A 140,547-nucleotide genomic window follows, 5' to 3' on the forward strand; every position below is an offset into this window, starting at 1 on the left:
GAAAAATCCAGACTTCAGACAGGCCTCTCAAAAGCTGGAAGACTGATAGACACTCAAGTGAATATAACAGCCATATTTTAAATTCTTTCAATTTTGAAACATATAATACTAGGTTGATAAAAATAGAATAGGTCTGCAAGATTGATTGGAGTCAGTGGTTAAAGTTGCGTGTGCTAATCCAGGTTTGCAGACTTGATTCAATGCAATGGAATTCTCTCTGCTGCTTAGCCCTAGGAAAACTTTTCTAAAGGATATTAAAGATTAAGTGATCAAAACATAGTAGCAGTAATAACAGAGATTCCTAGATAGCATGGTTTTGTGCCATAATGTAAAAGCCCAGAATATAAGCTTTGGGATGAAGCTCGGACTCTTTCTAGGACTTTTGGTCAACATTTCTAAGGTTTAGAGCAGTGTTTGTGTAACTAAAGTTTGATCGCTGTCTTCGTATAATAGGCTTCTTAAAATAGAATCCAGTTCTTAGTAACAACACTTACAAAGACCACAAGTCCTTTAAAAGAAATAGCTCTGCAAGAACTGGAAGGGCTTTATAAACACAGTTAGCTTTAAATACCAGCTGATTTGTGGTGATGATATACCCTACATATTGCTGAAATTGTCAACTCTTTGCAGGCATGAAACAGTGTTTCTGTGCTGTCTCCCCTCAAACCTTCAAGTCCTGGTGGATCTGCTGATGTATGTTCAACTGTAGCAGTAGAAATGAGTGCAGGATAGAGCAGCTGTGAGTAATGATCCTAATGCAGTATATCCTAGAATTGCAGTTAGTCTAGCAACTGGGAGCTTTTTTATAGCTGCTGTTTGTATGTGCCAACATAGTAGAGGTTTATGTTGTTTTTGAATACCTGTTTTTGTGAATGCTTCTGAGCTGCTTCAGTGCAAAGGCAGCTGAGTTAGTCCATATCTCCTTCAGCAGTGGTTTCCTGCAGCCAGCTGGGATGGGGTAATTACATTTGCTGTGTTTTTGAGCTGCAGGGATAGTACCTCCATCAGAAAAGCAGCAACCAGCCCCAGACAACCCTGGCTTGCTGATGAATGCTGCAGGATATCACTGTTTCTGCACCAACCATCTGTTGGTAGCCGTGGTGTGAGGTCTGCAGCTCTGAATATTGATGCAGAATAGTGTTTATCTGGTGTTATGTTGTGGAGAAAGATAGTTGGGAGATAGAGCTAAAAAGTAGCTTGCAACAAAACAAAGCTAAAACTCTTGTGTTACAGTTATCTTTTTAGGCTAGTTGTATGAAAAATCTCAGTTTAGTTCGTTAGATGAGGAGCTTGCCCTAGAAGAAAGCATATGATTTAAGCAGTAAGATGCTGTACAGCCAGCATCAGAGCCAGACTTCGAAAATGCCAGCTACCCCTTTATTTTGTGGGTACATGTGTTTTCAAAGCATCCAGGCAGACACTTAGCTCTTCTAGAGGGCTTTGATCATTCCCGTGTCTCATTTTTCTGATTTGTAAGACAGACAGTGTTAGAAAGAAGACTGATGCTTATGTAATGATGACAACAAATGGAGTGGAGTATGCTGCAAGCTCAGATTGCTTTGATTTTTGAGTGTTGTAGGACCAAAAGAATTTTAAGCTACATATCATGTGAAACAAGTCAAGATATGCAGCTTTGTTTAATTTCCAATCAAAAAGAGATTTTGATTAGTTTTTTTTTTTTTTTTTCTAATCAAAAACAAAGCAGGTGTACCAGGCTCTAATGTACTCATAGTATTCACCTAAAGAGCCAGCAAAATGTGTTATGGAAGGCTTGTCAGGAAAAATAAATTGTTTGAACTCTGCCAGACCTGTGTGAAGATTTGGATGATTAGTTTGTGTTCATCTAATCCTTTCCTGGTTTTCATGCAGTAGAGCGCTATGCGGAAAAGAAATCTGGTTTTATGGAAGGCAGAGGAAATATCCACGTTAACCAGAGCTTGGACGGATTTATGTTTGTGCAGCAGGTTTCCAGTTGCTTCACAGAAAACATTAAGTGATGGTAGTAGTTTAAGAGCCACATTGTGTTTTGTAGGTCCGCTTTCTTATTTTTAAGCGGAAGGGTCTTTAAATAAATCAAGTCCTGTCCTCCCCAGGGGCCGTTGTGTGTGTCCCTCTCTAGCCTTGCTTGTTCGCATCCGCAGCCCGCTTTGGTAGCGGTTGCCTGATCGTCTTGGCTCACTGCGCATTGATTCATGTTGAAAGCAGCCTCTGAGCCTGCAGCGAAACTGCTTGTGGGTGGAAGTTATCAGGAAGGCACATGGTAGTGGTGTTCAGGCCCTGCCTCCAGAGCTTGCCAGAGGACCCTAAGAAACGCACAGTGAGAATGCCAGGTTTTCAATGCAGTTTTGCGCTGCAAATCTGCCCCCGCTTGGCAGTGTAGCAGGAGCTGCATTGGTGTGTACTGCATGTGTGTCCAGGCACTGAATCCCCCTGGGAAACCCTAGTAGGTCAGATGGCTCATGCTGTCTGTGCGGTTGTAGTCTGATTTGCTATTGACCTCAGCATCGAAGGGGTTATAAAAAATACTGCAGGAAAATGTGGAGCGATGTGGAAACTCCAAGCTGGATACAGTCATTAAAGAATTATTTATATGCTGTGGCACTGTCAACAGAAGAAACAGCAAGTGTACTGCAAAAGGTAGTTCCACTTCAGTCTGTTTATCCTCTTTAGAGAGGATCTAAGATGTTTTGATGCATTTGAGCATTGAGATTGCTGTAGAAAGTCATTAAAACTTGGCAAAGCAAGTATTATCCACAGGAGGCTGCAGGAAATAACTCTAAAATATAGAATTAGTACACTTAATGAGAACGAAGTGTTTCAGAAAATGCAAGAAACTTCAGTGTGTAAAACCTTATCAGCAACTAGAAAAGCACATAGAGGCAGTTTATTTTTTTTTGTGCAGGTTTCTTTGCTTCTTATTTTGAAATGACAGGTATTAGGTGAATCATGGGTCTGCTCCAATACGGCTATTCATATTTTCCTCGATAGCCAGAAACCAACATAGAAGTGAACATGACAGTGAAAGTAGGCTCAGCAGGAAAACAGCTGGGAGCTCTGGGGAAAACGGTAGCTTTAAGGAGGGTAAGTGTATCAGGAAAATCGGAATCTGCTCTCTTGAGCCAGGTTGTGGGGCAGAAGGAGAGCACTTTTAGAGCCGAGAGGCTGGCAAACCCTTCTCCCCAAAGGTCAGCCTTGATGTCCTGCACCAGCATCTCTGCCTGTCCTGCTGTGCTGAGGCTCTGCCTTCTCCTGCATGTGGGAAGAGTCTCTCAGCATGAAGCGGGGAACAGGGTGAAGGCCCGGAAGAAGTGCAGACATGAAAACCTCTCTGTGTCCGAGTAGCTGGTAACGTGTGAGCGGGTGCCCGATGTCGATAGCTTGGCATGGTCGGAGTTTATTTCTGTCTGAGTTCTGCTGAATCGTCACTTACTGTTTCTCGGGAGGAGGCTGCGGAGCACGTTGCCGTCATAAGACCTCTATGGGTGGAACTTGAGCTCTGTGGAAAATGCTTCCATGACTCACCTATCTTTTTATATAACACATGGCTGTTGCATCAGTCGGGCTGTGCGGTTATACAGTTTCCCTGGAAGTGGTAGCACTAATATTGAAAACTAAGGTAAGACAGGAACCTTTGCAGAGCTGCTGCTGCGCTCTCCATGTGAAACTCCCAGTATTATTTACTCTATCGGTGATGACATGTCAGAAGGCCTCAGTGAAATATTTACCCAGAACTTCACTTTCTGAACTTAGAAATTGTTGAACTTATTTTAATTAAAACTCGTGATCTGTCTGGATCGGATTGCTGAATTTTTGCTTTCTGCTTATGTCACTTTGGAACTAGGACACAGAAGAATTCAACCTATTTTGTTCTCTCAAGATCCAGAAAGCTACTAAAAAGTTGAAATTGCCAATAACATAGTCAAGCTTTCTATTTTTTTCCCAAAGTGCAGAAATGGAACCATTAAGCAGGGTGGATTTTTTTTTTTTTTTTTGCTTAAGCTTTATGCCATGGAAATAAACCAGTTGTAATTTTAGCTGGTGTCTGACCTGCATGAAATGAATGATGAATGTTAGACCATGAGGATTTACTGCAAGCTGATTCTTAGCTCCAGCAATGATTGCTTGTGTTCTCCCTGCAGGGTTTCTTAACTTAAACATTCAGAGTATTTCATGCTGCCTTCTGGTCCACTGACTAGTGATCTGTATTGCTGAAATCATGCAACTCCTAAGAAAAAAAATTACCATGATTGGGCTATAGCCTTTTGCGAGGGAAATGTTCTTCTGTCATCACAGGGAGCTGCAAAAGCTCTGGAAGCCAAGGGAAGACAATCACATTGTAATGGCAAGCTTAAATCAGTGGGGAGACATTTTAAGCCCTAAATGGGCCTTTTATATATATGTATGTGTGTATATATGTGTGTATGTGTATATATATGTACACACACACTGCTTGCTATTGATTTTTAAGCATCTGTATTTATCTGCACCTTTCAGGTAATTTCAAATATAACAGGATCCGTTCTCGTAGATTTCCTCAAGTCAATTACTCTTTTTTCTTTATCCTTCTTTCCGCACGTGGTCATTTAAAAGTCCTCATTTTGACAAAAAAAAAAAAAAGTTGCAAAAGGAGGGGGATTAATATACTTATTCCATTTCTTCTGTCCTTCCTCTTCTTATTTCCCGTCTTCATACCTTTTTGTAAATTGTATTTGCCCTCCCCCAAGGAGATTTCCTCCAGTCCTGATACTGTTTATCTTCTTGTCTTGCATCTTGCCTGTTTGTATATTTGGGAGGTTTTCCTGCCTCTTTGCTATCCCTTTTGCTTATCTTATCTGTCTGACAAATCTTTGTTGTTTAGGTGCCTCCTAGGTGCATCCTCACCTGCCTTTTTCGGCCCTTAGTAGTCACCTTGATGACATACTTGCATAACGTAGTTTAGTGTGTCTGGTGATGCCACCACAGTGTTACAAAATGCTTAAATACTGCTGTGGGTTACCCTACCCTAGCAGGCTTGCATTTAGGTTCAAGACAGGCTAGTAGTAGTTGTATCCTGATCAGTACATTTATAATCTGAGTGTCCTAGGCCTCTGTTCCAGCAACATGCAAGGACAACAGGGGACAGTTAGCCCTCCTTTTCTAGCCTTTTTTGAACTTTGTCTTTTGGAGGACATCCTGGGTAGCCTGGGCAACATTCTTTGCACTTTGGACCTGGTGTCATATATGAGCTGAAACAGACCTAAGGCTGGGCAGTGGCAGGACAACTTTCTCTTGTCCCAGTAAAACTCTTTTGACTATTAATATTGCATGTGGTGACCTTAAAAGGGCTGTCCTAGAAAAACAGAAACCCTAACCATGAAGCCCTCTTGTGAGGCAAAACTCCTCTGAGTTGCTAAGAACAGTGTCACAAAACTTGAATTTCAGAGGAAGAAACCACATGCAGAGAAGGAGGGAGGAATGTTAACAAGTGTCAGCCTTCGGCAGCAGGAGGTGTTTGCAGTCCCTCCAATTTTATGGTGTCACTCTATTCTGGGTTATCTTCTTTTTTTTGGATCCTGTAATAGTTGTAAAGTTGGTGCCTCCTGCAAACCCAGCTCCTGTATTGAGGCATTTGAAATCATATGTATGTTGGTACTCGGGCATACATTTTATAAAGGTATCCACAAATGCTTGTTGTGTGTGTTTGATGTGCTATAAACATTAGTTCTATGCATGCTTTGTGATTTTAATAACAGTCCAATCTTGTTTTTTTTTTCCTATGCATGCTTTGTGATTTTAATAACAGTCCAATCTTTTTTTTTTTTTTTTTTTTTTTTTTTTTTTCTCCCACCCAGCTTCCTCCCTCCATTTGCACGCACGTTGGAATGTGGCTGCTTTAATCATTGCAAGAGTTAAACCAGCCTCCTGCAAACATGGCAGACGAGGACCTTATTTTTCGTATGGAAGGAATTGATAATGCTAGGACAATTAAAGTGAACTCTGGAAATTACCCTGATGCTGATAGTGATGATGAAGACAATTATTACATCTGCCCAATAACTGATGATCCAGTTTCTAACAAGTCTGCCTGTATCAAAGTTGACAATTATTATAGCAACTTAGCGAAAACTGAACAGTACAGTTTAAGCTCTTCACCCAGCAACTCATTCCACTTTAAGGTAAGCATTGACTCCAACTTTAAATAAGGTTCTGATTTTACTTAGTTGGCATGAGAGAGAAAGATTCTTTTAGCTGCTTCATTTCTTGTGATTAACACATTCATTGAGAACATCCAGCTGATTTTTTTTCCCCTCCTCTAGACTTGCAATTAATTCCTTAAGCCAATAGTTTGCCACTGACTTAGTGCTTTTCAGTTCAGCAGAACCCAGGATGACAAGTAATGCAATGATTGGGAATTTTTAGAGATAGTATTTGTTGTAAGCTAATTTGGTGGCCAGCAGAAAATACTTTCCCATAAATTGTGCTAGGCCAAGTTAATGATTCCTTTTTTTATTATTATTTGAAAAAGTTAATGTTATGTTTGTAAAATATCCTTTAAAAAAAAAAAGAGAGAGAGAGATTGGATGTGTGCTTCCTAAGGAGCTTTTAGCATATTGACTGTAGTGCCTGGACATGAAGTGTCACACTGGTAGGAGTTTCTTACAGTGCGTTCCAGCTGCCTGACGTTTTTAGGGTGAAAGGCAATCACACTGTTGCAGATGGACACTCTGCAAGTGGGGGACTAAGGAGGGACTATAGTTGGTGCTTCCTTGACAATGTGTCCTGCCCTACTCTGCTTGCTTTGCTCAGGTCAGGCCAGGAAAAGGGAGAGAACTCACAGGAACTGGTGCTTCAAGAACACAAGTGACCTTCTGTAGGTTAGATATCCCACATACCATTCATGCTAACATGGCACGTCTCTGGATTTTGTCTACAGTAGCATTTAGTGTGTTTTATTAGCACCTATTTAATAGATGCATGTATTATGTCTAATACATGCTTTATTCCTGGGGAGATACCTTAGTGTTTTTTTTTTTTTCAACATCAGTTATCATAAAAAAACTGTAACAGATACAAAGTAAAACATCTTATCTGTAATAAGATTTTTTTTGTATGCTGATTAATAAAAGAATTAAAATGTACATATTCCTGAGGAAGGTGAGGAGTAAAAGTGTAGTATAAATAGAGGTCAGACTTCAATGTACGCTATGTTAACCAAGAGAAAGAAAACTTTTTCAGTCATTTGTCTTATCATGTGTGTTTTCCTACTTTTGTTTCTCGTGTATGCTTCAGAATGACACACAGGATTGCTCTAAGCATGGCTCTGTGGTTGACCATAGTCGGGTAGGTTAAAACAAAATAAGAACATCTGATGTAATTTTATATATATATAATTTTTCCCTTTTACATTGTCCTTGTTCATTATTTCACTGTCTGAGAGATCTACTTGCTTCAGCCTGTGTAAGTTTTCAAATCAAAAAATTTAAAAGATCTTTTAAAATAAATGAAATACAAAGGAACATGACAAATGTAAAAGATCAGCTTCTTCCTAAAGTTCTTTGTCATGCCTAACATTTGTTTATACTGTATTTTTTTCAGTTTTGAGATTTAAATCCTTTAAAAAAAAAAAAAAAAAAAAAGGTGCTATTTTAAGTGTCTGTTTCTGTGTACTTCAGGCACAGAGGCAGGAAAGACGTCTCAGAGGTAACAGTATTTTCCTTCAGGGTGCTGGGTGCTTCAGGGTGTGAAGTGGCCTATTCTCCTTGCATAAGGCCTTTGGCACATCACAGAATCATATCAAGTTCTCTGGGAGCAGCCCAATGTAGAAAGAGGGGTACTGAAGTGTTAAAATAAAAACATCTACATTGGTCTGTAGAGACAGGCTATTCAAATTCCAACCTATTATTATTATTATTTTTTTTCCGTCGACTTGATGGAGCTTGAAATAGCTACATGCTGGAATTGTTACAATATTTCATTTTCACAGTATGCTAATTTCTTCTTTCTTACCTTATTCTGGACACAGATGGGAGACATGGGTTTTACATTTTTTTCCTCCTTCATATTGGTCTGCTAATTGTTGCAGTCTGCAACTTTATTTTTTTGCAAACTATACTTGGCTTCTACATGTATGCTAGATCAGATTCTGTTCTGAGTAACTTTATGGTTTTGCATATTAAATCAAAAAGCTAATGCTTTATATTTCTAAACTGTGTTCATTATACTTGAAACTAGCAAATGCTAGAGTGGTGTTCTGTATCACACACAGAAAAGTGGAAAGAAAATGTTGGAGGAGGACTGCTCTGTCCTGCTCCTGGTTTGGTCTCTGCTTCCTGTGGTCTTTTGGGGACTTGGGTAGTTGTACATATTTGTATCCTCAGGATTCAGATGTACTCTTAAAATGCCATGTCTGTGGGTTGCTACTGATTGTAAAAAGCCTCTTATAACTTCTTCAGGAAACCTGGAAACATGCTATTGAGAAAGCTAAACACATGCCCGATCCCTGGGCAGAATTCCATCTTGAGGACATTGAGACAGAATACGCCACTCGTTACAGGTCTGTGTGTCTTGCTCTTAATGGCAATGTTAAAGGGGTTTTGCTGGCTTGTGTTGAAGGGTCCATCTGGTAGAATATGTATAATTACCTATCTGAAAAACTGCCAAACATACCGCAAATGAGTGTGCCTTAACTGAATTCCCCAGAAATACATAAACGCTGCATAGGATCAAAAATAGATATTTCAGCAAATCAGTGTCTCATTTTTGCTATTTCTCTAACTTAAGTAGCATGCAAAAGTTATTTCATCCAGACACAGACAGGAAATGTCTGAAAAGTATTTTCTGGTTGATTTATTAATTCCATAAACTTAATCTAATTAAGGAAATAGGCAGTGTTTGAGGTTTAAAGATTTAGAGAGGAAAAAAAAAAAAAGGCAGCATAGCACTCTGTGCCTTCCCAAAATAGCACTTTTATTGTTGTCTGTGTGTGCAGAGTTGCTGGCTGTGGCTGGAATGGAAGTCCTTAAAAAGCCCAGCATAGCCCAGCACAGTGTCAGTGCCGAAACTGCCGCTGACCCTTAAAGCATTAAAGGTCACTGAGCACAGGCTTTGCCAGAAAGGTTACCTTAGTGACTCCTTCATGGAAAGAGTAGGAGTTAGGGGCTGGTTCATTGCCCCATGGCATCAGCTTGAGGCAGGCTCCCTCCCATTTGCACAGCACGATTGCACAGCAGTCTTCCCTCCCAGGCTGTGTCTGTCTCTGGTCAGCTCTCCGATCTTGGAATATTTTGTGTATTTTGAAGAATAAGAAAGTGATAATGCGGCTGTAGGACCCAGAAGTACCCGAGCCAGCTGGGGAGATCAGGCTGGAAGCAGTTGTGTGCTGCTGACTCAGGCCCTTCAGTGGTAAGCGAAGGGAGAGGGGAGAGCCCGCAGTGGTGCCCTTTGTGTAATCCCAGGGACGTGCAGAGACTTGTTCTGTGCTTGATGCGATGCGGGCAGCGCTCGGGCCTGGCTTCTCCCACCCCGCCGGCGCTGCAGTCTGCTCACGTCCTTGGAAAGCCTGGGGCAGCTCCCAAGCCAAAGCTGGGATTATGTGAGATAAAGCCCAGGTCTTGGGACTCCAAGAGCTTGGGGCTCCCTCTGCACTTTTTATAAGAGGCCTAAATCCTGATTTTTTTTTCTCCCTCCTTCCAGATACAATGCGGTTACTGGGGACTGGGTTGAAGATGAGGTCCTCATCAAGATGGCCTCGCAAGTAAGGTCACGCTGTTTTTCCTGTGTTCAGCAGTCAAATTTGTTAAATTCTTGCTGTTACTTCAAGATGCCTTTCTCTTATGAGCTTAGAAGATTATGTCTGTCTTTCCTCCCTGTCACTATTGTCTTCTCACTGCTTATCCATTATTTTCTAGTGTCCCAGCAGCATTTTCTCCCTAGAATAAAGTACACCATGGACTCAGGCCTCCCCTCATCGGTGACATGAGGTGTTTGTTCCCTTCCCAGAGTGGCCCTCCCGTTTTGGCCCTTCACCTGTTGCTGACAGTGCTCTGAGCCTCGTCTCCGCGCCTGCCAGTGGGCCTGCTCTGTTCTATCTAGTAATAATTCCTGCTCCTAGGATGAAAACAGAGTGAATTTACTGTATGAGTAGAAGCTATTGACCCTTTCCAGTTGTGTCATGGGGTTGATGGTGTGTTTGAATCAACATCATCTGTGCTTCTATGTCTTATGTCCAGGGTGATGTTGTTCTGCATCACTTGTTTTCTGTGGAAACTACCAGCCCTGGGATGAAGGCTTGATATCTGTGAAGCCAGCTCCCCTAGGCAGTCTCAAAAGACTGGACTGCAAACTAGAGAGATTTTTAAATGGCATCTTTGAAAGACCCATCCCATCTGCTCCATGGGATATTGAGGAAGGAGGTTAATATCCAGTGCGTTTTTGCCAAATTTCTATGTTACATTATCTATGGGCTGTCACTTTGAGACGTCAGACAGATACTGTATAAAGGTGTTTGAAAAGTGATTTCTTCAGATCATGAAGGCAGGATCATTCCCCTTAGTGGTTAGAAATTAACTTTGTGGAAGTGACAGTGCTGTGTTTTTATTTTTGTTTTGTTTTTTCCCCTAGCCCTTTGGCCGTGGAGCAATGCGGGAATGCTTTAGAACGTAAGTATATGCTGACTTCCTGCTTGCAGTATTTTCTTCTGCGTGGTAAGTGGAATTTTTCTTAGCTATGAGAATTGTGTAAAGCACAAATCCCTGTTTAGCGCCTGGCTGTGCATTTCTAAAAGACATAGCTGAGGGCTTCATTCCTGTTTGTGCAGCTCCAGCCACAACACTGAGAATAAGGTTCAGAAAGCAGAAAATTGTCATTTCCTTTAAGAGAAGACACAGTAGCTGTGATGAGAGAGTGGTCTCATCTCAGCCACATTCAGGAACAAAAGCTCTTCTGCCAGAGTTCATTGGATCACAGATGTTGCTGTAGCCATATTGCAAGTAAAATGGAGCTGGACGGTTAACAGCTATTCTTTCCAGAGGGGTAAAATATAGAGGAAGGGAAAGGAGGAACTTTTCTTTGCACATGAACATGATTGTGGGCATGAGCATCTAGCTTCAAATCAGTTCATGCTAGAGGACTACAACATCCTTTCCAGGCTCTGGAAGTAAATGCTTCCTGCAGAATGCCCATGTGCATATTTGAGACCACCTCCTTCTGCCTTCTTTCCAGCTGCAGGATCTAGAGAGATTACATTTCATTTCTGGTTTCATTTGTGGAAGGAGAAGCACTCCTACATGACAGAAATGTGATGTTTTGAACTTTTAAAGAGAAGGGGACAATGTAACCCCTCAGTGTTCAAATTCTGAAGTTTCAATATTGCTTCATGCTGATGTCTCTGCTCTTGCAAAGCTAGATACAGCATCAAGCGAAGTCTGGGAAGCAATAAACCCCAGTTTAGGGACACTGCTTTCAGTTCTTGTTTCTGAGTGACCAAATTCTTCCTTAAATTATCATGTAGTGACATAAACAGAAGTTTATTTGTAGCTTTACCTTAACCTCTTGCTTATGAGAAAATATCACTTCTGTATAAGCTTCCCTGCTCCTTGATTTTTCCACAATATGCAGGGGTGCAGATACTCATCTAGAGCGCTCTGTATTTTTACAACTCTGCGCACCTCTGTCATTGCAGTGGCAGCACTGGCTGCACTTCACTTAATGAACCGTGGAGCATGTTTGCTTTAGGAATGCATGTGAGATGTGAGCTGGCTTATTTTGTGCCAAAAAAAAAAAGAAAAAGAAAAAAAAAAAAACAGAATTGGACAAGTCTCAAATTACAGGGAAAAAAAAAAAAACCACAACTTTCTTCCTCTGTCTCATGTAAATGGATGCAGCTCCTCAAGGAAAGAAGACTGTAGTTGCTCTGAAATTCATGGTAAAATGTTCTTTATTTTTTTTTCTCTTTTTGATTTGAACATTGAGGTGATCCACAGCCACTGGATGCCTCCTTGATTCATTTGCTGACACCCAGCAGATCCAGCTAAATTTTTTTCTTCACTTTTGAAGCCTTTGTGGTTTAAAGGTTAGCATATCAATAAAAATGAACAATTGAAACATACGTCAAATAATTCTAGGCTGCAGTTTTTGTTCTGGGAATGTTGGGGATACTGAGAAGCCACCCATGTGTGTTGAGGAAAGCAGCCCTTCCTTCATAGGAGAGGATTTTCTTCTCTACGTTCATGTTTGAAAGGCTCCTCCCTGGTATTTTCTGCCAATGATAATTGTTGACTTTAGAATAAGGGCCTGAGACAGCACCAGCCCTTCCTGCCCTGTGCTGGCTGAGCAGGGAGTGAGGAAAGGAGCGAGGTCGGAGGCCAAATAGGAAGTCACACGGGCACTTTGGCAAGTCCCAGCTGTTCATATGGGATGTTACTTCTGCCCCCACCCCAGCTGTTGTATTTTTCAGCTAGAATATCTGCACAAGTGGTACAGGAGCAGCTCCTCACTGAGGATAATGCTGATCTTCTGACCTAGCTCTTTCTGTAGATATAAAACCATGAGGAATACTGAATTTAAATGCTCGGTTTTCCTTTCATCAACAATTTTATTTTTCTTTTAGGAAAAAGCTATCCAACTTCTTACACACGCAGAACTGGAAAGGTGCCTATAACTATGTTGCCAAGCAGTACATAGAGAGTGTAGGTAGGGATGTGTATTTTGAGGATGTCCGACTTCAGATGGAAGCAAAACTGTGGGGAGAAGAGTACAACCGGCACAAGCCACCAAAGCAGGTACATTCAAACATCTTGCTTAGCAAAAATCAGCCTTGCCCTTCTAATAGGTATGCTCTCCAATTAATTTAGAGGGGATTAGCTGTTTAAATTCCATTAAAGTTAATTGCTCATATAAATTCTGCCTTACTGTGTTTTCCATTAAACTGCAGTTGATTTTTAATGAAGTAAATGCAGAAATTGCTTTTCTCATCCAAAGTCCCTGTCTGCGTGTTTGTGCATGTCTAACTGTTCTCAGCTGTTGACTCAAGACCAAAATAAAAGTCTCTGCTGTTTTAGATATTTGCCCAGCTGCTTTTCAGATAACCAGGAGTGTCACAGAATTTATTGCCAGCAGCAGTCTGAGCAATCACTTAACTCTTAGTGCTCCTGGAAGGTTAGATGTGCCCAAGTCTTGTAAAGGTATCTAGGCTGGCAGTGATTTCAAGGAGAGCTGAGAACCTGCATGGCTTTATAAAGCTGTCCTGTATTGTCCGAATGGAGATTCCTGAAGACTTTCCAGAAAAGTAATGATGATGTGGCTTTGTTTCTTTTAGATGTCTCAGTGGAAATACTAGTACATTATTTAACATACAAAATATTCAGTAAGATATATGAAACCTCCCAGAATAAAACTAGCCAAAAGTAGGGAATGTTTTTGAATATGTGAATATGTTTGAATGTGCAGTGTGTTACATCTGAGGGTCACCCTTGGTGTGGGCATAGTTAATAGCTACCCACCTTGTAGCAACAAGGTGAGGGGTAGGGTGGAGTGCACATAGAAGAAAGTAAAGAAGTTTTATGTGCCATGGGAAAGATGTAAACTGAGTTTAAATAGGGGGGATTTTCTTTAGGAATATGTCCAGGACAGAGGGAGGAGATGAGGCAGGATGCAGAGAAACGTGTCACAGAAGAGAGTTTCTGTGACTGCTTAGAAGTTATTCTTTTGAATTTATGGAATACCCCCAATAATTTGTGAAGCAAGTGCCTGTCCCTCCCCTCTCCCCGATTCCTTTGTTAAACAGATCGTTGCAGTTTGCAGCTGGAGAATTCACACATGCTTCATATGAAGGCAGGATTCTGTTAGTCACTGTTTGCTTTCCTTGCCTTCCCAGGTGGATATAGTGCAAATCTGCATTATTGAAATGAAGAACAGACCCGGAAAGCCTCTGTTTCATCTGGAACATTACATAGAGGGCAAATATATCAAATACAACTCAAATTCTGGATTTGTGCGAGATGACAACATTCGTCTTACTCCGCAAGTGAGACTTTGTTGATGTTTTCCATGGCTGTCTGCTGCAGGGAATTTTTGGCTATGCCCAGGGGTCTTGCACTGCTGCCAGGAAAGGAAACTGCAGGCTTTCCAGTACAACACCAGATTAATTTCTCTTTTTTGCAGTATGCACTCTCCTTATTTGGGGCTTGCTCTTTCAAGTATGGAGAACTTTTCTAATGCACTTTAGCGTCTGTTGATTTTTAGTTAAATTAAGTGTGCTTAATGCCCTTTAAAAATCATAAGCCCTTTCACACAAATTATCATTGCAGGCATCAAAATTTTTCAACATCACTTCAAATTAAAGATAGGGAGAGAACTCTTACGTATTAAGTACTATTAAGTAGTCTTCTACTGGCTCAGAGTAACATAGAAGAGGAGGGGAGCAGTTTTGCACCCTGTGTGAATAGGTGTGCGCCTCATTTACATGGGAGGATCTAGCTGTTCACATAAAAGTGCTTGAATAGGTGGATCTGAGATTGATTATGGAAAAAAGCTTCAGACTTCAAGTGACTGAAAATTCTTGAATCTTACAGAAGAACCATTAAAATATTGATCAAGAGTGCAAAGTGGTCACCATACCAAGGGAACTGGCTTTGCTGTTGTGTGTGTTTTTTTTGTTTTGTTTTGTTTTCTCTCCTCTCTCCCCTTTTTTTAAACTATTTGTCACACTGCTTAACAAAAGCAGAGGATTCATGTTTTGGGCTGTCTTTTGCACACTGAATCAGTGCTAGGCTTTCACAGGTTGGGAACAAAATGTTCTGTGAGGCTTGCTGCAGTTACAGTGTTTGTCTATCACCACCAGTCACCTCCCCCAGACCTGGCAGAGCTTTTTTGGAGGCCTTCCCAGAAGCTTCTTAATGTCTCAGCTTTATGGCAAAGAAGGCTTATTTATTTTCTTTAATATACCTGACATTCATGAAATGTAACTTTTAAAAAATATGAGCATACATTTCAGTATACTCTCTATGAGTAGAGAGCCAGATCAGTCATTCAGGAGGACCTCCAGGGAGTATATTGGGTGAGGAGAATGCCAAGGGATGCCCACATTTTCCTTTTGCAAGATCTGGCAGAGCTTTGCTCCTCTGCAGAAGGAGGCAGTGTGCAGAGTTGGGATGTTTGCGCAGAAGCTATTCTGCTCCTGTGCCTGCTGCTGTTCGACATCCAGTTATTTTCTGCCCAGAAGTGAAAACTGCAGATGAGAGCAGAATCCCTGGTAGAGGAAGGAGATACCAAGTGATCCCATCTTCATTGCATGTCCCTAGGGCTGCTCTTCCCCCAGTCTCTCCCAGCCCCTCTCTGAGTTGGGGGCAGGCTGGAGAAGCAGTGCCCCAGAGGAAGATACTCCTTTCCGCCTGGGAGATCTGCATTCTGATTTTGCTTCACTGTTCGGAAGCTGGGGAACAACTGCTCCTCTACCAACAAATACTTAGCACTGAATTTAGTCACCTTGGAGGGTACTAGATCTTTTGATACAGTCTACAGGACAATATTCAGTGAAACAATTTGTTAGAAACTCAGTGCTGAAATTTGTGAAGGTTGAAATTAAGGTCCAAGTCCTGCTTGTTTAGTTGATGTGACTTCACATGAGCCAATCAACCAGAATTTATTCTGAAGCATGATATCTGTGTGATTCTGGCCATGCATCATCTAGTCTAGGACTAAAAATCTGCTATATCCTTTTGCCCCCTCCTTGCTTTCACCATGCTATTTTTCCTGGTTCTGTTTCACCAGTAGAGTTATCTGGTCTCTTTGACTGTTTATAAATAGTAAATGAGTGTCACTATTTTCAGGAGGTCAAGGGAGAGTTTTATACATCTGTGGTTCTTTGCAGGCCTTTAGTCACTTCACCTTTGAGCGCTCAGGACACCAGCTGATTGTTGTTGACATCCAGGGAGTTGGAGATCTATATACAGATCCTCAGATCCATACAGAGAGTGGTGCAGACTTTGGAGATGGTAACCTAGGTAAAGTAAATTATTCTGCTTTTTATAAAAGTTCCTTTTCTCATTCCAGCCCTCTGCTGAGTAGCAGTTGCATGGCAGCTGTCCCACACTAACATATTGAAAATGGGAGCTGGCCGTAGCTCTTGTTTGTGGGCCTACTCTTAGACAAGCCAAGTAATGAAATTAAATAGCTTCCTGCAATGTGAAAACAATAATCTTGGCTTTAAAATTCCTTGCCAAATCACGGGAATGAGTCCAGCTGAGTGCAGAGAGATAAACCTTGCACAAAGTTGTTTGTAAGACGCTGCCAGTTTTGTAAGTGGGATTGAAGTCCAGCATGTGTTTCTCAATGCTGCAGCCACTTTCATGGATTCTTATTATATGCTGTGTGTACTTAATCTCTGAGACATTTACAGACTTAGAGTTTGAACAACAGGCCTTAAAACTGTTAGGTTGATCTGTTTTTATTAGGAAGCACTTTCTGTTCTTTCTTTCTCTTTTGCTTCCTCAAATTTTGATGGTTAATCTTGACTTCAAATTCATATAACTTTTTAAAATACCTCAATTCCTTTAAAGAGCATGTCTTTGAACTTTTAGCTTAGTAAACTATCATATAAACTTTGGATAAAACCTTTTTTTTTTTCCCCTATGCCACAGGTGTTCGAGGTATGGCCTTGTTCTTTCATTCACATTCCTGCAACAAGATTTGCAAAAGCATGGGACTTGCACCATTTGATCTTTCACCCAGAGAGAGAGATGCTTTGGATTATAGTAACAAATTGCTTGTAAGTGCCCAACTGAAGAAAAAAAAATTATAACAGGAATAAGTTTTAAAAATTCTGTAAATAAAACTCAAATATGGTATTTACATGACAGATAAAACCACCTTAATAACAAATGTTGTAGTTTGGAGCTGAATCATCCGTTCTTGGCTCTGAATTCATGATGTTGCTTTAATGATTGAGAACTCTGTAACATGATGGTGAAGGGCTTGCAGTTGGACTCGATGATCTTGAAGGTCTTTTCCAACCATGATGATTCTATGATTCTGTGTATGGTATTTAGGATCAAGGAGATATTTGAATACTGAAGTCATTAATTTAAAGACCACAAAGCAAGTAATTTTGGGAGTAAAAAGTTAAATTGTTTATCTTCAACGGATCTCAACTTCAATTAATATTGGTAGGAGTAGGGCTGCAAAATTCAGCCTAGTCTTTGAAAGAAATCTAGTCTCTCTAAATGGAAATCCCCCTGGCTATAATAGTGCCAGGATTTCATCTTCTTTTTGAAGGGATATCTTTAAAAAAAAAAAAAAAATGCATACAGGCCTGTACTTATACCCCACTACCTTTATAGAAGACACCTAATGAACATGTTGGCCTTTTTGTTGTACTTGGGATAAAGAAGGGAAGCATTATTGACGTGTTTTTATTTTCATTTGCCAAGAAATCTGCGCAGACTATTGTGCGTGGCACAGAGGAGAAATGTGGAAGCAGCCGGGTGAGAACCATCTCCGGGAGTCGCCCTCCTCTGCTCTTCCGCCTGTCTGAAAACTCTGGAGATGAGAGCATGAGCGACGTGGCGTTTGACTCTCTGCCCTGCTCACCTTCCTCAGCAACGCCTCACAGCCAGAAGATGGACACGCTTAGTGAGTGAGCCTCATACATAACCACCTGAGTCCTGAGCATTCGGCAATGACTTGCTTTATTTTTTCAGCTTTAAATAATATCTTTGAGATACTGCTATGAAAAAGTTCTAGTAATCTAGTAAGATTGTGATAACTAGAACTTTCTTCTCAAGCATGTTGTTCTTAAAACAAAAAGCAAATATTTTTTTCCTAGACTGGCCTGTGTTCAATGAAGTAGACAACTTGGTTCACAAAGACTACGATCAGCTTGATAATCAAAGGGTGAGTGACAAAAAATTTTCTGACAGAAAATGAGATTGCAGTTTCTTAAAGGATTCAAATGGCTACCAGTAGGGCTTTGTTCAGTAAATGCACATAAAGGCTCTCTGCCTGCTTTCAATGCACAATACCTGCATCTGTTGTTTTTCATTTATTAGAAACAGTTTATTTTAAAAAACTTTTTGTTTGTTTGTTTTTTCCAGAGATTTGTTTGCATCTGGTATATTTTAGTAGGTAATATAGTACTCTGTTTACCTGTGTGTTACGTTGTCTCTCTGGAGCTTTTGCCAACTTTTGTGGTGTGAAAGCTAAACAGAATGTCCATTGATTAGGTCGCTATGAATACTGGCACTGTGGGCTGTCAGAGAACACTCCCTAAGGAAACTACCAGAAGTATTTTGAGGATATCTTCCTACACAAGGGCCTTAGTTCCAGGGGCTGCCAGTTAATGTTTTATCTCCTAACTTGTTACTGATGAAGACTGAGAACTGTATGAAGTGGACTCTTGGTCCAATCTTCCACGCAAGTCTTTAAGAGAGAATATAAGCTTGGACTGGGCCTTCAGGGTTGTTAAATCCTGTTCCGTCACAGATGGCATAATTTATAATCCTTTCCATGCTGTAAACCTGTATTGAAGCTAGCTGAAGATTATAGGATATGTCCAACTGAGAACTTTACAAAGGCTAGTATTGATACTGGGTTGCTTTGTTCTTTTATAGGATTTTGAAAATGGTGGAGACAGTGGCTATCCCAGTGAAAAGAGAAGTGAGCTAGAAGATCTGGATCACAGAGAGAGGGTAAGAACTTAATTTGGGCTTAGCAGTAGGTTGAACCTCTTATTCTTTCTTCGAAGCAAATCTATAGATAAATATAATGTTGATCTAGACTTTGTGAATGAAGGAGAGTTGGAAAGAAATTCCAACAGGCTGCAAAATTACTTGTTCATCTTGGAAGTGTTGATGATATTTTAACAAAAAAAGACTATTTGTAATGAGAAATTTTATTTCAAATATTAAATTTGATTGCAGGTTGTTGCATTTTATTGAAGTTGTTTTGTATTGCATTGAGAACTGTACATTATAACCAGTTTTTGTCATATGGAATCTCTGAATATGACTGACTTTCACGCTCTTTTACCCTCTCTACCTTCTGTGACTTTATAGGGCTTGAGATATTGCAAAACTCAGGGTTTACAGTCAGTTAATAATATGTGGCATTGGAATTCCTGTGGGTCAGTTTGTTAGCCTTTTAAAATACAAACTTCTAAGACATGTTTCTTGACCTGAAGACCCTAGCTCTGCATTTGATTGCTAGATAGGAAAGAGAATACTGCTTCCAAGGATGCAACCCCTTTTATATCAAGGAATCACCTTTCAGGGTGGATCATGTATTTGTTGTAGAATAGCTGTAGTTAATCTAAATGAAGGCCTGTCTGTGCAATTCTTTCTAATTATTATTATTTTTACTAATCAGCACTTTTTTTTTAATATCTGAATATCATTGAGAGGAGAATTCGGTGAAAACTATTTTCATTATTGTTGCTATTACTTTTGCTGGATTGGAATAGTCCAGAGGGGTGACTGGTACACATCAGCTGCTGTAAATTAAGTGATGCAAATCTTTACATTAACATAGGGCAATTCAAACAACAACCGAAGACATGAATCTGATGAAGACAGTTTGGGAAGCTCTGCAAGGGTAAATAAAGCAGCACTGTTCACTGACAATGAGCTCACCACTCTGCTTGTACTTTGTTCCATTCATCTGTCATCTAACTTCACATCACAATATCAGATGTCAGTTTTCTTTCCCACTGCAGAATAATATTTCTATTAAAAATAACCGACCCTTTTAGATTCTCTTCTTTTTCTTTTGTTATTTTTATAAATGATCCCTAGTGTAAATTAGTAATTCTGCATGGATTTCTCACTGTTTCATATTTGGGGGAGGAGGGGAGAAATCTGCTTAACTAAACTGTTTTATTTATGGATTTGTGTCCTATACCTGGTGGGATGACTTCTTTTCAAAGCTTGGTGTGTTTTACATGTGTGATGATAGCTGCTTTCATTATGTATATTACTTGGACTGAGGAAAAATAGGCGTGCTTCTATGTGTTTGCAAAATATAGCCTTTATGATAATTAGTTCTTGTGGCTAAAAACAACTCTCTCCTACATGCAAAGGAGGGAAAAAAAAAAGTTTTGACAATAATGAGTATTTCCATTAAATGTGCTTTTCAGAGTTTAATTGTAGTGATTATGTATTGTCGTTTCTGAAAATTGAAAGAGCTTTAATAGTCTCAAGATCAGTGCCAATAATCTATTGTATTATGTTTCCTCTTTGGGCCTTCAGTGGCTTTCATTTTGATAACATTACTTTCAGATAGTGTTTCCCATCCGCCCATGATTTAAAAATAAAATAAATGGTTTATTATCATTTGCATTGGAAAACCTGAAAAACATCAGTGCGTGTATGTCCTTCTTCTGAATTGTTCCTGAGATGCTTTTTACTTTTCTAGATTTGCTGAATGTATGTGTCATTTAAAAAATTTTATTTATTTGAAACACTGAGCAGGAAAGTGTGACTTTAATTTTATATGTATAGGTAGCCTCAATGTTTACAGGGTGACTATTCAGGTGGTTATTTTCATATGTGTGTATCTTTTGGTTCAGGACTTAAAGGGGATATTGGATATTTGATGTAGTGAATAGCAGTGGAAAGCTTTCCTATTTGTTGTTGTTATAGTGAAGAACAGTGACCACTTAGTCAGCTACTAATGTGACTTTTGAAAGCAGTATCTTAATTTACCATATTTATTGATAAGCAGTAATATTAATAGATTTTTTGATTATTATTTCTGAAGGGTACACCATATGAATAATTTGAAAACTTTTAATTTCAGATACAAATGGTAGTATATTCTGTATTTTTAGGTCAGTGTGGAGAAATGGAATCTCTACAACTCTTCCAGAGTCCACATCCACAGACCGTCCTGTGTTGCACATGAAATTCAGAGGCTTAATGCATTAGAACTTGAAAAGAAAATTGGGAAGTCAATCCTTGGGAAGGTAAGAGGAGTCTAATAATTCTGTTCTTTCCAACTGAAAAGAAACATTTTATATTTGTTCCTTATATTTGTTCTTTTATATTTGTATTGGTGCCTGTCTGCACTACTTATTCACAAAAGCAAAAAGAAATATTATGCCTATAGGTTCATGTTGCTTAGTTTTATTTTATAAAGGAAGCCTGAGCTCACTAACCCGTGAGTTCCCTGTGCTTTTGGACTTGAACTTGTGAGCCCTTTTGGGAAGGACCCTGCTGTTGGCTTGTCTCCCTTCCCAGAGGTATCAGGCGAAGAAGATCAAGTGCAGTGCCTGACCCATACGCTGCAGGCAGGCCTGGCTTGGCTCCTCAGGAATGATAGTGTGCACCAGCTCTTTTTACCCCTAACAACTCAAATGTGAACTAAGTTTTGACTTATACATGTGCTTAAGTCCACACTGAAAACACTGTAGAGCTGCCCAAACCTCAAATGGTTTTCCTTGCTGTTTGAAATTTGCCTTTTTTCCTTTTTCCTTTTGGGAGGTGGGGTGGAGGGAGATGAAAATCCCAGTACATACTTGGAACAAAATCCTGCTCCCATTGAGGGTTCAGTGGTATCAGAATTTTGCTTGGAATAAGAACTCGTCTTTGCTTTCTGTGTTTCTGGTTAATTCCTTTCCTATGGGGCCCTGCTGTAAGAAAGGCCTGTGAGCCCCGGTTGCTAGAGCCTGTCCTCCTGGCTGGTGCGTGAGGAGGCTGCAGCCTGCAGTTGCCATCTAGCCAAGGTGTCTTTAATTACAGCTGCCTCCTAGAAGCCTCCAAGGCCCCAGCAGATACCCAGGGACAAGCATGTGCCCTCTGAGACCTGGTGCTCTGATGTGGTCTGGGTAGCCAAAGAAATGTGTGGGCATTTAGCTTTGGGGAGTTGAAGCTACATTTCATGCTGGCTCATCTTTCCTGTGCGCTTGCTGCTAGGTTCACTTGGCCATGGTTCGCTACCACGAAGCTGGGCGTTTCTGTGAGAAGGACAAGGAGTGGGATCAGGAGTCAGCCCTGTTTCACTTGGAGCACGCGGCGGACTGCGGGGAGCTGGAAGCCATCGCTGCGCTGGGACTCATGTGCTGCCAGCTGCCCCATCACATTCTTTCTGAGGTCACTCTGGAGGTAAATAGGAAGATCACAGAAAGTCCAGAATCTAGAACTGTGCTCCTTCAGAAGAAATAGCCTAAGTATTGCAGGAAAGGAAGACAAAACGATAACCATGGTTGTGTTTTACTGCAGCCACAGCATTAAATGTTTCCCTTCAAAAAAGATAGTTTTATAATTAAGGGCTTGGACTAAACACCAAAGCAGCTGTCTGTTCCTGGTTTTGCCAGAAAATTGCTGCATAACATTAGGAAGTTTTTATGAAGTGATCTTTGCTCTTCAGCCACTCAGCTTCTTGTGGCTGGGCCTGCTTCTCAGATGTATTAAACACTTGCAACAGTTACTGACATGGAGAAACTGTTTACTGATAGAGGAAGCAAGGGATGGATTTAGTTAGGAACAACCATTTTAGAGTTTTTGTTTGTTTTGCTAGGACACAAAGGAGAACAGAAGAAAAGGATTTGATTACTTACTGAGAGCAGCAGGAGCTGGAGATCGGCCTTCCATGATCCTAGTAGCAAGGGCATATGATACAGGTGTAAATCTTGCTTCAGACAGGTACTGTGCATCCCTGGGAAAGCTAACCTGGTGTTATTCCCACACAGAAAAATAATACTTGCTGCATGTTTTTCATTCATGTAAAGATCTGTTAGTAAAATTGAGACTTTTTTAGATATAATTAGATATGTTTCAAATATATCCAAGTATGAATAAGAACTGAGTTTATATATTATGATAACAAAGTTCTGCTGCTGAATACCTGCATGTGTATCTTATCCATCTGCATGTTCGGGTTTAGCCCTGATATCAAGACCCAGGTTGCCCTGTGGTATGCAAGCTTTTTTTGCTATGAGGTGGGTGATAAAAACCTCCCTTGGCTTTAATGGGAGCTACATCCCTTTTAGTGGTGAAAAAAGAAAGTCTGAGATGTGGTACCCTGAAAATAATTGCAAAGTATTTGCAATTTTTAAAAAAATATTAGTGAAAGAAGAATCTGTGCAAGTTATCTTCACAAACAAATGCCACTCCAAAACTATATAGTAAGTAACAATGAATGCTTAGACCTTGGAGCTTAGCAGAACACTGCAGTCTGACTTGTTTTCATCTGTGATTGCTGTGTGAAGTGATCCCAGCATCATTTGGTTTATTGTAGCCTCAGATCATTACGCTTATTCTATTATCTCCATGAGAACACAAATTTTCTGAAGAGCTCTAGGACTGAGGAGCTGTTGCAGAATTAAATCCTGAAGCTTCAATGCAAAGTATGCTCGTTTCCAAAGGTAACTGTCTTCAAAAACTATTTTTGACTTCAGAGTGCGGGATTGGAAGGAGGCACTGCACTGGTACAATGCTGCCCTGAACATGACTGACTACGATGAGGGGGGTGAATATGATGGCACTCAGGATGAGCCCCGCTATCTGCTACTGGCCAGGGAAGCAGAGATGTTAATGACGGGAGGATTTCACTTGGACAAAGATCCACAGAAATCAGGTGAGTCCTTTCCTCATTTTTGTTTCTGCGATTAGTAATCTCTCTTTTCCTCTCTCCTACCCAATATGTATCCCAAAAATAGATTTCCTGGTTCAGCTGTTACAAAACATATAGAGAAGAGTCAGTGTCCAGAGCTTGTGGATGAACCTACAATGCACCCAAGCAATATATAATTCTGGAAACTGAAAGAGATTTTGCTGATGCCAGGGATAGTGGGTGGTGCCAGCTCCAATCTTACGACATGCTGAGTCCCTTGCAAGCAACCTTCACTCCCTGTGAGGCCGCTGACCTGCAGGTTGCTGCTTATATTTTGAGGTACCGCAGTAACTCCTATGTTCTGCACAACCCTGACTTAGCCATTATATAATCTGTATGTCAGGAGCTAAAGTCTTACAGTCTTCTTGGGCCTTTTACATGGCTGGCTATGTTTCTGGTGTGTATCAATGCATTAAAGGGCCATGCTGCTGTCATATCAGCAACCAGTCGTATAACTCCTGAGGTAGAGAGCAAAAGCCCAGGTTCCCAGTTGATGTAACTCTGCTGATATTCATAAAATACACAGTTACACCCATAGGTCAAATTACAGGGCCGGATCTCAGTTTCCCTTTTCATACTTCAGTTGCTTTAGGGTAAAGGGATGCTTTTTCTTTGCTAACATGACTCATATTTCCTCCTGTAGGTGAGCTGTACACTGAAGCAGCAGAAGCAGCAACAGAAGCCATGAAAGGCAGGCTGGCAAATCAATACTACCAAAAAGCTGAAGAGGCTTGGGCGATGATGGAAGAATGATGTTGTAGTTATGTAGCTTTTGTATATAATATTTTTATAGACTTACATGTTTTCTGCTAAAAATATGTATTTTTATGTGCTGTTACCAGTTTTTGTTTTTTATATTTTAGTTTTTTAACTTTGAGGGAAGAAATCCAAATATAGGTACTATGTAGGGAATCATAGTGTACTTCTACCTATGTTTTAAAATACCAGTACAATGGAGCTTTTATATATTCTTAACTGTTATAATTTGTTTGAGAAAAGTGAAGCTGATGTCTGTTTACATTGCACATGTCCAGCTTTTTGCATAGCAAATGATCAGTGTGTTTACATTTTTTTTCTCCTATAAATTTTCAATTTACACATGTAAAGCATGCAACTACTCTTAGTAAGTGATCCCCTTCTATGAAGCTGGTGTCGATTGACTCTGATATTCTTCTCAAACCAATTCCAGATATAATCTTTACAGTTTGGGGAAAAAAAATGGTGCTTCTAATTTGGCACCCTGAATATTCAGGGTGAGGTATGTGTTTATTCATACCAGCATTATGTGTTTTATGATCAGAACATCACTAATGTGAGGTGAGGCATCTAGCTACCTCTTATTTCAACATTTTTTACAACATAATAACCTAGCTGTATAAAATCATGCTCATTTCAGATTTATCCAGTGACAAGACCTGTAACATATTGGTAGGATATAGCTGTCTTTACAGGGACATCTTAGTTTGCAGTGAAACTGGATCTTCTCACTTAAAATGAAAATTCACTTCCCAGCATTTCAAGAGGGACATTTGAAAAGTGTAGAGAATGTTTATTCACCTATTTCTGTGTATAGGGGAAAAAAATCTGCTCTAAATAACTTAATGTGTCTGATCTGCTCTCTCGTGGCACATGAAGTAACTTCACATGATAGTTTGACAGATTTGAGCTGATCGGTGAAGAATATACAGATTACAACAGGTAATTTATAAAATACTACCCTATGGTACAAAGTTTATTTTCTGTGGTATTAGGCATTCATGTTCTGGAGTTTTGCACCTGTATTTTAGCATCCTTTCTTAGCCAGTTAAATTTCCTGAAAGACCTCCTCTGTTCACAGGACACAGAATTGTTGTAAATGTTAGTTAAAGGAAATTATACTTTTGCAGGTTTCAGGAAGAAAGCATTATTATCCCCAGCCACTTTAATATCTGTACCCTGTTTACATGCTCCTAAACCAGTAAAGGGAAGACAAACACACCATGGCAGTTGAATTATTACACAAAGGTAAGATTCTTCCAAGTCCAGTGTCCTATTCCAAAGCTCCAGTGCCATCAATATAGCTGTTTTAGAAGCTATAGTCCTATTTCTTGGTCTTGGTTAGCAGTAGTTTGTAGGAGATAAAGACAATCTGCCTTCTTGCCTGTAGAGTTCCTGAGGATGTAGACTGGCGTGAATGAGGGACAGCCACCATGTAGTGCTGAAGGATTCATAGTGCTGCCCAGCCCCACTCTAGCAAAGCTGTTAAGTAGGTAACTAGCTACGTACTAAAATGCTCAAATTCTTTGTACCTAATATGCTGAAATTGAACTGAAATTTGTATTGCCACAACTTAGGAGAATGCTTTAAGTACCTGGCCACAGATGTGCGTTGGGTGTCTACAGCCTCTCTTGGATGTGGCCTTTTGCTCTTTCATAGCCCTTAAGCATCAGCTCTCTGTTAAATGTAAAATGCCTGTCACCTCTTAAAATCGGTTGAGCAGTTGTAGAGCGTTTTGTGCAGGATCAATACCACGTGAGCAGTATAACATGTACAAACAAAGGATTTATTTTCACTGAATGGTGCTGGTGCCGTATATTTCCATGAGAAATAAGCATGTGTGCAACAACCTCACCAGTCTTGTAGGGAACAGAGGAGATAATGTGTCCATCTAAAATATAAGTAAAGGACTTAAGAGTATAATTACTGAAACTTTGACATAGTTTAATTTGCTAATTTCTGATGTTGCTAAAGTTGCCCACTGCTCTCTGTAGACCTGGTGTGTAAGTGTGATCACAGCTCTGAAAAAATGATTAATACTTTATTTTCTGTAAATGTTACTTTTTTAATGATGTAGACTGCCTTCTGTCATAAGGTGGTATAATATTATTTAGCTCTCTAATAATTAGTGCTTTGAATGATTCAGAATGAAACTGGTTTACAGAAATTTGCACAACTCTGATATTCTTTTGAAGAGAATATGTGTTCAACAGACTTCTGGAATGATTGCTCTGTGCTGTATTTTTAACATATTCACAATGAAAAATAAAAAATATATTTTTAAAATATGTGAAAATTAATCTGAGGCTCTGCCCTGCAAAACTTGCTTGGATGCAGCGTTTCTGGAGGTCACTGGGAACGCTGCTGGGTGAGGACAGCAAGGTGGGAGCCTTGTTTGTGTGTCAGACATGCGGGTACTGGTGGCCTGTGCCACGTAATCGTGTCCCTTGCTTCATCTGGCTTTGTTTGTTTGGGTAAATAAGGTTTCTAGAGCGTTGGTCATTGCCTTGGGGGGGTTTCTCTTTGGTCTTGCTTTTTTCTACATGCCAAAGTCAAATCCTACTGTTCCAAGCTCCCAGGAATTCTCATGTGCTTTCAACAGTCAGACCTAAATACCTGGGGGCAAATAGTGAGATGTGTATCAAGGAAATGTTTTCTTCAAGAAAACTCATATTTGATGTGATGTTTTATTTGCATTTGGTTGCATCCACAGTGCCTGTAACTAGTACAGGATCCACCAAGCGCTGCTCCCTTGCAGGGCTGTTAGAGGTGTCTATGCCTCCAATCTTTGCCTAGCCCTGGGGAAAGCAAATAGCAAATGTTTGGCTTGAATGATTAGAGGTGGGAGAGTTCTTGTAATAGGTACAGTATCTAATGATATACTGTCCTCTTCATTATGTTTATTACTCTTTTATACAAGAACAAACTGTTCTGGTATTAGCCCTTTTAAACTATGGTAACTGAAGCCCATACTGTTGCTTTTTATTACCTTAAGGCTGATAATTATTCTGCCTGTATCATTTAAACAGTATGAAATCATTCTGTAGCAAAGGCACTTTGCAATCTTAACGCAGCAGGTATAGTGCAGGTGGGGCAACCCCAAACGTCTCTGAGTTTTCACAGGAAGGGTTACCTGTGACTCTCTGTTCGGGCTCTAGGCCAGCACTTCTGGGAGTGATGGGCTGTTTTCTGGTGAAAGTTTAGGAGCATCTCATGCTGGGGACCTGGACATTTTGTGGGACAGGCTCACAGGGCTCCCCCACATGACTTCCCCCAGTCCTTGGTCTGAATGAGATCCAGTGTGGCTGGTAGGTCTTTGCCTATTCTGTGCTTTGCTCCTGCCTCAGGAAAGCAATATTCTCACACAAGTAGCTTGCATTACACAAGTAATATTCTTACACAAGTAGCTTGCATTACATTTGAGATTTCTAGTAAGTTCCCACGGACTGGAAAGGCTGGTGGGGTCCGGCACCGCTGCAGCGGGCGGGAGCGGGGCCAGCACAAGCCACGCGGCGCCCAGCCGCCCCTTGCGCCGTGGCATCCACGTGGCAGCTCCCTGGGAGGGCCGCGCAGGACCGCAGAGCGGCCACGCGGCACAGCCCCGGCCCGTGTCTGCCCAGGCCCGCAGAGCCTGCTGCGAGCCCCACGGCCGCCACTCGCTGCCGGTGCTTCTGCAAGGGCTCCGCACTGCTGCGGCTGCAGCAGCAATGCAAGGAAACAAGGTCTTTGCTTTTAACGTGTAGATGGCTCAGGTGCTATGCATAAATGCTATGTACGGGCGCGGCTGCCGGGACCTGCTCTGGGAAAGGTGGGGGCTGCTGAAATTAAATAAAAATGAAGAGGAAAAGAAAGGGCCGCGGAGGCGGGTCGGGATGCACAGTAGAGTTCCCGCCAAGTTGGGTTTGCACGGCGGTAGCGTGGCCGAGCGGTCTAAGGCGCTGGATTAAGGCTCCAGTCTCTTCGGGGGCGTGGGTTCGAATCCCACCGCTGCCAGCAGCTTCTTTTTCGTGCCGGGCGCAGCGCCCCCTGCCGCGGGGGCGGGCGCGCCGCCGCCGCCGGGCATTGTGGGTAGGAGGAGGAGCGCGGCGCGCACGTGCCGGCCGCCGCCGCGCCAACATGGCCGCCGCCTGAGCGCCGCCCGCTGCGCTGCCGCCGCCACCGGGAGCCGGGCCCTGCTGCCCGCGCCAGGTACGCGGCCGCGGCGCCCCTCTTGCTGCCTCCTGGCGGCGGGGGAGGGGGGCGCGGCCCACGCCGAGCTGGGCTTTGCCTCCCGGGAACCGGGAGGGACCCGGGAATTGGGGTCAGATCTGCTGTTTTCGGGCCCTCTGGGCCTGGTTGAGGGGTCCGGGCGGGGAGGAGGCGGCGGAGGGGCCGCGCGGCGGCGGGCGGGCCTCGCTCAGCGCATGGGGAGCGCGGGCCGTGGCGCGGGGTGGTGCCGACCTGCCCCGCAGCCGCGGGTCGGGGCAGGCCGCTCTGCTCCTGCCTCTGCCAAGTTTGTGTGTTAAAAAGGATAGACCTGGTGCCCAAACACTGCCCAGGCCCGGGCCTGGGGGCAGGATCCAGCTGCTTCATCACTAGGTTTTATTTCATTTATTTATTTATTTATTTACAGTGCTTTGGATGCAATAACGTCTCTCTTCATTGGTTCTCAATCAGGGATGTTGTGGGCAGCTGCTCAGCACTTTCTCTGGGCCCTGGAGTCTGTCACCTTCCAGGGAAAACTATATTCACCTCTTGCCCTGCTGCAGGCTGCTCTTAAGTTTAGTGATGTGTATTGACAGCTTGCGTTAATTGATTTGGACCAGGAAATCTCTTTTTAAAAGAACAACAAAAAATCTGCATAAAAGGATGATTTACAACAAATACGCAGGTGATTGTGCCTGGTTAACATGCACGGCTTAATTCTGCGCTGTGATTCTGGTGTCCCCTTCTCCGATGTCCATCTGTGAGAGGGGAGGGCCCTGGGCACCAACTGTGTCCACGTCCCTTCGGTGGAAGCCGCACTCTGGCTCGTGGAGCATCCCTGCCATGGCCCGAGCATCATAAATCCTTTGGGGACACGTGGCTTCCTATTTATATATTGCCATTTGGATGGTCTAATAACAGGGCCAGTAGTTAATTTTTATCCTTAAATGAGTATGAAAAAATGTAATTTTTGTAATTAGATGTTTCGTTTAGCCATTGACAATTGGATTCTGGAAGATATTTAATGTAAAATTACATAAGTGGCCTTAGATGAGGGACCAGAAACTGGGTCCTTCAGGTTAATTTTCTCTCACTCTCTCCTTGGCCTAAGAAGCCTTAATTTCACCCAGTGGAACGCCTTCCTCTGGAAAGGCAGGCCAGTCGCGCATGCTCGTTGCTCAGAAAAGGCAGGACAAGGTGGTGGTTTCCAGCCCTGCTCTGGGGCTGGAGGGGTGAACGGCTGCTCCCACCCCGCAGTGCTGCCCGTCCCGGGCCGTCCCGCGCGGGTGGAACGGGCGGGTGTTGTGTTTTCGCAGAGCCCGGGCTGCGCGCGGGGCTGAACCTGAACGTGCTGCGTCAGGGCGCCCCGGAGACACGAATGGGGAGCGCAGCTGGAGCTGGCTAGTCGCGTTGCTTTAGCATAACGTGTTCGTGCCTGTGTTCCTGGGGAGAACCGAGTGTCTGATAGCAGGACACTCGTCATGCACTCTGATGTGGCGTTTCCACAGTTGTGCTACAACAGCCCCAGCCCTTAACTGAAGGGACAGGCATTTCGCTGTGCAGAGTTTGCATTTCAGTGATCTGTTTCCAAACATGAATGTGGGATATTAGCTGGTACCGTTTCAGACGTGCCTGCGTGGTGGAAAAGCCGGGAAGACGCTGGGGCAGGACGAGATGGGCAGTGGCAGCTCCGCGCCGCGGGGAGGAGGGTTTTGCTATTGAAGAACCTGCAGGTGAACAACATGGAGCCGTGTTTCCATCTGGCACCGCACGGGCGGTGCAGACAACACAGAGGTGGTGTCTGAATGGAGGTTTGCTCATGTGGGGATGTTAACAGCACTGTGCTCAGCTTCTCTGGAAGGTTTCTTGGACAAATTGCATCTGTTAATGTGATGCTTAGAGAAACGTGCTTTTTTGCAGTATATTGAGCTGGTTGAATCAGGCAATGGACTGAATAGGTGGAAAAAAAAGAAAAAAAGGTGATTGGTGGTGGTGGCTTCTCTTGCTTCTCTCAAGCTCTGTATTGGCAGCTGATCTTAGGCTCTGCCTCTTTCTCTGTTCCTTGCTCCATGGGAGGCCCAGCAGAGACACAATCTGGGAGCAGAAGCAGGAGGAATTCCTGAGTGTAGGCCTGGTTTCTTTCTCTGATCTTTGGTTCTGACTTTGCTCCATCTCACAAACTGTGAGCGTTTTTTTTTATGCTTATCGTGAGCAGCAGTGGCTGGTCCACCGTGTTTTGAATGATCTGGGCCAAGTAACATTGTTGCAGTGTCATCCCCAACAGTTTGTAAATCCTTCTTTGTTTGATTTCAGCAGGAAAAATTCTTGTTGCTTTAGCCGAGGGGCCATTTTTATCTAAAGCTTTGATTCAGGCCTGACGCTGCCTCCTGCACATGCTGCGATTGAACAGGATGTTTTTTTTTTTAATGTTACGGTGCACCTACAGCTTGGTTAATAACAGAGCCTATTTTCTTTAGGATGACCTGGAGCCCGGCCTGGTCCTTGCTCCAGGTGCTGTGGGGGCACCAGGACTTGCCCGGGGCTGAGGCTGCGGCCCCCTTTGGGGCAGCCCTGGCAGGGCAGCTGATAAACCTTGGTCTTAGAAAGAGGTGGGATCCTCCTCCACTGTGTTTGTCCTGAGCTTAAATGGAAGCAGAAGTACTTTGTTGTCTTACAGGATAAGGATTTAGATGACAGTTTTCTGATTATTTTGTTTCTGATTCTGCTCTCAGTAGGCTGGGCGTTTTTGTTTTGGCTGTTGTTTTGCTTTGCAGCCGGGTTCCTTCCCTGCACCTGGGCGCAGGATCAAGGTCAGAGTCATTAGGGAAGATCTGCTGGTTAACTCATGGCAAAGGCTTCCACGAGCAGCCGGGCAGTCTGTTTTGTGGCTCTCACTTAGAATTACAGTCCAAAGAGGGCAGGGTCCTTGCGCCGCCAGCAGACGACTGCAGCGTATCACACTGATGAAACCAAGGTGCGTTCACAGATGGAAGTATTGACCAGCCCCAAAGAAGAGGCTTTTTCCTTCTCTCGGCTCTCCGTTGGGGGCTCTTTCCATAGTCTGCTTTCCAGGGAATCTCTCTGAGAAGTGAAAGCAGTGACTGTGTGGGGCTGTCTGAGGGACAGCAGTGGCTCTTTTGGGGCTCGCAGTGACCGGTCAGTCCACTCTGTATAGGCTGGCTGGAAATCCAGCGGCTACCAATAACTAATATTATGCATAATCTTGGTAACACCTACTTGTCTTTTAATTTTGTTTGCACTTGACTGAGAGGTGGTGGGGAATTGGGAATCTGATCATGCAAACCCATACATTCCTTCCAAAAACAGGCTGAACAGATTAGCACTGAAAGGAATCAAGTTAACTTGAGCAAATACTCCATGTGGTACATGACACAAATGCAGTGAGTCATAAGATATTTTTGTTTTTCTTCAGGTTGTGCCAAGGAAGAAACCAAGAAAAAGCTTTTTCAATCCTAGCATGGCAAATGAAGAAGATGATCCCATTATACAAGAGGTAAAAGTGCATTGCGGCAGCAGTGACTGTACATGAAGTTTTTTGATTATTCTCATCTTCTTGTCTTCTCGCATTGCTGAAACTGTCATCAAGATCAATGGTTGCCTGATAGTCTTGCTGTATACAAAGGAAATAGTTTGTATGGACTACAACTCATGGTAACTCATGTTGCTGGAGAAATAGCATCTGTGTTGGCAGACTCAGCAGGGAGATGTACTCAGGCTTTGCACCCTTTTTCATCTGTTTTGGAAGAGGAACATGAGTGGGCACCTTGCTACTACCCCTGTGCCTTGTCAGTGCTCATTTCTTGATGAGAAAAACAGAATGACTTTGAATTAATATCTGTTAAATTTAAGTTATGCATTTTATGTAATATCAAGCTACTGAATATCTTTTTCATTGGTCCATTAAATTAAATGAAGATAAAATGTTTTTATGCCGTTTTCTAAAACAAGCAGTTGTGATCTCATTCTGGATGTCTTTAAAGGGCTGTCATTGCCCCCATTGTCCCCCCAAAAGATCTTACTCGCTTTGAATGAATTCACATGCAAGAGGCACAAGGAAGGGCAAACTCCCAAGTAGAAAAGCCCTGAGCAGTGGGAATTGACAGGAGCCTTTCCAAAGGTAGATAAAGCGGCAGCTCCTCTGTGATGCTTGTGGATTTTGAGTGCCAGTGGCAAAATACTAATACTAAGTCAGGTTTTGAATGTGCTTATGTCTTGTCTAATTAAGAAAAATCTTATGGCAAAATACTCGGTAATGAAATTAGCTTTCAGTCATCCTGCCAAAAAGAGAGAAAACTGTTATGCTTAAATATTTTATGGCTTCAGTTCTTTGGACAGACTTTCTCCTGTTCTGTTGTTGTTTACTAAATTTCCTTAGAGAGAAAAACTCAGCTATTGCCTTTGTCTCCTGCCTCATCATAGTTTATTTTCTAAAAAAAAAAAAAAAGCTGAATTTCATGTCAAAATCAACAGAGAGGAGGCCTTCATCAAGGGAGTCATGAACCTGCACCCTATTGGTGGAGTTCATCGTCAAGTGCTAAAATTGACACTATTTGAGTCCTAGGATTTTGCTTTTATCTGAGGCTACATAGGTCACGGCTGATGAATGTTGTTTGCTTTCCTTTTCAGATTGACGTGTTCCTGGCCAGAAGTCTACTGGAAAAGCTGTACCTCTTTCAGGTATTCAAGTTAACTTTTTGAAATGATAATATATATAAATATAAACATATAATCTTAACAAAATTAGTGTGCAGGAACCTTTCTCATGGCTTCCGCCGGCTAAGGTCCTGGGTACAAACCAGTTTGTGTCTCAGTCAGTTGAAACATTTAGTTTTAAAATGTTGCCAAGAGAGAGGAGTGGCCATTTAGGGCACAAAGCTGTCATTAAATAACTCTCTTCGCTTTAAACACCTTACACCCCTGCTTTTGGTAGGTCAGATCTTTTTGTTGAGGTTTGGGTAAATTGCAGTCTCTTTTGGCCAATTTCTGCCATTAATTGTTTCTGCCAAAAGAACATTTTTCTTGGTCCAGCCCTATTTAAGGCTGTGCTGTCAGCAGACAGAAGAATACCAGTTGAGGGAATGAAAGAGAGAAACCCATAAATTTGCTTGCTTATACTGTAGTCTTTCCAGTGCTAATAGAAGAGTATTGAAAAGACACGTGGAGTTTTGCATGAGCGTCACCACAAATGCCTGTGTGCCCAGTTCTGCTCGGAGGAGCGGGTTCCAATTTAGACCAGTGCAGGTCTCAGAGGAGCCCCTTTGGTCCCAGGGTTAAAGCTAAGCGGTGACTAGAGGCAGAATTGTGTTAGGAAGCCGGAGGTCTAGTTTTCCATTCTGCCACTAAGTCTCTAACAGTCTTATCCATATGTCTGGCTTTCTCCATGGGCAAAATGGGAAGCCTTTTGGGTGATGTATGGATGAAACATTTTGACGTAAACCTACACATATTTATTTGAGGGTAATAAATCCCCAGAGAGTTAATACTGAGGGATGAGATTTTAATGGTTTCCATTACAACATGTTGCCATGTGTGCTGGACTAACGTGTGGTCCATTTTCCTGTTTTATAGATTATTATGACTTATTTCGGGTAGGAAGTGGGGAGGAGGTTGTAGTGACAAGCAGAGGGCTACAGGGAAAGCAACAGGCTTTCTAGGGCGTGTTCCCAACTGCATTAATTGCTTACAAGATCTGTCAAGCCACTTATTTTCTTGATACTTTTATCCATCTGGGAAGTGGGTCTACATGTGAAGGGACAGAGAAGTTTGAGTTAATTTCTGCAAAGTGCTTGGTCTTTAAATTAAGAAGTTTTATGAAATGTATTTGTTTTCCAGTATCCAATTCGTCCAGCTTCCATGACATACGATGATGTGACACATTTATCAGCAAAAATAAAACCAAAGCAGCAAAAGGTTGGTTATCATTTAGGTCCAGTCTGTAAAAGTTGCTTTGTTTTGTGCAGCGTGTACTTTGGAAAAACATTTTGTGTTATTTAGCTGTTACAACTGTGCAACTGCTTGTGGGAGGAGGTGTCTATGTTTGGAGGTATGAGGGAGTATTTGTGAAGCAGAATTGAGAGAGTTTCCTCCAGGGAGGAGCCTGACATATAGAAAGGGATGAGAGCCGTGATGGAAAAGCCACCCTTGATATAAAATCTGTACTTACTGATGCTAGCTTTGTGTGCAGGCTCTTCTGGTAATAAATCCTCATGTACAAGGCCTTTAAAATAGGGGCTCAGGAGGAGTTGACCTTTGGATGTCTTTCAGTGGCAGTGCGGGTCACAATTCATGTCCCTTGCCAGGCTGTGAATGAAACAGTCCTTGTACAATCAGTGGATGTCGATAGTGATACCAATAACCAGCATGTTTGTACTTAGAATCATAGAATGCTCAAGGTTGGAAGGGACCTCTAGGGTCATCTAGTCCAACCCCCTGCACACGCAGGGTCACCTAGAGCACGTGGCACAGGACTGCGTCCAAGCGGGTTTTGAAGATCTCCAGAGAAGGAGACTCCACAACCTCTCTGGGCAGCCTGTTCCAGGGCTCTGTCACTCTCACTGTTAAAAAAATGTTTCCTTAAGTTCCTGTGGAACTTTTGGTGCTTCAGTTTCTGGCCATTTCCTCTAGTTCTGTTTGGGACCACTAGTGAAAAGAGGCCAGCGCCATCCTCCTCACTGCCTCCCTTGAGGTACTTGCTTACAAATGTATTCCAAAACCATGAATATCATTTAAAAATGCCTTATCATATCCTAAAAGTCCTAAAAAATTATTTCTGTGATACCAGCGTTTTGCTGTGGGAGGTCGGTAAGATGATCGCGTGTGTGAACTTTGAAATTAGGATGTATATTGTGTTAGGGAAATCTTCTATTAAAATTAGCAAATATTCATGTTCCAAACTCTGTGTAACCTGCCATCGCATCCAGGGATTTACAACTCTAGTCCATTTCCTAAGTAATAAAAAGAAAAAAAGTAAGGTGGTGGCTGTGCTGTATGAATTTTTAAGTGCTTTGATACTGAGAAAAATAATTACATTATTGGTATATAAAGGGAAAGACTATGCAGGAAGAGAGATTTTTGAATGACTGAACTTAAAAATAATGTCAGGGAAAATGAAGTTCTGCTTGCAGCTAAAAGTTTAGGGCTTGGCTCTGTGCTAGGATCGGTAAAAATCAGTAGTAATTGAAGAAGTGCTGCAGCCTTGCACCAGGCTTGAGCCCTTTGCCTCTGAGAAGAACATAGTTACTCTATTCCCAAATTTGGAGGAAACATGCCTTAAGCTTGAGAGATTCAAGATGGACCCTCATTGCTGGGGAAGCTTGAAGAGCATTATATTTGTGCATTTGACCTCTTGATGAGTAAACTAAATGGATCATTTAGTGGAAGATATCCCAACAAAGTAAAGTTTTGGGATGTTTTTGTTGGTGTTTTGTTTTTCAGGGCTGCTTAAAGGAATATTGTTACTCTGCTCCCAGTCATTTACACAGGAGCTTATTTATCCCTACCTTCTTGTTACAATGGCCTGATCTTACATCCAAACCCACATACATACTCAAATTTCTGCATGAGATTTGTCCTATGGAATTGATTGATGTGTGCTTATTTGTTAAAATTTCCACAGGTTTACTGTACTGTACTGTACTTTAACTAAAGTGTGAGATTAAAGTTCAGTTGCTAAAAGTTTGGGGTTCTGCCATTATAATCTGAATTTCCTTTCCTATTTAGGTTGAACTGGAAATGGCTATTGATACTTTGAATCCTAACTACTGTCGCAGCAAAGGAGAACAGATTGCTCTCAATGTAGATGGTACCTGTACAGATGAAACAAGTACCTATTCCTCGTAAGCGTCCTCTTAGCCTCTGTTTCCTTTTTGTGGTGGACACTGATATATTCTGATATATACATATATATGGATGTCCACCAGGGCTTCAGGGATCACTGGGGAACTTTGAAACCCAAATAACATGGCAAAACTTTTGAAAGTAGAGTTTTTTGTTGTGCTTCGTAAATTGTGTATGGCAAACAAAGATGAGCATACATTTGCTGCATGCAGTGTTGATATTCCCTTTAGGAAATCAGTGATTTCAGGCCTTTAATATCTGCATGCCACTTTGCTTATAAAATACAATCTCACCGACATTATCTGTTTTTAGGAAGCTGATGGACAAGCAAACTTTCTGCTCATCACAAGCTGCAAGTAACGTTTCCCGCTATGCGGCTGCTGTTTATAAAAAAGGTGACTTTTTTGCTTACCCTTCACACGAGTGAAATGTATCCATCTGGCTTAAAATATGATCTGTTTGCTCTGTTTTTAGCAGCCTAGGTTCATATTTAATTGACTGATGCTTCTTTAAATAACAGAAAAGTTTTCCTTATCAATACCCCAAAGTCCTTGAGAAGATTATAAATAATATATAGCAAAGCACTGTTGTCTTTCAGGACCTTACACTGCATGATGATCTGAAATAATATATATTAAAAGCATTACCTTATTGTTTATGTTATTTTATTGCCTTCATTTTTGTGGTTGTTTTATTTTCTTGTCAGTACTTTCTGCCCCACGTGTGTTTCCTAACACCGTGGTAGAATTTTGTCTTAAGGATCATTTAAGATGAAAATAGGTCATTAACTTCAGTGATTGCTATTTAATAGGAGTTTCCTGAAGGACAGGTCAGATCTGAGTCAGAAAGTGGCTCTTCTCAAGGTCTGGCTTCAAAGCAAAAGGAAAGTAACAGGAGTAGGTCTTAATCTTTCATAACTCCTTTGAAATCTTGAGTACTGGATTAATTTTTCATTTCAATCCCATTTTGCATTTTACTATGTTAAATATTTATGTTCAGTTGAGGCTTTGCCATTACACAGATAATAAGATAATGAAAAGTGCCATCCTTGTGCACTGGAAAATAATAGTTCTGACCAACATCAATTCTGTTTTTCAGGTGAACTTCACCTGACTCCACTACATGGAATTCTTCAGTTGAGGCCAAGTTTCACTTACTTGGACAAAGCTGATGCAAAACACCGAGAAAGAGAAGCTGCTAATGAAGGTAAATTCTCCGTGAATTATATTTGCTTTGGGGAGCTAGGATGCAAGTTTTCTCTATAATTTTACTGTTAAGAGCCATTGTCTTTGAAGTATTTAGTATAGTAACATACTGATTATATGGCCATTTTCAGCCAGATTGTTCCCTGATCTTATTTTCAGTGTAGCTGCATAAACACTGGTATAGGTACAGCATGAAGGATCAGCAGAGGGACAGGAGGCAGTGGGTAGTGCCAAAGAGCAGCAGTGGTGACTGTCACTGCTGTTACTGAAAAGCTACACAGCAAACTGCTCCCTGGATTCCTTTTGGGAGCCACATCCTCTGTCATGGGAGGGGGTGATGCTGTCATACACTGCATCTTTTGGCAGAACTGGTATTGAACCCTGTGGGGATGTAGCTCCTAGTTCTGCCTTCTTTCTGATTAGGTCTCCAGTTTGGCTTTGCCAGTTTCACTATCATGGTGTTTTTATCCTGTTGTGTATTTTTTGCAGGTGGTGATTCGTCCCAAGATGAAGCTGAAGATGATGTGAAGCAAATCACTGTATGTCCAATGTTCCTTATTACAATAGTTCAGGTAGCACTTCACAAGAGAGCATGACAATTCACACTCAGATGAAAGGGCAGGAAACCCCTGGTGGTCCTGGTGATCCTGGGTTTGGGTGGGAAGCAAGGTGGACAAGCACGTATTGCACAAACACAAAGAGGGCGCCGGTAGCAAGGGATTATTCATTGGAGCTGTGCCCCTTTGCTGCCACAGGCATTTTCAGGGATTTTTATATATATGTGACAGATAATTCAGTTGTATTTTGCTTTGAGGATTTGGGGCTGCATTTGATGATGCCCAAATCTTCTAGGTACGATTCTCCCGCCCTGAGACTGAGCAAGCCCGTCAACGACGTGTTCAGTCCTATGAATTCCTGCAGAAGAGACAAGCAGAAGAGCACTGGGTCCATCTACATTATTATGGCTTCAAGGTAGCTGCGTGCTGTCCAGAGAGGAAGCCTGCTGTGCCTGAAGAAGGCTCAGCTGAATCTAGAACTATTTTTAGATCTGGGCCCATGGGAAATGAGGGAGTTGTCAAAAGATAACAAAGAAAAGTAGGTCTGTAAGCTTGAGCGAACCTTGCAGTGCTCCATACCTCCTCCGCCGTACAATATTTTGAAGTGTCAATACTGAAAAAGGTTTAAAATGGAGAGCTAGGCAGACATAAAGGGGAAGCTGAGTCCAAGAATTGCTCGGGTCTTGACTTAGGGGCTTTGTAAAACAGGGAAACCAGTCAGCTGAGTGCCAGAAATCCTGTTTATTTGATACAGCATGCGTGTCTGGCAGGAGGCCTTGAAAGTGCATCGACTGAAAAGTTCCTGTATTACATGAACATCATGCAGGAATATGAAAGCAGAGCATGAATTAGCAAAACGGAGCACTTGAAGGATGGGTTTTGCATGAGGAATTCAACTCTCTGGTATTTGGCATCTTTTCTGTATGTGCCAGTGACTCTTGTTTTCCTGCACATCTCTAGGACAGCCGTTCTGAACATGAGCGCCAGTATTTATTCAGTCAAGGTCATGGCCTTGCGGAGAACACGGAATTAATTAAATCTCCCAGGTATAAATGTTATGATCTCTTACAGACATTGCAATAATTTGTTTGGATTGTTTTCAGGATAGGTTTGTTCTTTAAAAGTCTGATCTGTGAAGTGCATGAGACTATCTGTGATAAAAACATACTTCATTTCATTTGCTTCAAAAAGCAAACACACTATCTGTCTTCAGCTTACGCAAATGCTCTGAGATTAGAGCTAATTGTTTTCACTTGGGAGTGTAGCCTTTAATACACTATCACAACCATGCATTACTGGGGCTGTAAATAATGTAAAGGAAAAGTAAAGCAAAAGCTCCTGCTGTTTAAAAGAAACAAAGACTCTGAAGTCAACAACTTCCATTGTTAGTGACTATTATGAAACTTTCTTTTGTGATTTGTAAGAGACACATGAAGTTACTTGTAGTTTGTTCCTTTTTGTTTCTCAGAGACTGCAGCTATGTGGGAGATAGGGAAATCTTCCCACGATGTAGTCAGCAGTAGTGCTTCCCTGTAAACTGATACAACTAGGGCCCAAGTAGTAGGAAAGACACCCTCTTTCTCTCTGTTTAATGACATGACAGTGGTGTTCTTAATATTTTACATCTCAGTGGAACAGCACTAGCTGTTCTGAGAAGTCTTTTGGATCTAATTATGTCTTCATGATAAAGCACTCATGATTGCATGGCTGGAAAGGACTCTGTGCTTGTTGGTCCCTGTCTCTGCAGGATGTCGCATGTTCCCGCATACTGTTTTGTCAGAGCACCTCTTGGAGGTCCTCTGTTTGGGCATCTCTTATGTGCAGAGGAGCTGGAGTGTCTGATTCCCATTTGTTTCAAACCTTCTCTTTGGACAAATGAATGTCAATAGCTTTTGCTAGCACTGTATGTACAGAGGAAGGTGGGAGAGAGAAGGAAATGCTCTCTTTTCAAGCTAATGTTTGTTTTGTAGATTCATACAAACAGGATTGCCCTAAGCAGGAAATGACTGTATTTAAACCTGGAAGATCCCAAGATAAGCATTTTTAAGGATGTGTTTTCTTTTTCTTTAGTGAATATTTAATGATGCTGATGCCTCCAAGCGTAGAGGAAGAGAAGTAAGTGTTTGTACAGAATGTTCAAAGACGATGCTGTCTGGATGTTGTTTTCTACAAGCTGCAGCTCTGTTTGTTTATTTGCAGAGACAAACCCATGGCTCCAAGCAATGTGCTTTCCATGGCCCAGCTGAGAACTTTACCCCTTGCTGATCAGATTAAGATCCTGATGAAGAATGGTTTGTAGCTTTTGTAATCTGTTGGCTTGCTTTTCTTTGTGATCTCTAGTTGCCTCAAGTAAGGACTTTCCTGGTCAGCTCTGTAGTGTCAGTTCTGACAGTTGGTCTGGTTTTTTGATTCTATGAAACATCCAAATCCTGAGCACTTTCTTGTGCAGAATCCAGCTAGTTTGGGGGATGAGAAGAGAAATAACAGCAGGGCTAACACAGCTGTTCTGTGTTTGTAATCAATATGCTTTTAGAATAATTTCTAATCTGACAGTAGCTTCAGTAATACCTACTTCCTGAGTGTCATCTGAGGTGGTTTTACTCTGTCTCTCTGGAGTTGCTGACTATTTGAAGAGAACAGATTCTGAAGATGTTGCCTCAGGAGTTTGCTGTCATATCAGTTGTCTCTGTTTGTTTCCAGATACTGCTGACAGATTTATTTATTTATCTATTTTTAATAATGCATTAATTTGTGACTGGTTAAGCTAATTAATTTTGATGCAAGACTAGCTGATGCTTTTGGAACAAATGCTGACTGCAGTGCAGGGTTACCACAAGTGTGGGTTTTTTTTTGTTTTTTTTTTTTCTTTCTTCTAAGGTACAGTTGACTATAAATTTCAACATAAACATAAATCCTAGTATTGCAGATTTATAAATCTGTGTCACGTGCATGAAAAGAACTTTCAAGCTGCTGTATATTTTGTCTTTCAGTGAAGGTCATGCCTTTCGCTAACCTGATGAGTTTGCTGGGCTCTGGGAGTGACTCTACGGCTGTTCTCCGCTGCATACAGCAGGTGGCAATGCTGGTCCAGGGAAACTGGGTGGTGAAGAGGTATGGCTGGGCTTTGTGCCTGTGACGGGGCTTCCTCAGTAAGGAGAGAGACAGAACAATGGCTTTTATAAGCTGCTTTTCATCTGCACAAAAGTAGCCATGTGCCTAGCTCGCAGTGATTTAAAATCATGGTTTAATATTCAGTGCTCTTTAGTGAAGTTGGGTATTCAAATTTAAAGGGCTGAGGTTAAATGGAAAATTGCTCATTACCTATCTCATTTAAAATCGTGGCTGATGCCTGACACCTGTATTTACGTTTTAATTCTGTCAGGTTTTGGTTTTGTCTTCACTCATGTTCCTCTGGGAGAGGACAGTCCTGAGTTCTTGTCCTTCCAGAGACTAGTCAAACACGCACACCCAAAATGAAATTAGTGTCAGCTCTAATTCTCCTTGGGTAAATTCAGTCACAGAAAGGTCTTTGTGCAGTCAACTTGCTGCTGTTGGATATGCTGCCGTTGTCAGCTGAAAGCTGCTGGCTCGAAGGCCTTATCTGCTTGATAAATCAAGCAGGGGATACTACGTGCAGTACATGAAATGGACTCTGTATCACCCTCCTGTTTATTAGGATAAAGCATCCTGCTGGGAATTTATATCTAAAATGCAGTATGAATTTTACCTGGTGGAAAACTGCATGCAGAGCGTTTTTGTCTCCCGATAGCTTAGTCTAAGATGAATGGCACCAGCTACCAATGCGGGTGTGTTAGTAGGATGTGTTGTAGCTATTGTGATACAGGCACAAGTTAGCAGTGTGAATATTCTTTCAGCAACTCTTGTCGTCTCCCAGCCATTCTCAGAAGAAACTGTGAGCCAGCTAATACTGTATATGAGCACCCCTACTTCTGTGAGGGGGCTATGTGTATCTCTGATAGATGTAACGTGTCTGGCATGGCTGGGTGCAGAGCAACACCTGCACGCACCAGAGCCTAGCGTGAAGGGGGCCCCACTTCTCCAGTCTGGTTAGAAACAGGATTATGAACCTGAGTGGCATCGAGACTCTGGGACTTGTGCTGACAGACACCATCCAGCTGGCCTTGCAAACGGCCAGGGAAAAAGGGTCGTGCTGGTCCCAAGGCTGTCTGGTTTGAGCAATGAATTTTATAGCGTTGCCCTCTCAAGTCCTTGATTGCTGGAAAGGAGTCATCAGCGTTTTGGCTGAGCGGTGCCTTCGAGGCTGCTTACCGGGTTAGCCCAAGCATTTGTTAGGATCTCTGTGGTCTTGTTTATGCTGATCCAAGGGAGCGCAGACTTTTTCCTCAAACAAAGCAGCGCTTGTACCTGTGTTGTACACATCTGCTAGTCACAAGATTAGGCTTTGCTGGTATAAGCACTTTTTCTCCTGGTGCAATTGCAGTGATGCAATTACACCTATATTAATTCCTTTAATGTAGACCAAGCTCTGGATAAAGGTGTAATTTAACTGCAGAATGGGGAGAACGTGTTTGTTATGTTAATCTTCACTAATAGCATTTAGTTGCAGTACCTAGTAACTAATCCTGGTTCCTCTTTAATTAACAGTGATGTCCTCTACCCAAAAGATACTTCTAGCCCACATAGTGGAGTTCCTGCAGAAGTGCTTTGTAGAGGGAGAGACTTTGTTGTAAGTACAAAAGAATTTGTTATTTAAAAAACAAAAACAAACTAAAAAAAGAGTTGAGGCCTGCCTGAGAGGCCATGGCATGGCAAAACTGCTACTCAACTACAATAGGATGTTTTCTCTGAGTAAATTATTTGCATTTTAATCCTGACTGTGTTGTTGCAAGTGCGTCATGGGCCTGTTTGCGGATTGGCATTGTGGCTGGCTGCAGGTTCGGATCATTTGTCAGTAACAGTGTGTTGTTCTTCCATTTCTAACGTGCGCTGTAGAGCCACCGTCACGCAGCCCCACAGTGCAGGCCTCACCGAGAAGCCAGGGTGGGATCATGGAGTGCCTGTTCCTCTGGATACAGTTCCTTGGGTGCAGGACCGTGAGGTGCCAGGAGAGCAGTGTGTGTTAAGCCTTGTGCTCCCTGGTCAGGCACCGTTGGCCTTTGAAAAGGACTTTACTCACCAGAGCTGCTAATCAGCGAAAGGACTTTGTTCCTAAGCACCTTCTGTGAGCAGTGGCTGCACGTGGAAGTTGAAACAAATACAGGTTTCATGAACAGGCCTGTAACCATAGCAAAAAGGAACAGCTTCTGCACTGTGTTTATTTTTGCTAACCATAGAAAGAATTAAGTTCCTAAGTGGTTCCTAAGTCCGTATTCAGTATTTAGCTTCCGCTCTGTCAAAGAGATGCTGACAAGTGCGTTGCTATGCTTTTTCCAGTTAGACCTGACTGGTCTCTTTGTTTGTAAAGTTTCTGTGTGAGATTGAGCTCTGAATAGGAGCATGCTGTGCAAGAGAACTTAGGAGGGTTGCAGCGCCAGTGTAAGATAAAACTGAGGATGATTGAAGCTGACTTTCTGTTGTGCCTTGATGTCTGTCTGCCCAAGACACTGCCATATGGAGACCTGGATGCAGGTGTGACCCAGTGAATTAAGTCCCTAGGACACAGCAGATTAGGTAACATGTCATGCGTAAAGGTCTAGGAACTCTGCTAAATTAGATAAGCAGTAATGTTTAGATTAAGATGTGAAGATAAATTAGTCTCCTGTGAATAATGGCAAGTATAGCTTGCACAGGAAGTGTGTCTCTGCTTTTAAAGGCAGGTAATTTGTTGATGAACTCTGCAACAGGAGGAAAAAGCTAAAATGTTAGAATACAGAAAGCATCAATATTTCTGTCTTTCAGACAAAATGAAATGTTATGTTCATAAGACTCAGAAATACTATGTAAGGCTGTAATAAAGAGAATAGCGAAAACATGTTTTATATCTAGAAAGTAAACTTTATTTCCCTATATATGCATTCATGTAAAGTAATACATTCAAAGGTATTTTTAGCCAGCACCGACTTCAGTGTCCAGCTGTTCCAAACTATACCTTGGGAAGGAGTAAAACCAATTTGCATCTTTTTCAGAAGCATCTGTTTTTTACACAGACTGTCACTTAGTAAATTCAGAGGACATGGATACTCTTGGCTCTAGTTGAGGTTGAAGTGCTTCATGAGAAACTGCTGCCTCAGAGCTGGATGTATTGTGCAAGGAGAGGTGATAAATACATTTCCTTTGAACATCAGCTCCTTGTACTTTAAAACAGAAATATCCTGTGCCCTAAATTGAGGATAGTTGTTTTGTTTGTTTGTGGACAGAGAAATGCTTAATCTGGAAGAAGAATGCTTGGGCAACATGGCAGGACAAGGAATAATTGTAAGGAACAAGATTTTAAATTCTTCACGACATTATTAATATAGACTAAAGAGGCTGTAATTTATTTAAATGGAGACAGGAAGAAATCAAAGGTCATATTCAGACAGAACAGACACATATGATTTTAGGAGGCTGTAGAAGGCATTAGTCGCCAGCTTCGTTGGGCACCCACCTTAACAGAGGTGGATGGAGTTTCTCCAGGGTGGCGGTCGGTGCGTTGTTAGAATTTGAGCCTCGGGTGTGACACTGTGACTTTGGCAGTCCCAGCAGGGCTGCACTGGGTTTTGCGTTGGTTTGGTTATTGTTGTTTTGTTGTTGTTTGGTGGGGATCTTTTTACAAAAGGGATTTGGGTTCAAAAGACTCTTCATAGCTTTTGTAGTCACATGTTCATCAAGGAAAATCATGGATTCTTGAAGCTTTTGATGTTGGAGTCATAGCCTTTTGAGGAAGGAAGCAAAAAAAACACTTTCCTGCTGTCTGACTGAGAATCACCTAATTCTGTGCCCTCGGAAGGAGTAGGATTTCTCTTCTGGTGACATTGCTGAACAACCTTATAGCTTTAACTTAAATGACAGAAATACTAAATATAGTTATTAGGGATTTTCTCCTGTGTTCCCTTTCTAGATGTGGAAGTTCACGCAGGATCGCTGGGTTGTGCGAAAGGAAGTGGCGACAGTTACAAAAGTGAGTGACTCTCTTTAGTTCTCAAAGCAGAGGCTGGTGATAAGCACTGAATGTTGTTTGCAGGCCTGTAGTGGGTGCTGCTGCAAGCCTTTTCTGTCTAGGTTGCAGTGTCTGCATTACTGCTGACTTGCAGTGTTGCCACCCTGCATGCCTTCACTTTGGAGCAGGTGTAGATACATACTCATTATACAAACATTAGGAGCAGCTCCCACAGTTACCACGGCTCCACAGGACATGCTTGTGCTTAGATGAGGGAACAAGATGCGTTCCAGTGGTTCAGCTCTATTTCAGTGACAAGCTGGACGTAGTTTGCATTCAGCTTGCACCAAAGCTGCTGAGTGTTCTTGCAGTCCACACCAGCCACTCTACTTGGGTGTGATACGAAACAGCAGCTCTTTCCCTGAGTTGCCAACGCTGACTAATGGGAGCTGAAACTATAATAGAACATGAGCCACCTGTCTCCAGATGGAGAAAGGCATGGTTCATTGCCTAAGGGCAACTTAGGTGCCTGCATGTGCTCTAAAACTAGCAAATGAATGAGACACATAATGCAAAGATGTCAAAAAATATTTCCTTAAAATGCAGTAAAATGTTAGAATGCGAATTAGTTTATGCAAAAACCAACTGTTTTTGGACCACAAGAACCAGTACTGCTTACAGGATATGCATATATGGGACAGCCTGTCTGACCCACAGCTCTAAAATAAGGAAGATTAAAATTGTAGAATATGCTTCTCTTCAGTCTTTTCATCTCAGCTGGGAAACTCCCATTTCTTTTATAAAAGAAGCCATGAGCTATTTGACTGTCAAATGATTAATCACTGCTGGTCTCTGAAGTGCTGTGCCTTCAGCGTTTTGTGAAAGTGTTGGTGCTGCAGAGAAGGATGACTGTCTCTAAATTACCTGGGTGTGTGTTCTTGGAGTGTCCTACATATGCCAAATCAATCCAACTCTTGCCCCTTGGAGCAGAGCCCATAGTTGCGTGGCTGCAAATGTCCTATTTAAGTTGGTTTCCATCATTACATATATTTTTTCCATCATTACATATACTTTTTCTTTTTCTTTCAGCTTTGTCCAGAAGATGTAAAAGACTTCTTAGAGCACATGTCCGTGGCAAGAATAAACAAGGGCTGGGAGTTCATGCTCCCTTATGATGAAGACTTTGTAAAGAAGCATCCAGATATAGTTCAGAGGCAACATATGCTGTGGATGGGCATTCAGGCCAAGTAAATGACTTGTTTGATTTTGGAGAATAAGTTAAAGTGGAGGACTGTTGAGTACTAAGTTTCTATAGACACTGACAGATAGTTTGATCTTTATTGCCTCAGTGGTTTTCCTTGCCGAGTAGCCAGGCAGTGGAGTGATGAGGGTGTCACTGCTCCAGTCAAGCCATTCCTATTCCTTGGTTCCCTGAAGAACAGCTTTTTGAAAATGAAGCTTTCTGGCTAATGGCTAACGCAGCTGCATGCAGGAATAACAACAACTAAAACTGTCCTGGTGTATTTTATTTTTGTATTTCAGATTAGAAAAGGTCTATAATCTCTTAAAGGAGCACATGACACCAAAGAAGCAAGAGGCACAATCAGGTAAATGGAAGTGTACTTGAATCATCTTGAAGCACATGCGTTTCTCCTTATTTCTAGATGATATTTTTGATTTCCTCTTTCTCTTTGGAATATTTTGGGGACAGTTTTGTTTGGTATTTTTCCTTTTTTTTGTGATTTCCTTTGTATGTTTTTGAGCAGGCCTTGGTCTTTGTTAGCATTGCTGTTGGGTGGCTCAGAGTTGCCATAGCGTCCCTGTAACAGAGCAGGGAGGGTTCCTTGGCGCTGGGGACTTAACTATTTTACTGTGTCAGAGAAGGTGGTTACCCTCTTCCTCCAGTAAGGCGCCAGTTATGGAGCAGTGCCAGCAGTTCCTGAAGAGAGGACAGGGCCAGTGCAGAAGTAATTCTTACCTCTCAGTTTGCAAACTCATGTGCACAGAGTTGAGTCAAGCCCTACTCAGCCTCAAATGCGGGTGGGTGTTTTTATTTCCCTTGATTTGCACTGGGCCCTTTGTGAGGTGGTCAAGGCTGAGCAATTAATGAAGAATGTGTTTGGCAGGGGGGCCTAAGGAGGTGTGAAGCCGTCTCTTTTTGACATGCTGCCACACCATGGATGCCAGTAGGAATATTAGAGTAGTTGCTCCATAATCCTAAAACATTGTGAAAACTTGAGATTCCAGAGAGTTTTAACTAGACATTTGGCTCATTGCCAGGCATTAGAGCCAATGAGGAGTATAAACAGAACTGACAAACGAGCATATGAATCCATTTCAATACCCTGTGTCTGATCTGCTTGGAAGGATTAGGTGTGGGGTTATTCGGAGAGGATTAGTGGGCCTAACAGCAGCGCAGATAACAGCGTGTGTGCTCTGCATGCCTTTTCCTTAAACATAGCACTCCTTCTCTTGGGCCTGAGACTGGATTCCTCTGCTGCCAGCAGGCGCCTTCCTTTCAGTCTTAGATTGCCTGGTGTTTAGAGGACTGTGGGGCAAAAGGAGCAGGGTTGAGTACGAAGGACTCTGTCCTGGTCCTCCTTCATGTCACTGGCTTATAATACTAAAAAGGCAGTCTTGGACCTTTTCATACTGTGTACTGCAGCTAAAAAAGTGCTCAGATCCACTGTTAACCCCTTCACCCTGCTCACTGTAACCATGAGACGTGCTTGTGCTGGCTCCGGCGGTAGCTGCAGCATGGTCTACCAGCCTCCAAGTGCTTTAAAAATAAAACTGTCTAGCAAGGAAGCATCTGGGCTGCAAGTGGTGATATATAAGCAGTTTGTTTCCTGGTTGCGCTAGGGTCCCTAGGAATTGAAGTGCACTTGGAAGTGCACTTTGTTTTGGCTTCAGGTTCCCTAACTGGAGCACCTTTCTCCCTTCATCTGGTTTACAGATTTAAGCCTCAGATTTCATTAGCAGACAATGTTTCCCAGCTTCTTTTACTAATTCTTTTTACTAATCAAGAAAGATTCTGCAAATCTGGAGCCCTAGTTTTGCTATGTTTATATGGTATCTTTTGTTTCTTGCTAGCTCGTCCATTGCTGGTTTCTGGGGAGCAAAGAGTCAATATGGCTAAAGCAAAAGTCAAGCAGAACTATGGGCAGCTGGAGAAGGAGTTCCAGAAGCAAAAGGCAGAGATGAAATCAAATGACACCTCAGACAAGATGGATGTTTCCAGCATCCGCATTAAAGAGGAGCCTGTGAGTGACGAGGAGCCCATGGACACCTCAGCCTACGAGGGCCTGAACAACGGCCTTGTCAATGGCCTCCACACGGAGGACAACTCCACGGACCCTTTAAACGGCCACTTGCCTGGAGGCTGCATTGATCGGGTGGCCCAAGAACTGAAGGCATTTGTGTCGTCAACATTTAAGAAACAATTTGTGCTCACCCTGAGCGAGCTTAAACGGTTATTTAACCTTCACTTAGCGAGTTTGCCTCCAGGACATACATTGTTCAGTGGCATTTCGGACAAAATGCTACAGGACATGGTGTTGGACACTGGCTGCAAACAGATTTTGGTGCCTGTAAGTATGTTTTTCCTGAGATATGATTTGAGCAGAGGAGATGAGGGCATGTTAAATGTCTGCTGTGAAATGTCTGCACCATGTGGGGGGACAGGAAGAACAGATGTGCTCCGAGTAACAGTCGGATATTGTGGAAGCTCCCGGAGGTTGGTCGGACCTCTGCCTCTGGCAGCCCCCCAGTCTGCTCTCTTTGCTCTGTGCGGCATTGCAGTTGGCCCTGGGGCTGCTTCCCAGCGAGCTGTGTTGGGAGGCACTGTCTCCCCGTGGTGCTGAGTCCCTGTGCCTGTAACAGGAGCCAGGGCAGGAGAAAGCCCTGGGGCCACGAGCCCCTGCCTGGGGTGCTGCGGCATGGGGAGCAGTGAGGTCTGGCAGCGTCCGCTGCGAACCCGCCGTGCCCGCAGCGCTGCCTTCGCGCCACCCTTTTGCTCTGAGCCCCTTGGGGTGTCTGTGTTTCTTTGTCTTTATGGAAATTACCTGTGTGCGACTGCTGCGCGAGTCAGAGGCAGGTTTGTGTGTCAGCAGCTTGCTGGGGGAAGGAGAGGGAATCTGACATCCTGCTGAAGAGCCTGAAAGGAAAATCGTTTTCCAAGCCATCTGGCAGTGCTCAGTGGGCTGCAGCCAGAGAGAGAAACTGGGAGTCAACTGCCTTTGGGGAGAGAGGGAAGGAGATGCCTGAAGTGCTTCAAAGAGTGGGAAGGGGGCAGAGAGGGAGCCGGTGGCCTGGGCAGGGGGGACACGTGCGAGGTGGGTATCACGGAGCCTGCGACCGGAGCGACCCTCTTGAAAAGCCACTAGGGATAGCGCCCGTTTCCCTGCGTTCTGCTTGGCTCTCCTGACGGCTCCCAGGTCCCAGGGTGATGCTTGCACGGAGCTGTCTCTTCCTGTGGACTTGGCTCTCTAGTACGTGGTGTAAAGCATGGAGATTATGGCTGTTGTGTAGCCTGGGACTGGGACTCACTTGCCTTGGGAGCTCTGGAAATGGTTCTGCTCGCTCTTCCTTTAAATGCTGTGAGCAGTGAAAGACAGCGGTTTCCTTTTGTTGTTTCCAAAGAACCAAACTAAAACTTCCTGATGACAGGTGGTGGGGAGCTGCCTTCCTCCTGGAAATGGAAGAACCTGCAAGGTTTAAAGGTAGTGGCTGGCACTTCCCTTTTGAGTTTGAGTTTAAATCCTGCCAACCCAGAATTTACTGCAAAACTCAATCCTGCAAAACAGGAGCCTGGATAAGCCGGTACAGTCACCATCAGCAATGTAAATTGTTACCCCCAAGCTCCCAGCTCGTGTTCTCTGGGCACGGCTGAGATGCTGGTTGTGCTCTTGGCGGGCTCCTCGGCCGTGGCGTTTCTTGGTTATTCACATGGACAGCGTTGTCAGAGCCCAGCGAGGCTGCCGGAGCTCCGTGAAAGCCTGGGGGCTGCGTAGTTTGGGATTTCATAGTTGCTCATTAGTTTTCTGTAATTGAAACTGCTTTGGTGATAAAAATCAATGATCTGAGATAATTAAAAGGATGTTCTGTGTGGGTGAAGACACTCCTGGCTTGCATGCCGCCCTATTATAGAAGACATGTTGCTGAAAATGGCAACTAAAACCTTAGCAGGGAGCAAAGGAGTTTTTGAAGCTGCGTCCAGGGCCCAAATCACATAGTCCTTGCAGGGAGCAGCTGCCAGGGGCTGCGAGGCTCCCCGGCGAGGGGACGGCTGCCCTGCGCCGTGCAGCGTTACCGGGGGGAAGCCGCGGGTCCCCGTCGCAGCGGCCGCCGCCGCGCTGGCGAGGGCGGGAGAGGCATCCCCGGCCCCGCTTACGCTGCGCAGTTGCGCTCGGAGCTCGTCCTTGGCTGAGCCTGGGCTCCCGTTCCCCGCGGAAGCGGAGCCCAAAGCTCGTCCCTGGATGTTTGCTCCCATTTCTTATGCACCGGTGCGGATGCGTGGGGCTGGCTGCCTCCTGCTGGCTCCCTTCCTGGGGTCCGTGGCCTGCTGAGGTTCTGTCCAAGTTCTGAGAATAATTTTAGGAGTCGGGAAATGATGTAGCTGTTGTTGCTTCCGTCCCGGCTTGGGTAACGGGACAGGAATGTGGTCCTGCTCTTTCCGAGAGCCGCTTGGCCTCGCGCAGGCGCTGCAGCTCCCGGGGAGGAGTGCTCAGCGCTAGTCTTATCGCTCAGATTATTTCACTTGATTAGTTGTTCTGGCAGGTTCAGCCCCATTCATTCATTCTGGGTTAACTGAAACACGAGGCTGCCAGGCAGTGACTATTTTTAGGCTAAGCTCAGGGCTTTCGTGAGACGCGTCTTGAAGCCAGTGGCGCTTTCCAAGAGCTGCTGCCTCAGCCTGGCGGCCCTGGGGACCCAGGGCAGCAGTTTGTCCCCAGAGAGCTGAGCACCACCCTGGGCAGCGGAGCTGGCGGGGACATGGGGCAAACATTTTAAAGAAGGATTTGAAGGTGGTAGAAAGCTGTTCAAAGCTGAGACTGCCTGTACAAGAATTGCCTGTATTGAAATCCCAATAAACCCTAATCCTGGCTGTTACCACCTACCTCATTATGTTACAGCCATGTGGATGAACGCGGGAGCTGCTAATCCCACCACGTAGCTCCCCGTGGGCAAAGCTCTCCCCTTTGCACTGGATAAGCGTGGTCGTGAGGGCTGCTGGTTCCCTCACAAGGCTCCGGGCCCGGCGCGAGAGGACTGGGAGGACAGGCTGGTTTCGCACGAGCCGCCGTGCTGAGGAGCGCCGGAGCAGTCACAAGTAGCTGGTTAGCGTCTCAGAGATGATTGATTTAGGTCGTCTGGGCAGTTAGCAAGGAATAAATTGCTAGTGACAGACAGGAAGAGACATGTCAGGAGCGAAGGCATATTCCAGCATTGCTCATTAGTCGCTGCTCTGAGGGGAAAAGCTCTGAGGCAAATGGAGGATATTTTATATTTTCAGGAGTGTGTAGCACTGGCGGGGGCACTCGTATCCCTTCCCAGCTGCAAGGGCTCTGAAGAACCAAATGGTTTTTCTCCACCTTGGCACATGGGAAGAGAAAAGCTTCATTTCTGGAGCCTGAAGGGAGCAGGTGTCCCAGTTAGAGGCTCAGTCACCCAGAGCCCAGCAGCCTGCCCCAAACCGGCTCACAGACCCGGAGTACAGTGTTCCTGCAGCACCCCGACTTGGGGCTCGCAGAGCAGGCACATGCAGCAGGGAGCCCGAACGTCTAAAACCTGCTGCTCCGAACATAAAAACTTTCAGAAGGTGCCCCGAAATGCACTTGGTGCTCTCAGCTGGGTTCTGCTTTGGGCAGCTGGTGGCCTGGAAGCAAATGCTGTTGACAAGAAAGGCACAGACCTGTGTTACGAAAATGCCGGTTAAGACCCAGGCGTGGGATGGCTGCAGGGCTTGGTGGCTCTGGCACACCAAGGTCATGGGGACGCCGGAGCCCTCGTCCCGTTCCCGAGGCCGCTGCTACCTGTTCGGTACCTCGGACCCGTGCGCTCCGAGATCACCTCGCGGGACAGCTTGGCTGGGGGTCGTGGTTTGTTTGAAGCCGTCAGGGTGTAGGAGGAGGTGTCTCCCCACAGCGGCCAGGCCTGAACGGGCACAGGGGCTGCCAGAACAAAATGCCCCTTTGAACAGGGAATGGAGCTTATGTTTTTCCAGCAATTCTCATTACGTGGCCATGACACTTATTCAGTAATAGGTGCCCAGGGATACTGTATCACGGAATCATTAAGCAGAACTCATTAAATAGATTGTTATTTTTAACAACCTCTTGTTCTCAGTTTCCTCCACAGACTGCTGCTTCGCCAGACGAGCTAAAGGTTTACGCACTTTGGGAAGCTGGTGACACATACGACCAGGTACAGATAAAAATAAACAGTCCTGAATATATGGATGTGGAGTATCCGCACTGTTTGCATTTGTGTTTCAGAAAGGGATATAGCAGGTAGTTTTCCCCTTTCCCCATGGCAGTCCCCGGTTTTCAACACCAGCCTATCCCTGGGAGCAAGGGAGCCCCTGAGAGCAAGGGCTGAGTTTGAGGTGTTGACTGCTGTGTCAAGCCAGGGCAGTGTGGAGGCAGCAACAGCAATAAATGCTGGTAACTAACTTGAGGGAGTGCGAGTAATTTTGAATGTGTGAAGAGAATAGATTCCCTAGTGGAGGCCATACACTGGGATCCAGCCCAGTTTTGATCCTTCTGATGATAACACAGCATTAACCACTGATTAAATGATGGTGGTACCTGAAGTGTCTGTTTTTTCTTTATATTTAGACTAGGAAGTAATTATGGTATCTGTTACCTCATGAGTTTTTAGCTGATATCACAAGTAAATGGAGCAAAAGGATCCTAACAAAATATTGGTTAGCAAATAGAACTTCTGGGTCGTTGATTTAAATGATTTTTTTTAATAGGAAAAACTAACGCATTCTAATATCCCGTTAAAGAGAGAAGTGATATCCAGCTGCCTGTCTGGAGTGAATCACATTGACTCTCATAGAAGCATTTGAGGGAAAATGCACTGCAGCCCCTACTCTCACCATTGCTTGTAGCTCTGGAGGTGTCCTGGGTCAACAAGGAGGTGCAGATTGATCCCTGTAGGGCCTTGGGGCAAAAAGGCAGTAGAGAGCTGTTCTAAAGGGACAGTTTCAGGATTACAAAGGATTACTTTGATTCAGTTCATTAAATGCATTGTGTGGACTATGGTGCATGCAGTTTTGATTCACAATGAAGAACAATTATTTCTACCTCTTCATGTATTATTTCTCTTTCTTTTAAAGCATCGCCAAGTTTTGCTTGAAATCTTTTCAAAAAATTATCGAGTGCGCAGGAATGTTATCCAGAATCAATTGAGTCAAGAATGTGGAGAAGATCTAAACAAGCAGGAGGTGGATAGAGTGTTAAAGGTAAGTTTCTATTCACTTGTGGTTTTAATCCAATTGATGCATGAATTTTTAATGCCGTGGTTTGACCAAAGGATTGTATAATTTTACTTGGACAAGAGATAATCATACTAGCATAGTTGCTGCTGGAATGTGGACAGGGCCTTTTTTTCATCCCATTTTCCTTAAAATACACTTGTGTCATTCTACATTTTTCCCCTCCAAAGAAAAATGATTTTGACTCTGATGTTATTTTGTGTAATTGCAATTGTTTCTTAACTTAGACCAGCAGTGAACAGTGTGGTAAATTACATGCTTTAGATAGTGCAGAGTTAAGCATTAAGCAGGTAGGAGTGTTCTGCACAATATTCAAGTTTACCATATGACTGCTGTTGGTTAATGAAGAGCAGAAGTTCCAGAGCCAGATGGAAATGCAGTAGTGTAGGTAACAAAAGCCTAACCAGAGCCAGCTGATAAAGTACTAGGTAACGCATTTCATGGTGATGGTAGGTTTGAGTCCTTTATCTCTGTCTTTGAAGATAACCATTTACTTTGTAAAGGAGTATAAGGTATGAAGTGTGAGCTGTGCAGGCTGTTGAATGACAGGCTTTAATGCAGTGCAAGGTGATTAAGGAGAAATCTGCTAACTAATACAATACTTTTGCTTATCATCACCTACTTCACTAAAACAAGTGATTAAGTACTATTAATGCTGGGATCTCTAAACTGAATAATGGCATATTTGGAAAATTATAGGTCTGTTGCTGTGAAGATAAGTAAACCAGTCGGCTTGAAAGAATCTGGTCTTCTTAGCAGTAAAATAAATTCATTTTTCTGCCTGTTGGACAGGATTTCTTTCATGTGGCTTCCTTGTGCCAGGAGGTTTGTCAAGTGACTGGATGAGCACAAATAGCAGCTTTCCTGGAATATTAGAGCAGTGTACTTGCATTAGATTTCATGTAGATTTAGTGATTAATTTCTGGGAAAAAAATGTTTTAAAAATATAGATACTGCTTTTATGAATGTAAGTAGCCATTCAACCAGACTTTGGGTTCTATCAGAATTCTTTGGTTCAATACGTGGGTCGCAGAAATTTATGAAATAAATTTTTGTTTCTGAAATACATATTTTAAAATGTGATTTAACAAAAGAGAAAAATTACCTGGCTTCTTTTAAACTTGAGAGCTTAGATACCTGTCTGAATGTAGTTGTTGACTTCTATTGCCTCGTCTGTATATGGCCCTTTTTACACATAGAGGAACAGACTGTCAGAGTTTGCGTTTTTGCATCACAGATTGAGACTGCAGGCCCTCTTTCTAGCCTGCACACTTGATTCCCTCAGGGACAAATATCTGCAGAGCGTGTGGCTTCTGGGCGGTGCGAGTCCTGAGCCTTCAGAGGAAGAATAAAAAACTTGTTCTGTAAGGCTGACAGCAGCAGGTCTGTAGCAGCACTTTAGTTGTGTGGAATTGCCCAAGTGGAGAGCAGGAACAAAAGACAAGCAAGCTATTAGCTTGTAGTCCAAGAGAACTGGTGCTCATTTAATAGGAATAAGGAAACAAACCGCCCGAAAAGGCACCTAACAGCGTGTGCTTGGGGGCTGTGAGCCTGGCAGCCGCGCGCTCAGGGACAGCTCTGGGCTTCGGCTGTGCAGGCTGCTGCTCGCAGTGCTGCCGTTCTGAGACTGCCTCTGAGCTCCACTCCTTGCCCTGAGCCTCAGCCGTGTTTGCTCCCCGCTTCCCCTTGCCCTCATCTCTCCCCTCAACCTTTCCCAAGTCTTTTTTTCTGTCCTCCCCCAATTCCACTGAGCGGAAAAGTCTGGGCCTTGCTGCCATCACGTTGTTTATCATCCTTGGGGCCTCCTGACCTTCCCTCTCGGTGTCTGTCACCTGAATTTGCTCTTTGCAGGGCAGAGACCTGCTGCTTTGGATTTGTGCTCCCTTGTGCAAGGGAAGGGCCTTTCTTATTAATCACATGTTGTCACAAAACCAAACCATGGTTCCCAGGACACAGAGGTCTCCTCTTACACTGCAGGCCTGGAAGTGCTTCCCGTTTGGTTGTGGGATTCTGGCCACTGGTCTGACTAACCCAGGTGAACAGTGTGACTCAGGTACAACATATGTGGGACTGTGACTCTCCAGTATATGTGTGTGTGTGTGTATATATACACACACACCGTGTGTATGTGTAGAAATATATATGCACACACACACCAAACATAGAAGGATCTGGCCTATTGCTCTGCTCAGGTGCACATATATAAAATACATATGTGAGAAGAGCAGTAGGCCAGATTCGTGGTGCAAATGGGCAGTGTGCTCCACTGTGGTGTGTTGGGTGCTTTTAATTTTCGAGGGTAGCCCGCTCTGTGGCCGTGGCTCTGCTGACATCTCTCTTCCTCCCCAGGACTGCTGCGTAAGCTACGGCGGCATGTGGTATCTTAAGGGGACGGTGCAGTCTTGACAACAGTGGTAGGACTGGCTTTACTTCCAATTATCTCCAGGACAAAAGAGGAAATCTGCGGTGGGCGACACAGAGTAATGCCTGGGCTTCGGGGAGCGCGGGGCAGGGTCTGACCTGCCGGGGTCCCACGGGCATTGCGGAAAGACAAGTCATTGACATCCCAACATCCTCCCACACGTGTTTGCATGGCCGCCTCAGTGCAGAGAGCAGCGAGGAAGACAACACGGGACCCTGGCTGCAGTTTGATTAGTCTGGGATTCCTGATGTATTTTGCTTCCTCTTCTGTTTCGTTATAATGAAATAAAACCATATACTGACACAGACGTGATGGAAAAATCATGGTCTAATATTTTATTTTGTAAGTAATGCCAATAAATTAAAATTGTTTACAAACATCCCAGTTTCTGTTAAATATCTAAATGCTCGTACTGTAATCTGAGCAGTACAATAGCCCTTGCACCGAACTTTATAAAGAGAAAATAGTGATGTTCATGAAAAACATGGGGCCAGGGGATGAAGGGTGGGGAAAACAAATAGTGCTCTCAACCTTGTACTATGTAACAAGTGTTCTCACCTATTGTTTGTGAATGAGTTATTTGGAAAAGTAATTATGTTTGAAACTTATGGAACAACTACTGGATTTCTTTTACTGGTACAGCTGTGTTTGGGGGATATCATTGTATGCAGCTGCAGCAAGGTAAGTAGTTATCACCAGCTGTAGTTATCACACTTGGCAACAATGTAAGACCTATATTTTATGTAATTTTTTAAATAAAATTTTATCTTGAAGGTCACCTGTGACATCTTCATCTAGGCTGCTTCTATTTGTCTCTGAAGAACTGGAAGCTGTCCCAGCTCTTTCAGCGTGGAGGCTTGTAATGGAAGGAGTGCTCAGGAAGGTTGTAGTGGAGGTACAGAATAAGCCACCTCTTAAATTGCTTTAAATTATTCTGCTTATATAATTTTCTCTAGGGGTGCCTAGAAATGGTTATCTTAATTGTGCAGCAGGCCCCTAAGTATAGTAACTGATGTTTTTCTTATCTGAGAAGGCTGTCATTTATAAGTTTAGTTATAATATGGTAAGGAATCAAATATTGTAATAATTGTAGAAAGAGTTACTCCACAGTTCATGGATTTTGCTGAGTATATTTTCAATCAAATTGAGAGAAGCTAAAATAAATTCTATCTTCTACTAATTTTCAGAAGAGGCTGAATGGAATTGTTGACTGAAATAAGGGAATTAAGGTAGCTAAGTTACAGAATATTGGCAAAGAATATTGATTGCTGCTGTTCTTAGTAGCATTTCACACTTCCTGTGAAAGATGAACTCAGTGTTTAAACAGCTAAACCTCTAACGTGGTTACTAAGGCTCTACTACAGCAGTGTAAGTGGGAGGGGTGAAGGTCAGGCAGCCTCTGCTGCCCTTGTCCTGGTTTGCTCCATGTCCCCAGGGCAGGGACTTGCCCAGCACAGCTGAGGGGCCACCCTGCTCTCTAGGGCTGTGCACAGAAAGCTGCGCCCTGGCACAGCCACAGCCAAAGCTTAGGCAGGAACTTGGGCCTCTTCCAATGCATGAGATGTACAGGTAAGTGTTAAAAGTGTTAAAGCTGGAGCTTAGCAATTGCACAGGTGGCTGAGGGCAAGTTATATTACAAGAAAATCAAGTGCTTCTAGAGAACTCTGAGAACACTTGGAATACTTTTAAAAGTTGAAAGCTGTATACATAAAAAACTGCAGTAAATTCATCAACAGTACTAAGCCATTGAAGATCCAGCATTTATTCTGCAATTGCATGCACCTATCTTCTGGTACAACAGGCTTGGATCTCCATCCTCTTAACCGCAGTAATAAATAGCTGGTGCCCAACAGTACTGCAGCTTTTAGGGATCCGAGCCGGGGCCGACCTCCGAGGAGGATCCAGTGCCTCTACTCACTGCCTCCATACTTAACCTGGGGCACTGGAAAACTGCTTAAAAAAAGAAAACACACACCAAGAACTATACTAACACCCAAAAAGGAGAAAGTAATTAGTTCCCTCTGGCTTTCTAGTACAGGGAGGCCTATCCTTTCCCATTCAGTGTAACTTTTAAAATACAAATTTAATGGGAACTCCATCTGAGCTAGCTGGGAGAGATGGCAACTGTAGATAACGAAGGTGCCATCTGCACCAAGTCTACTCTTTCCTGATCTGCATAGATAGTGCATAATTAGTAGCCTACACATGTAGCTTGACTGGATTACTTATTTGCTTAGGAAAAAAATACACTCACAGAATCAATTCCCATTTTTAAATAAAATTTTTAGAATGCAATACATGTTTTGGTCAATTTTTACAATACGAAGTCTTAATACTGCAACTTAAGGACAACTATACAAAGCTCAACAGTGTACATAAGGCAGACAAAACTGTAATAGCAGCAGTTGAACTAAAGCTGAGAAGCTGTCAACACCACGTCAACTGTCTAGTACATTGCAGCAACTCAAGCAGACAGGCAGTAAGTTGCTTTCCCTGAACAGCTGACAAAATTATGAGACCCATTATAAGAAGGATGTCACCTTTCTGGGTGCCTCTCCCCTTTCTTTTCCATATTTTAAAGCCATTTTAAAGAAACCACTTCTGTATATTCTTTGTTTTTCAGAACTCTAATTCCTACAGGAGAGGAGGAGAGCAGGCCCCTGTTGCAGCAGGGTGTGTTCTGGCAGAGTCGGGGCAGGCACCGGGGCTGCAGCAGCTCGAGCTGCATCCACGGCCACACTGGTATAAGGCTTTACCTCACCTGTGACCCTTAAGCACTTGGAGTCTGTGGTATGTAAGCTAAAAAGCTATTCTACTCTGTCAACACTACTGCTAAAGTTAAATAGCTAAATTCCATCTTTCTAACTTACCAAATACACAAAACCACCACTGTACTTCGCACATATACCACCAAAAGAGAACAAATAATCCCAGGTAACATACAGAATCAATTCACAGTATCTTGCCTTAAGACAAAGTGCCCTAAATAACAAACCATACCTAAAGAGTCACACAAGCTTCACATCAAATCCTTTTCTTAGTAGGAAGACATTTATAATAACCCGTGGGAGAGCTTAGTGCATGTGAATATGCGGTATGAGCTTAACCTAAGCGTGGCACAAGGTGCTGCACCAGCTCTTGCCCTCCCTGCCAAAGCAAGCTCAGCCAGACTTAGACTGCTAACTTCATACTCAAAAATCAAGGAGAGGCTGCCCATAGTAGCGTTCTGGGATTCCATTTTACTTTCTACACCAACTTACAAGGGCATCACCTGTGACCAAAAGCTTTAGCCCAATTGTGAGAGGAATGGTACAGATTCCTTAGATCTATCTTTTTGAAGTGGACTGAATAAGATAATCAGTTATGGCTGTGGCCAGGGATTAAGTCTAGTATGAAAATACAGCTATGATGTTGGTTTGCTTTACAATCTTTAGCTTGTGGGTCATACTAAACATTAAATCTACTGCTACATAAGTATAGAGACTAGCCCTTAACTAATGAACTTATTAACTACATATTTACAAACAAAACATTCACTCTGAGTGTTTAAAAATACAATCAATAACAGAGCTTCTGGCATTGGTAAAGTTTTTTCTCTCCTTTTTGATACAAATTACCCAGCTACAGAGAATGGGTGATCCGCATGTATAGTGTTATGGCTGAGAAGAGAGAGCCTTGTACTTAGCTCTGTGTTCATCAATTTCTTCCTTTGTTTTTTTGATACAGCTAAAAATTTCTTTGAAGAGTGCTTTATATTCAGGAAGAGCATTTGTGGGAGAGTCACTGAGTTCCCCACTGGTAACTTCTTGATTGCTAGCTGCAAGCTCATACTGGGTATTCCCCACATTAAGGTCTTTGGAATACTGCTTCAGTGTTTGCACTGCCTTGTGTTTCACAGAATCTTCATCCATCTGACACCTCTTCAGAAGTTCCTCATATTTCACCTTCAGAGCATTATACTGGGCATCAACTTCATTGAGCACAGAGATTCCTCGCTGCTTCACAGCCTCAGCTCTCCTGATACAGGTTTCCTCGTGACCCCGCAGAATGTCTCCTCCTGCAGCACTGCTTAGGAAGGTTTCACTGTTGCTTCTTTTCAGGGCCTTCTTGTCAAGCTCCGAGACACTCGGAAGTCCATCATCCACGGGGCTCTGATCCCTTTCTAAGGATTCTTTGAAAGATATAAAAAAGGATTCTGGCACCAATTTCTCTGCATTATGGAAGGTGTTTTCAGACTGAAGCATTTGTCGCATTTCAGCGACTTCCACTTCCAGCTCCTCTGCACGAGCCCGATATAAGTCTATGTCAACTAGCCTCTGCTCAAGGTCACAGTTTTCTTTTACCACGAGACTGTATTCCTCTTCCATTGTTACCCTCTTCTCTTTTTCTAGGCTAAGTTGGGCTTGCAAAACTGTCACTGCTTTTTTTAAGTTCTCATTTTCTTCTTCTAGGGGACTTAGCTGATTATCCATTGAAGTAATTTTTTCTGCAAACACATGATCATAAACGAAATACCTGCAGAAACAAACAAACAAGTTACTGGGTGTAAGAAATACAGCTTTCTATACTTCCTACTTTTTTTTTTCTGTTCTAGGTAACTACTGACAGATTTAAACTATTAGCTAAAATACCTCTGAATACATGTAGTGGTCCTTTTAATATCTATTCTAGCTATCTATTCAATAATCAGAGCACAGTTTGTAAATGCATTTTATGCCATCAAAAGAGGCATCTCAGCTTAGGCCAAATAATAGCTATTTAACAGATTTTAAATTATAGATAAGCTTAATAGGTCTGCTTATTCAGTAATTAAGTTTAAGATTAAATCTAGGCTATTCCTTCACTAGTGCATAGTCTGTTGCCTCCATGTGCCACACAATATGCTTTCATACACTTTTCCACAGCTCTCCACTCTTTAAAACTTTTGTCACTACTGCCAGTGGAAACGAGCTTCAAAACTGACAAGCTACATCCTGGTGGCTGGCATTTCCACAAACACTTGGCAGCTTGAAGGAATCCATTTACCTTTAGGATTATGGAAGGATAACTCCTTTTTTGGATGTACAGATTATTCATTCCTAAGTCCTACCTTCATGCAATGGTGGAAGTCCAGACACAAAACCTATTCTAGCTGGAGCTACTTCACTTAAAGTGATCAGCTTTGAGGTCTAATGCTGAGTTTCCCTCAAAGTAACCATCCTGATGGTCACACTAAAGAAGCTTCATTTTCTTAACTATTTTTGTGCTTTTATCTGAGGTAGTACAAAAGCAAGGGGGGGTTTCAGATCCCCGCAAGTTTTCTGGACTACAGCTTGCTACAGCTGCAGGCTGTGGGAGGGAACATACTCCAAAACAAGGAAAGGAATAGCAGGTTCCATTTCCACACAGACTGATACAGCCTCTATCAATATCAACTCCCCACAGCGCAGGAATGTGCAGATATTTTGCTAGTCAGGGACACTATGATGTTTTTCTGCTAGCTTGTTTCACATCTGTGTTTGCATGTCCTGTTTTTAAACTCTGTTTAACATAGGTTTATCATTTGCTCTACTACACAAGGTAAGACAGTCTTACTGGCGAAGGTCATAGAGCTCCTTCAAACATGAGAAACTATGCACTGATCGCGGCTGGTCCGATCTCTCGTGGCTCATGCGGCCTCGTCCAGACTTCTTAAGTTCTTCTACTTGTCTTTGCAGGTCATCTATGTGTGTTTGCAGACTTTCAATTGTCTCTGTCAAGCTAAAAGTGAAGGACAGTACTGTCAAAACACTTGGGTGCTTACTCAAGAGGATGATATAAGTTGCTGCCTACTTACACTGTAGTTGCTTCTCAGAAGGCTGCTCTTTGGCCACAAAATACATTTAAACACCACCATCCTTTCAACTGAAAAGTGTAGTAGAACAGTATAGTGGACAGATAGTCATGCAGTAACTGCACAAATTCACTCAGGCTATTCTTATTTATAACCTTAAAGGTGAAGATTGAGGCAGAAAAGGAAATGTTACTAAAAGTTCCTTACCTTAGTATCTTTTGCTGTGATGCTTTGCTCTCTGCAACTAGTTTTTGGTTCGTGTCCTCCAGTTCTCTTGCTGTAACATCCAGCTGTTCGTATACCTTTGCATGCTGATCATTCATCTGACGCAAAAGGTCCACTTGCTTTGTGAGGTACTGCAAGACAGTGGTGTTCTTACTAGGCTTGTGCTTAGAGTAAAAAACTCAAACTACCATTCTGCATTTTTACTCACATTTATAGAGAAACTACTAGGCTTCAAAAGTGTCTAGATAGCTGCAGCTGCTTTGGGAAGTGCACACGTGAAGTGCACTCAACTATTTTGCTTTTCTCATGGAGGTCAGTGCAGGCTAGTCAACAAAATGCTTATCCAGATGAGTTGAGTCTGGTTGTGCAAATTATGTTATTTTATAGTTGCTGTAGCTAAGCTATTGCTAGTACCTAAACTTTCTAGATTGGTTACTGGTTGTGTCTGTACTGCAATCATTGCTAATAGAGCCATGAATCCATATTTACACATATCCTGAAACTATGCAATGCAAAAGCCTTCTGAAAGTGTCAGTGGGGTCCATCAGACATTTTATAACAATTGTGGCCTTTCATAGCATAAAAACTGTAACATGGGGTGGCACCTTCCATACTTTATTTCCAACTGGTGTAAGTTTCTTCACACTCTGAAGTAGCATTAAGGTCAGCAAAACAACATTAAGGTTGTAATCACACTTAAGACAGTATGTGGACTATTATGTGTCAGGAAACAGGACCAAGTTATCAAATGCCATCTTTAACTACCCACAAGGAGCTATTCCAGTTTCTGGAATTCCAAACAAAGGTCTCCTTGCCTTTTTTTTTTTCTTTTTTCTTTTTTTTCTTTTTTTAAACCCCTCTTTCTCCTTTAATTTAAAAAAAAAAAAAAAAAAAAAAAAAAAACTGCAGTGTTCCCCTTTTAATCCTCTTTAGTTTCACAATAATAAAAAGCCTGTTACAGTTTATTGGATAATTTCAGAAAGACTGAGATTTGCAGTTTAGGAGCAGTAAACAACCACCTAAGGCTCTGAACACCAGAAGTAGGTGAGCAACTGAGCAGGTTCCAAAAATCAAACCCCAAATCCCAAACCACAAATATTTTACGCTAATACATAATTTAATTATTGCACGATATTCTGTACTACTGCATGCTACTTATTGAAAAATAAAATTCAAATATGAATATCCAACAGACTTACAAGTGGAAAGCTACTTTTTCTTAACATAGGCTTGTTACATACTCAAAGCTCCTAATATTGTACTTAACCTTTTACCTCATTAAAAGATTGATGGGTTTACATTTTAGGCAATTTAAGAACCGATTATAAGTTAATCTAGGACTAGTAAGTGCTACATACAGTGTTCTAGATGAGGACGATAGCAGTTGGCCAGACCCTGTGCAGCCTTGGGCACGTGACAGCAGATTTACGCAAGAATAGTGCATGGATTAGCAGCAGAATCTCTGCGTGACCCATTTGAGTTGAACTTTCCCTATTGATCATTCTCAGAAGGAGCCACAAATCTTTATATTTTCTCCAGCAATGCAAGAGTGCCTAAGCACACAAGCCAAGGGTTTGGTGCTGGATTTGGGTGTCACGTCTTACAATGGAGGATGTAAAGCAACATTTTCTTCACCTTGTGTCTTAGATACCTGCAGTGATGGTTTGAAATTGGCTTGGTATTATCAGTCTAAGAATACGAAGTATAGATGTACAATAAATATTTTAGAAAATCTCATTTGTTCTGCCTTCCCCACAGCTGAGCGCCTAACATGAGGAAGCAATTGAGATTTCTTGTGTTCTCCTGAACATTTCAAGAGAAAGTGAGCACTTCTTTTAGTCTGAGTGTTGAGAGCAAAGATTCTGACAAGGATAAAGTTGCCCTTTCAATCTATTCCAGCATTTATTACATCCACAAAGTACTTAGTGGCACACGTGTCAGCGCAGAGGTCAGATGTAACAATTCAAGGCTGTAAAACGCTTAATACGTTAGCGTTTAATATATTAGCTGTAATCTTAAGCATTCCAAAGCCCCTGACCCTTCACTTTCAGCACAGATATGATAGCACCATATTTCAGAATGAGTTTTTAGCCAGTCCTAGACCTTGCTACCCAAAAGATGCAAATTAACTGGAAAAAAACAAAGACTTGCATTGATTTATTGCCCAGGAAGAAGCTACTAAAAATAATAATAAAAAAAATAAAGTAGTTATAGGAACAGCTGGAAGATCATCTTTTAGACTGCACAGCTAAGTACTTTAAAACATCATGTGCAGAGACTGCATATGATACTTGCACATTGTGCCTTGTGCAGTGGGGGAGCCTGCATGCCCACAGAAGACAAATGCAGGGAATGCAAACAACCAGCTGAACTGCTTTTATCACATAGAAACACTGCACTTTGCATGCGTTCACCCTATTTCTCCCAGAAAGGCACCTTATGCATGAGGAGTTCTGGTATATATGTTTTGAGATACTAATACACTTTTAAATTGCACTGGGAAAACAGGTAGGACTAAGGCAAGCAGTGGAAGTGAAAAGACAGCATGTTATTACAGCAGAGATGAATACAAATACATTCTGTCTGCAGATTGATTCAACACAGTAAGTGCAGGTGCTACTTAGGTGCCAGAAGTACCAACAAATAAAATAACATTCACCCCTCCACCGCCTTTGTCCCCCACGAAGAAGTATTCTCACCTCTTCTGCCCTTAGAAAAAGCTGAAAGAACAATTCAGTGCACACACCCCAACCCATATTTGATTCATGTTTGGGAAAAGAGGGGAAAAAGAAGAGAATAAACAGGTACTAGAGAAAGCCTTCAAAAGGAGGTATTGCACAAGTCTTGATTTGGTTTTGCTTGGCTAAGCAGATTGAGATAGTGTGAGAGTCAGTCAGTCACTGAGGCTGCCTGTACTTGACCCTGCAGCACCTAGACTGTAGATTCCTGCTGGAAAGGCACTTCGAGGCACTCTCATGCAGAGAATGAGCACTAACCCACAAGAAAAGCTTAAACAGATGAACTGGCTTAACCCAAACAGAAAACTACATCCTGAATAGCACTAGATTATTTATATACATTATTGTTAATTTGCGTTAGATTATTCTCCATATTTCCAGTGTTTAACTGCATTAAACATTTCCTTAAAAGCAACCACCCATATAGGAGCTAAATCTTAAGTAGAGCAGTATTTTATAGCAACTTCAAATCCTTCTGTTCCCTAGATCCTAAGGACCAATCTTTCCATTAAAAAAAAAAAAAGTTATGACCACAAGTTACTTAAAATCTCTGAATACATACTTTTTTTAATGCTGTGGCATTAACATACATTTAGGCCATTCCAACCATTGCGTCACAGAATGAACAGAGTAATGGAAATAATGCCTAGCACATAGTAGTGGGAAAAGACAGACTATAGGGTATAAAAATAACTATTTTATAAAAAGCATTACCCAAAGATTGTGTATTACCTAATAAAAAGGCTGTATTTGTATTAACTTGATTTTTTTAAGCACCCAGTTTCAAGCTTGGAGAGTTGTTTTTTTTTTTTTTTTTTTTTTTTTTTTTAAAAAAAAAAAGGTTACCTGCAGTTGTTATAAGGGTTATTTAAGTTCAAGTTGCAGCTGTACAAAGGCCACACACAGACCATAAATCTAAGTATTACTTGCACCAATGGATTCTAAAATTTTATAAGAATTCAATGTGCAACAGTCACAACCTGCTGCCTTTGATTCCCACCAAAACTTGACTGAAATGCTGAGTACATTTTCAGTATGTGGTCAGTTAAAAAAGAGAAAACTAAGTGTCTTTGAAAGGCTGGTTATGATTTTTCCCAGGCAAACAGAAAAGAATACACTACATCCTGTATTTAGATACTGATAAAGTATTTCTTTTTGCTGGAGTTTCTTTTAATGAAGTTGATTTCAATTCCCTTGTCAAACCACAGTTCTTTACTGGCAGTATAAATGCACAGATTTTACTTAGATCTCCTTCCTGTAGTTAGCTTTTAAAGCAGTTAGATTTAAATAATGAATTTAAATATTAATGTGAAATATTTATTATTCACATTTTCATATACTTTCATTTAACTTTATCTAGTATGTACAGAAAAATGCAAATTCCTAAAGTAGATTTTGTACAGATACTTGTCATTTGTCGTTAAACAAATCAAATCCAACAGTAAATTCGATGACAAGCTTGCACTCAATGACACACAGTTATATTTATGATTAAGCCTATACAGGTTTTCAGATTTTCAAGCTATCAAAAGCTGTTAGAGATGGCTCATTGTTTTCCTTGGAAAACACAGATTTAAACTTCTATGCAAATCTGGATGCTTTAATGCATAGGTATGTCAAATACTTACCTCTATCTCCTGCAGTTGCTCTTGATTCGTTGCATACATTTGCTGTAAAGATTCTTCTAGCTCAGTGTTACGATCAAGTAGCGTCTTCCCAAGCTCAGCAGCGAGGTGGAGGTCTAAACAAAGAAGTCATGTTTGCATGTAAGTTGTAAACCCCAAAAGATAATCCAACTTTTAAAGCGTTTGAAGTATTTAAGATGCTTGCTACACCTTTTGTATCTAAAAGCTAGATGAAAGTTTCAGATAATTTTATGGTAAATCAGTAAGTTCAAAAGAAAAATAAATAGTGGAGAAACGTACTTTGCCTAATCTCAAATCTAGAAGACAATGATTGTTTTATGTCTTTCAAAACGTCACTTTAAATATCATTTATTCTCAGGCACTTAATCTCCATTTCAATCATTTTCAGTCTACTTGAAGGTACAGCAACTGTAGTTCTTTCAAAATAAGAAATAACTTATCCCAACACCCAGTTCCCTTCCACAGGGAAGTTGGATATTTCTTCCATAGCATGAGTAAGTAGTACTAGATATTCTATATAATTATGTCTCAAAACAAATCCAATTTAAAAGGTATATGGAGTAACAAATAAGCTAGTCTTAAGTGTTATTGCTTAAGTAGTAAGTACTCTAAAAGTTCAGAACCCAGCAGACTTCTTAAAAGTTTTTTTTTACCTCCTTCCCTTCACTGGGGCTATAACCAAGTTGTCTCCTATATGCAGAGTTACATACAGCCAAGGAAAAGTTATTTCCATAAAGACTTAAGCTAACGCACTAGAGACATTTATTGCATCATTGGCAACTGCAGCTAGACTGGAGAGCACATTCTGGTTTTGTTTGGTTAAGATGCCCTTGTTCTATCATGTTATTCTGCCTCCTTCCTGCCCTCTCCCAATTATCTTATCAGCTAATCACTGTCACAGACAGAACACTGTCCTGGACTGCTTTGTGCCAAACTTCCCTTTGACAGTCTGGCCAGAGCGGTAACTAGATCTAGATAAACAAGCCAAAGACTGAATTCAGACTTACCAAGAGAGGTAAATAACAGCATTTGTCTATTAAGTTGTAGCTATCCAGTTCTGGCTATACAATACCTGTGGTATTACATTCATTAAAAAAAAAAAAAAAAAAAACTGAAATACTGCATTTCCTACCCTGAAATCAGATTCTTAGAATAAATGTCAATAAATTTATTTAGAACAAATCATACTGTATGGGAGTTATCCATACTCTCAAAAGACCCATGACTGAGCCACATGGCTACTGATCTGTACTTGGGAATTCATCCTCACACAGGTTTTCACTGTAACATTTCTTATTAAGAAGCACAGCCTATTATAGAGCTTTTTCTTGGGGTTAAAAGTATTTAGATAAGGAAACCTTAAGACCTTCTCCTTAAGTTTTTCTCATATTTAACAGGGATCATACATGCATATGTATCCAGAGACAAAATGATTCCCAGGCAGCCAAGACCAAAGCCACTTGTTCAGTCACATTACAAAACACTATAGTCTTCAGTGAATCTGTCATCATGTATTACAAAATACAGTCTTGATTCACAAGTTCTTGTGCTACCAGTCTTTACGAGGAGCTACGTAATATTCAAAGCCACTCAACAATTAATATTGGCATCATTCAGGACAAAGACTAAACAATTCATTCTTTCATTTTAATAGAGTAGAATAAGAGCTTTAGGGAGGATTTTAGGATTACATTAGAGATGTAATGCATAATGGAATTACTTGCTGCCAATTCCCTCTCCAAAGGGAAAGTTGGTTTTGATGTTCAAACACATTTAGGAGTAGAGAATTTCATTCTTAAATGCCCCCACGTCCAATAAATCAAATTGTGCGTAACACACAGTACTTTGAATACAATGCGAATAATAGAATTCATGTCTTTCTACTTATACACTCATTCGGTTCATTAGACCAGCAGAAGCACAAATGGGTTATTATGGGAGCAGCGTGCTGTTTTGTAATTAAGGCAATTTGTTTCTGAGGGGGAGAAGACCAGTTGAACAACTCGGGCGCATGCAGTAAAACTCCAACTAATGTCTATAGAGGAAGGAAGAACTGAAATCATCTGACCTGTTCTAAAGTGAAGAATTTGCTTTTTGTTCATTTTCCTATACTAAGTACCTATATCCCCCAGTGAGTGAAAACTGGAAGTGTCCAGTAGATTTTTTTTAATCTCTTATAATCTTACTGCATTAATTGGTGATTTGCCTCCACTAATTTTAAAAGGCACACACACAGTTCTGCAGTTTAAGCACAGCCTTTGAGTTCATGTTTAATGAAATTTGGCCACTGAAAACACAGCACAATCAGGCATTTCTAAGGGTACAGAAAATACGTTTTTTGTTTCTCCTTCTGAAACTGCAAATTTTAAGCATTGGGTATAGGATATATTATCCCTTCTCCAGAGACAGAAAGAAAAAAACAGTTAATTTACACCTTTCTAAGAGTTACCATGCAATATTAGAAACACATTGCCTTTTTTGTTGTAAGCCTGGGAAAACTAACAGCTGTGTGTTGAAGTTGCATAACAGAAAATACAGTTTGCATTATTAAAATACTTGTAGATGCAATCCATGGAGGCGCAATTTTTAAGAGCTTGATTTTAGTAGATCAGTCCTACTCATTGTGTTCAACTATTCCACCTGAAATCTCTAAGCCAAAACAAGATTTGGATGGTACGTCCATGGCGTTAAACAGCCCTCATTTATCACCACTCCTCCACAAGCTCTACTGACAGTGTTACTATACTTGGGAAAGAAAGATTAAAACAGTACCGAGATTCTTCTCTTTCATTCTTTCATGACTCACCTAACAAAATGATTCAGAGAATTTTTAGAGTAAAATGAGCCTATTATTTTCAATAGCAAAAGGCAATAGGAGTGTAAGATATATAAATAAGTCTGGTTAAACTGCTTATTCAAACACTGCTGTGTTGAAATAACCCACTGTTTTATTGGTATTAAATTGGAAGAAAAAAAAAAAAAGGGCAAGACGTAAAAGGAGCAACCCTAAGAGTTATTTTTCCAAAGGCCAGCATATCAAAGGAAAATATGATCTTTCAGAAGAAGGTGCTTCCCATCCTTGCAGGACTCCAGGAGCATCCCGTTCCCATGAACGACGTGCCTGAACAGCGTATCTGCCTTATCAAGGGAAAAGCTTCCAGCGCATAGAAAGACTATCAAAAGTCTAGCCAAAACCCTACCTTAAATTTAAATTTCAAAGACAGGCAAGGACTGCAGCTTGTTTTGAAGTGGTTTTTAAAATATCTTTAACATTGTAGGTTTTCTCACAAATATGCACTGATTAGGTTGTGAAGAGTTTAGAGACACTTTGCAGCTCTGTTTAGATACACCAGTTTTAGCATGATGAAGAGCATCTTTCAAACTCCAGCAGTATGGTATAAAGAACACTTTAAAGGCATTCCCTTAAGGCATCATCTTTGTGTTTTAACTTGCCCTTCAGTTTATTTTCCTCCCTTCCCTTTTGGCAAGGCTTTACCCACTTCTGCTGAGGCTCGTAAGGAGATAATCCTCAGAAAAAGATAGAATGCTGATAGAGAATTAATTAACTAACCCTCAAAAGAGACTAACCTCTGGAATGGAAAATTGCCTCTTACAAGCTCAGATGAGGATTATTTCACTCACTTTTAATAAGACTAAATTAGAGGAGCACAAATAAGTAAAAAGTCACTATACATTGTGAAATCTGTTTGCATGTCCTATAGTCCATATACAGCGGCAGGGGAAATACCACTAAATCCTATCTTCAACTTTTCAACTCTGCCTTGCAAGAGCAAGCTCTTGCTGCAGGATCTTAGTTAAACCAATCGGTTTATAAACAATAGCCAGGAAAACATCACTTCTGAGCAAAGCGTACCTAAATATAGCTGCCAAGCAGCTATTTTATAGACAAAACATACAATTAGAGACCTACTCCCGTCTCGGAAAGTTTCTATCTGCTGTTGCTCGTTCTCGGTGCAACGGCTGCTCGGCTGGAGAGCTCCTCACAAAGTTCCCTTCTTTGTGGTTTGGGGCACAGCGGTACCTGCGAACCCCGAGGTTCAACCTGCGCTTGGCTGCGAGAGAGCAAATCTGGAGCAGGTTTGAAGGGAGCCACTTCAGGACTCCGAGGTGGCCATTTAAAATGAACTCGGCGTTATTAAAGAATCCTAAGAAAGTGGTACGAGGTGAGCGCCGGCTCTGGCACCGCTGACCCAGCGGCGCCTCCTCCGCGGGCCCGGGCAGAGCTGCTGCCCGCAGCCCCTCGCGGAGCTGCCTCCCGTGGGGCTCCACGTGGGGGCTCGGGCGGGCACACCCCGCCGCGGGGCGCAATGGCGGTTTCCTCCCTTTTTCCTTAGGAAGAGGGGCGCTCTTTTTCCAGTCGCGGACCTGCCGCCAGCCGGCTCGGGGGCAGCATGGCCAGGGACCCCGCGGAGCCGCCGCGTCCAGGTGCGCGGGGAGGACGGGCAGGGACGCAGGGAGGGAAGGCGGCTGCGCTGCCGCCCTGCCGCGCCGTCAAACAAAGGCGGCCGGGGGCTTCGCCCGCCACCGAGCCCCGCGCCCTCCCACCGCCGCTCCCGCCGCCGCCGCCGGGCCCTCGCACCCTGCCCGCCGCGGGCTGCGCGCCCCCGCCGCCCCGCTCACCTTGCTGCAGGTCCTGCTGGTCGTACCAGGGCTCATCCTCGCGGATCTCGAACTCCTCCACGAGGCTGTCGGCCAGCATCGCGCCCCGTTCGTGCCGCCCCTGCCGGCGCACGACGCGGGGCGAGGCAGCGGCGCCGGCGCTAACGAACCCCCTCGCGCCGAACCGCGCCGAGCCGGCTGCTGCTGCGCGCCTCAGCAGCCGCCTCCGGCCATCGCCGAGCGCTTCCGGACTTTGCCGAACCTCTCCCCCTTCTGGCCGGGCGGCGGCAACGTGGCAGCCACGAGCGCCCGCCCACCGCCTGCCGCGATTCAAACACAGCGGCCGGGCCTCCCCCGCGGGCGGCCAACGAGGAGCCGCGAGCCGGGCGGATCGAAAGGAGCGCCGGCCAATGGCCAGGCGGGCGCGGAGCGAGCCGCCAATGGGAACGACGAGGAGGTGGGATTAGGATAATGTTCCCCCGCCCTGGCAGCTGGCTGCGCGGCCTCCGGTCGGAGGAGCTCGGTCGGTGCGCGCGGCGGGGGCGGCGGCGCGCGTGGGGTGAATGGCGGGGACGGCGCTGCCGCGTGTCCCACATGAGCGCGGGCGGGCAGGCGGCTCAGGCTGGCCACGCTCAGGCGGCGCCGGGTCTCTCCATGCGGGAGTTGTCGAGGGAAGCGCCTACGCGGAGGATCGCGGCGCTCGCGACAGCTCCGCTGAGCCGCGTCGCGGCGGCGGCAGCACGGAGGGTCCGGCGCACAGCGGCGCTCTCCGTCCCGTGCCCGCGCCTCCTCCCCTGGTGAGGAAGCGGGAGCCGCGCCCGGGGAGCCGCCCAGCGCAGCAGCCCGCGGCCCCCAGAGACCCCCCCGGGGCAGCGCGGCAGTGCTGAGGCAGCCGCGTCCATTTCTGTGAGAAACCCCCCAGAGCGGCTCTGAGTCACGGAGCGGCCGCTCTGCTGTCGTGTCTTCCGCGTGAGGGCGGTTGTGGGGCGGGAGGCGACGCTGTGGTGACTTCCTCGCCGCGCGCCCTGCTCGTGAGCGAGGAGCCGAGGTGCCAATTACCCGGCGCGGCGATCGGGGACTCTCCGTGTTGTCGGTGGGGAGGGCTGGTGAGGCGCCGCTTCCAGATTTGCCGAAGCTGAGGGCACTTTCTCCGCTTTCCCTATGCAGGAAGGAGTCAAGTCCCGAGTGAGCGGGAAAATGAAGAATTTGCAGGATTAGTTTGCAGGTAAAGCTAGTGTGAAGCACCTTTCTTGGCGCTCATGGAGTTCAGGGGGGTCTGCAATTCCCCATTTGGAAACCCGTGCTCTTTTACAGAAGGAAACACATATGAAATGTCTGCTTTTCCAAGTGTCCCATCTGTGTCTGCTTTTCCAAGTGTCCCAGTATCTGCTCCATAAATCTGCTGTTTAAAGCACTCCATTAAGTGCAGTTGTGAAGGCTTGAACACACACTTCATTTTAAAATGTGACACTTGTCGGTGACATGCTTCTGTAATGACTTCCACAATTTATAATGCTACACTTCTAAAAATAAACATGTAAAATGGGGATCATTTCAATAACCTTAGCCTGCATTTCAGGTTTCTCAATAACAGTTTCTGAATCAGAAGTTGTTAGGCAAATGTGAAATCCATCACCTGGGGATGGAAATATTAGCATAGCTCTATGAAAAATAGCTTTGAAATCAAATATCCTCAAGTATCTGCAAATTTAGTCCTGTTCTCCCACCCCCCAGAAAAGGTTTGTTTGTTTGTTTGTTTGTTTTAAAAAAAAAAAAGCTTTAAGTTGTTTGTCAGCTTGATTTTTTTTCCTTACCTGTAAAGAGAAGTTATTTCCTCTTCCTCTTTCACATTTGAGCATCTTAACTATAGGTATCAACATACACCCCCAATTTACTGCCTTTCAAGTATTCACTTTCTGTGCTGGGAGGAATGGCAGAACTGCTGCTCCCTGCTCTGTCTGGGCCGGAACGGGCAGTTCTCCAGTCCCACTTTGCTGCCTGGCTTTTTCCATCCATCCCTCACCTGGTGACTCAGAACTTCCCGTCCTCCCCATTGCAGCCTGTCCACAGGCAGCAGGAGGGGCGGGCAGGTGGGTTTAGAGAATCAGCTCGGATCAAGGAACATGAAAGTTCTCCTTGCACTTCTTTAAAAGGCAGGGATTTTCCAGAGCTGGCTATTTTCATTGGATGGTTTATCCCAACATACTCCAGTTAAATGCTAGATATGTGGGGAAAAGGCAAGGTCTTAAAAAATTGTTGGCTGAAGGTCTGTTTGATATATTAAAGAACTGTATGTCCTTGGGCTGAACCTGTTGTTTGGATATACTCCAAATCCTGTGCTATTCTATACAAGCTACTTTCTAGATTTTATTTAGATGAGTTCCCTTCTAGTATGAAAACGTTTATTTAAAGGTGTTTTGCTTTTCTTAAGCTTCCATTAGTTTTTTAGTTGAAAATACTGCTTCTATGCCTTGGGTTCCTTTTGTTAACAAAAAAAAAAAGAAAAGAAAACAAAGGTTTGAATTCATTTTAAAAGAAATGTTCATCTAAGTGCATGCTGCATTTGACATTCATAACAATGGAATACACAGGGATATGAATTGCGTCATTTCATTCCTACAGAGTCTTTGTAATTTTAGAACTATGCAGCTAGCAAGAATGATCTAAAATGTATGCAACTGCTTTGAACTCTACTCCAAGATTAGTGCTTGCAGTAGCAGATTTTTGCATTGGGTCTGTGCACTTGTCTCTTTTGAAGTTTTGTCTACTTGTTCTTTTTTTTTTTTTTAAGTGGTGATGATATTTGGAAATGTCAGTGTTGTTTAAAAAAAGAAAGAAATAAAAAGAAAAGAAGAGAAAGTGAGGATGGAGAAATATTCATCTAAAAACCCAGTTCTGCTTCTCTGAAACAAGAAAATCTCGCATATCTTTATTCTGGAAAATTATTCTACCAACTACTTTTTTTTTTTTTTTTTAGTAACTGGAGGGAGAAGAGACTTAGACAATTTGGAAAATGAAGTTTACTTGGGGAATTCATCATAATGCACTGGCATACTCTATGACTACATTAGGTGCTGGAATGATGAACAGTATCTTTAATTTCTACTACGTTAAGCTTTTTCTAAATGAATACAGAATTTCAGAAGCAGCATTTCATCAAGCTCAGGTATTGTACAATTTATGAATTCACTTTGAAAGCATTGAGAATACTTATACAAAAAATCCACGATAAATTTAGTTAGTCCATAAGCAATTGAATGCACACTTAAAGTGTATTGTTTCCAGTCTTTAGAATAATAATAAAAAAACTTAGAGGTGAATTGCCAGAAAGGTTTCTACCTTTCCTAGCTTAAAGTACTGTACTAAACTGATCTTACACCTCAGCTTCATGCATGCATTTGCCTTCAGTACTTTCTTACTGACTGTTTAAGTACTTAAGTACTGCCTTGAGTCTGCAAGTCACTATCCATGTGAGGAACTCTTGGGCACCTAAATTATTTCATGGATGTAATGGCTCTTGCCTTGCTGTAGGAATTCAGGAGATGAAAATCTAGATACACAAGTATTTGAAAGCGTGAGGTCTCAGAGATGGGTTTATTTTAACTAGCTTAGTACCTTCCTGCTTATTTGGTTTGTTTCTTAAAAGTACTCAAAAAAGAAAACCCTTGTTTCTGAGTCTATTTTGACTTGGCAAATTTCCATCCCTTTTTATTGTTTGAGTAGAGTTTTATTTTAAATAAATATGATTGTAACTTGTGCTTTTGCAGTCTCTGCAGAAAAAAAATGACACTAATAATACATATTTTTTTTATGCTTGTTTGTCCCAGGTGGTATTTATGATATGGAATGCCATCAATGATCCTCTTTTTGGATATATTCAAGATAATTCCAAATTCGCCTGCTGTTCAAGACGTCAGTTTTCAATTTTGTATGGAGCTCCCTTGTATGCGTTAGCCTTTTTGCTTCCTTGGTTTCCTTGGAAACATTACGAGGAAGGCGACTGGCTAAGTGGTCTCCACCTGATTGTTTCTCTGTGCGCTTTTGATGGTTTGCTTACGTTTGTGCTTCTGGCACAATGTGCCCTCTTTGCAGAAATTTCCACCAGACATGAAAATAGACTTCAGCTTATTAAATATAACCAAGTAGCAACATTAATTGGATCCACAAGCATTCTTTTCTGTGGTCTAATATCAGATAATATGGAGAATTTTGCCTATTTTCAGGCTTTTACTGTTTTGGTTGCTGCGTTAGCAACAGCTTGTATGTGTTACACGGGCAAATATAGTACCAGTCAGTATGAGCAGAGAGAAATTCCTATGGAGATTGCTAATCTAGAAAACCGTGATGGAGCTCTCTCCTGGTCCTCTGTTATTTCACTAACCAAGCAGATAATGGCAGAGAAAAACTTCTTATTTTTTGTGACTATGAACTTCTTCCAAGTCTTCCACCTAGCCTTTTGCAACAATTTTATGATGATCTTTGCGGATAATCTAATTCCTAAGGATGTCCTTTCTTCCTCAATAAGAAGTATTATGTATGGAGCAGGCTTTATTTGTCCTCAGGTAAGCAGTAATACGTTTTTTGTTTGTTTGCTTCAAAAGATGAAAAGACGGTCTTTTGTTAGTTTTCAAGGTATCCTATTATACTGTTTCACTGAACAAATGCTGTTCCTGGCATAAGCTGTTGGCCACACTGAAAAGCAAAGCTGTAGCTCATCAGCTCTGAAAGAGCAACGTGCCCATGTGTACAGGCTGAACAAATATGAGAGTGGGGTAGTGCAAGAGGACAAGCAGACAAGGGGACAAATATTGAAGAATTTGAAATGAAAGTGCAAAGAGTAAATGTTTTGTGTATTATAGGGCTTATAATAGCTCAGTATAAAGGAAAGGGAAACATGGGCAGACTAAGAAGTTTCCAAAATCAAAATCTATAGAGTTTTGATTTTTTTTGTTTTGTTTTATATGATGAGAAAATAATCTCTTTTCCCAGAAATTTCCCAGATAAACTGCACAAAACCCCGGAGAGCTACTAGGTTTAAAAGCTTGAAATGTGTGATATCTCAGTCATGGGAACTGAAGAAATCTGTAAACAGGTGTTTTGGGAGAATGATGCATTAAGATTTATTTTGCTGTCTGCTTTGATGATCAGCTACATGTAGAGAGGCCAGAGAAAGATGCAATTTCAAGAGCCTAGTCAGAGGTGGAGGGGGAGGAGTGGTGAGCCGGAAAAGAGAGAGAACCCAGGCCTGTAATTTATGAGAGCAAGAAAGCGCCAAAAGTGTGTTCCACTAAATATACTGTTTGCAGTAAATAAGAAAATTCCTATTCTAATTCCCTCTGACTTTTTACACTGGATCTGTAAAAGCTTCTACTGTGTTTACTATTTGGTGGATTTCCCAGAAACTGAATTCCCTGTCTTTCATCACAGATACCGATGGTGCTCAGAATTTCTGAACATCGGGCTGTAATGTTTTTTAACAAATAAAACCTAGAAGGAGATAAGGGGAAGTATAAGTTGAATACACAACTAAAATTTTCAGTAGAAGTTTTGGCTTTTGCTTATATAATACAGGAGAAAAAAAAATACTCTCCTAAAAATACGAACCATACCTTCTTTCTTCCATAACCCTTAAATATCTTTCAACTTTTTCAAGTTTTTTACTAACCTTACTGTAGCTTTAATAGGCTTTTTCCATAACTCAAATATATCGTTAGGTGATGAACTTCCTTGGAAGTGCATCAAAACTACAGAAACTACAGAATTATGGCAGCTTCAGTAATTTTACCCTCAATGTGTGTTAGTCACATTGGTTGATACAATCAGTGTGACAGTGTTAAACGAACAATCTTTCAGAAAATGTGTTTCTCTGCTCCCCAGAGACTCTTTGTCTGGAAGGTCGCTGAACCGTAGACTGTTTGCTGTGACCTTATTTTTTTTCAGGTTTTGTCCCTCTGAGTTCAAGATATAAGAATTATCTGGTGGCAATGTCCTGAACTTCACTTACTGGAAAACCACCCAACCCATGTAGAATAAAGCCCATAATGAATGTGCTTCAGTGGCCTGTACTAAATTAGAATACAGCTTCTCTCATGAGTTCCTTCTTGCAGTGGATGGCAAGAATAAAACTTATCAGGGAAGCTGAAAAAACATGCAAGCATATTTAAATGTAAAACATCATTAAGATAGTATTTTTCTTACAAGTATGTAGTCTTAGAAATATGCATGTTGTCAGGAATTTTCTAAATCATAAGTGCTTCTTCACACAGAGTTATTTGTCAATTATAGAGAGACAAGGCCATGGTTTTTGCAATGATACACATTACATATTGTCTTACCATTCCTTATGTAAGTGCATTTCTACAAAATGTCTGAAAACAGCTTGGCATCATGTTTAGGTTTTTTTGATCAGATTAATCTGAAGAGTTCCTATAACAAGACAGTTTTACCTAGTCTTTATACTACCTGTTGTCTTTATACTGCTCGTTCATTGGTTTGAATGAAAGACTTGAGCTTTTTCAAAACAGTATTTTTCAGAATCATTTCTATCTGACAGTAATGTCCTGTTAAAATATTTAAATATTGGAACAAATATACAAGGAGATTTCCTTCTTGTTCTTAAATACTAATTAAGTTGTTCGTCTTTGTAACAGAAGGAAGGAGAAAATGGCTTTTCTGCAGGGCTTGAGGATCTCTCTTGGGTAGTGTCTTGAGGGCACACAGGTAGATAGCAATACAAGCTTATACAGCAATGAGAAAAGCAGCATGCATCACAAAATGCCCTATTTAAAATGGAAAGTGAGGAAGGATATAGAAGAGCTTACACTTAAACATTATAACCAGCACTTGTTAACAATTTTGTGAATTTGTCCATCAGTTGCTTCTAGCACAGATTATTACTTGCCAAGATTGGCAGAAGTAAATGCAGCTGCATTCACTGGCATCTGCCTGTCTCTGATTAACTGGAAAGTCAATACCTTGCTTAGATCAACTGTTTCTGATGAGCTTGCTTTATCAACTTAAAGGTCATGCTGAATATCTATAAATGTCAGTGAAAACAGATAGTAATATTAATGAAAATTTGATTCTTTCCCAAAATATCTTAGACCAGCAGTTAAACTTCAAATGGCAAGATGCTTGCTTTGCAGCTCACACACTGCAAGGTTCATTATTTAAGGAATATCAGACATAAATATAATTAATGTTAAATAATAGTTAGGGAATATGGGAAATATTTTTCTCGCAGTATAGCAGTGCTCAGCTGGTTAATTTTGGGTAAAGGTTCTTACCATTCTTACCTTGTAGAGGCAGCACTGGATGACCTGATAAGCAGTTCTTTGTTCAGTTTGTATTTTTTATTTGGAGTGTGCCTTATACTATCTTGTGCTTGGTCTGTGCTTTATAACTTTCCCAATGCTGAAATATTGTAATCTGTCTTTTTCTTATATATATGTGTGTGTGCATATATTATCTTTTCAGTGCCTTGTTCTTCTCAGTCATGCTTCGTTGAAGAAGTTTGGTTATTACAGAATCATCCTGTTTTCCTTTTACTTTGAAGGAATAGCTGCTGCCATCATTTTTTTTCTAGGGCCAGATCACTATTATCTTTTGGCATTTTATCTAACAGCAAACATGTAAGTAAATGTATTTCCTTGTTCATATAAAATGCTTACATAGTTCTAAGGGAATACACACTTTCTTTTAATAGCTGGAAGATTTTGCCACTCTGTTTACAGTTTCCTTTCTGTTCTGCTTTTCCTGTCAGAAAAGCTGTAACTCCAGTTAGAACATTTTCATTTTTCATTTTACTCCAGCTTTTAATTGCTGCTTATAATAAATAAATAAGCTAAAATAGCATTGGAATAAATACAGTAGTTAAGGTTTGCAGCCACATGCCTCCAGCCACATATTTGCTTTAACATGGGACAAATTCAGATGACAGTGAAGCAGAATCTTACTTTATCCACTTAAAGAGATTCTAAGTAGAGGAACTCTGGAGACTGATACCTATGAAACCTCGGACTTCATTTAATTTACGTGGACACTTGCGCGTTGATGCTGGTGTGAGGTATCCATTAGCTAACCAGTGCTGAGTCACAAAGTATGCCTAGAAGTAATAGTTGCATAGATGTACATTTTGACATATGGAAAACTTTATTTTAAAATGAAAACCTTTTTTTATATCAGAACATTGTTATGGCAGGTCATTTTTATTTCTTTATTTCCTTTTTCACTACTCTTTTTTTTCCTGCATGTGCTTTCTACCTTTTTTTGTTTTGTTTTGTTTCCTTTTCCTTCTTATTTTCAGTATTTCAATCATGGGCTACTGTAACACTGAATTATGTGACCAATAAATTGACTTTCATTAACTACATAATTTAAATGATGAAGATATATATGGATTTTCTCAATAAAATCTTCCAAGGTACCAAAAGACTGTATGTTTAATGTGCTAGATGTTCAAAACCTTTTGTAAGTAGAACATAATCACATCAAAGCTTAACACATACCTGTTAAATGTTATATGTAAGATATCCTGTGAAATCTGCCTTTAGTTGTTTGTTGAGAGTTAGCTCTGTGTGTCTGCCTGCTTAAATGTCTATATATGTCCCCTATCCCTTCTTATTTCTTAAGTTTCATGTTAAGAGCTTAGTACTTATAATCTCAGACAAGTATCTATAACCTTTTACACCACTGTCAAACTGTAGTAATTTTGGAATTCCAGGCATTTTAAAAAATAATAATAATAATTTTCCATATATACTTCAAAATCTGACTTATAACAGAGCTTTCGAAACTGGTATTTAACCAGATATAGTGAATCTGGTTTCATTCATTGATTTTAGTGAATGTTTCAGCTTTGTTTGCAGAGATGTCAGCATGGATGGGTGTGTGTGTTAGAATGTCAGTTAACCTTTTTTTATTATGCAAGTGTATAAAAATGCTATGAAATGTTAATTGTTTTGTCTTTCTTTAGGGTAATTGTACAAGCCTCATTTAGTTTGTTCAATCTGCCCTTGGCAGACATTGTTGATGCAGATTTAATAAAACATAAACGGAGGTAGGTTCGGTCTCAACTGTTTTGTTTTAAATACTCTATAAGCTGCCATGTTGCTCTGTTAATAAATCAGATTATGTCAAAGTAAAGACTGCAAATAAGACATCTTTGCCCCTCAACACACAAGAGCAAGTCAGCATAAGGAAAGATGACTTGTGCACAATTCCCTGCAGTTACTGCAGCAGAGTAATTTAAACAGTTTGCTAGGTTGTTTGTAGTTTCAATTGTACTACAGTAACACAAGCCCAGTCCTAAAATTTTTTGGTGCTTATTCTTCTTACCTTCAGTAGATGTATCCTGCAAGCAAACACATCTAGTGTTACTCGTGGAATTTTCTGGGTAAGGCCTTTCTAAGGTGGAAAACGCATTCATTCCGAAAGTTCTACTTACGTGAAACATTAGCACAGACTTCAAAGTCTAAATTGTTGCTGTTATCTCTTTGAAATAAAAATCAATGAAACCTCCTTTGACGTGGCATATTACAACTCACGCATCTTTTGGAGTTTTATCAAAGTGCAGAAAACTTCCTGTTGCTTCTATCAGAGTTTATATTAGTGCACGTTCACTCTTGGTCACTGTAGTAAAGGGCTTAAATGTGAGAACTGCTTTCGTACAGGAAGAAAATTTGCCTTTTCTATGGCTAATGCATGTAAAATCTTAAACTGTAATTATTTTTCCCCATTCTGTTCAATTCAGGTTAGATTCAATAATTACTGCTTAGAAAGTTGAATTTTGTGACGAGTACGAGTCATTTCAGAGTTTGAGCTAAGCTTTATGTACCCCAGAAGTTTATTGCCTTTCATTTCCAAATAAAATGAAATTTCAGCATGATGTTCTCTTTGCTCTAATGTGTTTAAATATAAAGCTAAGAAATGATTAGCATTCATGTAGGAACAGAATTTAAAGAATCACTATTATAAATGATTGTGTATGCTGGTAAGTTAGTGCTGTGCATTTCTTTTCCCTAAATATTTTAGATCACCGCTTTCCTCTATGGTTTTTGGTACCAATGCTTTGTTTACGAAGCCTGCCCAGTCTTTGGCTCCAATGCTTGTGGTTACAATACTAAATCAGTTTGGATATGAGAACCTCACCAATGAAATTGCTCAGCCTGATCCAAGGTGAGTTTAAAAGGGATTCTTTAAATCATAGAAATTAAAGTGAAATAATCCTGTGATTCTAAAAAGCAAAGACATCTGCAGTTAGCTTTTATCAACAGTGCTACAAAGAAAATCTACTTGTTCTGTTATCTGTATAGAAATCTTCTCTAGATTTTTTTAACAAATAGTTCCTTAAACAATTTCATGAGGATTTGTGTAGTTTTGGGGGGGGGGGAAGGATGAATTTCAGTAGCTTACCATTTGCTCTTCTACTGTGGGGGAAAAAAAAAAAGATTTTCGAGTACTTTTTATGAAGACGGTTGTCCTGGCTCCTGTGTTTTATTTGCCTCAAAATTTATTTCCTATAAATATATAATTTTAACAGGGTTTCATGTAAGGATTTTTTTTTTTTGACAAAGCAAAACATTATATTCACCGGAGAAAAGAGTTTGCCTCAAGTAGGAATATAATTTTGTCTTTAGCATTGTTTACCATTATAATGATTTCATTGCTGTCCCAGGGGAACTTTATGTGCAGTGTATAGCTGCTAATTAGCATCTTGAAAATGCATAGGCTTTTACAAAAACAGTAGTATATGGAGTTGGCACACCACAAGGATCATAGGCTGTTTATTTAGGATCAACAGAAGGAAGTGACAGCGTAAGGATTAAGAGGAGTTGGGAGTAAAGGCAAGAATCAGTCTGAGTAGGCTTTGCATGACCAGATAACCTGGATATTCTGAAAACTACACAATTTTCCTAAATTTTGAGGATAAATACATAAAAGACAATGGCAAATCTTGAACTAGGTGCTGGATATGAGAAGACTGAACTGTATTTATCTCGATGATTCAGAAAAAAATAGATTTGAAGCAAGAAAACTGCAGTTTCTAATCCCTTTCAGACAGAGAAATGTTCCATTTGTGGATAGAATTTAAATCATAGTAGTTTGAAACTGAGGTTGACCATTGGCTTTTGCATTCTGAAGACCTTTGCAAGTTTTTGCTGTAGTAAAACACTTTTTTTCTCTAACAGTGAGTTTATAGTTGACAAATTGTGAAAATAAGCTTTTCTGCTTGTTCACACTGATGCTTCTGTAGCACTTTCATTTAATTTCCTCATTGCTTTGCTGAGATATTGCCTACGTGAGGCTACAAGGAATGCCTGAACACACACATTTTGAGTGAATTTCACTTGCGTATGTAAAAAGTCCTAGCACATTTGGGAGGGGAGTCTTTTCCCCCTACTTTATTTCCCTTGTGTTTTGCTATTTTGTTGATACCATTTTTTTCAGAGAGGGCTTCAAAAACATTAGACTTTTGATAATTTTCTAGTATGTAGCATCAAGAAAAAGCTACTTAAAAATGTCTGTTGAGAGAAATCACATACCCTTGGATTCTTACATCTCCTGTAAAAAGTCCATAAGGTGACGCTACGTCACCCACACCTCCTCATTCCAGTTAGTGGCTCTTTGGTTCTGCAGCTATGCAATATTAAGACTTCTTGGCATTCTGTATGGTTGAGATGTTGCATTGTTGTTTCATTCGAGTGCGAAACTGTAAGTTGCCAGTTTTTAAGCTTTTGATGCCATCGTGCTATTGAGCAACAACAAGCTCGCATATATTCTGCTTCAGAAATGATCACATTCCTGGAGACTTCCTAGGGCAACTGGCATGGGCCAAGTCAAATTCTTGTCCCAAAAGATCACTCGAGACACATCATCTCCATGGTGGTTTTTGGCAGATTGTATTCTGCAGGGCAGGCAAGCTGTGAAGCCTGCAAAGGTGTTTCACGCAGAGTATCAAGATCTGGGAGAGAAGAAACTTTGGTCACTTTTTTGTGTTTCCCCTGCGAGATGGCGTAACAGGCAGATGGTTAATATTCATCAGAACTGAGACAATGTTTATTACTGAACAGCGATGGGCTGCTGTGTTAGACCAGGCGTTCCTGAGACCTCCCAACTGTCCTTCCCTTCCTCTGTATTAAGAGCCCTTGAACTGACCGTTAGCATCACCAGCATCTTCCTTATCACTAACATTATTTACTTCTGCCTCAATATCTTCTTAGCCATCAGTGATCTCTTCTTTAGGACCAGTGTAGATATCTCCTTTTTATCTCTGATATCGTAACTCTGAAGTGGGGCTTTGCTGCTCTCGGTGGTGTTTCCCTCCTCCAGAGGTTTCCTGGGGTTTTGATAGAACCATTATCACACAGGAAGTTGGCCCATAAACCACGCATGATGCCGCATAGATTATGCTTTAAATTCTTAGAAAATGCAGTAACTGCACATCAGTTAGGTATTTTGTAGTTGGAAGGTAGCTTAAGGTTTATTTTGTTTGTTTTGGATGTGTTTTCTTTTTCTTTTTTTTTTTCTATGATATCCTTAAAATATGATCAGTAGCTTGCAGAATAGTGTAGTTTTCATCTGTTTTGCATTTGTTTGTTTCGCTTTTTAGTCTTTTGATCTGTCATCCCAAATGAAACTTTACCTGTCACCTATGTTAGATCTATTTCCCCTTCTTTGCAAAAGATACGTAGTTTAAAATCTCCCTCTTCTGGAGAGCCACTGCAACTGCAGTTAACTGCTCAAAAAACGGTCTTCTAAAATTCGTTCTTCAGAATGAAGTTAGGTTACGGTAAATCTTCAATAATATTAATTTCTGCAACCACTGTCCTTCCATTAAAACCAAATCAAGGTTGCACCAGCGAAACTCAGTGTTTTGGCTGATGTTTTGGCTTTAGCTACGTTATCACTGGCCTCCCTGCTGACCCTGCTTGCTCAGTTAACCAGTGGCAGTTGTGGTGGTCGTGCATGACACGGGCCCCATTTGCTTGAGGATGGACTGAAATTGCATCTGAACGCAGGCCAGTAAACAACCTCCAGGTGATAAGTGATGGTCACTGCCAATAAACCCGTGCTGTGGACCCGTGTCCTGCTAGTGAGCAGTTGCCGGAGCTGTTGAGTTGTTCAGCTGTAAGCCTGTGGGGTTTTGTTTCCTTCCTTAAGATTAGCAAGTACGGGGTGCAAGATGAAAGCTGACTGTTGTGTGAGGGTGTATATATACTAAGGAATAAATCTGATTTATGCTGGAGGTGGTGAGAGATTTTATGATAAGTGCAGTGAGATGTGGATTAAGTCCCTTATCATTCAAAGTAACCCTTAGTTTTTAGTCAAAAGCCTCCTCAAGTTAATGAGTTATTAGCACCAACTCTTTTTTTCTTTTTTGGACCATGTCCATAGCTGTTCTGTGAGTCTCTAATCTCACTTCTGAATGCCAAGAAAAAAGTAGAAAATAACTTAAACTGTGTCTTGGAGAGAAAGTTCATTGAAAGGCTGTTTCTCAGCTTGAGTTCACTTTCTTGATATTTAAGTAATTGCAATCCAATAATTAACGGAATGCCAGTAGATAATGATTCCAGCTACTAGCTGAATGCCTAAATGTATACTTGGAGCTGTCAGAAACCAGACTGTTCATAAAAAAGGATTTATTTTACTCATATGTTCTCCTGCTTCACTCCTTGTTGATGCACTCTTTTATCTGTTATTCCTTAGAGAAGATTTAGACCAGGAAATAACATGCATTCATGAGAACAGAAAAGGGTCTCAGTGTTAATTTCGCATGTATTATTTTTATGGTTTAAATTTTCTTGTCATCTTTTATTTTAAAACAATAAGTGAAATTAGTCTTAATACTTCTAAAAGCCCATTACACCATAACTGAGTTTCATGCATTAATCATGTCTTCTACATAGCACTTAGCAGCTACAAGAACATACTATGTGGACAGCTCATTAGCAAATGTTCAATAGGGATAATACAGTTAAATAAAAATAGTTTTGTATTCTAAAGTTTGCCTCTATTTTCTGCTTTTCTTTCCCTTCCAAATTTTTTTCAGTCTTACTAAGCATTTTTGTAAGTCCTGCTCTATGATTGGGTTATATTGCTTTAAATTCATTTCTGTATTATATAGTACAAATGTGTCTTAAAATTAACCCTTTGTGTGTTACTTCTCTCATTTTCTACTAACTGTTATGAAAGCAACAAGCATTATAAAATATGTATCTGTATATAGAATCAGAAAACATAATTGAAGCATATCTGGTATCTCGGATATTTAGTTAAAATTGATCATACACAGTAATGTAATCGAATGATTTTTTTTTTTGCCATGAATTGACTATAAAAGTCAATTCTTATTTTCTTCATCCTGAAAGGTGTCTTTTCATCTTGTTCACCAGTTTGTTTTTAGGTCTTCATGATGCCATGTTCTATTTGATCTGTCTGGTTCCACTTTGCATTGCAGTCATACAGATCCTGACGTGGACTCGGTTTTCAATCCAGAATAGTCATTTGACAACTGTCTAATCTTATTGTCTAACTAAATATTTAATAGTTGGTCTGTAAATCTTCTGCTGAACTGTATGTAGGAGACTTAGTATATTTTAAATGTGAAAAAGCAACCTTGTATTGAATAGACTGTTAGGCCAAATACAGCTTGAACCATTCAAATAAAGTTGGATTCCTCAGTGTATGTAGAATATAACACAGATCACATCCAGCCTTAATATTCTGCTTTTTTTTTTTCTCTAGTTGAGTTGTCATTTGAATGTGACAAGGGTGTTGAAGACAGGGAAGATGTGGTTTATTTTTTCCTAAATTACTAAAGTCATTTATGGTACATATTGTTCACTCTTTGAAGAAAGGACATGGCAGATCAGGTAAAGGAATCCCAGCCCAGCACCTGGAACTCAAAGGAACTGCATTTTCTTAAAGGTTACTGAAAGATGGTGGATTAATTCTGATGTGCATGATAAAATGGCACATCTCTGAAGCTTGCCAGGGAAAGCCCAGGTAGACGTTCCTCAGGAAAGGCAGGGACACAGAAAAATTTAGTTGAGATATCAGGAGCGAAGTATAATTAATTGCCTTATAGAAGTCAGTGTAAGACTAAATAATAATAATAAAAGATTAAATTGCTACTCAATAAAGTATTGATGATTATGGAAAAAGCTCCATACGTCTTCTTTTGAAGTTACTATATTGTAGTACATTATACAAAACGTCATTGTGGTAAGAGAAGTATTATTTGTTCAAAAAAGCAGTAAGGGGTGACATGACAAAGTACAGCTTGAACAGCCTCTTTAAACTGCTACATCTTCAGAATTAAGATAGAAAAAGTAAGTAATCCAAAAAAAAAAAAAAGTGAGACTGCCACTGAACTTTCTTATCCTTTTCTAAACCTGCATGATTGTTTTTGGCCATGAATCAAGAAAAGGATGATCAAATGCAAAAGCAGAGTGTCTTGCAGCAGCTGGTTTGTCTGCCTTCACTCCCCATTAGATAATAGTATCTGAGCTTCAGCTGAAGTCTTCCTGCTGGAAAAATGCCACAATTTAATTTTGGTAATTTAAGAGTGTCTAAAATAGCCTCGTAATTGATAAAGGAGATTTAAATGTGTGCAATATAAAATAGGAAGTATTATGATAACTCCGTGGAGGGAGAATCTTGATGCTTGAGTTCATAGGGTTTCTAGGCAATTCTCAGAATTTAGATCTTAATGCTATAATCGAATTTTATTTATTGAAATAAGGAAAGGTGTCTATTAGAATTAAAAGGATGTTATCTAGTAGTGAAGAATGCTAGTCTAATGATATAGTAGTAATATGTGCCTAGCAATAGAGTGAAAACAGATTGAATAAATGACAACTAAAGTGTGTAATTTTAAGTAGGAAAGAATTGCATTTTGTGGAGGTTACAGTCCTGGCTCTGTTCTCTTCTTGTACAAAATGACCTTCCAGTCTCCTGCTGTGCTGATTTTGGAGCTGCTTGGAAATTCATGAATAATGCTATGTTGACACGGTTAGTAGGAGATGTTTACATTTGAATATAGTTGTATAGCTTAATGGGGGCTGTCAGGAAAGACAAGCAGGAAGGGAAAGGAACAGTTAAGATAAGCCAGATCTCCACAAATACTTACAGGCTCTTTCTTAAAGTATTATGGCAGCTCAGGAAAAAGCTCAGTATTACCAGAGATCAAAAAAAAAAAAAAAATCCAGCAGATTTTATACAGGAATGCAAAACATAGACTAGGGCAGTTGTGGGAGTTGTCTGGATGAGGCTTGAGGAGGCATGTGTGAAGAAACAGGGCTTTCTAGGTTGCCTTTGGGAGAGGGGATTTTAGATAAGGTGGGTTGTTTATCTTAAAGCTCTCTCCCTGGTAATTTATTTTCTCACTACTACTAAAATAACAGAAGCAAAGGTTGTTTTATTGCTCTGCTTGATTGGGGAAAATTGCAGATTTACATCCTAGAATACACAAGGCTGTGGAGCTGTGAGTCTGCCCCAGAAGACAAGGGTTCCCTGTGATCACCACAAAGTGAATGCAATCTTGTTAAAAACACTCATTTGTAGGTAAGTATTCAAACCTTTGGATATGTTTTGAACATTTGGCGTTAAATAAATCATAGAAATTTTCCAACATCAAGAGGTATCAAAATATTGAGGAGAAAACAAAGAGTGTTTTCCCAGCTGTGTTAATTGCTTTGAATGACGTATGCTTACATTTATACAAAAAAAAAAGTTTTCTGAGATTGTGTGGCAATCAATACAGGTTATAATTCCATCAGCATATGTGCAAATGACAGTATATCAAATTATTACCTAAATGTACATGAATAGTGCATTTTTATAGCCTGTCAAGAGAAAAAAAGATGTTGAGTATACAGCTATCACAGTAGAATTATTAATGACCAACGTAGTACTGGGTAGGAACTTGGAAACATCTCATTAAAACTTAACCAGGTTTTATACTAACAATACTGAGATGAAAACTAGCATATTTCCTAATGTATTCAGCATGCAATTTATTATACATATTTTCCTGTGATAAAATTATGATATATTTCCTTGTGAACAACATGCAACTAACTGGATGCAAATTTATTTAGTGATTTGCACATTGCAAGCAGATGTCTGTTTAAAAAGCAGCAAATTTAGCTTTGTCATTTTGAATTTTGATTATAGAGCTGTTTTATTCCTGGGGGGTGAAAGCAAACTAATCTGTCTTTACAAACAAGAACATACATATAAAAAAGGAAAGTCCTGATCCCAAATCAAATAAGTAGTAGACTGAAAAGACATCTTGCTCGTCTAGCTATTGGAGAAAAAATGAATCTTGGTCTGGAAAACTGTCCAAAGCTCTCACATCAAAAACCTTCCTTAAGGAGATTGAACATCAATGAAAATAAACTGAACAGAAAAATCCTCTGGCAATGTTTTGTTGTTGCTCTGGTTTTCTTGATTTCCCAGGATAAGCAAGGTTGGATTTTATTGGTGCTTGATCAGAGCATCTTCCAGGCAGAAGCCAGGATCCTGTGGTGGTTTGACTTCATGTCATCCTTACCAGGAAATTAAGGGCACAGACTCCTGCCTTTCAAATCTGATCAAAAGGAAAGATGCCGATTGCTTGTGTTCATTAAGAAAAACAGTTCTGAGGGACTAGAGATGCTCGCCCTGGTGCTGCACTCAGCTGGAGTTTGATTAATGAGATGGGCTCTGTCTGGGTTTTCTTTCAGTTGGACATGATATTCCTCACTTTCTGCACTACTGCCACCAATAACCCATGTTTGTTAAAGCATAATTGGGCACAGTGGTGTAACACTTAACCGAAAGCTAAGGCTTTTGTCCTCATAAAGGCATAAGCTACTGTATTAAATGCCAGAAGCTTTTTATCGTTCTTGACCTGTGCCAGAATAAGATGTTTTGATAAGCACTGTCTGTTCCTAGCTATCTTTTTTCTGGGGGTATTAACTGCCTTCAGAACACATTTTCATCTGCTGGTCTCTACTGTGCATTACGTTCCTGTGCACAGAAATGCCATGCAGATCTTGGAAGTTTGTGTTTCCTACCACCCCCGGCCTTCTCTGTGTGCACCCCGGCGCCTCGGGAGGCCGGGTGGGGACGTAGTCGCTCTCAGACCTGCCTGCTCGGAGCAGTGCTGGTGCTCTGACCGTAGAACAAAGCTACAGACTTAAAGAGATCCTTTGAGGTCAAAACCTCACAAGAACAGCACCCTAGCAGTGACAGTTTACTTCAAGCCATTGCAGAACAATTGTTTGTCAGAGAGAAATGGGATTGTTTGAGGACAGTGCCACTCTAACAGCCACTTTAAATGCTTGTGTTTGGGGCTTTTGCGCACATCACCTCACTGGTGTGGACTTTTGTTGCGGATTTCCCAAACGGAAAAGCCGTCTCGTCATTTTACCGCGCAAGGAGAGCAACGGGAGAGACACGAGGCCCGGGGCGCCCCCGGCCTGCCAGGTGCGCGCGCGCTGCGGCCCGCGTGACGGCGCCGCCGGGCGAGGCGTCGCGCGGGACCCGCCCACTGCGCACGCGCGGCGAGGAGGCGGGCGCGGGAGGGCGGGGCCGAGCACGTGCAGGCGCGGGGGGAGGCGGCGCCGGCCCCGGCTCCGCCGCGGGGAGGAGCGCGCGGCGCGGCGGGGCGGGCGGGCCGAGCCGCCGCCATTGTGTCCCGCTCCGGTCCGAAAGCGGCGGCCCCGCCGCCCCGCCCGCGCGCTGATTGGCGAAGCCGAGGGAGGGAGCCGGCGCCTGCCAGGCCCCGGCGTGCCGCAGCCGCGCCGTCCGGGCGGCCCCCGCTGCCGCGGCGCCGCGCGTTCCGCCCTGCGCCTGTGCGCGGGCCGCGGAGCCCAGCGGAGCGGAGCGCGGCGGGTCGTGTGCTGCGCTGCTGCCGCCGCCATGGCCCGCGGAGGCGGCGGGCGCGGGAGGGGGTGACGGCGCGGCCCCCCTCATGAGACGCTGGCTGTGCTGGCTGGGCTGCTACACGCTGCTGCTGTGGGCGCTGCGCAGGAGGATGTGGTCTGGCCCCGGCAGGTACCTGCGCAGCCCCTTATCCAGGTCGCTCTACGCCAACGTGATGGGCAGCCACATCCCGCCTGCCCCGGGCGCCCCGGAGAGCCACCAGGTACCGCCGCGCCGCGGCAGGGCGGGCAGCGACAGACAAAGGGAGGGACCCGCGGCGCCCGCTCGCCCGGGACTGCGCGGGGCCGGCGCGGCGGGAGCAGCGCCCCGAGCCGGCGGTCGCCGCCCGCTCTGAGGGAGCTTTCCCCCCTCCTGGTACCGCCGCCCTGAAGAGCCGCAGGTGGCTCGGGCGGCGATCGCGTGACACGTGCGTGGGTCGCTGCGCTGCCCCGAGGCCGAGCCGGGAGCGGGGAACGGCCGCGGGGCTGGAGGCGGGTGTGGGCCGCATAAAACGCCCGATCGTGAGGAAAAGGCAGCGTGAGTCGTCGAGGCGCGTCGCACAAAGCGATTAACTGCGCGCCGCGGCTCTCCCAGCTGGTGCTGCCCTGTCCCAGCTTTGTTAGTGCTCAGGGCGGCTGCCGGCACCGGGGACTTGGCGCTGAGCGAGTGCGATGCCGCCGCGCTTAGAGGCGGTGACAGGGGCAGTGTTTGGCTTTACAGCAAGAACTTTACTCCTGTGAACAAAGAAAACCCGCGATTTTTTTTCCGCTGGTGTCAAAAACCTGGCTAGAAGGATGTGGAGATAAGAGTGGGGAGAGCCTGGTTCCACTCGCAGGTAGCGGCTCTGCAGGGGGTGCTCCACGTATCTCGTGTGGGATTCTCTGATCCTTCACGTGTATTAAATATACTTGAAGTGTCTTTCGTTCCTCCGTTGTTGGGTTATACCCTCAAGTAAGGGCTGCGTGGTGAGCCCCTGGGACTGGTGTTTTCTGAAGTTTTACTGACTTATTTAGTTTGGCACAAGTCAGCTGAAATGCCATGTTCTTCCTTTTGTTAATATTAGGCAAGGTTTGCAAGTAATAATCTTTATTATAAACAAAGTCTGCACAAATTTCTCCTCAGGTTTCTTTGATGTGCTGTGGTGTTTCTACTGTTTTGCTATGCCAGATTGATGCCAACTAATATTGTGGGACTAGTGGCCAGGAAAGGGCTCCTTGCTTATTGGACAAGGAGGAAAAGGAAAGGAATTCCTGTTTTAAGGAAATAGTTTCAGAATTAAGCTTTCTTTCCCTACTTTTGTACTTTGAAAATATATATTTGTTATATATATAGTTTAAATACTGTTTTTTTTTTAATATAGTTTGTTGTCATTTCTAATATACACTAACATTGGCAGTTATGAGTATTTTAACTGACCTTATGTAGGGCAAGCTTAACCCTGGAGAAGGAGGAGGAGGGCTAGGAACAGTGCCTGGCTTCTGGAAATATGCTTTTCCTAAAGCTGTCACTGGCAATGACAACTGTTGTCTGCCACTGGTTATATCCGTGTATATCAATATTTGAAAATCTTGAAGACGAGCTGTAGGACAGTTGATTTCCATGGTTAGATCCTGGAAGGACAGGTGATAGAATTGGGTTATACAGCTAAGGCTTATGAATAAGCTCGTGGACACCATGTGTGTAGTAATGCTAGTTGCAGATCGAAGCCTGTGATTCCTAAACTTTGGATACTTAATTCACCGGCTTTGGGATTGAAAATGGCAGCGCAAGGTACATCTGACCCCTCCGAGCCTGTCCGGTGCATGAGGCGGCAGCCTTGTGAACAGCTGCTGACCTGGGCCCGTGTCCCTGCCTGTCCTTTGGCTCCCCAGGACGGTTCAGCTCTGCTGGCCTCTTGAAACCGCTTTCTAGAGATGAGTGAACAAAATACACACGCACAGCTACCGCTTTAGGTCTTTTTTTTTGCGTCTCTGTGAGGATTCCTTTTGGGAATTGCTGCTTTGTGCCTATCCGCTCGCTTCTCACCGGGCCATGGCAAAGAGAAGACCCAAGCTGGGAAATGGGTGGTCATGGAGATTACCGTGCTGCGTTGTGATACAGCCTTCCTTGAAGTCTAGTTTTCAGAGGATTGGATCTACTTACAGTGCTGACAAATGCTGTTGAGAGCACTGCTGAGAGCCCAGTTCTGCAGGGAAGTACCTGACAAACATCAAGCTTTCAAACTAGCCCTGTATAGGCATGTAACTGCTTCCCCTGCTGAAGGGTATTGAAATGCCTTGGTGCTCTGGGTCTGTTTGGTGGAGCTCCATTTGTGAATCTGGCACGGTGATATTGTTGCAGGTTTCTGCTCCCTTTGCTTGCTGGCACCATTACTGTGAAGCTTCGGGATGCTGGAATAAGAATTCAGTGCTATTGTTTTTCCTGCTAGTGTATTGACTGGGAGTCCCATTGCGCTGAATGCTGTGTAAACAATCATTAAGTGACTTCCCCTCCCAGCAAGTAACAACAAACATGTAGGCACCAAGATGCGAGCATGTTTTGTGTAGCATGGCTATAGACAAAATTTTATTGGATTTTTTTTTTTTAACATTGTGCACTTATTCCAGCTGATCTCTTGCTCTCCTTCTGCAGTTTTATAAGATTCTGTTAAAACCCTCCACTTCTCTTTAAAATACCTGTCATTCTCTGTGCTGTAAATGCGTGAGGCCACATTGGAGAGCACGCTTGCAAGATGCAAGAGGAAGATAGCAGAAGAGGATTTGGGCTATGGACAATAATTCTCTTCAGGAAGAGATTCAAATCTGCAATAGAATATTAGAAAAAAAACTCAATGGCATTAGGGTATCTGCAGGGAGAGCCATCAGTAATTCTGCATAAGGGGTGAAGACACTGAGGAAAAAATAGTGATATTCTTAATTAAAATTATAGTTAAATGATGATTGAAACATCTACCTGTTGAGTGTCAGGGGGTGGAACTAAGTCTGGCATCACACACTAGCAGTGAGCAGCCATTTGAGCTTTCAGTCAGCACTGGCATTTTAGTGTCTCAACATTTCTATAGGTCTGTCTGTTTTTGCACAATTTCTTGAATTTAAAATCATGTAAATGCAGTAGGGGTTAGAGGAGCTATAGTTTGCAAACAAATAGCAAAACATCAGCATGTAGTTTTACTACTTTTCTTATCAAATCTTGTTTGAAAAGTAGGAGCATCCCTTTTCTTCAGAACTAGCTGAATAATAGCATGTCAATCAGAACTAGTTTGCCGGGTAATACAAAGTAAAAAGGAACCACTACCCCGTTTGGCCTTGTCTAGAAAGATAAAAGTGTCCAGATTGCTACTGGAGACTTCTTGGGTGATGTGGGGGCCTGCTTGTTTATGCAGCTTCCTCGCATCATCGCTGCTAAATGGGAATAACTGCTTTGAAAGACTCTGTCAACCTGCTTGTTGACACTAGCACATGTTGAAGTGCTGTCCATCAGCGCTGCAGGACAGGCAAGCAGTTGCTTAGAGTGTTGATTGGATTCCTTATCTCCTTTCCTAGAAAGCTACTGCCAATGCACTTCGTGGTCTCTTTTCAGAGGATGCCTAGTGAAATGCTGAGAGTTGTAAAACAGAAAACAATGCTACCTGCTTTATACTCTTTTAGCAGAATGGTGCTGTTCCATACTGGACCTGTGCTTGCTTTCTAGGAAAGCTACTCTGCAAAATTCTTCAAAGTACCAAGTAATGGTTAAGACAAAAATTTTGAATATTATTTCTAAGTAATATGCCTTTTTTGATTACAACTGAAGTTATTTAAGTCAGTTTTGAAGTTTGTTTGAAAATCTTTAGGGAAAGCTGAATTTTGATATTTATAGAATGACTTGATGATAGCCCTCTGTGGGTGTAATTTTTTAACTACTTCTGTTTTTATATTACTGAACTTCTAATGTTTCTTCGTCTCTTTCTGTAGTGGTATGTCTGCAACACCGAACAGTTGTCTGAATCCCTTCAGCCTGTCTTTGTCCAGAGTTACCTCGACCAAGGAACACAGATCTTCTTAAACAACAGCATTGAGAAATCAGGCTGGCTCTTCATCCAGCTCTATCACTCTTTTGTGTCCTCAATTTTTAGCCTTTTTATGTCTAGGACATCTATCAATGGGTAAGTGAAAAGTAAATCTTAGGTAAACTATATATATATTTTAAACTTAGAATCTTTTTTTCGAGTGTTCGATTGTCCTTCTTGATTTTTTTTCATTTTTTTTAAAAGATTTTTACAGATTTCCCTTTGCCAGTTCAAGCAGACCTGAAATCTTTCCCAACCCTCTTAATTAAAGATCACAATTGCCAGAATGGGAAGGGAGCAGAGGAGGTAATAGCAGTTAACAAGAGATGGTCAGAGGACTCTAATTGTATTTTATAACCGTTACTTGTATTAACTCCTTTCCAGGTGTTTCCTAGAATTGGATTCTATCAGTGCTAGGTATCCTTTTCCTTCCTCTTTTCTTTTTTTCCTTTATTTTCTTTCCCTTTTACCTCTTACATTAACTCTTAAGGATACAGCAATAGGTAATGTTGTGTTTGTTCTACGTGGAGGGTATTGATTTGCCCTGCAGAAAAAGGCAGATCCCTAATCAGAGCAGAAGTTGCTGAGTGTTGTCTAGCAATACTTGTGTAGCACGCAAGTATTCTGCCCCTTCTTCTTCTATTTAAAAAGTAATTCCATCTCAATTTGCATAAGCTATACTTAAACAAGTAGATTCTGATGTGGTGAAACATGAGGAAAACAGGAATAGAGAAGTTCATTTAACGTTGTTTTCTTAATCTTATTGCATCAGGCTCTTCTATGATTGGCTGCAGGGAAGTTAGCTGTATGCTGTAATATTTTTTTCCAATAAGTCAAAAGACCTCCCCTCGCCTTTCTCTCCACTCAGTCATATGTTTAACTTCTTACCACTTTTGAATACACTTTTTTTTCCTTTTACGTTTACTTGATTTTTTTTTCCTGCCTTCCCTTTCTCCCTGCACCCACACATAGTCTGATTTGAGGACAGTAACTGGCTACTAAGGCTAGGAGAATAATCTTTCTCCTTATTTTCTAGCCAGATGTCTTTATGAGCTTCCCTGTGGTGTTCTTAGTTACTTGTAGCTTTATATAAAAGTCTCTTTGGTCTCCTCTTCTTCCTCTTCTCCTCACCTCTTTTTTTTTTTTTTTTTCTTCCCCCTCAAAGGCTCTCCAGTGCTTTGAATAACCCCTCATAGTGCTGTTAGGAATAATAGCCATGAGCCAATTACACAGTGTGGACTGACACAAGTGTGCTGCAAGGGGGCTCTACTTAAATTGGCTGTACTTTATTTATTTTTCTATATTTAACATCCTTTTATAGCTTCTATTTTTGTTTTGTGCAGTTAATCCTTCTTGGGCCCTTTTTACTTCTTTGATTCTTTTATCTTTGCTTTGTTTTCTTGATTTCTGTTTTGTCTTTCTTAAATTTAACCTTCTATCCAACAGTAGTTTAAAGGAATAGCACTTATCTACCTTCGATTTATCACTCATTGGTTCTTTTTGTCTGCTTGTTTGAACTCTTTCATCTTTTGAATTTCTGCTATGACAGCTGAAATCTGTAAATAGGCATTCTTCAAACAAGCAGGTATGTTTTTCTTTTCTTTTTTTTTTTCCTGACTTAGTCCATAAGGAATCCAACTGTCACCTACCCAATTTCTTAATGAGTTGCCTGTTTTCTATTCCATAGCTCTTCCTGATCAATACAGAATCTGCAGATAGCAGCAAAAGCCATTGTAGCATATAATTACTAAATCCTTTCTCTTTTGCCACTTCAGTAGTGTTGCCCCAATGTTTCTTTACATTACTTGTATGGTTTCCCTTCCTGTTGCACATCATAGAAGTAAGCACAAAGAATTAAGACTATCTTTGCAGCCATTTTGCTATTTTTTGTTTGTGTTTTTGTTGTTGATTTAAGACAAATGGGAGAGATTCAAATTTGCAATTGGAAAAAGTCTCAGCCTTTTCCTCTCTCCTTTTTTTTTTTTTTTAATGTGATCATTCTGTTGAGCTGCACCCCATGAGCTCTTCCCTTCCTAATCAAATTCTTCCTGAAGTCTGAACCAGTAAAACTGCATGTAGCTCTGTTTGATCTCTGACAAATGAAAAGCAAGTTGAACTGGATTTAAAATTTATTGAAGCAGGGGCCTTGTCTATTATGTGACTGGTTGCTGCCAAAACACACTCTAAATCATTTCATTGTCCTTTTTGTTAATTAAAAAAAAATGCATGTTTCTCATCTTTACATTACAGGCTGCTGGGAAGGGGCTCAATGTTTGTGTTTTCCCCAGAACAATTTCAAAGACTGCTTAAAATAAATCCAGAATGGAAATCCCACAGACTTCTTGATTTAGGAGCTGGGGATGGAGAGGTCACTAAAGTCATGAGTCCTCACTTTGAAGAAATCTATGCCACTGAATTGTCTGAAACTATGATATGGCAGCTTCAGAAAAAGAAATACAGGTATTGCATGGAATAGTTCTTGCATCCATTACGTCAGTCATTACTGCAAAATAATCCATCTCTAATGTATTATAACTGTTCAGTGTATTCACTTATTATGTTGATGCCTTTGTTGTTTGGGGATTATGGAAAGGCTTGATGTGTACAAAAACATGAAAGCAAACACATCTGACATTACCTGCTATCATTACCTGTTATGTTATGCTGATGTTCCCTGTTACCAGTTAAGACAAAATATGGAACAACTGTTTTAAAGTCTCCCTTCATAGCGTGCATAAATTGCTTTAATCAAGACATTCAGGAGATAAAGTTTAGATGCTGATAAATGAACAGTCCAAATTGCGGGAGAAAGATGCAGACACTGGAGGGAAAACAAACTGATTCCTGGTAGTAGATATGTGGGGGTAATGTGCCTTTATCTTTTCTTTAGGTAAAGAAAGTGTCATAGATAACTGTGTAAAGAATCTTTTATTTCTGGTATGCTTAGCTCCTGTTGTTAAGCTTAACAAGTATTTAGTAACAAAAACCTCAGCACTTTGAGAACTCTGTTCACGTGTTGGTCATGTTGAGTAATGGTTAATGTTTGGGACATCATTCCCTAAACTTCAGCCCAAAGAACAAAAGAACTATGAATTTCTTTTCACCTGTCCTTTGGTGGAAATCTGACAGCAACTGGTTTTACGCAGATTAAATCAAGCAAGCCGTTAACTGTGCTATTTCAGCTCTGTTGTTCCCTGAAAAATGTATTTAGTTTTATTATAAGAAAATATTTTTTCTGGTATTTGAGACTTCATTTTTTGCTTTCTTTATTGCTTGATGATTATAAGGAGTATCCGAATTGAAAGGCTTATGTGGCTGAACATATAGCTACACCTATTGTCCATTAATTTTCTTTTCCAAAAGAATGGGAAGAACACATCTATTCTACTTGCCTAAAGTGGCTGACCTTACCTGCACTATCAACATGTCTGTAAGGAATTTTCATCCTTGGTTGTTCTCTCTGAACTGAGCTTGTGTCTAACATCTTCTGTATCTCTCCCTTTTCAGAGTACTCGGTATAAATGAATGGCAGAACACGGGATTTCAGTATGATGTTATCAGCTGTTTGAATTTGCTTGATCGCTGTGATCAACCATTGACTGTATTAAAGGATATTAGAAGTGTATTGGAGCCAACTAGAGGCAGAGTCATTCTAGCATTAGTTCTGCCATTCCATCCATATGTGGAAAATGGTAAGTACACAGGTTAACAGATATTTAAATGAAGAAAGGTTGTACATTACAATATTTGGAATTAAATGTTTGATTTAATTCATATTTTTGGTTTTAAAAAGATCTTGTAGTGCTCATGCTCAAAAGAAATTATAGGCAAAGCAACTGCACTTAAAAATTCTTAGGGAGGTAATGTTCGCTGTCACTATCCAACATGAGCTTTGAAAGGAAAATATAGGCTTCTACTAATTTAAAATATCAACTGTTATTTTCGTTAGTAACTGGAAGAACTTTTATGCACCAAACTCTTATTTCCTGTAGTTGCATTTTAAGGAAATACCTGGAATTTAATTTGAAAATCTCCTTGCTCGTGACTAAGAGAGACTAGCAACTTTTTCTCAGGTGCCTGTGATATTTCGGATTCAGGTTGAGTCTCCACTCAAGTGATTGAATCCGCTGTAAAGGTGGATTGATTTCCAGAGGGCTAGTGCTCATCACTCACTGTTTGAACATTGCAGCCTCTTGCTCTCCTTGAGTCTTAAAGGTTGTTAATGGAAAGGCATGTCCAAAAAATAAAACACAAATAAGCTTAACATCCTGGAAATGATAAATTCATCAAAATATATTGCATTTTGTGCTCCTTTGAATGAATGGAGAGAAAAAAGGTTTTTATCTTGCAATCGTTATTGTGTCCACAATCTACTTTTTTGCATAATGTTGGATAACCATGTGGTAGATCCTGGCTCAACCGGAGGTGGATAAATGAAGGAAGAAACCACTATGAGTTCATTTATGTTCATCATTAATCTCCTGCTGTATCCCAAAGGTTTGGAAACCTGTCCAACTTTTGAACTTCATGTCCTTCTGACTTAAGGAAAGCAGGTATCTCTTGTAGGACATTTTGTAAACCAGAGTCGTGCTTTGGTTTGTGCTGGCAGCTTCTAGCAGATGAATCATTTTGTTTTAGGTAGCTTTATTTCCTGTCTCAAACAGGACAGTAATGGCTTTTGTGGTTTTCCTGTGGCCTGAAAGGTAGCACAGAATGACTTAAACCTCTGTCTGCTGAGATTGTTCCAGGTAGCAAATATTTACTGAAACTTTAAATGTATTCAGTATATCTGTTTACTTCTGTCATGGATGTGGGCCTGCATAAACAATACACATTAACACACACAAAAGATACTGTCATTCCAGTAGAGTTTTCTCTCTTGAGCTTTACTCAACTGTAGTCTAAAGAAACATGCACTGATCTGCTGGACTGTCTTCCTGATTTACAAACAATTTTAGAATTTAAATATTTCATTCAGTTGTTCTGCAGGATAATGCACTAAAAAGTGTTTGATATATGTGCTTTATATATGGGAAAATAATACCTGGAACATTCAGCGAAGAATATAGGCCTGATAATTCCTTGTATCATCCAAATCAAAACAACATAAACCCACCTAGAAAAGCTTTTTAATTTTAGTGTGTATGGTGGGGGTGGGGGGGGTGGACAAGAACTGGAGAAATTGAGAGGTGATGAGGAGAGAGGTAAGATGTTTGATCAGCATATGGATCAGTTTCTATATCTACAGTTTAAAAATATGCTTTAATTAAAACAACTTGAGAGATTTGCATCATTGTATTTAATATAATAGGGGAATATGGAAACTGCCTATGTGAACAGCACAAAATCCATGCTCAGAAAACAAAGCAAGGTGGAGGAGCAGGGAGTTATTTTTGTGCTTACTGTTTCTGGAATTACAGTGACACCTAGAGGCCCAAGTAGCTTAGTCATACTTTCTTTCTGGGACAATTTAGGGTTTTTATTTTCAATATAGAGAACAATTAATGGACTTCCTAAAGTTGACAAGTAAGCAGATGAATCATAGTGTATTTAAATTATTATTCAAGTAGTTTTATTTTTAGTAGGTATCTCATAACATGATTTAGAAAAACTTTGAACTTTCTAATGCAGATGTGATATTAGGATAACATACCTAGTGCATGACTAGAATGGTTTAAGTTTAAGTTAATTCTAGAGATACCATACTTGAGAAGAAATAAACATTAGCAACCTGGGTTTATGATGTGATGAACACACTGTCTGGGTGACTGACTGAGGGAAAGAAGGTGAAGGTGCTTTTTGTCTTTTAGCCATCCTTTAGTAGGGAGAATGTCAGAGATCCACACATCTCTTGTAAAACTGTTGGTTTGGTAGCTTAGCTAAGTGCAATTTTAAGTGTACTTCTGTGTTTGTGCTTTTGTTTGTTTTGTACAGGCCCACAAAACAAACATGGTGTTCCAGGTACTCCTGGCTTTGGGTAGTAGAATTGGAAGGAGGTTTTCTGTCTAGCAAGTCAATTTTAATACTGCAGGAGCAAATTTATCTCTTTGACCACTATGTTTCCTTTCTAAATAGGCTAGGAAGAAGCTTTTGTTCCAAAGGCATGTACTGTTATAGCAAAGCTAATTTATAGTGTCTATGTTTTCTGCTTGGCTGTCTGCAGAATATGTATATTTTGCTTGTTTGTGCTACAGTAAGACTTGGTAACTGCTAATCTGAGGATCTATACACCAATACTGTCACCATTAACATAACTGAGAACAGGATTTCTCCTAGAGAATTAGTTTATTTTGTATTGCTGTCAATTGTCATGCACTTTTCACCAATGCTCAGTTCACAGAATGATTGAGAATTCATGTAAAAGAAACAGATGTAAACTTGTAAACCTTATATATACATATATATATATATGTATGTAGGCATGTAAAATTAAACTCAAAACTTTTCCAAAGCATTTCTCTTACAAAATGTAAAGTCGTTTTCCACTGTTTTCATCCTTGCAGAGAGAGAGAAGGATGTTTGACAGTGTAATGTTCCATATGGTTAGTTTGGATATGTTTATAATATGCTCTTTGGGATTCTATTTTCCTGTTAAAGCAAAGTCTGTGAAGAAGGTTTACTTCTTTATCTGCCTCTTCAGTTACATGAGAAATATTCGGCATATCTGAGCTATAGCACACACTCATCTGTTCTGATAAACAGTGTCATCTTCCAAATGATCCTGTGAGGGAAAATAGTAGAAGCAGTTAGTTACTGATACCAGCTTTAACTTCCTCCCTTTACTGTTTCAGTAGACTCCTTTCCCTCCCTCTTTGTCCAGATGGATAGTTGTCCGTGTGGCATCTGCAGGTTTCTAAACTTTTTTCTTTTCCTTTTACCTTTCCCAAATCTCTAGGGAGCTCAATAAAACATACCAATTATTTTCACTCTGTTGGTGAGAGTCAAAACAAGGACCAGTCATGTCAGCAGGGATTTGAAGTCTTTAAAGAAGTTCTTACAGAGGAATCATTTGGAGCAATATAGGAATAAATAAAGCCAAACTGTGTAAGGGAGAAGCATCTGACTTTGAGTTGCAAGTTTCTTTTCTCCTCATTGCATCTCTGAAATGGTGTGGTAAATGTTTAGAGTAGGAAAGAATTTGTATTGCTTCACATAAAGCAATTTTTGAAGCCATTTTCTTCTCTTACAAATACTTGGGGCTTCCAAGTTGTCCATAACTTGCATGGTATATGCACAACCATGTAGTCATAAGTCTTACTGACATAGATTTGGAATGATGAGATAAATTGTGTGGCTTTATTCAGTGATGTTGAACACTTAGTTTACATTATATTAAGTTGAAAGGGGGAGCAAGTAATTTTAAGAATGTTGTAGAGCTTTTGAAACAGTTTTGTTATGGCTGTCATATAACTACCACAGGGTAAGGGAGTGAGAGAAACTAAGATGGTAATGTATTTCCAAGAGTGAGCTCTTATTGGAGCTTTATTCCTTTTAATCAAATAGTCCAGGCAACTTGTTGAAGCCTCTTCTTGGCAAATTATAAATACAAGGAAAATTCAGTTTGTGTCTATGTATATACATCTGTCTTGTGTGTGTGTGTGTGTATATATATATATGTGTGTGTGTGTGTTCATAGAGAAATATAAATAGACACGTGTGTATATACAAAGCATTATAACCTCTGTCTCTGCTTTGTATTTTTTGTCTTTTCTCCCTGAAAAGGGATGCCTTGCTTGAGGCCCAGAATTTTAGACTTTTAGGCTCCTTATGGAGGAAAGAATTTTTATTTCCAGGCAACACAGAGATCTCAGTTCTAGTGTTGCTGACATTCAAAATATTGCATGTCCAAGAAAATGAGAGCTGCTGTTGATTGGGGACTGAATCTGATCTTAGCTATCAGTCAAATGCATCATGTCTGCAATGTATTGAGTAGATGAGGAGGAGCCTGGTCCCTACTGCTCTGCAAAAGTGTCTGAGAGCTCCAAGAACTGCAAGCAGGAGGGGGGAGGATGTGCCCCTCAGCACTTAGTAATGTGCAGTTGCATAGTAATGTGCAGCAGTGACTGAAAGCAAATAGAACACACACTGCATTTGAATGCTGTAATCTGTGCTGCAATGCTCGGGAATGTGTGAAAATGCTTGTGTGCTTCTCCCTCCACTCTCTCTTCTGGGACATGGGTTTGTCTCACACTACTGTGCAGAATATTCTGTAGAGCTTTCTCAACTTAGAGAGAGAAATCTACTTCCAGAGGAGATACAAATGAGATGCTCTTCAAAATTGTCCGTTCTTTCGTTGCATATTTCAGTATCAGTAAACATGCACTCAGTTTTGCCATACCTTTTTTGCATTACTTACAGGCTGTTGGCAATGTTCAGCATACCTCTGCTTCTGAAGTTCTTGGGCAATTGCTTGAAAAATTTTTCGTCCGCTACTGATTTTCTGCAAGTTATTTAAAATATTTTAGATTGGTGCTAGAAGGGAACCGCGTTTTGCTGCCTTTCACAATTAAGACTTCACCCTCCATCTTTGGAAATATCAGTGAATAACACTTCAAAAATATAGGGTGGCATTCAGAAGCGCTTTAAATTGCTCTATAGTTCACTTATATATACCTTCTTTAATAGATAGTTAGATTGTCTGGCTTTTCCTTTTTATTCAAATAAGCATTGCAGCAGAGGTTGTAAGCAGACTTGCTTTAAATACAGTAGAACTTGCCTGAATGAATCATTTTAAAAAAACTTTTTTTGTTTATAGCAAGCACTCTTATGTTCAACAGAAGTTAAAACAATTTATTTAAAAATGTAGCCTGCAGGAACCCATATATTAGAGATGGCCCTCAGCAGATTTGGCATTACCCTCTATCCAGTTAGTTAAAAATAATGGAAACTTTAAATTCAGAGTCAATAAATACTTTTTAACAAATTGTAAATTAGACCTTATAACTGTAAATATCCCTTTTAACTGAATCATAGCTTATTCACAAAATTAGCATCCCTTTTTTTTTTTTTTTTAAAAAAAAAGAAAAGTCTGAACTACAGATAGAGGAAACGGTGACAACATACACAGTTCTCTGTTGTGTGGTCTGCTTTGCTGTTTTTCTTCAGCAGTTTTGGCCTTAGCTGGAGGGAGGTAGAATGAAAAAAGTTAAAACATAAGGTAAATGCCAGTTCCTAAAAGACTAGCCGACCCAAAAGCTGTGCACTGTAAGGACAGAGAGATCTGTAGATAAAAGTTTTATCTTTTATTCAAATTTCAAAAGAAACCAATTGTGTAATTGATTTTTTTTTTCTGAAGAACAGTTTAAGTTTTCCCCCATGCTACTTTGCCTCATTGAAAGAAAACATAACAAATACACAAAGTTTTAAAATTCTCATTAAAGATTCCAACTGCACTTTTGTCTGTTTGTTTTTAACTCAACAGCATTTCTGTTCTAGCAAAAAGTAAGCCTTAAATGTTTAATGTAACTTTTAACCAGAAACTTCAATATGTGTGTTTTCAATAGGAAAAACTTTTTCCTAATCTCCAGTTGATCACAATGTCATTATCCAAGAAAATTCAGTTTGCAATAACTTTACTGCACCTTGCAAATATCTTGTCATGAAATTTAAATTCATTTACTAATAATGGAACCTAATCCAGAATTTCTTAACCATGAGGGTGACAGAGCACTGGAACAGGCTGCCCAGAGAGGTTGTGGAGTCTCCTTCTCTGGAGATCTTCCAAACCCACTTGGACGCAGTCCTGTGCCACGTGCTCTAGGTGACCCTGCGTATGCAGGGGGGTTGGACTAGATGACCCTAGAGGTCCCTTCCAACCTTAAGCATTCTATGATTCTATGATAATAATTTCTAGCTTAGCTCTTAAGTATGCTTTCATAATCTGAGTCTCCAACCTGCTGAATAATACTTTCAAGATAATTCTGGCTTTAAAATACCTTTTCTTTTATAGACTTCATTTAAATAAGAAAATGTGATGCTATTAAGAGTAGTGAGTGGTATGTGCTGTGTGCTAAAATTTGCCAATGGGTACAGTGTTACCTTCAAACCCTTGTCCCTTTGAAACTTAATTGTAAAAGTTATGATTTTTTTTTTTCCCCTCTCCTTATGAAAATGTTAAAGCTCCGTAAAAGAGAGAAAGAGAGAGAGAGGCGAGAGGATGAAAACAGGAACATCAGTTTAAACCTACCTTATGAAGTATAAGGATTGTGAATACCACAATGCTGTACGGAAGCAGTAAGGATAAGGTGATGATCATGAAAGTAAGACTTCCAGTACTGTGCTTCTCAGCCCCTTTATGGAAAATAAGTGTTAGAATAATGCACAGTTCTTCTAACACGTGTAACTTTCCTAGGACTTTACATTCCAATCCCCTTTAAAGAATTAAAAATCTTTATTAACCATCTATATCTTCTAGTTCATTTTCTGCCTAAATTCCTTAGTGAGATCCCCTTTCTCTTGTTTCCCTGGACATTTGCAACAGCAAAGGAGACTCATGATTTCTGATTATGGAAACCTTTCTTGAGTGGTAAGCAGAGATGAAAATCGTATTTTTCCACTCTCGAAGGACTATCTGAATAAAACTTATTATAGGTTTTTGTTCAGAAGTGTGATTAGACAGGGGAAGGAATGAATAAAGGGAAAATAATAGTCCAGCTACCCCTTTTTCTTAAGTATGTGATACTGAAATGTATTTAGTGGAAGGCTTATTACTCTTGTAAACTGTATGACAAATGAGATGGCCGTACAGCACTGAAACTCTTCGCTCAGGATGGTGAGCGAGTCTGCTGTTCTGAGCCCTGTACTCTGTTGGACATGTTTCCTCTAAATGTCCCTTTCTCTACTTCTCATTTTTCTGTTGATACTTCCTTTCTGTAGCCCTTGCAGTCTTTGTACTGGAGGATGTGGAGTAGGGTTAGGTAACAGAGTCGAAAACTTCTCTTGTAGAAAATACCTAAACTTTCTTCTTAGAGAAGCCCTCTGTAATTTTTCAATGTTTCATTAAAAACCTGCTACTCATAACGCTGTTGTTGATAGTCCAATCTTAAATGCCATGCTTGAAAGAGCAAATAAAAAGGCGTTTAGGAAAGAAAATGTATTTCTTTAAGATGCTTCATTAAGAAGAAACAATTAACTGACCTGTTTTCACTAACATGGTCCCGCCTCCCATTTGCTTAGAACGGGGTGAACTTGAATCTGAAAATGCAATTCCACAGAAGTAGACAGCACTGTCATTTGTGGACAGACTACTTATCTGAAGTGAAACATTTTTTGGCGATATGTGTACTTTGAACTTGTGAACATCTGTGCATTTTGGGGTACACAGATCTTCGTGTCTGTTAGTAAAAAAGCGAAACCATAGAGCTTGAGGCTCAGATGAGGAGCATCCCAGAGCAGAGAACGTGCACGTCAGGGTCACAGTGTTCACGGATTCCCCAATTTCCTTGTACCTGGGTTGTGTTACATTGACTTGGCAGGTATTGGTATCTCCTGTAGGGAATAAGCAGATTTTGATGTGAGGGATTGTAAAAAGCAAGGCAGAGTCAAAAAAGAAAATAAGCTACTTGGGGCTTATGCTGGAAAAGGCAAGAGGAAGGCAGAGAACTTTGTTTCAAGTGTGGAATTTCCCAAGTTATTTTTAACAGTATTTCCTCTCAAATTGCTCCTACAGCTTACCTGTTTGATCATTTAACAATTTTATATATATATGTGGCATATATATACTGTCCACCTCAGGAAAAGAATACAGAAGATTCATATGTGTAAAATTATGTAGATGACTCCTTTGACCTTGGAGCAGAGCAAAAGAATAGTTTATGTACTTCCATGCCCAGATTCTGTAGTCTGGAGTGGTTTTTGTTTGTTTGTTTTTGTTTTAGTCTGAAGACTTTTTAGTTTGTCAAACTATTATCTATCCTCACAACAAGCAAAACTTGCTGCAAATTCTTGTTGGATCTTGCCCTGAAAATGCCATAAAATGAGTAGTTCAAAAGACTGTTTAAGAAGCAAGCCCCAGCTGTGCAGAAAAATGGTTTTCTTACAGTTCCCTTCCTTAGGTAATTTTATTATTAAACAGGATTCTGATTTATTTGCATGCACAAATTTTCCTGCTTTGATAGTTAGTATCAAGAGCAGTGGGGAGTTGCTCTTTTCTACCTTTATGTGCTCTGAGTTGAGAGCATTCAGCTGCCTTAAGCTTGATGCTCTGCAGGGAAGTTCTCCATCTCCAGTCTCCACCTGACCTATTGTCTTAAGATGTTTTTACTTGAATGTGAAATTACGAAGGGTTTCTATCTCCCCCACTATTTCTGTTCTGGAAGTGAAGTGAAACAGCCTGATGGCAGGCGGTGTTTGTGGCTTACATGGAGACATTTATAAGTTAGCAATTTCATAACACTGGCCTTCGTAATAATTTTTGACCTACTTCATCATGCTTACTGACTCAAGGTTTCTAAAGATAACAATATTGCTTGTTAGTTCTGACATTTAAAAATGTGTGTAGAGAAAGAAAGGTTAATCAGAGAAGAGAATCCTAATTAAAGAACTGAAATGCTACGTAACTTGCAAGCTTCTGGTTTAAAGATGACTGTTTTGTGAGACTGTTTTTCATGAAGTCCTTATTGAAATCTTTAACTTCAATATTGTTTTTTAGCATATTTAATTCTGTTCAAGTAAGTTGCTAAGTTATGGAAACAAAGGAATCAAAATCATGCAGTGAAAATTAACATCGCGGTTTAACAGAATCTTTTTGTACTTTCCAGACAATAACAAATTATTAGAAAAATAAATGGAAATGTGCCCTATTCTACTGCTGATAATTTGTAAATCTGTCCACTGTAGACAAATAGCACTATCCCTTCATTGCTTTTCTCACTAAACGTTTTGTGGGCCAAATCTAAGTAGATTCGGTGTACGTGACTTCTACTGGAATGAAATGAAATTGTTTTTGTGCCAGATGAACATCAGAGCTGTTGCTGCAATCCCAAGCCTGTAGCAGTCCGTGTTGCCAGTGTCCTCACACCCTCTGTGACAACCGGCAGTCACTTGTACGCCTGCAGCTCGTCGCTCCCCTTCTCCTTGCCCCCTAACTCTAGGGCTCTGGGTGGCCTTACAAAGTGAGCATCGTGGCTCAGATGAATTTAGATGCATCTGCTGGACTCCCCAAACCCTTCTCTCAAACAAGCATAGCTACACGGAGACCGTTCTGCTGCTGGAGCATTCTGTTTCATAGATTACAGGAGCATTGCAGACTTGGAAGAAAAAGCATAACAGTCACTTGATTTGGAAGTTGTATGAAGACAGCAGAACTTATTAAAGAAAAGCTTTTTACTGTTCTTACTTTATAGCTATGTGGCAAATTGTAACCCCTATATTTTAAATCCTATTTAACTTGTAGTTTGCAGGGATAATACAGAAAGCTTAGAGTTCTTACCAAAAGCGTATAGAATCCAGTTGAATGCCAGGATTAGCGCTTTCTTGAATTTGTTGAACATTTTTGGTGTCTCTCTGGAAGTGATTATGCTTAAATGAAGAGGAACTTGAGAAATCTTTGGAGTTGCAGAATGTTCTGAATCATGAGATTTAGAGCTTCCTGTTTTGAAGGGGCGTTTACTGTTGCATTTTGCAAACTTGTTAAAGGTACACACCTAACCAGAAAACAGTTTTCTTATTTATGGATGATACTGCATTGACAGCGAGTGAAGGGTTGTTTTTGTTTTTTAACTTTGGTGAATCGTAACTCTACTTCTTAAGATTATTTCACTGGTTATAAAGGACGACCTGTTTTCCAATGTAATACAAGCATTCAGCTTTGAGAGGGCCTAAGCTGTCTTTACTGTATCAGCTAATAAGTGCATCTTGAAGGAGCAAAGGTTCTCTAGCTGTCCCTCATCTAACTAATGGGATGGTCTGCCAATGAGAGCATTACAACAAGTCATGATTTTCCGCTTGCTATCTGTGTTTGCTATAAATACCTGAAGCAATCTTTGCAAGGCAGTAAACATAAAGAGGAGAAAAAAAACGGATATTATAATGTTGGGAAAGATCTAGATTAAATAGTCTCTCTGTCCATATCTGCTAAATGCCAACCTCTCTATTGGAAGTTACTTTTCAGCCAATCTTGGAGCTGCTAGTGAAAAATATAACAAAATGTAGCCTTGAGAAGGAGCCTCTTCTGAACTCTAGAAAAACTCTTGAACTGGTCTTACAACATCTCTATGAATGACCCATCAAACTCAAAGTTGGAGTGGAATGGAATATAATCTGTGCATTATGCTTTCTGTAAGAAAATGCAATACCCAATAAAGCTTTCTTTATAATTTAAACACCACTGTTTTGTTTTCTCAGTAGGTGGCAAGTGGGAAAAGCCCTCAGAAGTTTTGGAAATCAAAGGGCACACTTGGGAAGAACAGGTGAATAGCCTGCCAGAAGTTTTCAGTAAAGCTGGTTTTGCCATAGAGGCTTTCACCAGACTGCCCTACCTATGTGAAGGTGATATGTATAATGACTACTATGTACTAGATGATGCTGTCTTCGTCCTCAAGCCAGTGTAAGCATATATGAAGTAAATCACCAGAATCAAACCCAAGAAGCAGCCTCTGAAAGAGGTGTTTGATTTATGGTTACAATTACTTAAAGGGAGGGAATCTGGGGATTGCCATGCTAAATAAATATCATGTAAGAAATTTAAAGACCAAAATACTAATGTATTTCTTTGTAGTATGATTAGATTTGTCTTTTAAACAGACTCTTTGGTTGAGAATTTCTTTTTTATCAGCTCTTAACCCAACATTCTTCAATCCAACAATAATGGAGGATATTTTTATACTTACCTGCAACAGGAATCAGATCCAAACAAAGCGATAGTCCTAATAATGAGGAAATCGATACAATGTGAATTGTTGTTAAATCAAGAGAAATTTGGCAATAAAGTTGTCAAACCTTGTGGAATATAAGCTGTTGAAATGGATATTCTTCCATGCTAAGTTACTTTCTCTCTTACTGTCATTCTTCATATGTTTTTAATCATGCTAATAAACTTTTTTTGAGATGACTTTTTGCATTAACTTTTGTGTTTATTTTTGTAATCATAGCCACGCTTGTCTTAGTAACTGCTCTTTGTGTTGAAAAAAGCTCTCAGTTGCAGCACAACTTTGAGTTTATTTAAGCAGCATTTAAATATTGTTTAAAGGGATACACAAAAAAAATGTCACTTTTGGTTGGATTTCCTTCATGCTCCTCTCAAAGCCTCATAAATCCTCATTGCTTTTGTATACATTTTCCAGCTAAAGGAGTTAGGGTGGAACTTGCCAAAACTGTATTTGATGCTGATGGGTTTGATAACAAACTTTCCAAGCCGAACAAGCTGTTCCCAAAATTTTTCCAGGTTAAATAACTCAGAAGCAGTTTCTCATGTTTTTTGCAAGTTAAGCTGCCTCTGAGGATCCTGATATGAGAACCTGATTGTCCTGGCTATGTTTAAATAGCCTGGGACAATTCCCTCTCCTAGCTGTTTTCCTGCACTAACTAAACATTATTTATTTTAATGTTGCATATTTTAAACCCTTGTTTAAAATGGCTAATTTCTGGTACTGGGGATATAACCTTCCATTAAAACAGCTTGCCGTGTCACCAGTACAGAAGTGGCAGCTGTGTGTGTCACATCGCTTGGGATTTAAGTGATGTGAGAGAGCAGGAAACTTTAGCTTGGATATTGACTGGTAAGTAAAGTTATGACTTACCTTTTGCTTTTGAGGTTTCCAAGTTTTTTTTTAATGATTGATGATCTTTTGCTAAGTAGGATATTTACGTTGGGCTTTTTATGTTTGTTTTAAACTTCCTTTGCCTGTGCTTAGTGATTTATCTTGCAAATTTAATAACCTTTTATTCTTAGTCGCCTTTGTTAAATGGCAAATGTTTTGTAGTATGAGTGATTTGACTTTTCTTTTTTTCTTCTTTCTATTTTTTTTTAATCTTTTCCAACAGTAATTTCAGGCTTAGTAGTATTCTCATTTCAGCATTGGCTCTTTAATTTTGACATATTCAGATTTACCACTGGGAAAAAGAGCTGTGTATATTTTGGAGTGCTCTTGGAGTCCTCTTATTTTTGTTTTGCTACCTTCATGTCTAATGAATTTAGCTTCATGTAGTAGATGGGTATTGATGAATACAACTGTATACAGTATGTATATATTTGAAGATTAGAAATTCTTACAATTCAGAATCACACAAGAGGTTATGCATTTTGTGTCTTAAATATTTTTTCAATTCTGTCATTTAGGACTTCGAGTTGTAACAGCTTTGAGAGCTTTGGGTCAGAAGGTGCAACATCACTAACTCTTAAGATTTAATCTTTTGTTGCCTGTGTTTACACGAGTGTTTTTACACTTGAGGAATTGAAATGCTTAACAAAACATGAGCGATAGCAGGACAAAGCTGTGAAGAGAATAAAACTAAATTTAAGGGGCTGCACTAGTACAAAATACCTTGTACAAAATTGAAAAAGGTACAGGGTACAAAGTACCTTCACTAAGGTACTTTACAAATACAGAAGTGTCCTCAGAAGGCCCTGGGCAGTGCCTCTGTTTCTGCAGGACGCGCACGGTGACAGTCCCTTGGTAGCTGTGGGCGGAAACTCTCCAGGCCCTTATAAAAAACATCCTTACCTAGTCATGTTATCTTTTGGTTATGAGGCACAGTTTAGGGACTACAAATATTACAGGAATAGGTATTAATCAAAACAGTGTCATTCTGGTTTTAATATTCTATGCTAATTTTGTTGTATTTTCCTATATATAATATGGTCGTTACGTGCACGGTGTCACGACTGAGTACAATATAGAGCACAGAAAGTACAAATCTTTATAGTATAGTAGCTTTGTCCTGTAGTGTGATGGAAAATCTGCCCAGCTGCTGATTTCCTTGCTGTATTTTAAGTAAAACTAGAAGCATTTTGTGTCTGGCCCCGTTCTCAAAACATCTGCTTGGGCCTGTTGAATGTATGAAGTGGCCCTGTGGGACCGTATGTACGCAGGCACTAGTGTGTGTCACAATATCAATCCTTGCGAAGGAGGAGCAGCCTGCCTGAAGGTGATAGAAAAGAGGCTTCTTTCCCTTTCAAGCCTTTGAGCACATATTTGAGTGCAGTTAGTGTCTGCGTTGACAGCCCCAGCAAAGACTTTTCAGTCCAACAGTTGCTTAAATAACCTGGAATGATTTTAAGGTACATCCAAGGAGGCAAGTGCTTGCTTTGGGTCTGCTACCCGTCTTGCCAGAGGTGACAGTACTAAGTCACGTCTCGGGGATCTCACTAATGTGCCGTGTTTTGCCCTGGAGAGTAACTAACCCCTCTGTTCTGTCGAGGTGGCACTGGATGTGTTGCAGCGCAGGAGAAAGATGCTGTGCAGGGGCCTGATTTAGTCGGAAACTTTCAACACAAAGTTGGAAGAGCTTCGTCTCCCAGAAACCGCAGCCCCCTTTTGCAGGGTGACCCCAGGTACAGTTAGTTCCTCTTCTGCTTTAGGAAACCTGGGGGTCAGGGCTTGGAGTGGGGGGCCGGGAGGGCCGGGCTGGCCTTGCTGGTGCCCCCGGGCGGCTCCCCTGATCCCGGTGGAAGCCCTGGCTGCTGCCCCCGCCTCTGGCTGCGGGCTGATGCCGAGGGCAGCCTGCGAGGCGGCGCTGGTCGCAGCGCCTGCCCCCGGCTCTGCTCCCGCGCGGAGCCGCCCAGCTCGCGGAGCAGCCGAGGCAGGTAAGGAGCCCGCGGCCCCGGCTCTCCCCACGCATGCCACAAGGACCGGCACTTCTCCCTCCCTCTCCAGCCCGAGCCCCGCGGGCTTCCACGCTGCCTGGAGAGCCCGGCTGTGAGGGGGAGGACGGGCAGCTGCAGCGCGTGGGGTTATCAGGCAGCTTCTGGTTGTGAGGGAAGCTCTATGCTTATCGGGCTACAGATAAGGCCTGGCTCTCGAAGGAGCCAGAGATACGGAGTCTAGGGTTTCTTTACATGGAAAAGTGTGTTTGGGGAACAGGCAGAGAGGGCGGCCCAGGAGCTCCCCTTAACCAAACCAGCCTGCGAGGGAGGTCAGGGAGAAGTGGCTGCGATGCTGGCGCTGGGCAGGCTCGTGGAGACAGCTCTGGGGAGTGCAGAGCCACCGAAGGGTTTGGGAGTGCCTAAAAGTTCCTGTGAGCTTTTGCAAATGGGCTTGTTTTGCTGGCAAAGGGAAATACTTCATCCTGCAGTTTGTCTTATCGAACAGGGTTATTCCACAGCAAATTTCCTCTGCACCTGGTGCTTGCCTATTGCACTTGGCCAGGATGAAGCACCAGTTTCCTTAGGATTTAATCTCCTTATATGTTAATTTAGCATGCTTTAATTAAAATTTGGTGGTATGGACTCTGGTGGTAGGATTTAAGCTGTGTGGAGTAATCAAACCTTTCTGCAAAATTAACAGGGCAAAGGCAGAAAACACAAAAAAGTTCATTGTCTAAGAAACCAGATACGTCTGAATGGGGGACATGCACTGTGGCACTCCAAAAAGAACAGCTGAAAAGGGTTTCAGTGCAGGCAAGAACAGGGCAGAGGCAGTAACTTCTTAAAGGCTCATGTTTAAATTTTCCATCATCCGCCAGTTTGAATTGTTCCTGGTGTAAGAGTAGGACTACAGATTTGGATTAGACTAAAGCATTGCTAGAGGCTGTTGAAAAGATTTTTTTTGAGAAAAAGATAACTTGCCGGTACGTGTGATCTAAAAAAGGCGTTTGCATTTATCAGATGTCCAAATCTATAGCTCTGTCTATGCCAGAGGGAAAAGAAAAAAATTAAAAAAAAAAAAAAAGTGAATAGTTCCAAATTCAACAACCAAAAAAAATGAAATGTGGCTACAGATGAGCCCCTGAAACGAAGGAAAGGAGAAGAAATCCTAACACAGTGATCTCGGGCTCAGAGCAAAGTTTGCTGACAAGGCCCGTGGTGTCATTTGTTAAAACTGGGGACTACTCTTGATGCAAAAAGCTCTAGTATGTAGCACAGAGCATCCTCAAGCATCTACAATCAATTTGTATTTTACCTGTGGCCATGGTGACCCTCGCTGCTGGGCTGGGTGCCAAGCTGGGGTTCCTGAGGCAGAAAGTCCTCTCTCCAGTAAGTGGAGGCAGCATGCATTAAAGTAGCTCTGGGTGTCTCATTTGCTGCCCATCCAGCTGTTTGTCCCTCAGTGATCTTTGTGCCACAGTGCACAGCAGAGCGGGGTAGTAAAAGCTACTACAATGTGTAAGAGCTAGGTCCTAATTGATAGTGAAAAGTTGGTGGTGCTCTCCTCAAAGTGCAAGGAGCAGCGCTGAGATCCGTGCAAATGGAGCCGGGTGCTTTTGAACGTGGCTTCCCACATGCTCCTTTCTCTCTGCACAAGGATGTTTCTTCCTTTCCCTTCCCGCTGCGCTGCAGCATCCTCTCGTGGGCTGCATTTCAGGGTGGCCCCCTGCAAACCTCTTCTGCACATGCAGGCAACATAACATCCTACGAAAGGTTTAGGGTTTGTTTGGCCTTTCTTTGCTATTTCCTTGTTCACCCCCTCTGCCTGTTTCTTTATTTCATCTCTACTTAAAAGTTTTTTTTTTCTTTAACTAAACTGTTTTTAAAGCCAACGTTTAGTTGGATAATGGCTTAGCAAATAAATGGTGCTATTAAAGTAAAATTAAAAGAGCCACTTCGTGAGAGGGAAGGAAGCCTGGCTGCACATACGTGCTTAGTGGGCCTGTATTTGCTTAAAGTATATCTCTGTCCTGGAAAAAAGATCTAAATTTGAAAGTTGAGAGCAAGCATCTTTAGATCACTCTGATCTTAGTCTCTGCTCAGCATCTTAGCCTGTCTCTGATTTATAACTATGCAAGTTTTAGGTGGATATTGCCTTTTGACTTTGTTCTTTTTCTTTTCCTTTTTGATCCAAATATCTTCTGATTTTAATAAACTCTAGAAGAAATGTCCAGTCTTTTGAAGATATGGTTCTTATTGATATTAATGAATCATGCTGAGATTACACACAGTCAGAACCCTGAAGGTAAGATCAGAAATCTTATATGAGGGATATAATTTGTGTGAACTGAAAAACCTGTGTGTAGTAAAATAGATACAGTACTGTTTAATAACTAGGACCATATTCTCTGCTCTCATGACTTCATCGAGCTATGCTGGCAAGGAATGTGGCAAACATTGCTTATTGTTTAATAGCCTTTATTTTCACAGTTTTTTTCTTGTAAATGCATTTAATCCAAACTGTACTGAATTAAATCTGTGTACTTATTGCTTTAATCACTGAATACAATCTATATACTTTTGTTTAATACTTTCTGATGGTAAAGCATTAAATGAGTTTTATTAACGGGATAATCTTTTACAGGTTTGCCTCCATTATTACAAAAAGCTGTGGTTAGTATTTTTATTTGATCTCTTTAATAACATTTTATAATATAATCTAAAGCTATATATGTTATTACCTATACTTATCATTTTTGTTCGTTAGGAAGAAGTAATAACTGGAAAATATCTGAATGGTAATGTATAAAATTGCTCCTACGTATGCTACTAAAAGGAATTAAAACTCAGTGTCTCACAATAACTCTCTCTGTTCAATTTTTTATGCATAGCTCTCCTTGATATACTTCATTTTCAGAGGTAATGTATTACTCTTACCATCTTAATTTTCAGTATTATCTTACACTTCAAATTGATTAGATTCATTTCCACGATATTGGAACATTATGGATAGAATGAAATTGGCGTATATGATTACTTTGATTTTGATCTGCTGTGAGAAGTATTTGGCCTTTAACATGAATAACCTGGCTTTGTGATAATGCAAAAAGAATACACAGAATGAGGCTAAGAATAAATGCAAGCTACAATTTTCACAAGCTTTGATAATTACCTCTCCTCTTAGGCTTTAGAAAAGCTTCTTAAGAAAATGAGCTGTAGTTCCAGCTGTCTGACCATCTTCTTTCTGAATTATTTGCTGATTTTGTCTAAACTTGAAAGAGTAGGACGAGCCACAGAGTCAGGTCCATTCCTAAGTATTTTGAGAAAATCAGTAGTTGGGTAAAGAAGAAACACTGAGAGAAAGGCAGCAGAAATTAGTCACTGTACAGTCTCACTGCAAGTCACAAAGGGCATGAGGAGATGCCAGGACATGTGCTGCCCTAGCCACAGCAGAGCTTGTCTCAGGGCTGGAGGTGGTGCTGATAGTGACAATTTGGAAAACTGAGATCGTTGTAAATACTTATATCATTATGGTGCTACAGTGCTTCTCATATTCTCATTTTTGCCTTGTAGTCTACTATTTTACATGTTGTATTATTTTATTGGCATTTTTGCTCCTGTTTTCCTTTGCAGTTCTAATGTCTGGACAGCAGATATGCTTGCAAAAGTCATGGCATATTTTCATGCCCAAGAAGTTATGCTTAGTCTTAGCAGCTTACAGGTGTGTACCATTTAAAATACATCAGAATTCTTATGAAATAAAGACTGAAAAATATAACCTGCCAAAACTGGGTGGTGAGTAATAGAGATAACTAATAGATTTTTTTATAACAAAGCAGCTAATTATGAAATTGGAGCAGTGTCTTTTTTTTTTTTTTTCTCTAAGACTGCAGCAGTATTCAAAGACTAAATAATAAGAAAAGAAACCCTTTTGCTTCTCCTCTGGTGGGCATTATATTTTCCCTGTTTCAAAACAGGCACTAGGTAGTTAACAGGTAATGCAGTTTGATGTGAGAGAGTCTATTTTGGACTTATGCCTAGGTACAGACTTTCTACCCAATCTAGTTTCATGTTTTTTTTTCAAAATTAAGGTGATAATAGTATGGAGAGCATACGTGATTTTTAGAGGACTTTCAAAAGTTTGTTTTCACAGCTCTGCTATGAGGCAGAAAAGCACTATTATTGTTTTTATGAAGGGAGAAACTAAGGAATTTCTGTTGATGGAACTTGCTCATGAAGCCAGAAGTAGGATTTCAAAGTTTTTATCTCTCAGCATTAAATGTAAATTATTTTTATTAACTGTTTGTGTTGACTATAGCTGTTCTAGTCATTGACAACATAGGCAGCACAGGAAGTCTAGCACTTCTGCCTCCTTAAACAGAGATTCTTAGGCAATAAAGGATACCCCCAGGAGAATGCCATGAGTTCTATTTATATTATTTTTTTCTATACTTCAGATGTCCATAAGAAGTTACCTGAAGTCCCTTTTATACCAGCCTAGGCAACTGCTATCTGAATTTCAACAGCTTGACCAGCAGCAGTTTCAGACTGCAATGAAATATCTCTTCAACAGCAGGAAGGACCGCCTGGTAAGTCACATTGCACTGTGCAAAAACAGCTGTTCCCGGGAGCTTGGATAAGCAGGAGCAGGTCAGGCTGAGGGGATCACGGGGCACATTATGCGCTGTTCACTGCCGGCGTGGATTTGATTCCAGGATCCCATCAACACAGATATATTTGGAGGATGGAGATTAATCTGGGGGAAGCAGAGGATGTTTTCCTGAGCACAGGAGGTGCCTGCCCAGAACAAGTATTGTATGTTCCCCAGTGCCAGAGTGCATGGGAGAGGGAACCAGGTCAGCAGCTCATGTGTCCTGTCCATGAACTGTGAACTCCCTTCCCATGTGGTATTCCCAAAGCCTTCCAGGCTGGATTATATAGGAGTAACAGATCATCAGACCTGGAGCTACCAGCCCTGAGCATGTCCTGGGCATGTTGACTTGTGAGATGGAGAACAGCCCAATCATTCATCTTCAGCCAGGGCGACTTTATTCCTTTGGGTTGTTTCTTTAATATTGCCCAGCCTTCTGGAGGTGTGTTTGTAGTAATCGCTGCGAGAAATACTGCATGGGAAAAAGTCTTTTCCAGAGATATCTGTGTATTAAATTATATATGAAATAATATCCATTTTATTCTGCAGGCCTTTCGTTTTTCCAATTATCTAAATCTTTCATGAGAGCATACAATATAACTTCAGCCATTTGGGTACTTTTTCTGCTTTTCATTTTGATTTTGTTAAAAGATTCAAGCTGGTCTCTGGTCAACGGCAGAAATGAATTATCTGAAGTAATGTAGCTGGACAGTAGTTTGTAGTTGTTCTTCAGAATAGCACCTTGTTGTTTATACAGTGCTTTTTGTCAGGATTCACAATGAACAATTGAATTAATCAGTTTGCATTATTTTAACTGTTTGTTGCTTACAGGAATTGGGAAGTATTATTCTTGATTTGGATAAGATTAGAGAGAATGTTTTTCAAAGCCCAGGAGTAAACAGGACCTTGTTCCTTATAACATTGGAAAAATGTTTCCTGGCTTTGAGTGCTATGGAGTGTGTGGATATCCTGAGCCAGGTGCTGCGTGTGTCAGCAGTGCACTATCTCCAACCCGCTGTCGTTGGGAGCCTCCCAAAAGACCTGCAGGAGGATGCTTTCAGAAACTTGTAAGCCCTTTATTTTCCAGTTAGCACAATTAATAATTTGTAGCATTTACTGCTTGTATATCCTTATAAAAGGAGGTTACTACATGGTGTCTGTACCTGTTCTGCAGATAGAACTTTCTGTTTATATGTTGCTGTTTCTAAAAATTTTTGTTCCTGTGTATCATTTTAAGAAAAAGTTTCCTCATTATTGAATTCATATCCCATTGTATCACTTAGATCAGCAATATTCAAGGACCTGTATGACAAAACTTCAGCAAATACACAGAAAGCTCTATATGGCTGGATGAAGCAGATTCTACAAAAATCCTATAACACCAGTGGTATGTTATATGCAAAATATTTCCTTCTTGTTTATGTACAATAACAGAAAGACAGTCAGCAAACGGTCAGACCATTGTATTGAATTATTTCCCCATTTGAGAGAGAACTGATTTATGAGCAGTTGTCTTGAAGACCTTACTTTTCTGCCAAATATTGTAAACACAATGTTTGTTGTCCAAAACAAACAGTTCTCTAACGATGCTTGTTCTTCACCACTGCTTTTCTGCACAGAGCTAGGCACAAAGTCTCTCTACTCAAGTATTTTTTCTAAAGCTTTAATGGGGTGAAGTCTGCACCCTCTGCCCGGGTGTGCTGCTATCATGAACTCTTGTTCAGACTAGAAAAATACATTTACCTTGCAATAGGTGAGCCAATAGGTGAGCTTAAAAATTACAATGAAAAAAGCAGGAAGTGAGAAGCTCCTACTGTATGTGGCAACAACACATTCAGAAAAGCGGCAAGATGATGAAAAAGTGAATTTTTACTACCTCCTCCGATTTAATGTATATTTTTCATGTCTGCCATGTTAATGTGTGTCCTAGGCAGCTGTGTCTCTGCTGGGCCTGGGTAGCGGGGACTCCACGAGGGGGCTGTAGAGCTGCAGCGGCACCAACACGTCGGGCAGGCGAGGGGGCTGCAGAGAACATCCCAGCAGCTGCCGCTGCAGCAGCAACTTAGGCTTTTACCTGCTTTTCTTCCTCTTCTTCCCCTGGGAATTAAAGGCCAAGTACCCACTTGCTTCAGCAGGGCAAAATCTGCCTCCTGGGACAGCTGCCATTCTGTAATGTCGCAGGGGCGAAGCTCGCAGCACTGCCTTGGGTCAATATTAATGCTCCTTCCCAGGCGGGGATGCAAACATGCAGTCCTTCCATGGCGCACAGCAGCACGGGCAGAAATTCACCCCATCAGACATCCCCAGGTTGTTAAAAGAGCACCCAGCTAAGGAGGGGCTGAAAGCTGCTGTGCCTCTTCTAGAGTCCTGGTTGCTGCTGTGACTGCAGGGCGGATACAGTAAATCCATCCTCATATCTGTGGTGTTTCCTTGGCTGTCTTCCTGGTCACTGCGTTGGCAAGTGAGGACTTGTCATTTTCAGGGTCTTGGAATCACAGCTTCAGGAAGCATCTTTGTCACTCAGGCACTTCTCAGTTGTTCTGCATTAAAAATGCCAGTGTATTTGGAGATGAAGCGAGCTGATGGCCTTTCTAAAAGCAGGAGGCTGTAAAGATTGAATTTTATTCCTCAGCTATTAGGAACAAAACAGCTTTGGGGAAACGCAGTCACTAGGGTTGATAACTGCAAGTCTGTTCTTCTCCTAAATGCCACAGTCAACATGGTTAAATTGTGACAGTTTTTGTTTTCCTCTCTATTGCATTCTTCCGCTCTCTTATTACTCCAGTCACGAAAGGTAATATCACTTAAGAGATGGGATCTGACAGGCAGCTGGGAACACGGTGTTGTCTCAGCTAAGGCACTTAGAGCTGTGTTTTCAAAAATCAATTACTGAATAGAGTTCTTCAGTTTCTGGTATTTGTAGGATGATTTTTCAGAGGCTGAAAACTGCAAAATATATTGCTGATATTATTTTAATAGAGATATGAGTGATCAGTGTTGTTGAGTCGTTCAGAGGTATCACCACACTAAGCATCCAAGGCATTGGAGAAAGCAAAGTCTTTATGGCTCAGATTACCTGCCCAGTCCACGAATTAACTTTTTCTCAGGGATTTTTGGATCTTTATTTTTAGTAAAGTACTTCTCAATCCTTGAAAAATGTTGCTGAGTGAATTACATTTTTAGTTGTTAGGCAATATTTTATATTTTTGCCAACATTTTTTCCTTATAGCTATAAGATTGAGTTTTAATGTTCTCCATTATTAGTACTGCCTATTCGTGAAATAAATGATAGCGCCAATAATAGTACCTAGGAGATATAAAAGTGTTATGAAGTAGCGTGGCTTCCTGGTGTTATTAAATTATGTAGGTGATTAGGAAAACTGATTTTAAAAATGCTCCTCCATATTTAATATCAAATTTAATTTCTCCCATCCCATACTTTTTTAATTAAACAACATACAAGATTAATCAATTCATATGAGAAAAATTTAGACATTCAAGAGACTATTAATTTCATTTTAGAAGTATGGACTTATAAAAAATGTGGCGCTAAAAACTGGTTAATGAAATTAACCTGCTCTGTGTGTTAAGGATTTTTCTGATTTGAAGATTTTTTTTTTTGAATTGTATGTGAATAATAAGGTACTTGGTACAATGTTATTTGAAAATAGTGATGTTCTTAACATTGTAGTGATTATTTATTTGTACAAAACAGAATTCAATAAGTCAACTTCTTGGGTCAGTGCAGAAAATTTATGGATTTTGGGAAGATACATGGTCCATCTCCCTTTAGAAGAAATTCTGAAAATTAGTCTCAGTGAAGTAAGTAATGAAATAAGTTTGGATGTATCATTGCCAAGTGTTGTGAGATACAAACAGCACGAACATAAGCACAAACTAAAACATGAGTATGAAGCTTAGGTATTTTTAATTGTTTGAGGTTAATCCAAATCAATTGTTAATCAAATATTCCTCTGTTTGTATAATTCAAAAGTCCCTAATGTTTATGTGCAATTATTTATCTGTATCAGACTTCTGTGACATGTACTGAGGAAAGGAGGGGCCCATGATGGAATCATAGAATCATAGAATGCTTAAGGTTGGAAGGGACCTCTAGGGTCTCTAGTCCAACCCCTCTACATACGTAGGGTCACCTACAGCACGTGGCACAGGACTGCGTCCAAGCAGGTTTGGAAGATCTCCAGAGAAGGAGACTCCACAACCTCTCTGGGCAGCCTGTTCCAGTGCTCTGTCACCCTCAAGTTATTTGAAAGTTTGGCAGGAAATCCATTATTCAACTTTGCCTTCAAAAATGCTGTATCATGCAAATTTATCTTGTTCCTTTCACTGTGACATAAATGGAATTAATTAATTTGCAGTGTCAAAGATATATGTAGTAGTTGCATAATCCTGACACATGATTTGGTTTGCATTAAACAGATAAGACTGTTCATTAGCTATGACAACGCAACGAAGCAGTTGGATGCAGTATATGATATCACACCAGACCTAGCGCGAGCTTTCCTAGAAATAATAAACTCATCAGGATTTGATATAAGAAACACTTCAACGATCTACAGGCAAGACTCCTCTATCTGGCTGTGTATGGAGAGAACAAATAAGTCTGACTTGCATTTGCAGCCTGAGCCTTGTTGCCTGCTATGAGAAACGGGGAATACAGGCATGTGACGGGCAGTGAGTACAGTGAGACAACTGGGATAGCAGGACAGAAGCCACCGTGACTCTCTGAATCACTGAAGTTGGTTTGTGGAAATCATGTAACTGTCAGGATTTAAAGAGGAAATCTTACACTGCCCAGGCTGCAGCGTGTTTAACATCAGTTATCACACATATCCAACGTATGTCACCAGGAAGGTCGAGAAGTGAACCGATAAAAAGCCAATTCTGCCTATTCTTTATGAATAGTGCACAGGCTGGAGATGAGCCACAGCTGAATGCTTGTGACTCTTATATGTGTAAGCAGCAAACTGTTTTTAGGGCTGTCAGATCCGTACTGAACTTGCTTTAGCAAAATTTATTTTTAAAAAAGGTCTTATTCATAAATATGCAGTAGGTGAGAGCCATGTGCAAGAAAGTGCTGTAGTCTACATTTACATTTACGCTGTCATATAAATGTAGGTATTTAATCCCAAGCCACCACTGCCTGATGTTATTTCTAATCTCCTTGGGGAATACCTGGGAGTTTTAAACTAACAGGAAAACTTGCTTTATTGCTGCAGAACTCCTGTCATTATTGTAGTGTAACTCATTGACTTCCATGAAGTATGTTGATCTTTGATGATGTGAGCGAGAGAATTATGCCCACATTCTAAATTTCAATGTCAGAAATCTTAAAAAAGATTTTACCACTCATGAGAGGTGCCAGATTCTTACAAATGAGAGAAATGTCATGCTCCATATTCCTTAATATATTCCATTTTTACAACACACTTATTTTATATTACTCATTTTAAGCATACTGATGATTTAAATGCACTTTTACTTTTATGAAGCAATATTATTCATTGCTGCTAATCCCAAAGGAGATGAAGAGCGGTTGGTGGCTATGTGATAATGCATCAAATGGTAATTATTTGTTATAAAATTGCAGTTAACAGGTATTTCTTTGATTTGTGTGTTAGTTTGGTGACGTCCTGTGAATTCTGATGGGCTACTGTAACAGTATTTCGTTACTGCACTAAGCAGGCTATTGCTGAGTGACTAGAGGTGCTAAAAGCTGAGGCTGCACTGCAGATTTTTAATGAGTTTATGATGGTGCTGCAGCGATATCCGCTGTTGGTCTCATTAACATCTGGACACTGCAGTAAAGGCTCTGCTTGCACATGAAAACTGCTGTGCTGGCACAACAGAGCCCGCGAGCCTGGGTGGTTTTCTCGTAACCAAGGTTGAATAGTCATGTTAGATGATGCAAAAACATCTACACAGGGGCCAGTCATATCTATAACTGGCTGTGACATGGATAAGGAGCTGCATTTGATGTGAAATATAGCAGATGTTGCTTAAACTTGAAATGCTAATGAGAGACTATGTGATGCTCTAGCTACTGCTCTAACACAGGAATGAATTACCTTAAAATCCAAGCAGCACTTAAAGCAGAGCTTAAATCATCCAATGACTCCAAATAAGAGTTCAGCAAGCCTCTTCTAGAGATGTCTTAACAGCCCATTGCCCTTTTCAAAGGAGAGACCAGAGTATCCCCAGTTCTGCAGAGGGTGGTCATGTCTGGCAGCTGTGAAGAGCCTGCCGTGGGCATGGGGAATCGGGAAGCCTTGCATGCTGACAGCAAAAACCTTCCGGGTAGAGTTTAATTGAATGTAGAGTGTGCTCTCATAACCAAATCTCAGACCATGTGGAGTTTTAAAGACTGCAGTTTAAAGTATTAGTCACCAACAGAAAAGATCCAGAGGTTTTGAGAATCAGTGGGGTATATCATACTGTAGTTCACTCTCCTGAAAGTGACATCAGTCATTTCAGGCATTTCAGAAGATAGCTAATATATTTCTTCTGTGTAGGCTGGGTTTATTGGTTTGCTTTTATGATGACATGGAACAGATGGATGCCGCTGTGGCCCGGGCTTTACTTCATCAAATGATTAAATGCAACCAGTTGAGAGGTTTCCAGGCTGAAGTTCAGAAGGTGGGTACGGTTTTTGTTCCTCTTCCCTAACCTAATCCTGAGCAGAGAGGAGGGACTTCTTCAATTCAGAAAGAAAAGAGTGGAAAAAATCCTGGGATCTAAGAAATAAATGGAAATAGTCCTTGAGTATATAGTGCAAGCAATAAAAGCCCATTTCTGCTTTTTATAGCTGCTTTTTTCTTTTCATCACCCTTGTTTCCTCACATTCCATATTCTTTTGACAAGTGTAGTTCTGCTTTAGAATTTTTGTGAAGGATGTGGCTGTTATATGCTTGCTAATGCCTATTCCCAAAACTCCAGTTAAAGTTTGGGGTGATAACGGAGACTGGTTCTTGGCAGATTTTTGTTTCCTGTCTGTTTTCTTTATTCCTTTCAGCTCAAGGCTCAACTCCTGAATATTGCCATGCAAAACCAGACATTGAATGATACACTTGGATCTCTGTCAGATGCTGTGGTTGGACTGACTTCAAGTCAGTTGGAATCACTGTCACCTGAAGCAGTGCATAATGCTATTTCAACATTAAACCAAGTCTCTGGATGGGCAAAAAGCCAAGTTATGATTTTAGCTAGTAAATATCTCTCTTATGAAAAGGTATGTCTGTTAGAACTTTCCTGTGTTTGATTTTTAAAAGTGAGATTACTTTTTCTGAATGATAATTTTGTGTCAATATGGGACTTTCTTAAAACTGTTAGTGATCTGAACATTCTGTTCAATTCAAATAAAAACATCTAAGACTGTAACACCGAATATAATTCTTTAGCAACAGAGGGAATGTCAATTTGCAGTTGGCAGTTGTATTTATAGTTTTGTCTGTATCGCTGCCCTTTGCAGCAGAATTTGCATGCTCAGAGATTCCAGACTATATATTTAAATACACTGTAGTGAAAGGAGTCAGGTTCCTCTCTGAAATATCAAAGGAGGAGCCTCTGGGAAAATTGTCCCGTTTGTTCCCTGGACAGTCTTATTAGAATTGAAAGAAATTTGAGAGAAGTGCATCCCTGGGTCCTGAGCAAGAAATGTATTAGGTGTTCAGTATACTTTTTATTTACTTTTGTGCTTTTGCTTTTAGATATGTCCATTATTCCTAGATCACAAAACTTTGTCTGCTCTGTTTTCTCTCTAGGTTTTATCATTTTATAATATTAGTCAAATGGGTGCATTGGTAACTGGAATTAGCACCCAGTCATTATACAACATGAACCCAAAGGAGCTTTTGCAAGTTATTCGAGGCACAACATCCCAGTACTCGTCTGACTTATCACCTGCACAACATCAAGGGATCCTCAGGAAGGTAATTATAACTCACTATTATATAGTGAGTTCTGTTCGTGCAAAAGCACACGCAGAACATGATTTAAAATGTTGTCATTGAGATGTGGATTTAAGCTCAATGATTAATATTCCTAATATTCTTTCTGAACACCAAATATGCGTGAGATCCTGTCTCTTACTTAGTTCTGTGGCATTTTTAATGCGTACATGTGTTTCCCTTATACTCTTAAGAGGATGTTACACAGAATTGAAAGAAGGACAAATCCTGTAAATCTAAACATCAATTCTAAAATGTCTTTGCCTCTTCCTATTTTTAGATAGCTGCATCTAGAGATTTTTCTTCATCAATCACAGATATACAAGGGGCTTTCTTTAAAGAAATATCTCTTTCTGATTTATGGAAGGATGCTGGATATAACTCTTCAATGATGAAAGAAAAAGAACTAAGAAGAAGCCAGGTAAAATAAATAAATAAATTATATAAATTTCCCTTTCCACTGTGATTTAGTAGGATGGGAAAGTAGAAAAAGTGGTGTAATAAATATGTGTAGGAGAAACATAGGTAACAGGAAAGAAATAGCCCAAATACACCTTGACATAAGCAACAAGAGGTCACTGAGCCTAGTGAGACACTATTACTTAAAGTGATGTATAAATATACTGAGTTTAAAAATCTTCAAGACTGTCACATAAATTTTTCTCTCCTGGGTACTGTGTACTAGACATCTGCATGTAGAGGCAGTCCTCTGGCTCTGTCTGTGGAGATTAGAGGTTGGGCCAGATGATCTCCAGAGTTCCCTACAAACCTAAATTATTGTGTGTAGTTGTATGTCCTGAACATGTTTAGCTCTATTCCACAGTGCAGTCAGTGAAGTCTTATCATGAAAAAAAAAAGGTTCAGCACCCAATGCGAAACATTTTGGTTAGTAAAGTTGGACCACAGCAAATGCTTTTAGAACATCAGAGAAAAATAAAAGTACCAAAATCCTGTAGCAGTTTTTGTGTCTTTCAATGGTTTTGGCAAAGATTACCTTTACATATAGTTTTTTTTTTTATTTCAGGCTTTGTATCTGTACAAATTATTGTCAAAGAAAAACTCTCCTGATGAGCTCTTAAGGTATGGATGATAGTCTCTCTTCATATGGGGTTTAGGTTTAGTTTTGTAGTCAGATTGACTTTGAAATAAATACTATGTGCTTTTGTACTGTTCTGTACTTACAGAGCATCGTTCATTCCTAAGTACTCCAGGTCAATTCACCTTTCTTATTGAAAGGGCCTCCAAAACCAAAATCAGGATCAAAGTATTGCAGGCCATGGGATATTTTATGGCTCAGTCAACATTTTTCAATTTAGTTACAGTTTTACTTTCAAAGCCTTTAAATTATGAGAGAGAAAAGATAAAGGTAGTCATAGAAATTTTATCGTGGGACATGGCTGTGGAGAGTAAAGACTTGATCCTGCTCATGTATTCCAGAGATCGTATTTTGTTTCCTCTATCAGCACAGGACAGCTCGTAAAAGGAGTAACTTGTCAGCTCATTGAAAGTATGGGAGCAGACTTTTTCTTAAACAATTTTAAATTCTTTGAAAAGAATCTTCATCTGCTTTCTCCATATCAGGTAAAACAAACAAACAAACAAAGATTTGTGTGTATAAATGTGCTATTCAATACCCAGACTGTAGGTAAATTAGAATTTGGTTCATTTTTTTTCATTTTTTTCCCCAATTTTATATGTGCAAATTTGTCTGTTAACATATTTAATTCAAATCTTGTATGTATGAATTTGTTTGTTAACACGTTTCATTTTTGCTAGTTAATTTGTTGCTTAGAAATTGCAAGAGATTTCTATAGGCCTTCTAACTTTTTTAAAATATAAGTATTCCATTTGAAAATAGATGTTAGTTTTGGAAACATATATAAATGATCTCATGTATCCAAATGCAGGATGTTTCATCTCTGATGTTTGCAAAGTGAAAATTTGGAACGGCTGTGTAAAAGAAGTCAAATGAAGCTGCTTTCTGAAGATAATATGCATGGTCTATGCTAATTTATAAAGTGTAATAAACAAAATACATTGGTATTCTTCTTCAAGATCACAAATGCTTAAGCTTTTTTGTTGTTTTTTTAGGTTAATTGTTTGGCTTGGAAATTTTGGAAAGTCTCCAATGCATCTATGCCTCCCTTATTCTTAATAGTTCTTCCGTAAGTTGTATTGTATTACATCTTGAGTTACTGCTCTCATTTCGAGTAATCCTTGTGAGCATTTTTAAGTAACCCCTTCACTCCTAGCAAAACTGGTAGTTCAAACAAATAGTAGTTTGTGACCAAAAATGTGGTCACTGATTGCAGACAAATCCATGTCATCTGAGAGTTGGTAACACCAAGTATCTTTTAATATAGCCAATTTTTGGTTGCTATTTTATGAGTTTCATTATTTGGTCTTTTTTTGTGAGGATGAATATGTAAGATAAAGCCATTGGGTTACTGCCCAAGTATAATGCTCTCTGTGGTTATAAATATTTCAGTGTGTTTTAATATTTTTTTGTAAGTAATCAAAACTTTCTATCATGTAAGTGGCCAAGCAATATTTAGTGCCAGCCTTTTCCCTCCAAAAATAAATTATAATTTTATATTGATTCTGAACTGAACAGCTACTCACTTAATAATTCACTCCTTTTTTTAAAAAAAATCTTTCTTCCCCCTAGCTGAAAGAGAGGAAAAAATGAAAGAGAATTATTTTTTACCTGAAACATTTTTAGTTGAGAAAAAAAAATCCGATAAAAAGTATGAAAAGAAAATAATTCTGTTTGAAAGGCACTATCTATACTAAAGAAAAAACACACTGAATTAATAATAATAGAAAGATTGTGATACATGAGAGGCTGCAATGTGCAGCACCAAGTACTGGCAAACAGCTGCGTGTTGCTTGCTGAGGGCCATCAGGAGCCCCTGGTGTCCCTGCCTTTCGGAGCCCGAGGTGAGTGTGGATAGGGCTTCCCTGGCAAAGGTGTCTGCTGTTCCTGATGGCAGCCAGCTGCGTTTGGTTTTAATTGGCAGCAATTCCTGCATGTTCATGGAAAGGGAGCCTGCTCCAAAAATTCTTGTTGTTCTTAACCCACCACCACATCTTGAAGGAAGAAAGTTCCTGGTCTGCCTAGTTTCTGGTTATTTAAGATTAGATTTGTATCTGAATTTTTCTATCACCACAGACTTTATGGGGGGTGGTTATGGGCACACAAAGATCAGTTTTATGTTCTGAGACCGTTTCAATTCTTTCGGCAGGGTTGAGCATCTGGAATATGTTTCAGGCTCTTCGTGTGTCCCTTTCATTGCACGTCTGGGAAAGACTGAGATGGATCTTGTGAATCCAGGTCTTCACAAACAGAGCGCTGTCCTGCAGAAAGTTCTGGAGTGCCTGGTAGGCACAGTGAGAGAGGAGCAGTGGTGGGAGGGAGAGCTGCAAAAAGAGTAATTTGTGATTATCCCCTGACAATCCCTAACTAAGTGGAAGTGGTTGCATTCACTTTTTCTCTCCCTGTATTCATGCGTGGTGCCTCACAACATTGCAGTGCTTCCTTGTAGTCTCCTCCCTATCTGCATCCCCCTCGTGCTCTCCTGCAGGTAGACAGCAAGCTCTCAGACACAAACTCCCCTCTTCTGTACTTGTACAATGCCTTAGTGCAGTGAACTCGTAGCTGGTGACCTGATGACAGCCCCAAAGGCAATAACATGGCATCCATATTCTGCAGCAGCAGCAGCAATAGCAGCTTAGACTGTAGCCAGGCTTGGAGAAAATGTTAAAGTCTTATGCTTAGGGCCAAGCGAAATATTTGTGATTTTTGGTATTGTGCATGCCCAAGGCCAGCAATAACCAGTTTAACAACCTACTAATTTATTTCTGACAAAAATTAGATGTCTGTAGACCTCAAGTATCCCTGTAACCCCAGAGCTACCCAGAACTTGGTAATATGAGTGTTCTCATGGGAAATCACTGCTAACCATAGTGAACTTCTCAGGACAGCTCAGAGCTGACCCATTTGCGCTTAATGCTGTTCCCCTTGCCCCAGCCTTTGCTGGTCCTGTCCAGCTGCAGGCACAGGTAGCTCCATGGGTGAGGTGGTGCTATCAGGAGTATTTTATCTGGGAGCTGCAGCAGTCCTCAGTAGTTTGGAAAAAGTAGTTCTTTGCTGTAGTTGCGAATATGCATGCTATTATATATGCAGTAACCAGTCCTATAATCCCTGATGTTTATCAGGCACTGAGAGACCCTGCAGAGCTAAGCCTGACGATAGCAGGAGCCTGTGACCCTTTGGCACAAGGGGCCACATGAGCACCCTCCTGCCAGACAGAGCTGCACCACCTCTGTGCTGCCTGGGTCATAACCTGGGTATGGATATGTGGCAGGGGACTCTTTTTTAATTAACTGTCATGTATGATTCAATTTTTAATAAGAATACACTGAAAGCTGTTGCAAGTGCCTATTAAATATTGCCAATTGTATGAGTAATAGCACAAAGTATAAAGTAGCTCTAGACAAAAACTGCAGATTAAGCTGCCAGTGTGAACTGTTGTGCCTTTGTTTCTTAAAGGGTTGTAGAGTTTAAATGTATTTTGATGTAGTTGAGTGATACAGGGCAGGAGCCAAGATTAGCCCTGCCTGCAAGGAAAATGCTCTTTGTTTCAGAATGGATCCATTGCTGATGAATATGATGTTGACCTACTTGGAAATCTAATCTGCCACTTACCTCCGGCCTCTATACATGGCAGAATGTCCCTGAAGGCAATGGCAGTAGCCCTGCATCAATTCAAACTCTGCCGACAGCTCAGCCATGAGCAGAAGATTGAAATTAAATACAAACTCCTCGAGTTATATGGGTAAGGTATTAGATACACCACCTTGCTTCTGCTGATGTTTCAGCCATGCAAATACCAAGCATTTGCTTTGTCCAAATAGCAGTGCAGTGAAAAACAACACAAAGCAACTTCTGTCACTGGCCAAGCGTGGGGGTCTCAGTCTGCTGGAATGACATTTCTGCTCTTGTGGGTAACATGATAACTGTGGAACAGAATATAACCCCAGGGACACCCTGATTGACTTATGTACTTATGTGCAAAAGGGAGAAACTCTGATGTTTGAGACGGGACAGGCAAACCGAATCTCTGTGGTGGCAAGAGAAAGATGGTTGCTGGCAGAGTGCAGAAATGCAAGGAATTGGAAGATGGGAGTGGGATACACAGTGCCCAGGTGTGATGAGAGGAATTAAGAAGAATGTAAGTCCTGGCAGTGGGAGCAAGCCAGAGGAGGAGAGAAAGGGGTATAAAGTTAAACCATCAGGAACAACCAAGTGAGCAGGCTGTTAGAGGTCATTAGTGACTCTGCCTGTGAAGCTAATTTCAAACACACTGCTGCCTCGGTCATGCAAAAGACATGATCTTCTATCTGGCAAAAATATACAATTTCCCTCCTGCCTTATCTCTTAGAAGTATCTTGCATTTGAAAACAGAGACTGGTCACACCGTTCCTACCCCTAGCCATCCCTGCGGTGAAGTGTGCCCACAGTGTTTCCCCCTAGTTGTCAGCATTTTTCTGGTAATTGGATAACTGGAAGTGAATATATAAAAAAGTACTAAAAATGGCATTATTTATTTATCAGATATAAGACAGATGTTGATAGTTTTGCTGAGAGCTATGTTTTAGCTTCTAAACTATACTTTCTACCAGATTCCACCCCTCCATTAATTATCATGACACATTGTACTGAATAATAACTTTTTATTAAGAAAATGTTTGTCTAGTCAAAAACCCTGATAATGGAGCAACAAAACAAATAAAGTTTTCTATGAGAACATAAATCAATAACAAGCCTGTTAGACTATTGTCTTCTTTAGAGTCTTTCAAGCAGAAAATTATCAACCCAGGTGTTTTCTTAAGTCAACCACAAGACAAGTGGGTTGGCTGTCATTTGTCAGATTAATATCAAATAACCCAAACATTCATAGTGCTAAGCTACAGGTATTTCAAAACACCTAGCAACACTCAGAACTGAATTTGAACTTCATTTTTAAGATCTGAATTACTTACAAAAAATTTAGCATGTTATTTCAGGAGTTACACTACCTACCACAGAATTGTTTTCCAAAGAGAAATTGCATATATTTAATTAAATAGGATCTTCCAAGGCATTAGAGCTCTTTTCTATCACATTTAGCATTAGAGATGAAGGAAATAGCACTGACAATAAAAATATGTAGCTAATAAGGTTATGTATCTAAATCTGTTGCTCTTATCATCTCTTATTTTGTGTTTCTGGCTTAAGTTCGTAAAATACAGTGCTAGCAGCTGAGCCTTGCTGCACAGAGCTACTTACCCGAGTTGTTCAGTGAAATCAGACTTTTCACAAATGTTGAGCACCCTCAGCTTCTGTTAATATCAGTGAAAGCTACAGTTGCCTAACAGTGATGAAAAGCAGCCTCTGTAAAGCTGCAAATTGTTAAATATGGGAAGTCATTCAAATTTATAAGCAAGTACTGGCAAGTCTTGTTTGGTTAAAGTATTAGCAAGATTGGTCCTTAGGTCAAAGTAATTGGAAAAGGGATGGTTCAGTTTTGTTCATGAGGTTCCCGCTTCTGTTTTGATACCATTTAACACTGAACTTTATACTGATAAAACTGAGAAAATAGTAAATGGAGTTTTCTAAAAATGGAACTACTTCTCCTTGCTTGAACAATATAGTGCTAAGAATGCTGTGAGTATTGAGGAGAGGGACTGAGAGCTCCACTGCTAGAATGTTTGATGGCTTTCTCTGAGTGCGCTGACAACTCCACTGAAAATGCTGCATGATATTAATAATCATGAATCTTCATGCTTGCATGGGAGTACCTGTCTTTCCATATGATACAGTATAAATATAACTTTGATGTTTTTGTGTCATTTTAAATGCTGGAATAATTTTAGTATCATTTAAGTTGCAGTCATTCTTTGTTAAAGTCATTTTCTAAAATATTTTCTCAGCTCCCCAAAGACCTGGACAGCTGAAACAACGTTAGACGTTGGGCCATTCATAGCTCTGTTGCCAAAAGGAGAATTAAATGTCCTTGCCCTAAAGGTATCTTTTTAATTTCAATTTTTAAAAATGTGAAAGATGGGTTGAAAGTTGAAACTAGGAAAATAATACTGCTGGCAAGGAACTGTGTGTGTTTTCATCCATTCTTTGACTTCATGAATATTTCTGAGATTTCATCTTGAGTGTGATCATAGTATAAACAATTATGTGCATGTGTACAATGATAATTGGTCTTTGTCATTATAGAAGAAAATGGTGCATTTAAAGTGAGCAACACACATATCCAGCTTCCAGCAATTTCAGAATGCAGTACAGTCTTCCTTGCTCCATTTCCCTCCTTTCTAACCATAGAATTTTATTTTCTTACCCCACCGCTAATAATGGGATCATATTGAGGGAGCAAATGTTAAATCAGCGTGTTAAATGCCACGTGGCCCTTTTCCTGCAGGCTAGTGTAATAACACTGCGGTAATGCCACGTAATAATAGCTGATAGCCTCTGCATTGCACTCTGTAGTTTCTTTGCCCTCTAGTTCTTATAATGTATAACTTTTATAAGGAGTAACCTATCCTGGAATGAGGTATTTATTTTTTAATAGAACGATGCAGATATAGGCAGTAAATTTTCCTTGTGAGATAATGCTTGTGTTTGACAGTAGAGAATAAGATTTCAATCGAAAAAGAGATGTCTAGCAAGGTGGAGGAGAGAGGTGAAAATCTCACAAAATCCTAAAAAAGGATGAAGAGGTGAAAATGAATTCTCATAACTGAATTGGATCTTCCCCCTAAATTGTGATATTTGCCTGTCAAACGGAAAACAAACACAGTACTTTTCATAGTTCATTTAAGTAAACTGTGAATTACGTTGCTACAGCACAGTCTGGGGACAGTCTCCAACTCAGGCAGTGTTGAGTGGTTGCCAGAAGCTGTGAATGCTTACAAGAAAGAGAATCACTCTGAATTTGTTTTCTTCCATATATTTTTTCCTTAAGCATCTGCTATTGACCTTTGAGGACCAACCAGTTTACACTCCTCAGGAAGCCGAGCTGTTACTAACCTGTACTTTGCTGAGGCTGGCACAAGTCTTTCTCTGTAGATCATATCCTAACTATTTTAAAAGGGGGAAGAGATGTTTCGTTCATTTTTTTTCTCCTTTTGAAGTTCCCAGATATCATTTTACAAATAGCAAAGAAAATTGGGCCAATATCTTCATCGGAAGAGCTTCTATCAACTGTGTTTGAATTTGTCTCCAACACCACCACCAACAGATCATCTCTCACTAGACCTGGTGAGTATTTCACTTGGTACCTGCACAGTATCAAAATGCCAGATTTACAGTGGTGCCATTTGGTGTCCTGGTGCAGTTTGACCAGACTTTTGGTTTTGCTTTGTTATCAAATGCATTTTGAGAAGCAGGACAATAAAAAGTAATGCCTCAAGTAACTTACCAAGGTTCAGTCTTTTAATAAAACAGTGAGAGTCCTTGCCCTATTGCCTGTAGTTGGCTGATGCAATTACTAGTTGATGAAGCATTTAATTCCATTAAAAGTTTGCATGGTTAAGCACCTCCTGGAACATTTGCAAGTGCACAAAGGGAAAAGATAAATGATTTGGATTTTTTTTATTGTTATTTTTATATTTGGGGCTTTCTTTGTAAGCTGAAGTGAAATTCCTTGAATAAGAAAGCCATGAGAGTAACAAGTTGGTGTGCCAAAAGATTACACACAATTAATCCTTTGCCAGACATGAGTTTATGTTGACTCAGCTGTTCTTCAATCTGACATTGATGACACTGTGTTTTGTTCAAATGGACAAAGTTTATTATAGTGTAAATGTATTTTAGTTAGCAACCAAACATCAGCCTATTCAAATCTCGTGACACTTGTTTTCCTTGTGCAAGGTACATACTTAGACTGCATTCTGTCAGTGGAATAGCTACATGCTTTCCGTTACTTGAAGTTCACCCAAGGATAAATTTTAAACTGTGCCATCTTGTGGCCTGGAAAACAGATGTGCTGTGGGAAGGGCTTTTGAAAGAGCTAAGGAGAATTTAGAACCCAACACCTTTGAGAGGTTTGAGCTAACAATAACAACAGGAACAATTACCAGTGACAGAGTTTTAGTATCTATACCTACATTAAAGGAAAAACAAAAATTGCAGAAAATTTGAGACAGAACTTAGAAACAGTGTATCCGAGATGCAACAATAAAACAGTGGCAGTGCTGGAAATAAAATTTGAGTTGCTTGCATTACAGCACTAGTAAGTTTTATTATAAATGTAGCATGTTCTGCATTGAACTAAGTATGATTATATAGCAAAAGGAAGAATGAGGCAGCATCAGATACAGAAAGCAAAGATAGGGGTCTTGCTAACATATCTGCAGTGTAGCAAATAATAAAATCAGTGTTTTTTCCAAGAACAAAAAATATTAGGTTTCTACGACTTGGGGAAGGGAAATGCATTGTGCATGGACGGGTAGGTAGTATTTACATGAAAAAGACTGACCTTTTGCAGTCAAAAGTGAAACAAAGCAGCTTCACAAGACAGCGGTTTGAAGGCAGAGCAGAATGTCAGCTGGTACAGTAGAAGCTGAACAACATTTTCGTTTTTTCAACAGATTTAGTCTTTTCAGTGTTCTACCCACTACTGCAGCTTTCTTTGACACAAACAAATCCCTCCTCTGCCTCCTTTCAAACTGCAAATCTACTTTGTACATCCTCACTTTAATTTACTTAGCTAGGAAAGCTTAGCTCAGACTCAGCATCTGTGAAATTCTTGCTTTTAATGGCAATGATCATATCTGAAGATGCAGAGATTATTTGGTTTAGATAATTATGTAATACGGGTTTCCAAAATTAGTGACAAGAGAGAGAGTAGTACACAACCACATCAAGATTCTGATTTCTGCTTTCCATATTCCATCCTAGAGGTGGCTGATGCCGGCAAAGACCAGGTGTCATTAACAGACACACAAGGGAAACAGGCTCGTTTAGGCGTGCACAGGGTCAAATCTGTTGATAAATCAGATTTTTAAATATGGTTCGTCTGTCCTAACAGTTCTGTTGTAAGTGAATAACTCTTTCTCGTTCCTGACATTTTATCAACATCCTTGACATAAGGAACAAGTATTGCCCTTCTCTGACACATTCGGTTTCTGTCTTCACCTTGTTTAAATGTCAGGCAAGTCTTACAAGACATCCATCTCTGTCAGTGTGTTTCAGAGAAAAAGGACTGCTCCTGTCTGTTACTTAACTCTTGAGTTAGGTTCACGTATGTGAGGCTTGAACATGGAGAAGCTTATTCAGCTGCACCATTTTTCTTGTGAGGAGCAATGTAGCTGTATTGAGAGCTATTTGCATTTCATTCTTACTCAAACAAGATTCCTGATAAACAGTGTTTTTACCTCAGGATCAGCACTTACCAGGATTTTGTTTCTTCTAGAGAATTAGACGAATGAAAGATCTTGGTTACTCTTAGTATTACATAGATCCAGATTTTAATGTTGCTATAGCATCATATATTTCAAAAATATGTCTATTCCCATTTTCTTTTCCAGCAGGAACTGCATTTGGAGGACAGCAGGAACTGAATTTGGAGGACAATATATAACCAATTTCTTGCAAATTAGGCAAATCCTATCTTTATATCCAGGACATTAATGGTGTGAATATTTAAAGGAATTATTTCATTGCAAGATGATTAACTTATCAATATCATATTGGCTGTAGCTAATCCAGAGTCTGTCAGCCTCTTAAATCTTTGTATTGCTTCAATTTCTTTATTCAGTCTCCTTGAAGAAAACTTGCTCTTTGACTTTTTTCTTCCAGATTGCCTAGGAATCAGATCCCCTTCTTTGGATGAAATTATTAAACTAGCAGAAGCAAATGCCTTTTGGTCAGTTCAGGAACTGAAATGCATGGATGCAGAAACATTTGACAAAGAAGTGGAGCTTCTTGGGACTGTGTCAAGTTTTAACAGCTCCCAGCTTACTGTCTTGAAGGAAAAAGCCAAGGAGGTAAATATCTCGTCTGTAAAGGAAAAATAAATCCATAATTAGATTTGCTGTTATCAAGTTTTACCATTTTAAAGCAACTTTTGCAAGTGTATTTATTGTTTATTGGAAAAATAATGTGAGTTGGTATAAGATTATTGCGCTTGCTTTAGAGTAAACAGGCAAGTAGTTCTGACCTACTGGCAGCTGAACAACTTAAGCACTTTGATTTTTCAACCCTTTTTCAGGTGTTTGTTCCTCACTTTTCTTCTTCATCCTTCTGTCATAGCAAGGGAAAGTTGTGGGGTGCAACCCTACAAGTAGTTTTGGCTGCAGAGAGCCAGAGGGGAAGAGATGACTGACCCCAGCCTGTGTGCAGCTGCCTGTCACCAGTCTCTGCTAGAACTTGTCTCCTATCTGCTTTCCTCTCTGCCTGGCTAGCTACTCCCTAATCCTGTTCTGTCAAAATGAGCCAACATTTGAAAAAAAAAATCCCTTTTAGACTCCCTCAGAGCACTGTGACAGAACCAGGTTAGGAGCATCTACAAGTACAATTAGTTGCAAGCAGAACAAGCCTGGGGGCTGAGCTCTCTGGAGGGAAGCAGACACGGGACGAGGTGGCCCTGGGGAGCATCTCCTTAAACCAGGAGCTGTAGCCAGAGCAGTGCTGCTCACCATGGCCTTTGTGCAGGTGAGGCCAGAAGTGCAGCACTGAGCAGTGAGCTCCGTTCTTAAAACTACTAAAATGGAGTTGAGGAGAAGTGGCACTAACCAGATTTCCAAAGGCAGATGCTGACCCTGGCCTTTGGTCTCTGCTGCCTTGTTGCAGGAGGACAGCAGTCTGCTGCAGCAGATGATTTCTTCTGAAAGACAGCCTCCTTCTGTCCACATGGAGACGTGTGGCTAGGAAAAGGAAAAAAAATACATAACCCTAGAAGAAAATAAAAACACCGCTCATCTGAGATAGTAGAAATGAAAATATTTTACAGCAGAGCAAAATAATGGTATGCTTACAGAGTGCTATGTGTTCTAGGGAAACTACCAACAAGGTTCATGTACTCATATCCCAGCCATATTCAATTAAAAGATACACAGAAAAAATGTACTACATTCATTCAAGTATATTTTGTCTGTGTGAATGTTTATAAGAAGATTGCTGCTAGACAGACAGATTTCCTGTGTAGTAATTTATAAAATACAACATGATGTTAACACTGAGGCGTGAGAAACATGAGAAATCAGATAGTACAGGCAAAGCAACTACAGTTCTTTGAAATTATGTGCATAGGATGCTCTATGTTATTAATTAAAGGGCATCTTTGATTAAATATTTAGTTAAGCCTGCTTTATTTCTCCTAAACTGATTGATACTGCATATTCCTCATGATTTCAAGCTAATTCAGAAAATCCAGTTATCAGATATTGTCTTAATGAAAGTAAGAAGTTTTCAGAGGAGTGTTTCCAAGCTCAGTGATAGTAACAGATGTGAAGATCTGTACTCCTTAGGTGAATGAGGACAATGGAGTGTTTTCATTTTCATGTGTTATGTTATTTATACTGTTATATCTAAGATTTCATATCCATTGTCAGATAATACTAATTAAAGAAGTGGTTCAAATGCTTCATTTTATGACCTAAATCAGGAAATAGACATACAGATTTTTTAAAATGTATGTGTTTCATATACCTCCTAAGCTGGAGAATTAAGAGCATTAAAATTGGGTAATGTTTTATACCATCTCTTTTCTTGGGAAATATACTAATTGGTATTGGTGTAAAAAATAAAAAGAGCCTATGCTTCTTTATTTTTACAGAGCTCTGCAGAATTAGCAGTATTTTAAATTTCATATTAATGTCTTTGTAAAAAATACTGTATGTACGCAAACTTGAAGTTATAACTTTTGAAGTGGTCTATTTGCCTGGATTCTCTGATTCTCTACTTGGACTTCTCCTTTCCTTGTCACTGCCTGAGTTGCTATGACTAGTCACGAAGGCAATTTGAAGTCCCTCCACTGCAGTGAGTGTGATTGGTGTAGAAGCTTGCATAGTACATTTGCCACTTTTGTTGTAGCGGAAATACTGTGGATCTCAGCACAGGCATGCTTTTTCGTGTGGGGGTGTTTTGTTTTGTTTTATTTTTAGTGGTATTTGCTTCTCCGGCAACAATTCCCGCAATACCCGAGCTGACCTGAGAACAAGCTCAGGCTGTACAAATTGCAGTGTTTTCAGATGAACTCATCACTGCTAGTGCAGAACCTCAAATAGCTTCACGATACCTGTGCCCTGCCTAGGGTGTGTGCAAAGAGACATCCTTTGGCTGATGGGGTTTATCCTTGAGTACTGGGATTTCTAAAACCAAAACTTTCAAGAATTACGTATATGCAGGAAGATTCATAATGATCTAACGGACACTGTATATTAATGAATTTATTCTAAAGGCCTGGGGATCACTGCCAGCCTGGAAGAGTCATCATATTGTTTCTCTGGGGCGCATTGCTCTGGCCCTCACTGAAAATGAAATAGAAGAGCTGGATTTGTATTCTCTTGACACCATTTCTGTGCTTAGCCAACAAACCGAGTGGACTCTTACCCAGGTAAATATTTTACTGAATTTACTGCTGGTGAAAGCCTCTTTGGGCCTGAAGTCACATACTGCAACAGATCGTGGAATCCACACAATTCCCCACTGGTTTTCTTCACACGTGATCCCAGGAAAAGTGGGTGGGTAGGTCAGCTCTGGTGTCTGCTTGCCTGGCCAAGAGGACATCAATGAATATTAATTATGGTGGTGGTGAACATCCTCATGAGCACTTGCCCGCTAAGAAATAGAGTGGCCCCCAAACAGAAACTCCTGCTAGAAACTATTAACCATTCAGTCACTCAGCAGTGTGTACACCTTAACCCCTGACTCTATTGCCCTAGCAGCCTAAATTATTAGCAAAATATACCATTCAGATACTACATTCCTCTCATCTCCCTTTGCTTGAATAACTTCTAGTTATGTCAATGGGGCTGTCGTATTAAATGAAGAGAAGATTAAAAGCTTTTATTTATATATGCAACTGGCAGCACATTTCTGGCTCTGTCTGTGCATGGTGACAGCCAGCTCTGGCAGAATGTCACGTCTGGTCCTGATGAGCACTATCAGAAGGAAACGGGCAATACTTGGGAAGATTTTACACAGCACTGGTTGCCTTTTGAAATTTCCTGCTGTTAATAAGAATAGTTGCTTAAATGGGATTCATCTGACCTACCTCTGGGCATCTCAGTTAGGCAGCTAATTTAAGCAAGTCATTGAGGCTCCCTCTTTCTTTAAAGAGAGGCCCAGCATGCTAGATAGACACTAATCTTGCCATAAATCAGGATTTTGAGGAAGACGCTTGCTTCTTTCACTGACTTTAGAGGATGCCTTTGTGATAGGCCACAGCCAGACCCATAATTTAGGATGAATACCATCCTAAGTGACTTAGTCTTGCAAAGGTATTTTGGCACCTACATTCCATTCATATCTGTATCTTAATCCTAAACACAGGTCATCATCAATATATGACAATTCAATAGGACAAGCCAACCTAAAAATTTCATATTTCACCAACGTCCCCAAGGGGAATTACATTTGCTCGTGCCTTTTAAACTGAATAGGGCAGTTGTGCTGGGCTCCATGGTGCCTGTGTCTGCTGGTGCGGCGTTCGCTCGCGATGCCCCCTAAGAGGTGCAGGATTCAGCAGCTCAGTCATTCTTGGGAAGTGTCTGCATTCGTGTCCTATTTATGTGTCACACAGAGATGGTGACAGTGTTCCTGCTGGAGGCAATGGCAAAACTCCAACTAATTTCACTAAGGAAGGCTTGGGATTATGTATGGTCTGCTTGTAACACTCCATAGCTTCTGATAGCGTTGGAGCATCTGGTAATAAAAGCTTCAATTATATGTACTCTGTTATTGTATCATATCTTATTGCTTTTGCAGGCAAGATCTATATTACAAGGTTTTCTAGAAGACTCTGGCCATACGATCAGTACACTCAAAAGCTTTGATTTAGTTGGATTAGGAGCCATTCTCTGTGCTCTGAATTCCACAGAAATCATGTCCATAAGGAGTACTGAATTCAGGTACCACATTTGTTAATTAATGCAAAATATATCAGTATCTCTACTGATAGAATTCATTGTGCAATTTGTTTTCCTCAATATTTCCAGAAACTAAAGGACTCTTTTAATACTTTAAATGCTTTTAGAAAAATACTTTGGATGCTTTAACAATAACTGTTATGGAAGGCATAGTCCTTGTTTGAAATAGATTCTGTTGCAGCTTTCCTCTGCTATTTATATCTCAAGTATTGTACTGAGAAACCTGGGCTTTTGCTTAAAGCATTTGACATTTGTATGCAATTTGTGTGCATATATTTTGACTTGAAAATAGGTTTACACACTTGTTGCAGCAGTCTGCATACATTCTAGGCATATTTAGCCCTGAGTGCAATTCAGCAGGTAGTGATAACCTTGTTGCCTTTTGCAGTGCTGCTGTTGCACGAATTGGCTTGCTGTTCTGCAGCACTCCTCTCCTAAAGCAGTTTAAGAAGATGGCAGAATCGGTGTTTGGAACTGCTGCCAGCTGGAACAGCTCTGTCCTACAGGAGATTGGTACCATAGCAGGTAGTGAAACTCTGGCTCCAGCTGGTGCTAGGTCTGAAGTGTTACTAAGCATTAAGAGACAGGGTTCACAGAGCAGTGTGGCCTTCTAGACTGGCAAAATGGATCTCTTCCACAGAGGAGTCACCTTCAGGGATGGACAGGCAGACATTTCGTTAGCACTCAGGGGAAGCTGTGGTTACCTTCTTGTGGCCCTCTGAGTCTGCTAGGTCTGATTTTGTGGGGGGCAACCCACACCCGCTATATTTTGAAAAATATGGTACTGAAAAGTTCCAGTGTATTAGATTTGCAGAATTAAATAGTTTTTTTTTTCATAAAATAGAAGTATAATTAATTAAACTGTGCATTGTGCTCAACCTGTGAACAGTGTTGCCCCGAGGGTGGCTAGGTC

The 140,547-nt window shown here is 40.9% G+C and overlaps 7 protein-coding genes and 1 non-coding gene across 9 annotated transcripts in view; 6 read left to right on the forward strand and 2 right to left on the reverse strand.

Moving 5' to 3' along the window:
* The first annotated feature begins 5,869 nt into the window (after positions 1-5,869).
* On the forward strand, positions 5,870-24,754 carry EEF2K (eukaryotic elongation factor 2 kinase). Of its 2 annotated transcripts, XM_010220057.2 has the most exons (18): positions 5,870-6,155; positions 7,270-7,320; positions 8,433-8,533; positions 9,673-9,733; positions 10,600-10,637; positions 12,587-12,758; positions 13,853-14,002; positions 15,848-15,980; positions 16,617-16,744; positions 17,406-17,607; positions 17,801-17,868; positions 18,585-18,662; positions 19,501-19,563; positions 20,798-20,932; positions 21,882-22,070; positions 22,486-22,610; positions 23,366-23,544; positions 24,224-24,754. In XM_010220057.2, exons 1-18 carry the CDS (start codon positions 5,910-5,912, stop codon positions 24,331-24,333), a joined length of 2,229 nt encoding a protein of 742 aa, XP_010218359.2. In that variant the 5' UTR covers positions 5,870-5,909; the 3' UTR covers positions 24,334-24,754. The 2 variants fall into 2 exon arrangements, with proteins under 2 accessions (XP_010218359.2, XP_010218360.2); XM_010220058.2 differs by lacking the exon at positions 7,270-7,320.
* A 3,493-nt stretch (positions 24,755-28,247) lies between these two features.
* Positions 28,248-28,329, forward strand: TRNAL-AAG (transfer RNA leucine (anticodon AAG)). Its single transcript has one exon. It is a non-coding gene; the product is annotated as a tRNA-Leu (tRNA).
* Positions 28,330-31,957: 3,628 nt separating this feature from the next.
* Positions 31,958-56,432, forward strand: POLR3E (RNA polymerase III subunit E). Its single transcript, XM_010220060.2, has 20 exons — positions 31,958-32,035; positions 33,169-33,219; positions 34,375-34,452; positions 36,262-36,377; positions 36,691-36,773; positions 37,477-37,584; positions 38,073-38,122; positions 38,436-38,555; positions 39,101-39,186; positions 40,211-40,255; positions 40,340-40,431; positions 41,131-41,251; positions 42,767-42,848; positions 45,162-45,221; positions 46,290-46,447; positions 46,743-46,807; positions 48,294-48,790; positions 52,548-52,625; positions 53,545-53,670; positions 56,053-56,432. Exons 1-20 carry the CDS (start codon positions 32,000-32,002, stop codon positions 56,107-56,109), a joined length of 2,109 nt encoding a protein of 702 aa, XP_010218362.2. The 5' UTR covers positions 31,958-31,999; the 3' UTR covers positions 56,110-56,432.
* Positions 56,433-59,749: 3,317 nt separating this feature from the next.
* CDR2 (cerebellar degeneration related protein 2) lies at positions 59,750-71,292 on the reverse strand. Its single transcript, XM_088529419.1, has 5 exons — positions 71,188-71,292; positions 66,529-66,641; positions 62,145-62,293; positions 61,700-61,864; positions 59,750-60,640 (listed from the first exon to the last, which is right to left on the reverse strand). The coding sequence occupies exons 1-5, from the start codon at positions 71,264-71,266 to the stop codon at positions 59,779-59,781; spliced, it is 1,368 nt and encodes a 455-aa protein (XP_088385545.1). The 5' UTR covers positions 71,267-71,292; the 3' UTR covers positions 59,750-59,778.
* A 2,877-nt stretch (positions 71,293-74,169) lies between these two features.
* Positions 74,170-85,686, forward strand: LOC104573767 (solute carrier family 68 member 1). Its single transcript, XM_010220990.2, has 6 exons — positions 74,170-74,332; positions 74,994-75,728; positions 78,643-78,797; positions 80,141-80,224; positions 81,199-81,342; positions 85,560-85,686. Exons 1-6 carry the CDS (start codon positions 74,180-74,182, stop codon positions 85,684-85,686), a joined length of 1,398 nt encoding a protein of 465 aa, XP_010219292.2. The 5' UTR covers positions 74,170-74,179.
* Positions 85,687-90,008: 4,322 nt separating this feature from the next.
* Positions 90,009-108,852, forward strand: METTL9 (methyltransferase 9, His-X-His N1(pi)-histidine). Its single transcript, XM_088529420.1, has 5 exons — positions 90,009-90,301; positions 94,032-94,222; positions 96,377-96,586; positions 97,634-97,818; positions 108,470-108,852. The coding sequence occupies exons 1-5, from the start codon at positions 90,128-90,130 to the stop codon at positions 108,673-108,675; spliced, it is 966 nt and encodes a 321-aa protein (XP_088385546.1). The 5' UTR covers positions 90,009-90,127; the 3' UTR covers positions 108,676-108,852.
* On the reverse strand, positions 100,774-107,760 carry IGSF6 (immunoglobulin superfamily member 6). The gene is made up of 6 exons (XM_010221000.2): positions 107,556-107,760; positions 105,263-105,613; positions 104,313-104,416; positions 103,190-103,246; positions 102,483-102,566; positions 100,774-100,847 (listed from the first exon to the last, which is right to left on the reverse strand). Exons 1-6 carry the CDS (start codon positions 107,614-107,616, stop codon positions 100,809-100,811), a joined length of 696 nt encoding a protein of 231 aa, XP_010219302.2. The 5' UTR covers positions 107,617-107,760; the 3' UTR covers positions 100,774-100,808.
* A 5,167-nt stretch (positions 108,853-114,019) lies between the features above and the next one.
* OTOA (otoancorin) overlaps positions 114,020-140,547 on the forward strand; it is a 29,086-nt gene continuing 2,558 nt past the window's right edge. Inside the window, 25 exon segments of the mRNA XM_088529395.1 lie at positions 114,020-114,174; positions 114,514-114,542; positions 114,637-114,667; positions 114,761-114,788; positions 115,503-115,590; positions 116,327-116,458; positions 117,352-117,587; positions 117,804-117,907; positions 120,236-120,342; positions 120,961-121,100; positions 123,054-123,177; positions 123,554-123,769; positions 124,302-124,469; positions 124,768-124,908; positions 125,512-125,567; positions 125,951-126,068; positions 126,579-126,652; positions 127,733-127,868; positions 129,135-129,325; positions 131,463-131,556; positions 132,675-132,801; positions 135,343-135,530; positions 137,945-138,100; positions 139,474-139,616; positions 140,023-140,159. Coding sequence (XP_088385521.1) covers positions 114,096-114,174; positions 114,514-114,542; positions 114,637-114,667; positions 114,761-114,788; positions 115,503-115,590; positions 116,327-116,458; positions 117,352-117,587; positions 117,804-117,907; positions 120,236-120,342; positions 120,961-121,100; positions 123,054-123,177; positions 123,554-123,769; positions 124,302-124,469; positions 124,768-124,908; positions 125,512-125,567; positions 125,951-126,068; positions 126,579-126,652; positions 127,733-127,868; positions 129,135-129,325; positions 131,463-131,556; positions 132,675-132,801; positions 135,343-135,530; positions 137,945-138,100; positions 139,474-139,616; positions 140,023-140,159 — 3,043 coding nt within the window. The 5' untranslated portion in view covers positions 114,020-114,095.

Source organism: Tinamus guttatus, unplaced genomic scaffold (genome assembly GCF_059628265.1).
Source record: "Tinamus guttatus ecotype Peru unplaced genomic scaffold, ASM5962826v1 Tinamus_guttatus_pri_ptg000330l, whole genome shotgun sequence".
Lineage (NCBI taxonomy): Eukaryota > Metazoa > Chordata > Aves > Tinamiformes > Tinamidae > Tinamus > Tinamus guttatus.

Excerpts from the sequence above, each read along its gene's own strand:
- EEF2K (XM_010220057.2), top strand. The coding sequence starts at position 5,910 with ATGGCAGACGAGGACCTTATTTTTCGTATGGAAGGAATTGATAATGCT. Across the intron at positions 8,534-9,672 it reads GAATACGCCACTCGTTACAG|ATACAATGCGGTTACTGGGG; the intron begins GTCTGTGTGTCT and ends CCCTCCTTCCAG. Across the intron at positions 22,611-23,365 it reads GTAAATCTTGCTTCAGACAG|AGTGCGGGATTGGAAGGAGG; the intron begins GTACTGTGCATC and ends TTTTGACTTCAG.
- POLR3E (XM_010220060.2), top strand. The coding sequence starts at position 32,000 with ATGGCAAATGAAGAAGATGATCCCATTATACAAGAG. Across the intron at positions 37,585-38,072 it reads AAGAGAAGCTGCTAATGAAG|GTGGTGATTCGTCCCAAGAT; the intron begins GTAAATTCTCCG and ends TATTTTTTGCAG. Across the intron at positions 48,791-52,547 it reads GCAAACAGATTTTGGTGCCT|TTTCCTCCACAGACTGCTGC; the intron begins GTAAGTATGTTT and ends TCTTGTTCTCAG.
- CDR2 (XM_088529419.1), bottom strand. The coding sequence starts at position 71,266 with ATGCTGGCCGACAGCCTCGTGGAGGAGTTCGAGATCCGCGAGGATGAG. Across the intron at positions 66,642-71,187 it reads CCAGCAGGACCTGCAGCAAG|ACCTCCACCTCGCTGCTGAG; the intron begins GTGAGCGGGGCG and ends TTCTTTGTTTAG. Across the intron at positions 60,641-61,699 it reads GAGCTCTATGACCTTCGCCA|GTATTTCGTTTATGATCATG; the intron begins GTAAGACTGTCT and ends TTGTTTCTGCAG.
- LOC104573767 (XM_010220990.2), top strand. The coding sequence starts at position 74,180 with ATGAAGTTTACTTGGGGAATTCATCATAATGCACTGGCATACTCTATG. Across the intron at positions 74,333-74,993 it reads CAGCATTTCATCAAGCTCAG|GTGGTATTTATGATATGGAA; the intron begins GTATTGTACAAT and ends TGTTTGTCCCAG. Across the intron at positions 75,729-78,642 it reads CAGGCTTTATTTGTCCTCAG|TGCCTTGTTCTTCTCAGTCA; the intron begins GTAAGCAGTAAT and ends TTATCTTTTCAG.
- METTL9 (XM_088529420.1), top strand. The coding sequence starts at position 90,128 with ATGAGACGCTGGCTGTGCTGGCTGGGCTGCTACACGCTGCTGCTGTGG. Across the intron at positions 90,302-94,031 it reads GCGCCCCGGAGAGCCACCAG|TGGTATGTCTGCAACACCGA; the intron begins GTACCGCCGCGC and ends CTCTTTCTGTAG. Across the intron at positions 96,587-97,633 it reads CTTCAGAAAAAGAAATACAG|AGTACTCGGTATAAATGAAT; the intron begins GTATTGCATGGA and ends CTCCCTTTTCAG.
- IGSF6 (XM_010221000.2), bottom strand. The coding sequence starts at position 107,616 with ATGTTCAACAAATTCAAGAAAGCGCTAATCCTGGCATTCAACTGGATT. Across the intron at positions 104,417-105,262 it reads GACCATGTTAGTGAAAACAG|GGGCTGAGAAGCACAGTACT; the intron begins GTCAGTTAATTG and ends TTTTCCATAAAG. Across the intron at positions 102,567-103,189 it reads ACCACACAACAGAGAACTGT|AAAATCAGTAGCGGACGAAA; the intron begins GTATGTTGTCAC and ends AATAACTTGCAG.